Source organism: Aulonocara sp. 'chitande type north' Nkhata Bay, linkage group LG4 (genome assembly GCF_057382095.1).
Source record: "Aulonocara sp. 'chitande type north' Nkhata Bay isolate Kocher_YH1m ecotype deep benthic linkage group LG4, A_spYH_male_GT1.1, whole genome shotgun sequence".
Classification (NCBI taxonomy): domain Eukaryota; kingdom Metazoa; phylum Chordata; class Actinopteri; order Cichliformes; family Cichlidae; genus Aulonocara; species Aulonocara sp. 'chitande type north' Nkhata Bay.
The window spans coordinates 16,635,250-16,779,428 of record NC_141347.1 but is presented as its reverse complement, the minus strand read 5'-3'; the positions used below and the strand labels follow the sequence as shown (position 1 = coordinate 16,779,428).

The 144,179-nt window shown below is 40.8% G+C and overlaps 1 long non-coding RNA gene across 3 annotated transcripts; it reads right to left on the bottom strand.

The window, feature by feature from the left end:
• Positions 1–115,847: 115,847 nt before the first annotated feature.
• Positions 115,848–117,867, bottom strand: LOC147332285 (uncharacterized). 3 transcript variants are annotated; one of them, XR_015128931.1, is made up of 4 exons: positions 117,596–117,798; positions 116,493–116,587; positions 116,319–116,384; positions 115,848–116,153 (listed from the first exon to the last, which is right to left on the bottom strand). It is a non-coding gene; the product is annotated as an uncharacterized LOC147332285 (long non-coding RNA). The 3 variants fall into 3 exon arrangements; XR_015128930.1 differs by lacking the exon at positions 115,848–116,153 and adding an exon at positions 117,809–117,867 and having other exon boundaries at positions 116,178–116,384; positions 117,596–117,653; XR_015128929.1 differs by lacking the exon at positions 115,848–116,153 and having other exon boundaries at positions 116,178–116,384.
• Positions 117,868–144,179: the final 26,312 nt, after the last annotated feature.

Here is a 144,179-nt window from a genome sequence, read left to right as displayed (position 1 = left end):
AAAAAACAACATAAGTTTTGGAAAAGTCTTTATGTTCTGCAGTAACTGTCTTTTTGTTTTTGTTGATGTTTGCAAAATGGAAGCAATTCGAAAGCATTGTGCAAATGTATGACATTTTCACTTTTTTTGAATAGTCATAGAGAAGAGCTGGAGAACACTGAGTTTCTAAGAGAAATATGAAAGAAAGCTGTTTAAGTTGCCCTCTAATAGCATATCCTCAAATTGCTGAAATTATTCGCTAAGATGAAAAGGAAAAATAAAGTAGTGGGCTGAAATTGTAGCAAGACAGAGAGAACAAAGCAACAACTGAATAGGTTAAAATCAGAAAATTGCAGAAAAGATAAAGGAGAAGAAACCACATTAAAAAAACAGCCATGAAAATTGCAGGACACACTGTATAGTACGTTTAATAAGAAAATTGAGGCCAAAAAAGAGACTTTATTTATGTTCGTGAGATCAATAAACATGTTATTGATTACATGATACATAATTACATAATGTGCATATTCATGACTCGTCCTGTATAAATGTGTCATCATGCTCAAAGACAAATGACCATGCATACACTAATAGAGTCAGAAGATCCAGCAAATAATATGCGTGTGTTTTTAATTCTGCATTTAAGTCCCTGAAAGAGTGCTCACTAAATTACAATAAACCATAGAGGCAGAGATCCTGCCTCTATGGTTCAGCCTTAAGATCCTAAACATTGTTAACTCTTTTAAAAATGGCATCGCAAGGCATTAACTTTATTGCTATTTCAGGAGTCCACAATCCCACGCATGATGCGTCCTGAATTGCTACTCTATAATAAGGCGATAAATTACTGGATCAAAGACTTATGGTAATGTGAAATATGAAAAAAAAACAAAAACAAAACAAAGAAATGTGAGAACTGACAGTCCCGCTGAAAATCAACACCATGCCCCACAGCTCGATAAAGTTTTTAGCTTATTGTTTTGCCAAACAAACCATGACAGTGCCAGCTCATTTTAAATTACAGCAGCTCAAAAAGGCCTAGCAGAACTCGACTACACACCTGCACAGTACAGAGTGGCAGAGAAGGAAAATGAACAAAGAGGCTGGAGAGGAGAACCGTGCATCTTGCCATCCAAATAGGCCAAGCTGTTTTTCTTACGAGCTGGCACACAGAACTTACCACTAGTAAATACTCAGCTTTTTTAGCATTTGATATACAGGCTGTAACAAAAGGAATCATCTGATTTCAAAGTGCTTTAATTCCACAGCCATTCACAGGTAATGTTTAAAACATGTAGTGTTAGAAAGAGCGGAGTTTCATGTGTCCGCTCTGCAGCCACATCAGCAGTGCTGCAGTGACTCCATACATGGTCGCAAAAGTATTCACTGAAAAAAAAGGGATTGGCCAGCTCTTGGATTTACATAAGCATCTTGCATGTTTTTAACACAATTGCCTTATGCTTTAAAGTTAAGTGTAACTATATAGTGTAGAAACTACATGATATGCAGAGAGGGTAGATTAAATTGTTCATATCATGTTCAAGTGAAGTAAGTCAATAATATATCAATGTTAAATCCCGCGACACTGCACGGGTTTCAGACTCACGCTCTTTAGATCGTGGTTTCAGGAAGGCATCCATCTCAGTCAAGTATACCAAAAAAAGTAAATTGGGTGGTTGTTACATTAAAAAAGTCTAACTTGTAATTTGAACACAATAATTTCATGTTTCTATGAACGTAATTAAATCATGTAGGATTTGCATGGAATTCAAAAACTTAATTTGTTCTTGTTGAGACGACCTGATACAATCTAGTAAGAGTGGTTAGTTGCTGAACTCATGAAATTCACAAGATCGCACAAGATTTCAAACTGCAGGAAAATCAGTGGAGTTATAAGAGGCAGAGAACTACACACACACCACGTGCATGCTATTCCTATTTATTGTGGATTATTACAAAAACAAAAAAATTCTGCATCAAATACAGGAAATCATAGCTTTCCTTCATTTCCTGGATTGTTGGCATGGTGGTTAGCGCTGTTGCTTCACAGTAAGAAGGTCCTGTGTTCAAATCCACATTCTGGCTAGTTTACAGGTTTCTCTCTGGGTATTCTGGTTTCCTCCCGCAGTTAAAAGTCATGCAGTTATTAGAGTTAGGGTTAACTGGTGATTCTAAATTACCTGTGAATGTAAGTGTAAATGGTTATTTGTTTCTATGTGATAGACTGGTTAGCTGTCCAGGGTGTACCCTGTCTCGTAACCTATCACTTCAGGGTTATTTCACAGCCCTCCTGCAACCAGGATAAAGATAGAAGGATGGTAGTTGTTGAAGACCTATTCAATTTTTATTGTAACCAGGATCTAGACTTTGTTGAACATTATGTAATATGAAGACAGCATGTAGTATTTAAGTGACCAAGTAGTATTGGGATAAAAGTTATTGAATAGTGTTTAAATAAAATGACAAAATTGTGAAGGATTAAAATATTCCAAGAGCTCAACTTACTTCATCTGAACATGTTTCAATCACGTTTTATGAACACAAAATGCACAGGTTTACTGAATATGAAAAAGTTGTGTTGATTTAACTCAGTTGTTTAAGTTTCTGCCAAAGCAAAACATTTGTGTGCAATCAGTGTCCACTATTGAATCGAATAAATCCAACATGGCCTTTTTTCAGTGTACATATAGCGAGATTTAACATTGCTATATTATTGACTTACTTCACTCGAACATGAACAATTTAATATACCCTCTCTGCATATCATGTAGGTTCTACACTATATAGTTACACTTAACTTTAAACAAGATCCTTAAATAAATCCAAGAGATGACCAATCGCTTCAGTGTATGTATCTGCGAAGTATCTCAAATTTAATCATTTTATTTAGCATGTATCATTTTATAAGCAAAACATAGGCTGTGTGTCAAATTCAGAAACAGCAAGCTGTTAAGGTAGCCTGGAAGTGCAAATCTACAGAGAAAATGTAATAAAAAATGATGTACGTCAACACTCAGTACATCAGTGCGTAATGATTAAATTAGTGCGATGATATTGCGAGCACTGCGAGTACTGAGTCACAACCAACTGATTAAGTATTATTTGAGTAGCTGAGAAAGGTTCCCTAAAAGTGACAGCCTAAAAGGTTTGATGTTTTATTTTTCTTCTCTTTTTTTTCTTGTTTTTGGAGGAAATAATGAACTCGCACACGCGTTCAAAAGTGTGCACGGCGAAATGCAGTGACGACCTTTTTTGTTTCCCTCTCCTTTTACTGTGTCTATGCCTTCAATTCGCTTGCTCTCTCTAATGGAGGTACTTAGCATGTGTAGCGTGTAAGCAGTGCGGAGAAGTGTTGATTCTGAATTCAATTAGCCATGTCTGCCTGGGAACAACTGAACCACCACAGCCTCTATCTGTCTGCTCAGCAAGAGAGAAACCTGAGGAAAGGATGGGTGTAAATTAGCAAATATTAGGTGTTACAGATTTATATCATCATTTTAAACTGTCTCTCTTTAACCTGTAAAGAATTATGTGAGCTGGGGGTGGGTTGGGTGTGTGTGTGTGTGTGTGTGGGGGGGGGGGGGGGGGGGTTAAAACTAGAACATGTTCTCTGTTTGTTTGTGTCTGTAACAAGAACAAGAACAGACAGATGACCTGACTACTGGTATCTGCGATTGTGCTAGCTGCAGCCCTGCTCTGCGCCACCTGTTTTATGCATATCCCCCTTTCTTTCTACCCATATGTTCTCTTTTAGTCTTCTTTTCCCCTTCTTCAATTTACACTTCCACACTCTTCTTTAGTTTCTAACTCTGTGTCACTGCCCCATCTTCGCACGTGCCCCCTGCCGCCTCCCTCTCCGCTTCGCCCTGCGCTGCCTTCTCTCTTGCAGCCTCTTTCCTCTCTGATGGTTCGCTCTCTGATGATTCATTATAGATTTCTGTGCACTTAGTGTTTCACATATTTCACCCTCCATCACACAGAATGCTGAATCACATTTTGCAGTGTTAAACTACTGTTTGGGTTCAGAATGAAAGGGCAATAATATCTGAAAACAATATTAGAATTACGTATAATGTAACAAAGATGACAGCGTCGCTCAGGGTGTGCTTGCTCAGGCCTAGAAGTTAAAGCAGCCTGTGTTTTTATTACATCCTCTTTGGTTCAGTCACACATTCACCTTACTTGGATTAATGTGCACGTATTTATTGTTTCTTCATGGCCATGGTTGTCTAGGCAACATATCCTTAAATTTACTTGTGTGCATGTTTTTGTAACGCAAACAAGGTTAGATGACTGGGGTCAGAGGTCAGAGACCTCAGACGCTTGAGAGACTTCCAACTGCCCTCCAAGGTGCTCAGGAACTTTTACTCGTGCACCATAGAGAGCATCCTGGCGGGAAACATCTTAACCTGGTTCGGGAACAGCACCATGCAGGACAGACGAGCTCTACAGAGGGTTGTGGGGTCAGCTGAGCGCACCATCCGCTCCGAGCTCCCTGACCTGCACTCAATCTACAGCAGGCGGTGCTGGACCAAGGCCAGGAAGATCGTGAAGGACCTCAGCCATCCCAACAACAGACTGTTCTCTCTGCTGAGGTCAGGAAAGCGATTCCGCTCCCTGAAGACCAACACAGAGAGACTGAGGAGGAGCTTCTTCCCGCAGGCGATACGGTCTCTCAATCACACCACCACACAGTACTGACCCACACATATGGTTCTTACACACACACTGGACTTTCTGGACTTTGGTTTTGCACAACACTGGTCACTATATTCTTCATTTCCGGTTAATACTTGTACAGCTGCTGTTATTGTGTATATATTTATTTATATTTAGATTTCTTCATACATTCTTATATAGTTCTATATTGTGTATTTTGTTGTACAGTTATTTTATTTTCAACTTTAATTTATATATTTATCTTTATCTTATTCTTCCCAGTTAAATTTACCCTTCATTCTAATTTGTGTTGTACAGTTATTTCATTTTTAACCTTAATTTATATTTTATTCCTTCCTAGTTAAATTTACCCTTTTTAATTTTTCATATTTATTTCCTATCTTATTCATAGCCTTTTCCTTTTTTGTTCTCTTTAGGTCACGAGCAGTTGTCCAAGCATTTCACTACATATCGTACTGTGTATGACTGTGTACGTGACAAATAAAATTTGAATTTAATTTATATTTATTTATTTGGCTTTAACAACATAGTTCCAGGACATAAGTCCAGCCTCAGCTGCTCTTGACTTGAGGTCGTGTGAGTTTTAACTGTTTGATTGATAAGATCCTTTCAAATGGAAATAATTACTATAGCCTATTACTTAAACAGGCACCTCTTTAGCTAAAATCCTAATTCACATAATGCATTTGCGTCACACATACCCACATAAATAATGGAATGACATTAGGGTCTGTGACAGAACGCACACAACTGGAATGTCCAACAAATTTACTTTACCTAAAATAAAGTCACAAAGGTTGCACCTTGCCTGTCCTCCCCCCAGGAGATCCCCCCTTTATCACTCTCTAAAATGTCATGATTAATATTTTCAATGGATTTGGGTGTCAGGGTGTTTCTTTTGTCTGTTTTGTATTCTGCCCTTTTTCTCTTTGGTTTAAAAGAACAGAAAGAGAACATTAAGGTCTGGTTTATAATTGGATTGAAGTAAATCCTCCATAATGGACTGAAAACAGCTTTCTGTTCTTGTTCTCATGTCCTTGGTGTCCACTGTTTGGCACCTCTCCTTTCTTGGTTCTGCTGCTTGTTAACTTTACCACTTGTTAAAACAAATATCTAATGAGCCAATCATATGGCCACGGCCCAAAGCATTTAGGCATGGAGACATGATTAAGACAGCTTACTAAAGTTCAAACTGAGATAACTTACTGTAAATGACTTTGAACTTGGCCTGGTTGTTGGTGTGAGAGGCACTTGTCTGCGTATTTTACAAACTGTGGATCTACTCAGACTTCATAACTTTACAGCATATGAGAAGAAAAAATATCCACTCAGGAGCAGTGGGAACAAAAATGTCTTGTTGAAAAGCAGATATCAGAGAAACATTTCCAAATTGCTTTGAGCAGATAGGAAGCCAACGATAACTCAAATAACTGATCATAACAACCACAGTATGCAGAAGAGCATCTTTGAACATATAATATCTCTGACAGAGATGTTGCTCTGTCAGAGATATTGCTCTATCTCGTCTGAAAAAGATGGGATAGAGCAGCATAAGACCGCATCAGGTACTCCTACTATCAGCTAAGAACGGGAAACTGAGGCTACAATTCACAGTTCATGATCCCTTGTTTGAAGATCTTCAATTTATGCTGTAACACTTACATTCCAAAGCATTGTGGTGATGTGGGGTATGTTTTCTTGGCATCTTTCTGGTCCCTTATTATTATATACCACAGCCTACCTAAGTAGATTTGCTGACTCTGTCCATCCCTTTATGACCACAGTGTGCCCATCTGGAATAATGCTCAGTTTCACAAAGCTCAAATCATCTCTAACTGGTTTCTTGAACATGACAGTGAGTACTCTACTACACACTGTACTCAAACGGCCTCCACGGTCTCCAGATAGAGCACCTTTGGGATGTGGTAGAACAGGAGATTCAAATCATGAATGTGCAGCCGATGAATCTGCAGCAACTGTGTGATACTATCATGTGAATACGGATCAAGACAGTCCAAGACAGTGCTGGGAAACTATAAATAATAAATTGGATGGTGAGTGTATTTCTATGAGAATGTGCCATTTGTCATCTTGGATGCCTGTATCTAGATTGCCTCATCAAGAATAAACCAAACCACATGAGCGTAATTGGGACCAACTGATCCTGAGTCAACGAGCTGATCTTTGATCAACTTATGGAGAACAGACACAAGCTCAGCTCAAAACTTAATCTTTTCATTGAGATTAAAAAACAAAGAAACAAAGACAAATCGTCGTCATGCATTTGAAAGGCAAAGACGCACAATGAGAAAATAATGGTGCTAGCAAGTTTTATTTTAGGAGTCGCAGGACTGTATTTTTTATGAACTCATGCAATTAAGTAGTCAAATGGGACTAAACTTTGACAGATGGATGGTTTTGCTCTGCATCACCGTCATTTATTTTTGTAAATCTGTGTCTTGTCGGGTCCCTTAACTTCACAGAAGTGCAAAACTAACTACCTAGTTAATGTTTTAGCAGCATAAATTTGTGATGTCCACTTCACTCCGGCAGTTATTTTCCAATGAAGTTCTGTCTTCCCAGTGGCTGACAACTAGTGAACATTACATTTTTCAAAGAGTACTATGTTTTGGATAATGACCCTTCTTAAGAGATTTACCTTTTTTCTAAAATATTTTTATTTATTTATTTTTTGTGTGCTAGGCAGAGAGATGACTAAAATGCAGATTTTCCATTTTTGATTTGTAAATATAAGGGCGTTTATGTTTATTGAAATTAAATTATCATTGTTACACACACATACACACAAACAATGCTGGATTTTCCTTCCTTTTAATGTTTTTAAATTGTTTTTATTACCTTGATGCTTATATAATGTATGCAGTCTAAAAATGATCTAAATTATCTTTATAGCGCTCTTGAGAGGCCAATTAAGAAGGGATTCTGCAAAACACACCTGTACCAAAAAGGTAAATAAAGAATTGTTTTTCATATGGCTTCTGTGAATTGTGAGGATATGACTCAAAAGACGAGCAGCGTATAAGATTCTCACATCAGCTGTGTAAATGCCAGGTTGTCTTTAAACAGAACTGAAATGGGGCAATTTAATGTAACTACTGAATCAATAGTGATTTTTACAGATTATCCGAATGGTTCCAAACTTTTTAAAAATCTTCTGAGACCCACACCCCCTCACACACACATACTTGTCCAAAAAAGTCCAATTTATATTCCGTGCTGTCAGCTTTACAATATTTATGCCTCTTTACCAGGTGGTTTAGAAGATAGCCAGGCCATGTTGTATCTCATGGTCACATACCTACTGAACCCTCTCTCTTTCATCCCTTCATTGCTCTCTCCATACTGCTCCTCTGTTAATCTCTTTGGCTACAGATATTGCCACTTCCGCCTGCTCCGCTTGCTTGTTCCCTCTTTTCATTATTCTTTATCTTTCCATATTTCCCACCTGGGAAATTGCATTATCATGGTGTACCTCACTTTTGGAAACAGTGCAAGGGTCCCTCCAACTGGTTGAAACAACATTGCAGAAAATTTTGCCGCATCACCTTGTTAATTTTCAAAATCGTAGACAAAGTAGCATGTGAAAGTTTTTTTCCATAACAAACAAGGGACCTTTTCTCACAGACATCTTTTTTTTAGATGTAACCACTAAAAAATGAAGTGAACTGAAACAAAGTTTTACATTTTTCTAAATATCACGTTAAACAGCTTTAAAACAATATTTTAATTACAATACATACACACATAGATAATATGATTCATATAACAACCAATTTTACAGACAAGCAAACAATAGGCTTAATCAGGGGTTCAGTATTACTTAAAGTGATTATTCAAAAGAGTTTTCTGTACTTTTTTATATCACCTTTTAAATATTATGTATAATGTCAAATCAATTTAGCAACTTAGCTATTTTTTAAATTAATGCAATAATTTTATTGAATACAAATCAGGCTTCAGTCTTGGTACCATACACTCTCTCTTTTGCCTTCTTCCTCTTGTTATGGTTCGTTCGATTTAGGGAAGAGAAGAAAGCAAGCCCAAGCCGAAGTAGGTGTCAAAAATAGTGATCTTTATTACACACTTTGTGCACTAAGTGTGGGAAAAGACAATTTGCAATCGAATCCTTTCGTCAACTGAAGCATCCGTCTCCTTATATTGCCATTATGACATCACAGTTGGATCTTTACTGGAAATGATCTCAAATGATAACAATTCCCCGCCTATCACAAAGTTTTCCCTTATATAGACATCAACTGCTACTCTTAAGAGAAAAACAAGTGTGTATTACATTGTGCATTTTGTGAAAGTGTATCTATCAGAGAAACTGTCCTCAGACGACCCTCCTATTATTACTAAGTGTGTAGGTGAACGTGCGTGTGTGATACATAAGTGCGTGCATGTGATTACAGACCGGCGTACGTGCAGAACTGAACATAGAACTAAGGCAGGGTCCAGCAGGACCCACAGGCTTCTGAGTGGTTACAGAACTGTGAAACAGCTTTAAGCAAATAACATGAATAGTACAGAACAACAATAGACTGATTAAAGTACTGATAATCTGTGTAGATTAATATTAACATAGATGTGGTTCAAAGATTACTCTGTCAACTGGTTCAACAATGGTAAATGATTAATCAATGATAACTGATTATGAGAATACAAAATAAAATATCTCCTGATCACACTCCTCCTCTTTGGCCTTTTGAAAAAAGGCCAACATTTAGAGATATTGTGTCACTCCTCCGTCCAGGCGGCTTCTCGCAACGGCATCATATGTTCCGGACCAGCTGACCCAGCTGAACCAGAAGCTATGGCCCTGCTCACCAGATTACCCAACACCTGCCTCACCAGAGGAATGAGACAACACCCGATCAGCAATAAACCTAGAAAAACTAAAAGAGAAAACATGGCAGACATAAACAATCCCTTATATTGCCCAAAAACAGATGTGAACCAGTCTCCCAGCCTCGAGTTCACGCCTGATTGCTCATGCATGGTTCTAGATAACGCTTTCAAATTCTCCAGCGCCCGCGTGACCGTTCCGTCCGGAGCTGTATTGTTGGGAATAAAGGTGCAACATAAATCTCCGAACATCGCACACACGCCTCCCTTCTCAGCCAATAACATGTCCAGCGCCATGCGATTTTGGATTCCCATTAACGACGTCGGACCTAATTGTTCTGCAAGACCTTCCACCGCGTCCCTAGTGAGATTAGAGAGTCTCAACACATTATAATGAACATAATTAATGCGATCAACGTTTTTATTTGGAGTCACCCACAGAAACACACTTTCAAACCCAGCCGCTATCTGATCAACTAACTTATACTCATCTGGAACTCCTCTGGGAACTCCTATTGAGTCTATCCAGGTTGGCGAGTCCCGTCTTGGATCATACTTGTGGATAGCCCCTGTGGCTCTCCTCCGTCTGGGTGTAGACACATCCGCGCCTTGCTGTGGAATTGTCTCTAGCCTACTGCCTATGAGCATCAAAGGTGCAGCTAGGCGCACCAGAGCACACGTTCCCACACTCCCCGAGGGAACCTGCACCAAAAGGGTGTACTCCCCACAATAATAATATAGCCCACCTCTCGCCCAGGTGCCTATAATTGTGCTTGGGTCACTTACATCATTGGTAGTCCTACCTGTGATTGTCCTCTGACACCAGCTTGGATCAATCCTTCCTAACCTAAATCTCACTCTGTCTGTAGAAAACTCAAAACATGTATAATTATCTCGTTTTGGTGTGAATGAACCTGGTTGTGTACGTTTATCAATTGGCGGATATAAACCTGACAAAGTGGTGCAGTTACCTGTGTCCACCGCCTCTCTAGTTAATCTCAACATGCAATTATATCCCCACTCATCCTCTGGATACAGAGGAGCGGGTTCAGTAAACAAATGTGGTCGAGCGGTAGCACAAGCAACACAATCAACCACTTTCTGCTCCTTAGCATTTTGAGCCACCCAACCTAACCAAAGATTCCTATCTCCAAAACCTGTGGCACGCTCTATCAACTCCTGAGGTTTTAACCTAGTATAATCAGTGGCAACAAACCATTTTTCTTCTGGATCCTTGTAAGTAACTGTCTCTACGGGATCCGTTTGCACCGTGAGATTCAGTGCTGAGTCATTTCCCAGCGGTTTAGACCTGGGATTAAATAAATTCACCCGAATTAACCCGAATGGATCTGTCCCTACTTTATCTACCCCTACTACTAAATAAAACGCACCTCCATCAAACCCAGGTTCAGGGAGTTCACTCCATGGTCCTAGGGAAAGAGTAATAGGGTTATTTGTAACAGAATAATCTCTCTGAATAGCTATTCCTTCAAGGGCCGGTGGCACCGTTGGCTGCCATCCTACCCCTGTCCACGCGACCACATCCTGCCAAGAACACCACTGATCCGTTACATAGGTGTAGATCTCACTATCCCATGATGGGCCCCACACCGACTTAGGGTAACACATCATTGGATGATAACAAACCCACACATTATATGTTCTCCAGCTATTCCCGTCACCCGAGCATTTAATTACCTCACACAAATCGAATGTGAACGCTGTTGTGGATCCATTAACATACCCAAACTCGACTCCGCCACTGGCTTTGAGACACCCATCATCCCCACCTGAACCAACCGCACGCTTGACTTTTTTCGACGATTTGATCGGTTCGGGCTCTGGAGCGGATAAACCTCTGTGTCTGGGCAATTCACCTGTCTGCCAAAAAACAAAGAAACACGTTATAACACTTATTAACCCCAACACCCCCGTTATTCTCCAATTTTCCCACAATTTCATGATGACTGTTCCCAGGCTCGTTTACTTTTACTCTGTACTAAAAAGATAAAGTTACAAAAAGAAGAGTATAAAGTTATGAGTATAAAAATATGCGAGTATCATACAAAACTATTACGATTCCTTCAAACTATCAAATACTTTAGACTAGAGCCCTAGCCTATTTAAGAGCCTGGAATGGATTCCTCCTTGGCGCGTGACGCTCCTCTTCTTTCTTCGCCTCACTCAGGTTAGACTACTGAGGAGGACCGTGGCACAGGGGGAGAGAGGATTATTCTGCCTCTATGTTCCCCCCCTGCGTCGATGGGGTGGAGGCTAGCTCCAGCAAGCTCTCGTCCGCGACTGCACACTGAGACCAATGGAACCAGGTCTCCCCTTTCCCCTTCAGACGGACAGCACTGGTGGTTCAGGCAGTTACTTCGAAGAGTCCGGTCCACCTCGGGTCTCTCCACTTTCGCTTAATGACCTTCAGCCACACCGCCTTGGCATCGGGGATGGACCTGTCCTCCGCTTTCACCCCTTCTCCAACCTGTTGTGTGAAACTAGACACAAGAGCTTTTAATTCTTTCCAACATTCAATATGTTTTCTGTTACTTTTTACACTTTCTTCCGCCGGAACTGTTGTCCAAGGACCTGGAAACTGTCGTCCTGTCAACAGCTCATATGGTGTGAAACCTGTGGATTGATTAACACAACATCTTATTATCATCAATGCAATTGGCAGGGCCGCTACCCAATTTAGCCCCGTGTGAGCAGAAATCTTAGCAATTTTATTCTTCAGGTTTAGATTCATTCTTTCTACCTTTCCCTGCGACTGGGGGTGATATACCGTGCCAAATCTATGTTGCAACCCCAGCTTCTGTTCTACCTCTGCCAAATCTTTGTTTTTGAAATGAGTCCCATTGTCGGACCTAATCCGCTTAGGGAAACCATGCCGGGGGATGTAATGATTGATTAAACACTTAATCACACTTTTTGCATCCTCCCTCTTGGTAGGCCATGCCTCAGGCCAGCCCGTCAAAGCATCTACACTTACCAGTAGATATCGAACTCCTCCTGGGCCTGGATCAATCATGTCAGTGAAGTCAATGACAATCTCTTCACCTGGTCTTTCTGGAATGGGGAACTTACCTGCCTCTGGTTTAATCACTGGCTTCGGATTGTGCCTCCCACAGATCAGACACGTCCTAGCCTTCTCCTTGATCATATCCTTCAAAAAGGGATGCCACCAATGGCACAGATGTCTCCCCATCTGGGCGACACCCACATGTCCAAGGCCGTGCGCTTCGGCAATCTTCTGTTTTGCCAAGTTGGCTGTCAACACTGGTCGACCGTCAGGTCCTCGCCAGAGACCTCCTTCTTCCCAGGCTCCTCGACTCTTCCAGATCCCCTTCTCTTCTGGGGCAGCCTCCCCTTGGGCCTTCCTGGCTTCCTCTAGCATGTTAACTCCTAATTCTTCTTCCACCGTTATTTGTACCATCTGTCGTGATGCTTTATACCCCGCTGCCTCTTTTGCAGCTCGATCGGCTTCCTGATTTCCTCTGGCCATCAGGCCGGTCCCTGAGGAGTGGCCTTTGCATTTTATGATGCTCACCTCCTCTGGATCTCCCAAGGCCTGCTCAAGTTCCTCCATTTCTTTTTTGTGGCAGATTGGTGCGTTATCTGCTGTCCTGAATCCTGCTCTTCTCCATTGGGCCAGCTCCACATGAGCCGCTCCAAAAGCATAAGCTGAGTCCGTGTAAATGTTGACTCTTTTTCCTTTTGCAAGTCTCAAAGCTCGACTTAGAGCAATTACTTCTGCTCTTTGGGCTGACTGCTGCCCTTCAAGTCTTCCAGCCTCCTTCACTTCAAATGCAGCCCCTTTTCTGCAAACTACCGCGTAGCCTGCTTTCAATCCTTCATCATCCCTGTAGCAGCATCCATCAGTGAACCAATCTTCAGCTCCTGTCAGAGGTTCTGCTTTCAAGTCTTCTCTTATCTTCTCGTCCACTTCAGCTCTCTTTGCGCAGTCGTGAGGTTCTCCTCCTGACTCCATTAAATCTGCCATGTTAATTCCTTCATGTGTGAAGGTCAAGTTAGGAGCGTCTAAAACTTTACACACTCTCTGTTGTGTAAGAGGTGTCATGGTGAAGGCTTGTGAGTTAACATATGCCACCACACTGTGGGTGGTCAGCACCTTCAACGGATGGTCCCTCACTATATGTGCTGTCTTTTGTATAATTTTTGACACCCCAATGGCATGCTGAGTGCATCTCGGGTGCCTTGTCTCTAATGAATTCAGCCTGATGCTGACGTACATAAGTACATCTCTTCCTCCCCCTTTTTTCTGAAACAACACCCCATTAGCTATCCCGTGTGTTTCAGAAACATCAAGATAGAAGGGTTGTTCATAATTAGGGATAGCAAGATCAGCCGATCTGGATAAGTCCTGTTTTAATGCAATAAACGCCGACTCAGTGGCCGATGTCCATGGCAGTTCAACCTTAAGATTTCTGACACCTGCCGTTTTTACCAAATCCCTCAACAGGGCTGTTTTGCCTGCATAATTTGGAATGAAGTGCCGGCTGTATCCTGTTAACCCCAAGAATGAGAGCAACTCCTTAACCATACGCGGTCTTGGATGTGTCAAAATCTGATCACGATGAGTGTTTAGCAGACCCACTGATTTGTGAGCAATGACACGGCCCAGAAATGTTACTTCTGGTCGGACCAACTGCAACTTTTCTTTACTGACCTTGAAACCGCACTCAGTGAGTCTCTTCAGTATGGTAAGTGAAGCTGCCGTGCATGCCGAAGCAGACGGAGCTGCAATGAGCAAATCATCAACATATTGCACTAGTGAACACCCCTCTGGGAGATGGCATGGCGATAAAGCTTCTTTCAACACTTGGTTGAAAATGCCAGGAGAAAGTGCAAACCCTTGTGGCAACCTTGTGTATCTGTACTGTTGTCCCCCATATGTGAATGAAAAAATGTCCCTCAGAGACTCATGCAATGGGAGACAGAAAAATGCATTCGCTAGATCAATACATGTAAACCACTTCTGGTCTGGTGTTAATGCCGTCAATGCTGTGTATGGGTTTGGGACTGGCACCGTGTCAGTACGTAAAATGGCATTGATGGCTCTTAAGTCATGTGCCATTCTGTACTTTCCTGTCCCATGCTTCTCTACTGGCAAAATAGGAGTATTCCAGTAGGATTGAGAGGGCTCAAGCACCCCTGTCTTGCTTTCCATTTTTCCCGCCCTTACTCTTATGTCTCTCTATCATCACCTTCCTTCCTTGCATACCTCCAGGCCTCCCTGCCTTCTGTACTTCCCTGCTCTCTTTGCTACTCTCTCTTACCCTGTCAAGTTTTATTTTCCTCTTCACCATACTTCCTGCCCTTCCCTGCTTGGCTGTCTCCTGTGTTTTGCCTGTAATGGTGGTGTGCGTTTCATCTGACAAAGCTGGGCTTTTGTAGTGGTGGCCTGCTTACCATATCAAAGTCAGTGATGGCATGATAAGGCTGCTTAAATTAAGGAAGGCGTCTTTCAGAGAACAAAAGCCAGCTAGTGTGTGTGTATATTGTAAGCATGTGTGCAGAAATAGATGTAAATCGTCCCCATGTTTGCATACATGTACACATGCATTTGAATGTGTTGCTTTCTGTTTTTGGGTCAAGTCAGAATAATTGTCCTTATGTCTTACTTGCTGTCCTGGAGGTGTAGTTTTCTAGTCCTTAAGGACCCCAAAGCGCTTCACACTACATTCAGTCATTCATCCATTCACACACTGGCAATGGCAAGCTACATTGTAGCCACAGCTGCCCTGGGGCGCACTGACAGAGGCGAGGCTGCCGGACACTGGCGCCACCGGGCCCCCTGACCACCACCAGTAGGCAAACATGGGGTTAGTATCTTGCCCAAGGATATTTGGCATGCAGCTAGGAGGCAGCCTGGGATCGAACCACCGACCTTCTGATTAGTGGCTAACCTGCTCTGCCACCTGAGCTACAGCCACCCCTACTAAATGTAAGATCATGTGGTAAACGCTCGTCATGCTTGCTCTGCATGAGGAGCCGAAACATTGAATATCTTCGAGACTACAGTATCGATCGAGATTAAAAAAAAATAGCACAGACATTCATGTTTTAACTACTTTTATTTAACACCTGGCCAGTTAACTCTACCTGCTAATACAGTTGCAGTCCTATTAGTCACTGTTGTATTGGTGTTAGAACTAATGATTTTGCATCTTCCCTCAGCCAGTGCTATATACGACTTCACAGAATCTAAACAATCTTGTGGAATACTGACCTGATTTTGAAAAACAGTAAAATCAATGTGGAGCATCTATTTCTTTTATGCTTATAATGTATTAAAGTAGTTTAATATGCATGCTGAGACCACCGCCACTGGTAAAATTAGGCTTTGGGCCACAACTTTTTAACTATCTCTGTCTCACAGAGCTTCGTCTAGTCAGTGTTTTAGGTGAGTACCAGACTGTGATAACAAAGCAATAAGCTCTCATCACCTAAAGTGTTCCCAAAGCACTTGTGTGAAACAACACCTTGAAGAACCAACAGCAAATAAACTTCTGGCTTTGAAACATTTTAAACATTATAAGAAAACAGACTGGAACGAAACCAGTCAAACTATTTTGTCACCATAAGGTTGTCACTGTGAATTTTTTTGTATTCATGATATCCTGTATCACCGTGCTTTTACTGGTGGTAGTGATTTTTCTTTATGCTAATTAAAGTTAGGAACTACAGATGTGTACACATCACTGGCAGTTGTTTAATGTTTTCATGATAGAGTTTTTTCCTGTATCTGCACTAGAGTGGCAACGAGAGAAAAAAATGTTCTGAGAGACAGATTTGCTCTTGCAAGAAGACAGAGCTGAAAATGGAAATGGTAGTGTAATTCTCATCTTATGGTACATGCTGAGTGGAAGGGAAAAGAAAGCCATAACTGACACCAGGTCCTCACCTGAACCTTGAGCATGGTGTAGCTCTCCTCCAAGCACTGCTGGTACTTCTAGGGCTTTCACTTCTCCATTTTCCTCTTGATGGGTGCATTTGTCACAAGAGCATCCATTTCTCTTCCTTCTCTCCTTCAGTTCCCTGCCTGCAAGATTCCTTGGGGATTGGCTCTTTCAAATTCCCCAGCAAATGCTATGGGTGATATAATACAGCCAGTTTAAAAGACAGTTCATTAGAAAAACTCACTAACCCCATCAATGCATTTGCTTATGAAACCCCGGTTAACATAGCTGTCAATAAATAAAAGCCTGTTAGTAAAAACAGTCATAAGAAATATATTACAGGTGACAAATAGTCAATAAATAAATCATAATGGTTAAAACATTCATTAAAAAACATCAGCAATGATATAATTCATGGTATAGGATTTCCATCCATCCATCCATTCGCTTCTGCTTATCCTTTTCAGGGTCGCGGGGGGCGCTGGAGCCTATCCCAGCTGTCATAGGGCGAGAGGCGGGGTACACCCTGGACAGGTCGCCAGTCTGTCGCAGGGCCAACACACAGGGACAGACAACCATTCGCACTCACATTCACTCGCACATTCACACCTAGTGGCAATTTGGATTATCCAATTAACCTATCCCCACAAGCTGCATGTCTTTGGACGGTGGGAGGAAGCCGGAGTACCCGGAGGGAACCCACACAAACACGGGGAGAACATGCAAACTCCACACAGAAAGACCCCGGCCTGATGGTGGAATTGAACTCAGGACCTTCTTGCTGTGCGGCAACAGTGCTAACCACCGTGCCCGGTATAGGATTTCATTTGTTTAAAAACATGTTAAAAGGTTAAAAAACTTGCTTCATGGTGTTTTTATATTAATTCAGGTAAAATGGCTAAAATATGTGTTCAGACTCTTACTGTGAAAGGGCACACTGCAGCGTGACTCCTGTGACCAGCCACACCCAATCGGATTGTTCCTAGTGATGTGCGATACCACTGATTTCCTTTCCGATCCGATACCAATATTCAGGGTGGTATCGACGATACTGATCCGATACGATACTTTGTACAAGAACTTATTTTATTTATTGTATCTCAAATTATAATAATAATAATGGATTGGATTTATATAGTGTTTTTCAGGGCACCCAAAGCGCTTTACAATGCCACTATTCATTCACTCTCGCATTCACACAGTGGCGGAGGCAAGCTACGGTTGTAGCAACAGCTGCAACCTGAGGCAGACTGACAGAAGCGAGGCTGCCATATCGCGCGGACATCAGATTACTTGTTCTTATCACTTCATAATGCAGAGTTCATCATATAGAAATAAAAAAACTGAAGTTGTGCGCTTTTTGAACACCTTGCCTGCCTGCAGCACTAAAGGACTCCGTGAGAGACGTCTGTCTCGCCCTAGCAGCACCTGTCCCTCTCCTCCTCCTCAGTTCGCCTCAACATACACTCGTCATATTCTGTGATATGATTTACTCTGAGGTGTTTGACAAGGTTAGTGATGTTGCCACAACCATACATGCCAACCCTGCTGATTTTTCCGGGAGAATCCCAAATTTCATTGCCCCTCCCGAAAATCTCCCGGAGCCACCATTCTCCCGAATTTCTCCCGATTTTCCACCCGGAAAACAAAATTGAAAAACCATGTTGCAGAATTCATAGCGCGGCCCAGCCAATTCCAGTTTCCAACAATGGCGGCAGCTACTTAGTTTTAATATCACTCTTATTTCTCTTTCTGGGTCGCAAAAAAACTTTTAACATATTTTCAGGTGAGAATGTAGCTGTGTAAACTTCAAATATCTGAGCCGATCCACACATCGTTTTCAAACCCCCCCGGTCTTTCACTACTCGGGTTAAACATGATATATTAGTCACTTTGATAACTTAAAAATGTTATTGTTTGGCTTTTTCAGTGTTTTATTTGTTCGTGAGTAAATCGGTTTGGCTGAGATTAAAGTTATTAGATTAGATTAAATTAAATTTAACTTTATTAATCCCTCGGGAGGGTTCCTCCGGGGTTTTCACACAGCTGAATAAACGTCAAACAGAAAACTAATTAAACAAAGTTTGAGACGGTCGAGAGTTTACGCCAGCGCCCGGTTATATTTTAGTTAGCAAAGAGCAGACGGCAGAGTTTCACTCCACCAAGGGAGCTCATGACGTACTACCCGGTGGAAGCAGCCTCTGAATTTGGACACCCCCGCAGTTTCCAGGCCGGCCAATAATAACGGTGACATTTAACGTATTTTACCCAATAAATAAACACTGTAAAATGTATTTTGAATGTCTCCCTAATTCTGAGGTCTCAAGGTTGGCAAGTATGGCCACAACACCTCACTTTTTTGCCACATGTATCGCAAACCACGTCTCGGGTGTTTGTGGAGGTAGAATACGTCCGCACGTGACTCCAATTACGCTCAGCCATTGTTGTGAGTGCGCACGCCAAGGGGCTGCGAGACTTTTATACAGCCGTATTTCGCACATGACTATGAAAGGCGGAAGAGGAAGTAGTTCCTTTGAATGTAGACAATCCAAATGTTATAGTTTCTTTCCACTGTGTTCCTGTTAATGATAAACTACAAATTTACCCTAAATTACTAAAATATCGATATTTTAATGTGAGAATCGATTCTAGAACATAAATGATTGGTATCGGAGGAATTGATATTTCAGGATCGATCCGCACATCACTAATCGTTCCTTCTTTTTGATGCTGGAGGGGGAGAAATGCAGACAGTCCTTGCAGAGCTGCTGCCTAAACAAGTGAAAAAAAAATACATTAAAGAACAAGCCAGAAGTCTACATAAAGCCATTTTTGTACTCTGGAGAATATATTTTTCTTTTTCCGAACTGTCCTTGCCTTGGTGACGTTGTGAACATAACTGAATGGGACTTGGTGAGTCCAGAAATTGTATTTTATTTCATGCAAGAAATGTTTTGTTGTATTATATTGTTAATTTCATGCAAATGGAAAGTCTAGGTAACAGATTAATGTTGTTTTATGTTAAAAACGGTGGATTGGTGCTTAACCGGCACACAGGCTGTAGTTCAAAGGCCTTTGACGTTGTGTTCAGCGCGCCATATTGGCATCACCTCATTTAGGACTAAATAAGCTGGAAAAAACAGACTTTTACTGTTATTTAAGGGCTACCCGTGTGTTATTTTCAAATGTTTATGCATATTATTTTGTTGTTATGGTAGGCCATTAAGGTTTGGATCAGAAAATGCTGAGCTAGAATCGGAGTTTGATTAGCTGAGCGAGAAACAAGAAGGCGAGCCACCCACGGACCCATTGAACTGTACTGAGCAGGAAAAGGGGAAAAACGCCCCCTGCTGGATGTTGAGCTGTTTCGCTGAAAAAAATGGTAGGAATAATCCATACTAGGGCTGGGCCATATTATACCGTTCACGGTAAATACCGGTACAATGTTAGGCAACGATAAGAAAATGAAATATCGCGATAGAATATGGGTAAAACGCGCCTTTGTTTTCATACGCACATGGCCAAAAAGCATGGCGGCAACGGAGAATGAGAAGGGAGAAAGCGGATCGTTGAGTGAAGGGGATGAACCAGAATTAGTTTGTAAAAATGGTGCCACTTCAGTGATGTGGAACTGGTTTGGTGTTTGTCCGTCAGATACACCACAAAGCACATTTTTTTCTAGAACATGCAAGCGGCCGTTGTTATTGCCGTATTTGTCAGACTAAGGCGCTCATAAATCTGGGAGTAATCTGGGTCCTAAACTCCGTCCGCTCCAGGTCCCAAAGTCAAACAAACACTGCAGCATCACTGAGAGTTAAAAAACTGTCTAAATTCTTTCATCTTTAATAAAACGATCAGCATTGCTGCTTTACCAGCTGTAACTATGAAGTTTAACATCCAGGCACCCATAACAGAATTTATTACACTTAACGGAGTTAGAAGCGGAAGTTAGCTCGCTAGTTTCGCTAGTTACCTAAGTATGATATTGCATGTTCTGACTGAGAGATTTCTGAAAAAGTTCAAACATACAGCTCTGCTATCACTTCCAACATAAATGAAGACAGGAAACTAAACAGCAGTGATATTTGTAAGGTTACTGAAGTTGGGCTAGCTGGTTTATAATGATGTGCTACGTGATCGCTAGCGACACAGCTATGTTAGCATAACATAAACAGTGAATCTGGAGGAATCAACGCTAACACTTTTCCACTCAATAAAAGTTAACGTGAGGGTTCCTGATGGTTAGAGACAAATGCAATCGCATGGCAGGATGGTGTAAACGAACCAAACTTCCCATATGGAAAAGAAATAGTAAAGACATATATGATTTACTCTTGAAAGTGGCCACTTTCATGAGTAAATCATATATAAATCATATAAGGCTTACATGATTTACTCATGAAAGTGGCCACTTTCTCATTACTTTCATATATTTTTTTAGTAAGTGTACAAAACATACAAGTTTCATTATATAATTTTTCAAGGGATCTTATATGTGTTTTCACTCTTGTATGCTTTTCATACAAGTTTCATACAAGACAGATAAAAACTTTATAAGATTTATATATATCTTTTCCATATGGTTCAGTCAGAAGAACAACTGAGACAATCCATCCACAATACAAGGTTAGTCAATAATATACTGCAACAACAAGGGAATAGAGCAGCTGTGATAGAATACAGCATTAATGAATCAAAGGTACAGAAGTGGAAGAAGCAAGAAGTATGAGTTGAATAAAGTTTGATTTATCTGACTGCTTTGTTTCGCTTAATGTGCCTTATAATCCCATGCACCTTATGGTCTGAAAAATACGTATTTGACTTTTTTATTTGGCACACTGTGGTTTCATGTTGCAAAGCACCTCTTTTTAATTTCAGTGGATATTATACATGGTTATGCTCAGGATATGTCAGCCCATTTCTACTGGAAATACCTTTTGGTTAAACTTTCAGCAAGGAATTTGCATTTGCACTGTTAAATTTTTATACAGCTTTAATGCACATAAAAACAGCTGCTTGTTTAAGTGAAAATACATGAATGGGTTTTATTTTGCGCTAGTAAAGTTGTGGAGTTGTATTTTGTCTCGCATCAATTATATCATCAGTTATATCGTTATCGCAAATTTTCAAATATATATCGTGATAAATATTTTTGGCCACATCGCCCTGCTCTAATCCATACACCTCTACAAAAGAACAGTGGACTCTCAAAGCACTGGATAGGCTTTCAGAGCAATTCCAGGGTTAAAAGTTAAAGGACACAGAGACAACTTTTCTTTTGTTTGTTTGTTTGTTTAAGGGATTATTCAGCCTTTAGCTGAATTGTTTTCAGTTTTTACATTTTTTTGTTTTTTGTAATTTATTTTGGTCAGCCTTACATTTTAATGCTGTAATGGTGTTAGTGGAAATGTAAATAATTTTGTTGGGTTAAAACAAAATAAGAACTGGTTGAAATTTAAAGGTGAACCTAGACCAAGATTAAATTAAATCTTTGGCCTAAAAGAACTAAACTTGATTTACAATAACACAGTGTTACTCAAATAGATTACAGGATGAACTCGAACTTAGAACTTGAAATCAATAAAACAATAACCTAGGTTGAAAATAACATCCTTTTAAAGCCAAATAAAAGGTTTTGAAATAAATAGGATAAATTAACAGAAATTACTGAACTAAAAAGGGAAAGAAAATATCTTGTTTTCCTTAAATGTGTGTGGAATGTTCTATGTAATGTGTGTCAACTGTCTATTCTCTGTTTTTACAAAATAACAAGCTGGCAATTTAAACTTATTTTCTGGTCTGTGGTCTTTATTACACGCTACACGCATTACTACTCTAGTAGTTGAACCTAACTGGCCCTAGTGTACTGTAACGACTCCAGACGTGCTACACTTACACTTATTCATAAGTTGGGTGGTACTGGCAACAGGCTAGTACCATCATCATGAATGTGCAATCTGTGAAACTACTTGAATTTGAATTATTACACTAATTTAGTTTTATTGTAGTTCACTTTTATTATGTTTCTCTCACATTTCTCTGCCTCACTTGTAACCAATAATCCATTCCTTTTACTCTCTGCAGTCAACATTTGCAACAATGTCCTAGTTTGTTACCCTGCACTTTTTATGTTTGAACACTTTTTTGTCTATTTTGACCCATGTTTTAAATTTTGGGCTCACAAGTAGTGGTGCAACGGATCACAGTTGAGCCGTAATCCGAACCGATCCCACTCCACGGTTTGGCACGCACATGATCCGAAGATTCGAAAAAGAAGAAAAAAAAGTATGTGTATGGTGCGCGTGGTGGGTCTGTCAAGCGATAGTTATGGCTAGTGGAGGAGCAGAGTGGAGGAGCAGAGGGGTTTGTGGTATTTAAGCAGCCTTTTGCTGGCCAGTCCGACTGGGCTAAAGCTATTACAAAAGCTATTGGGGTGTTTAGCTGCAGACGAGAGGCCGTATTCCCAATGGCGTGTCCAGCGGGGTGGCCTGGGGGGGCACAGGCCACCCCCCAAACCAGACTGGCCACCCCAGGTGCCACCCCAAAGGCAAAACAATAAAATTCAATCAAATATCAAATGTCCGATTATGTTTTCACGGTGACGCTCAGATATCCGAGTGTAAGTGAATGCAGCATCGCTTCTGCGCTATGCGCATCACGTTAGCAAAGGTAGGAGAGCCAAGCGCGAAAGATGGCACTGCAGGAAACAATTTTTCGGTGAAAGAAAATGAGGACAGAATAAATGTCCCGGTAAGTAATATCAAGTTTGTTGAGTTTAGTAAACTTCGGTGAAATTAGAATACCAAGGAAAAAATAACACTTAAAGAATTATTGCAGCTGTGGAATATTTCAGACAGTATGCTACTGAGGGCAGCTAACATAAGAGTTATGAGTTATAAGATATAATCTAAGTCGTAACATTGCTGTATGGAGCTGCAAATTTGGTTGCAGGTTAACATAGCTGGACTGGCCATCGGGCATACCGGGCATATCCCCAGTGACTTATTTTTTATTTTTTTTGTAATGGCATGAACAATGAGAGGTGGTGGATTGGCCAGATGCAGGTCGATGTGTAGAAATAACTCCGTTGTTTGGTGGTGGCTATGACGGGGCTTCCACAGAGGCAACAGGTGGATGAGGGAAGGGGAGGCAGGAGGAGAGACCCGAAGCAGCCGCCAGTCCGAGTGTCAGGTGAACTGAACTTCAGGTAAGAAGTTATGACCTGCAGTCTATCTGGGTCAGATATAAACTAAGTTTAGGTGGAGTTTATTTTCATGTTGCTGACTTTTTACTGTCAGTTGCAATAACTCGTACTGCGTTCTAGCCAGTTTGACGGAGTTTTTATACAGCTGGGTGGGTGCTATGATGTTACTGATAGTGAACTTTATTTTATTCATAAGGTTAGTAGAGTTGCCAACGGCTCCTTAAAAAAATGGGATGGTCCCTCATTCAGAGAAAATATTACGCGTTTCGTATTGAGCTGAGAAGAGACGCAGTTTGTCCCGGACTTTAGCTAGAATGGAAAAAAGACACAAAGCTGGATTTATTCTGTCTTTATGCTGCACAGCTGCCTCTTCTCTCATTCTCTCCCCCTCCCTCTCCTGTTGCTACTTCAATCATGAAACTAATCAATGATCAGCTGATCGGCTTTTCTCTCTTGTTTGTTTATTGCCCACTTTGCGCCAGAAAGAGGAAACCAGCGGATGTCGCGCTAAACAACAGCAGCACGTTTAAGCTTGATCAGCTGTTGTTAGAATGTATTTAATATTAATTTCTAGTATCAGCTGATGTTTGCTGGAGCCACAGCTGTAAAGCTGCTGGTCATGATGTCTGTTTAGATATGTGGTGAGAGGGAAACATGAAGATGAAACCAGGAGATGTCCTTACTGAACCATCAGAGCTGAACAGGTGATGGAGAAACAGGTTTACCTTTTAGGTGACATGAATGAGTTGAAGTTATCAACTGTTTCTGAGAGACAAATAACACCAGGATCCTTTTTTATGTAGCTGACAGCTGGTAACTGTGCAGGGGCGGGTCTAGCAAAGTTTTGCCAGGGGGCCAGGTAGGGCATTAACAGGGAAAGGTGGGCACAAAGAAATACTTTTCTTTCTTATTCTCATTTAAAATACCTAGTTTTTATTAAATAATTATCTAAATCTTACAACCAAAGTTTTTATCTGACGTAAAATGTATAGAAATCATACATATACCAACAAGACTGTACATCACTGTCACAACAGCATTTGTTTTCATTCAAAGGCTTTATGGCTTTACTACCTGGTGGGTTGGTCTGTAGTCAAAATGCCAGATTTTCTGTCCCAGTCCAGCCCTGCAGGTTAATACTGGCAGTGTCACCATGCCAGCTGACTGTATTTCATCATCAGCCAGTGTTGTTCTTTATCAATATTACCAAAGTTTACGATAAGGCAGCATAGAAAGTATTTACTTGCTTTCAGGTTTTATTCAAATGTTCGTCTTTTCATTTGTTTCTCCACTTTTTTCCTGTTTCAAAATCAAACACCAGTTTGTGAGAAGATTATCTTCTTTTTTTAACAGGCAGATAAAGTTTTGCATTGGCATTGGCTAATTTGTCAATTGTTTGTTACAAATGTTCGTATTTTAATTTTCAAAAATGTTTTTGCCCAAAACATATGTGCACTATATGTCAGTAAAAATACTATGTAAATATTGCTGTCCTTGAATGCTGAGTAAACACTGACAAAGCACTGATTGTATCTCTTGTACTTTATCAACGCAGTATCTAAAAACTTTGCACCGTAGTGGTTAAAATCTCATTCTAATAAGAGTTAAAAGTGCATTTGGTTATTAGGTTTATAGGGTTATTGAATTATGGTTAAGGGTTGGTAGAAATTTTTTTTTAAACATTATCTGCCAATTAAATCTGCCACCCTTCTCCAAATCTGTGCCCCTACCTGGCCCCCCCAACAAAAATTTTCTAGACACGCCACTGCGTATTCCGTTGTGCAAAACAAGGGGTTTAAACTATGATGAACATGCTTGAGCCACGCTATGATATCCCGTTGCGCGTCCACTTTAGTGGCAAGATCGTTCCAAGCATGTATGAGCAGGAAAAGTTTAAAGTTATGGCTGAACTGTCCCAGGCATCTTCTGTTGCCCTAACTACTACAAATGTGTGGACCTCCAGGGCAACGGAAAGCTACGTGACAGCTCATTATATCACAGCGAAGTGCGATATAATGAGCTGTGTGTATTATTGTAGGGTCTACCTTACAATATAAAGCGCATTGAGGCGACTGTTGTTGTGATTTGGCGCTTTATAAATAAAATTGAATTGAATTGAGTGGTACAAAGCCCTATACTGCCCTATATTGAACCATAATTTCTTTTTTTTAATAATTGTGTGGAATAAGTCTTGAGTTGAATGTTTTTAACAGGCAAAAAAATACTTCAATAAGTGAATATGTAAATGTTTTTGTCTTTTTTCTTTTTTTGCTGATCCGAAAATTGATCCAATCCGTGACTTAAAACCGTGATCCGATCCGAACCGTGAGATTTTTGATCTGTTGCACCACTACTCACAAGTGTCAGTTCATTATTTTTATTTTAAACAATCACAACATAACTTAAAATGCCATTACTACTAAATTAAACCTTACATACAAACACATAAACACACACACACAACTTCAATAATACCAGTGTGTTTTCGAAATATTAATCGGGTTACATCCTCTGCCGTCCTGTTGGTTGCCCATCTCCTCCAGGAGGCGCCGTAGGGGTCAGTTGTACCATATGCTGGGCGGCGGCCAGAGGCAGAGACCTTTTGGACCTAACCCCACCTTCCGAGACTAGTGATTGGGACATGGAAAGTCACGTCTCTGGCGGGGAAGGAGCCTGAGCCAGTGCGCAAGCTTGCGAGGTACCAAGCCTCTTGTCTCCTGGGAAGAGGCTGGACTTTGTCTCAGGCTGGAGTTGTCTTTGGTGAGTATCTTAGTATCCCCCCTGCTTGCTGTCTGTACGTTGGAGTTTATCCCAGTGGACTACAGGGTTTGGACCCTGCACCTTCTGGTCAGGGAATGGGTCCTGACTGTCATCTGTGCCTAGGCGTCCAATGACAGTTTCGAGTGTCCAGTCTTCTTGGAGTCCCTGGGTGGGGTGCATGAGGGTGCTCCACCTGGGGACTCTGTCATCTTACTGAGAGACTTCAACGCTCATGTAGGCAGCGACAGTGATCCCTGGAGGGGTGTGATTGGGAGGATGGCCTGCCAAATCTGAACCCGAGCAGTGTTCTGTTACTTGTGTGCAAACCACAGATTGTCCATAACAAACACTATGTCCATAAGTGCACATGGCACGAGGACAGCTTAGGGTGCAGGTCGATCACTGCAGGGGGTTGCAGTGATGCAGACGCTGTACAGGCCTGTGATGGTGAAGATAGAGCTGAGCATAAAAGCGAAGCTCTCGATTTACTGGTCAGTCTACGTCCCTACCCTCACCTATGGTCATTAGCTGTGGGTAGTGACTGAAAGAAAGATTGCAGATACAAGCGCTGAAAATGAGCTTTCTCTAAAGGGTGGCTGGCCTCGCAGAGATAGGGTGAGGAGTTGGGCCATCTGGAAGGGGCTACTCCTCCACATCAAAAGGAGCCTACTGAGGTGGTTTGGGCATCTACAAATGGATGCCTCCTGGGCAACTTCTGGGTGAGGTGTTCTGGGCATGTCACACTGGGAGGAGGCCCCGGGGCAGACCCAAGACATGCTGGAGAAGATTATATCTCTCGGCTGGCCTGGGAACGCATTGGTGTTCCCCGGACAAGTTGGAGGAGGTTTCTCTGTTTAGGCTGCTGCCCCATGACCTGGATAATTGGAAGAAAATAGATGCATGGACAGATGGATGGATGTACATTCCCTTCTTCCCCTATGCTTTTGACATCATTTACATCTCTTCTGCAGGCAAACCATACTGAATAATAATTGGTTAGACCTGAGTGACCTTTGCAAATGCATCAAACAGCTTTCAGACTCTTTCACAGTCCTCTCCTTCTACATCTCTTTTCTTTTCTATCACTTACTTATTGTCTCTTGTTTCCTTTCAAGCTGTGCTTAGCTCCCTTTCAATACCAAGTCCGCTGAGACCTTGGCAAGGACGCTCATGCACAGCCTGAGTAATCCTCTGCTGCCACAAGATCAAACATTTTGTCCATGTTTTATCCTGTGAAAACAAATTAATGTAAGTTACAGACAGGTTAAAAGTCAGATGTTTAAAACAAACAAACAAAAAACAACACGCCCTTTTGCATGAGATGCCTTTGTGGTGTGTTCATGAATAAATCTGCAAACACACATATATAGTAAATCCTCTGTGGGAAGGCAGAGGAACGGAGCAGAGCCCTCGCTTTTTAATCCACAGACACTAAGATCCTTTACTTGTAACAGCAGCAATAATCAGTGCAATTACTGGACTACACAAGGGATATATAGAGTGGAAATGAGAGGTGGGGGAAAGGAGGGAAGTAAGAGAGCAAAGAAGTGGAGAAATTGAGAAAGTGACAGAGAACATTGACAAGAGGTCAGCCATGCCCTAAAGGTTTTGCCTATTTGAAATGTGACTAATGATGTACTTTTTATTCTTTCACTGAGATTTTGAACTCCACAAAATCCTGTAAGGTTTAAACGATGAAGCTAATGATGCTGTGTTTATTTTATTTTTTAACTGTAAAAGCTGCCAAAGCCAAAACCAAGAATGAAAACAACGGATATTTTCTGATGGTGTTCAATTGCTGTCTAAAAAAACATTAGCGTGCTGCAGTGTTGCAGTGGGAGACATGTTCCTTAATTACAATGAGCATGGGTCCTTTTGTTTATTCTAAGTCAATTCCACACACACTGTGCCTCTGCTGTAGAAGCTCACCAGTGTGCAGAAAGAGCATTAATCAGCAGAGGAAAATAATTTAAAACAAATAAACCATTTACATCAGTCTGAATAAGATTTGCTACCAGCTGGTGTAAGAATTAATGTTTTTTTAACTGTATTTTTTTTTATTCACTTCAGTTTTATTTATATAATGCCAAATCACAACAACAGTCACCTGAAGGTGTTTTTTAATATGAGGTGGAGACATAATAGAGGAAAAACACTGATAATTAGATCACTCCTTATGAGCAAGCACTAGAGAAAAGTGGGAAAGGAAAACTCCCTTTTAACAGGAGGAACCACCAGCAGAACCAGGTTCAAGGGCGTGAAGAGAGGGATACGGGTCCAAAAACACACTGTGGAAGAAAGCCAGACATGAATAATAAGCAATAAAAAAATGCAGAGTGGTGTATAAACACAGTAAGTGCAAAGAGGTGATACTCAGTGTGTTGTGAGGAGGCCCAGCAGTTGGTGGAGTGTAACTAAGGGAAGATTTAGGATCACCTAATGCAGCCCTAACTCTGAGCTTTATCAAAAAGGAAAGTTTTAAGCCTAATATTGAAAGTAGAGAGGGTGTCTGTTTCCTGAATCCAAACTGGGAGCTGGTTCCACAGAAGAGGGGCCTGAAAACTGAAGGCTGTACTTCACATACATAAGAACCAAAAGTAAGCCTGCAGACTGAGAGTGAAGTGCCTTATTGGTGATAGGGTACTATGAGGTCTATATGGTAAGATGGGACCCAATTATTCAAGACTGTGTGTGTGATGACAAAGATTTTAAATTCAATTCTGGATTTAAAGAGAGCCAATGAAGAGAAGCCAAATGTATTCACTCTTTCTAGTCCCCGTGAGCACTTTCACAGCAGCAGTCTGGATAAACTGAAGGCTTTTAGAGTCATTATCATTTCAGAGGTAAATGGTAGGTATTAGGATCAACATTCACTCATGCTGTTGAAAAAAAGGATGCATTTAGTGCACATATGTGTTATCCAGATTTTGTCTCCACAAAATTAGAAAAAGTTAATTAAAATAGGTTGTGAGTAACAAGATTTCATTGGGTGAAATGGCTCAAACACAGGACACAGTCAGGATGAATGTCAAACAATGTTCACAGGTAAGTAATTCAAGCTGGGATTCTGATCAGGTCAGCGTCTGGAGGAAGTCTTTCAGGTGGGAAACGACTACCTCAGTAAGTAACCACACATAAATAAACAGTCCCCTCTCTTTCTGTAGAGCTTGGGTTCCAGTACCCAAGCAGGTAAGCTGCTTCACCAAGGGAGGGGGATGATCAGGCAGATGCAGGATCGTATGAGTGAAGCCTTCCAACAGGTTTCTTTTGAAGGAGAAGACAGGCAGGTATGCACAAGGTTATCTATGCTCAAACAAGCAGTGAGATGAGTTTTACTATCACATAAGCAGAATGACAAGGTAATTTTAACACACAATACTTTTAATCAATTACATGATCACTGAAATTCATATTTTTTTCCTAGTCTCAGCTAAATGACTTCTAATACCCAAAACATTTATTATATCATGTGCTCTCCCACTCTGGAAATGAATTGTTCTATTGCCCCTGCTATGCCAGCTTTTGGTTTGCCATTTTTAAAAAGCTTATTGACAAGTGATCTATTAGAAATGCAGCACAAAAACACAACAAAAGACCCAAAAGTGTCACTAAAAACATGGCATTGCATACATTAGCAAGTGAACTGAGAACAGAACAATCAATGATAAGACAGCAGGAGAGCTTAAAAAGTAATTTTTGGATCTTTCATATTCTGGTGTTAGTTTTGCAGATGAATAATGCAATGCATTTTTCTAATGTTACTGGCCTTATTCTATGCACTCTAGGCTCATCCTGTTCTGTGTGATACGCAGCTCAGTTTATTGCCCAGAGTCACTTGCAGGGATCAAACCCCTCCAATGCTCAAATTTGGCAGTCTACCTCCTGAGTCACAGCCATAAGGACATTTCTGAACAATTAAACAATCTGGGGAATTCCCTGACGCAGACTATTTGAAAGGTTGTTTAAGAGTTAAAACTTAATTTTAACTGGGTTTGGCATTTAGATAAGTTGGTGAAGGTGAATTGCATTACATCACAGAAGCTGCTAACAAAGAAAAAAAGGGTGTGTATAATTGATAGTGTGAGGGATAGAAAAAAAAGAAGGTGGGATAAAGTGAGTGTGCCAGAACCTGACAGTTTGATTTCTAATGGCTTAATTATTGTTCGGGCTTTGTTATTGCCTTCTCTGAAAAAAAACCCAAAAAAAACCAAAAACCAGCAAACTGATAAGCTGCATAATCATCACCGGTATTGGTATGCGTCTTAGTGTGTATCTGCTTGCGAGGGTGTGTGACAGCAGTTGTGCACATCATTATGTTTGATATCACTCTTTTGTCTCCCAGCGATAAAAAGCCAACATTTTCCTACACCGATGTCGCCTAACTGTATTCGCCTCAGTGCCTTTTACTTTCTTCTCAATTGTTTCCAATTATCTTTCTTCTTCACTTGCACAGATTAAAAAGACTGTAACGGCATCCAGCAGACTGATTGGAGTCCAGCTCACGGACAAGCAAGTTTAAAGTGTTAGTGTAAGCGTTCATGGAGGAAAGACGAAAGGACTTGAAAGCAATAATGATGCAGAATGTAACCTTGATAGTTGGGTAACACATGCAAGCACATACAAGATGCTCTTGGTTGAACTATAATCTCAGTTCAACCAAGAGCATCTTGGTTATTATTTGTTAACATTATTTACATACAGCATTTAATTATATGCAAAACAAAGGAATTTATCAATTTTTGTAGAATTACCTAACTGAGTCTACCTGCAGACGTCACCTCTCACATCCTCCACAGTCTAAAGACTTTGTGGAAAACAATCAACAGGATCTAAATATAGAGATTCACTCAATGGCGAAGCAGTGCTGGAGATGCACATCTAAGCAGGATATTATGACAATCTTCTGACACATTGTAGTGTGGGCATCTATATGTGTGTGTCTTTTGTGTGTGTGTGTGTGTGTGTGGCATGGTGTTTATGCACTGAGATCTGTCACATCACCTCCATATTAAATGAGGTTGCACATCATGACTCTGCCAGTTCCCCACAGCCTAATGTGTCACTGGCAATTACATCACACACTCTGCATATAATAAAAACAGAGAAGGGTATAGATGTTCACGCACATTTAAAGCATAAATTAAAAATCGCACAGATACACACATACAGTTAATTTTGCATGACTCGGTTATTTTTTTTATGAATTAAGGGAACAACTCAAGATCTCAAATGAAATAAAGGTCATCACTCCTAAACATGTCTTTTAAGAGGGATGAGCCGCTTCGAGGTCCTCCTTCAACTGTACAGAGCGACAGGCAAGCATTTTCACTCACATTCACACCGGCAGCCAGTTTAGAATCACAGGTTAACCTAACATACATGTTTTTGGACTGTGGGAGTAAACAGGAGCACCCAGAGAGAACTTATACAGGCACAGGGAGAACATGCAACCTCCACAGAAAGGAACAGGAAGACCCTGGCCGACTGGTGGATATAAACCGAGTGTCTTCTTGCTGTGAGGCAACCACTGTGCAGCCCGTGTATGAACTGAGAAACATTTTTTTTAAAGTGCTTTATTTTGGCAGTGCATTGACCTGTGTTTTATATGAAGAGAATTTGAATGTTTTATTGATGCGTCTAAAGGCACAGACAGTGCAGAACACTCTCACATGCTGCGCTCTACTGCAACTGTGGAGACATGCACACGCTTAAATATTCTCATACAACAGTAAAACACGATCATATTAATGCTTTCTGACATGAGTGAGTTTTGTCACATATGCTGGTCCAACATTTTGAACTAAGCAGCAGTTTTACAGTTTGTTGGGATATGCAGTGTAATCACAAGACTCTTAGTGCAGAGGTACTTCTTACTACTTCTTATTTGAGTAAGAATCCCATTATAACAACAGTGTAACCATTTTCTGACGGCAGGAAAATGCATCGTGTCCCAAACCTGAACATCTTGGCATGACAATGAGCTCCCTGTATTTAAAAGGTCTACACAGTCACAGATTTCAAGATAATCACATTCTGGATGTGCAAATGTGCAGATGTGCTAAAGTGTCTTTATTGAACATGACAATATGGACCAAAATAGCTTCTGAATGTTTCCAGCACCTGCCACAAAGAACTAAAGTTAAATCCTTCCCAAATCAAAAACCCTGGATTAACGGAGATGTTCGCGCGGCACGGAGCACCGCCTTTGCCTCCGCGAACACATCGGACTACAAACACGCACATTACCAACTCCGGAAGACAATCAAAGCAGCCAAACGTGAGTACAGGGACAGGGTGGAGCAACAGTTTGACAACCCGCGGAGTATGTGGAAGGGACTAAACACGATCACAGACTTTAGAGGGAAAACCAGCACACCGCAGACCACGGCCTCTCTGTGTGAGGATCTAAACGTATTCTACGCTAGATTCGACACAGCGAACACCATGAGACCGGACAGTGTGCGCACCGCGGATGACGTCAGTGCGCACACTGTGTCTGTGGAGGATGTGCGGAGGTGCTTCAGGAAGGTGAACGCACGCAAAGCTACTGGTCCGGACGGGATTCCCAGCCGCGTCCTCAAGTCATGCGCGGCTCAGCTGGCTGGAGTGTTCACGCACATCTTCAACCTTTCCCTCTCTCTGTCTGTAGTCCCAGCCTGCTTCAAAATGGCCACCATCGTCCCTGTACCCAAATCCTCCACCACCTCCTCATTGAACGACTGGCGACCTGTAGCCCTGACCCCCATCGTAAGCAAATGCTTCGAGAAGCTGGTCAGGGACTTCATCTGCTCTGCACTACCCGACTCACTGGACCCTCTACAGTTCGCATACCGCCACAACAGGTCCACTGATGATGCCATAGCCCTGACACTACACATTGCCCTGTCACACCTGGAGAAGAGAGACACGTATGTGAGAATGCTGTTTGTAGATTACAGCTCAGCATTCAATACCATCGTTCCCTCGAAGCTGGACAGGAAACTGCAGGATCTAGGACTGAGCAGCTCCCTCTGCAGCTGGATCCTTAGCTTCCTGTCTGACAGACGCCAAGTGGTCAGACTGGGCAGCATCACCTCATCCCCCGTCACACTGAACACTGGTGCTCCACAGGGGTGTGTACTGAGCCCTCTCCTATACTCACTCTACACCTACGACTGCACGGCCACTAACAACTGCAACATCATTGTGAAGTTTGCGGACGACACTACAGTGGTGGGTCTTATCACCAACAGTGATGAGACAGCTTACAGGGAGGAGGTCAGCGCCCTGACCCACTGGTGTCAAGACAACCATCTCACCCTCAACGTCGCAAAGACAAAGGAGTTGATAGTGGACTTCCGGAGGTGCAGAGAAGTACACACCCCCATCACCATCAACGGCGCTGCTGTCGAGAGAGTGAGCAGCTTCCGGTTCCTTGGTGTACATCTGGCTGAGGATCTTACGTGGTCAGTACACACAAACAAAACAGTGAAGAAGGCGCAGCAGCGCCTCTTCTTTCTCAGGAGACTGAAAAGATTCGGCATGAGCCCCCACATCCTCAGGACCTTCTATCACTGTGCCATTGAGAGCATCCTCACTGGATGCATCACCACCTGGTATGGCAACAGCACCGCCTACAACTGCAAAGCTCTCCAGCGAGTAGTGCGGTGCTCTGAACGGATAATTGGAGGTGAGCTTCCCTCCCTCCAAGACATCTACAGGAAGCGGTGCCTGAGGAAAGCGGGGAGGATCATCAAGGACTCCAGTCACCCCAGCCATAAACTGTTCAGACTGCTTCCATCAGGAAGGAGGTTCTGCAGCATCCGGTCCCGTACCAGCAGACTGAGAGACAGCTTTTTCCATCAGGCCATCAGACTGCTGAACACTTCATAGACACCTCAGCTTCACTACTGGAACTTTAACATTATGCACTCCATACTGTACAGTAATGCCACTGTTTTGCACATGTCTCACTCTGTATATTTTATTTTATATATTTTATTTATTGTTTACTCTATTTAATTTGTAAAATATGTGTACACACCACACACACACACACACACGTAGAAAAATATTTAGTATACACATCCAGAAATGCATCTACTATTATATATTGTACATAGACTTTAACTGAACAAACACACACATCCACACATGTGCAATAACACTAAGTGCAATAATCTTTTCTGGCATCGTTGTATTTTTACTCAGTTGTATATAGCATTCGTATTCTATTTTTATCTTATTGTATATTTTTATTCTATTTTATTCTACTGTATATAGTATATTATTTTATTCTATTCTGTACAGCTGTGTACTGTATTTATTCTTATTGTATTCTAATTTTTGCGTCATAACTTTTGCACTGTCCACTTCCTGCTGTGACAAAACAAATTTCCCACGTGTGGGACTAATAAAGGTTATCTTATCTTATCTTATCTTATCTTATATTTATTAGTTTCAGATGTAGCCATTCTTGTATTTTGCTTGTTTACATTATTGTATTTTGCACAACTCTGTTGCTTGTGAAGCTCGCACACAAGAATTTCACTCACATGTGCTGTACCAATGTACCTGCACATGTGATGTGACAATAAAAGTGATTTGATTTTGATTTGATAAAGCAGTTCTGAAGGCAAAAGGAGGTCCAGCCTGGTACTATATGAGATCATTTGAATCTAATGAAGTGGCCAGTGAGTGTAGTTTGGATGGATAATTTGCTGTCTGTCAAAATATGGTTCTGTTATGGCTCTTGTATCGTATTATATACATTATATACAAAATGTAAAGAAAAAAGCCATTTTCAACGGTATGAACATGATTTTGTTACATCACAATTTGTGACTTTGATTTTATTTTTAACATAATTTTATACATCTGGAGATCCATTTCAGCACCTGCTCCAGTAACATACATATGTTGAAGGCACTGAAACAGAACTTTGTTTCCAGTATTTACGGTTTGAACATAGAATTGAAGAGTGCGCACATAACACATTTCTAGTTTATAAAACTCTATCTTAAATCCACGATGGCAGGATTTTAAAGTTATAGTTTTGTCTTCATCTGCTCCCTCCCGGAGCTCAGTGGTGGTGAACGAGGGAAACTTTAACAGCCAGGTCATTTACCAGATTGCAGAGTAGCACTGGCCATTTTACTACCCTCTAAATCTATCTAGCTAGTGTGTGTGTGTGTGTGTCTACATGGGCGGTACGGGTCAGCATAATGCCCAGTCAGACTGCATCTTTGAAGGATAGATAGTAGCAATTCATTCTCCTCACTGTCCTAAATCAGAGGCAATGAACTATCCCCCCCCCTCTCTCTCAGCTCTCAGTTTCTGTCTATGAAGTGTACCCTAAATAGCAACTTGAAAGCATGCTTCCACAAAAAAGGAGCAGAAATCAGGAATCAGCAACTAGAAGGAGAAAATCAGGGAGATATATAAAAAAAAAACAATGTGGAGCTTGCTATAAACAGAACCTTAGAGAAAGAATAAGAATATGCATGAATGTGTATGGTTAAAATAAAAAAAAGGAAAGGCAGTGGAGTTCTCTTTAGTTCTGATATAACAAATTTCACAGCTAGCTAGCAATAGGCACATGGTGACACATTTTCTTTCCTACCCATGCATAGCTAGAGGAAAATGCAGGTAACACATCACAGTCATTTCAGCAGTAAAAGGATCTTCTCATTCATATTGGGCAGTGGTCTCCTGTATCTCAGTCGAGTAAAAAAGCAATTTATAAAAGATCTGCACCGTTTAATGTGCTTCTTCTACATTTAGTGTAGCAATTTGGTGGCAAGAGCTCACTGTTCTTTATTGTTTTTCAAGCAATTTCTGAATTGTTAAGGTGTGTACGTGTCTTTCTTGTGCACACCGACATGTCTGGTAGATTTTTCTTTTGACATTTAGAATACTTCCTAATCTCTTCAACGGAGGAAGAAAAAACATAATAGAGAGTGAGAGAAATGAATTACCCATGTTAGTGCAACCCCAACTCCAAACAAGATGTGAAGCTGTGTAAAATGTAAACTAAAAACAGAATGAAATGATTAGCATAAACATGAATTTATATAGATTTATAAACACCAATTGTATTCAGAATAGAATGAAGTAAACATATTAAATGTTTAAACTGAGACATTTTAGTCTTTCTTGAAAAATGTTTGCTTATTTTGAATGTTGACGGTGGCAACAACAGGAGAAGTAAGTGGTACTAAAATGAAACAGCGAGAGGAACATTTGGTAACAGTTCACTAGCATGATACAAAAAAAACATCCTAGAAAGGCAGATTTTCTCAAAAGGTTCACCAATCTGGAAAACACTGTCAACAAATTGTGGAACAATTTCAGATTAATGTTCCTCAATGTACATTTGTCAATGTACATTTGTGAATGTATCATCATCTACAGGACATGATACCATCAGAAGATTCAGAACATCTGGAGAAATCTCTGTGCACAAGTGACAAGGTTGAAAATCAATATGGGATACCTCATACACAAATACAGATTGTTCTATCATGCCAAGAAGAAGAAGATGATCCAGAAACTCTGCTGTTGCCTCTGATCCTAAGCATTTAACCCTTTCGTGCATGAATTATGACAACCTCAATCTGCATTTTTTTTCTTAACATCTTTAGGTATGAAAAAAAAAAAAGAACTTCAAGAGTTTTTTTACATGTCCACTTAGGTGGACAATGTTTTGACTGGGTGGCAGTGTATGGGGTGACACATCAGTGTCCAATGTAGTGGTTTATGTGCAAGTATACCATCAACACTGACACAAATACAAGAAAACAGCCTTTGAATAGCTGTCCACTGTAGTGACCACTATGCGTGGAAGGGTTAAAATGGGCAGCGGCAAAGTTAAAAAATTTCAATATTAAGTTATTTTTGGAAAACATGGACACTGCATTCCTTGTGCTAAAAATAAGGACTATCTGGCTTTCTATTAGAGCTAAGTTTAAAAGGCTACATCTCTGATAGGTTCAAGGTTCAAGGTTCTTTATTTGTCACATGCATAGTTATACAAGTATAACACACAGTGAAATGTAGCCTGACACGCTCCTCGACATGTGCAAAAATTGGGGGGGGGGGGGGTGTAGAGGAAGATATATATATATATATATATATGTAGCCAAGTGAACTAATACTACGCATGGAAAGGGTTTAAAAAGAGGGAATTGTGTTTTTGCCTGTCTACCGGAGGTCTGTTGTAGGGTTGTCATGGTGATGACTAGACCTCGCGTTTTGGGGGTATACTGTCCCTTTAAGAGCCGCCGTAAGCCAGAGCACGCATGCACTCAAGTTTGTGTCACACTGAGCGCTGTGAGCGGGAGCACTGGAGAGTTAGAGACTGCAAAAGATTCTGTGGCTAGCTACACACGAGGTAAATGTGCTAAAAAGTGTAGCATACTGCAAAATATTGTCACCAGTGTTGTAGTAGACTGTAATTAGCTAAGTTTCTTTAGCAATGACTCCATGTTTGTGACCATTTCTGTACAGTTCTTAACGCGCGACGGGTGCATGTTTAATGGTCACGTGCTGTGAAAGGGACTGAAGAGCGGGTTGGCGTGAGTAGTTACAGTGTCCTAACAGATTTCAAAGTTGTTAAGTTTATACTTTTACTCACTTTGCATAACTCTGTATGTTTCTGTTTGATTCAGAGGGGAGATCACTTGCTGTGTGATTCCTGCGTGTGTACTTGTCCTAGCACAGTAGCTGTGTGGAGAAACCGAAGTGAGTTCATGATGTTCTCCCATAGAAATGTATGTTTAAAAGAGAGTTTACAGTGCACTTTATTACCAGTTGACCTGCGAAGTTGTGGGATGTAAACAATGTGTTTATTTGTTTTGTTTTCTCTTTTTTTGTTGTATTTGTTTCTTGACAGGTCACTACTGTTGTCTATACTGTTTGGATTTAACATGTACATATGATAGTTACTGTTGTCTCAGACCCTGAAAGGCAGTTTAGGCTGAGCCAGTGGAATAGTTAAATTTTGCCGTTTCACTCAAAACTACAGAATTAAAACTGTGCTCCTCCGAGTACAGTCGGAGAATAAAAAAGCCCACAAAAGAGTATTTCCTGTGTCCTGTCTCATTCCCCATGACCGGGCCACATATGTATATATATATATATATATATATATATATACATCATTAACAAGACTGGATACGGATACCGACTACGGAACGGAGCAGTTGTCAGCCACCTCCTGTACATGGATGACATCAAGCTGTATGCCAAGAGTGAACGAGACATCGATTCACTGATCCACACTACCAGGCTATACAGCAATGACATTGGAATGTCGTTCGGACTGGAGAAGTGTAGTCGGATGGTAACAAAGAGAGGGAAGGTAGTCAGAACTGAGGGGATTGAACTACCAGAAGGCAACATTGCAGACATAGAGGACAGTTACAAGTACCTGGGGATCCCGCAGGCAAATGGGAACCATGAAGAGGCCGCTAGAAAGGCTGCAACCACCAAGTACCTGCAGAGGGTCAGGCAAGTCCTGAGGAGTCAGCTGAATGGTAAGAACAAGATCCGGGCCATCAACACGTACGCCCTGCCCGTGATCAGGTACCCTGCTGGGGTAATAGGCTGGCCAAAGGAGGAGATAGAAGCCACTGACATAAAGACAAGAAAGCTCCTTACCATGCATGGAGGGTTTCACCCCAAGTCCAGCACCCTGAGGCTGTACGCTAAGCGGAAGGAAGGGGGCCGGGGACTGGTGAGTGTCAGCACCACAGTCCAGGATGAGACAACGAACATCCAAGAATACATTGGGAAGATGGCCCCAACTGACCGAGTGCTCAGTGAATACCTCAGGCAGCAGAAACCCAAGAAAGAGGAGGGAGACGAGGAACCATCATGGAAGGACAGGCCCCTGCACGGTATGTACCACCGGCAGATAGAGGAGGTGGCTGATATCCAGAAATCCTACCAGTGGCTGGACAAAGCTGGACTGAAAGACAGCACAGAGGCACTAATCATGGCAGCACAAGAACAAGCTCTGAGTACAAGATCCATAGAGGCTAGGGTCTATCACACCAGGCAAGACCCCAGGTGCAGGCTGTGTAAAGATGCCCCAGAGACAATCCAGCACATAACAGCAGGGTGCAAGATGCTAGCAGGCAAGGCATACATGGAACGCCATAACCAAGTGGCCGGCGTAGTGTACAGGAACATCTGTGCCGAGTATAACCTGGAAGTCCCAAGGTCAAAATGGGAGATGCCCCCAAGGGTGGTGGAGAATGACCGAGCTAAGATCCTGTGGGACTTCCAGATACAGACGGACAAAATGGTGGTGGCTAACCAACCGGACATAGTGGTGGTAGACAAACAGAAGAAGACGGCTGTAGTGATCGATGTAGCGGTTCCGAATGACAGCAACATCAGGAAGAAGGAACACGAGAAGCTCGAGAAATACCAAGGGCTCTGAGAAGAGCTCGAGAGGATGTGGAGGGTGAAGGTAATGGTGGTCCCCGTGGTAATCGGAGCACTAGGTGCGGTGACTCCCAAGCTAGGCGAGTGGCTCCAGCAGATCCCGGGAATAACATTGGAGATCTCTGTCCAGAAGAGCGCAGTCCTGGGAACAGCTAAGATACTGCGCAGGACCCTCAAGCTCCCAGGCCTCTGGTAGAGGACCCGAGCTTGAAGGATAAACCACCCGCAGGGGCGTGTTGGGTGTTTTTTTTATCTACATATAGTATATACACTGGGTGAATGTGCAGTAGTAGCAGCAAGCAGGTGAATTCTGTACATTAATATGAATAGATATCTGACTATTTTACAGGATAGACAATATAAACATATTTAAAATTAAAGGAATTTGAAATGTACATTGTGCCTTGGTTTAGAGTGTCTGGAAGAGAGTCCTGTCTCAGTCAATTATAGATGTGAGAGGGCGGGTGTGTGTGTTTAGGGCACGGATGGCTTGGGGATAGAAGCTCCTCTTGAGTCTCTCTGTCCTTGCCCGGAAGATGCGGAACCTTCTACCAGATTGCAGAAGTTGGAACAGTTTGTTGCCAGGATGGGACGGGTCTGTCAGGGTCCTGGGACTGGGCGACCCAGGATCCCTGAGCAGTTATGTATTATATTATTATTATTATTATTATATGTATTTTGGTATTGCTGCTGCTCTCCTCCATGATTGTAGATGTGAGTGTGTGTGTTTATGTCTGCGGGGATGCTTGGAGGATGGAGCTCAGCCACCTGCAGGCCTGAGGGGTGTGGCCCTGCGGAAGGACTGGCCACACCCGAAGCCACACACCTGCCGCTGATCAGGGCTCGTCGGGGGAGCTACTTAGGAGAGTCTTGGAGCTCCCACCGACGCGGGATCATTGCATGAGACTCCACGTTAGTTGTCCTGTCTAAGCTAAGTCTGAAAGTGTATGCCTGCCATTCTGAGTGTCCTGACAGCTGCCGTTATTGTTTCCCGCAGGAAGAGCGTGGAGGGCACGGAGAGCAGCAAGCACCGGGGGGTGCTGACACGGGAGCAGAGAGCACACGGACTATTCACGGGAGACACGATACGGGAGTCTGGGAGAATACGGGGAGTTATTGTTACGTTGTTTTTCACCTTGTAAATAAACACTGCCTATACATAGAGCACCGCGCCTGGGTCCTCCTTCCCCACTCCTTCCACGGTGTGCCATGCCGCACCGTGACAGGGTCCTTCAGTATCTGCGCTGCTCTAGTCCGGCATCTCCTGGTGTAGGTGTCCTGAAGCGGGGGGAGAGCAATCCTGCTCTCATAGTGTGGGGTTCATTAGTGCGTATAGAATTGGCGCTGCACATCTGGAAAACCACCACCAGTGCTGAACAGAATGTACACTTTGTAGAGCAACATATGTTCCCATCCAGATATAATTTTCAAGGACGGCCTTGTAATCCTATATTACAGCTATTACAACAACATAGCCTCATAGTAGAAGAGTCCAGGTGGGGAAATGGTCTGTCTGCAGTCCAGACCGTTCACATTGTTACATCTTGTGCAGCTACATCAGCACCAACTAAGGTCCTCCATCACAGTAATTTCATTTTTAAAGAAGTGACTTGCACAAGCAGTAAAGAAAAGGTGAAAACAAATGCAGTATTCATGCAAATGTGTCATTCTATAGATTTTAGAGGTTCCTGCCCTGCATTTGTATACTTTAATCTTTCAGTTGTTTAAGTCTTTATGTAAGGAAAATCTGTCCTCTCACATCTGCTTTCATTTATGAAATTTGGCTGAGTCCTCCACTTTTATCCTGTTTGTCATATCTGCTTTTCCACCCCGTCAAACTCAGTTTTGTCATCATTGTGATCCAAGAATCTTCTTGCCTGCTTTATCTGAACCAATCAGTGCATGTTTCACATTCTTTGAAGCTCATTGCTGTTCTATCGTTTTGTCTTTGAAACCATCACTCCCGCAACTTGCTTTCTTCTCAAGCCTCCAAAAGCTCCACAAGCACATGTAGACTTCAGGTATTCTTGGACACCACAGTGCCCAAGAATACCTGTTTGGTACACTGGACTACGGTGCTGCTGGATGAGATAAGTAATAAAATGTTAAAATCAGGAGCCTGAGCTGATGAAAGTTTCAGATATGATCCATCAAAATATAACACTGTGTTTAAAGTCTAATTTGGGCCTTTTTGTATTTAGAATAAATATTAGAAAGATGCCTGACCTCAGGCATAATCTTGATGACAGTTAATACGCCCAAATGATTTTATTATTTTGTGATTTGAGATTGCCTTCTATTCAAGCGAAAGCAAGTTGAGCAGAAGAAAATGGATGGATGGAAATAGCTTTCTAGTGTAGAATTAAGAAAAAACAGAGCATTGTTTCTTGTTAGTTTCCAACATGTCTTGTTGCCATGTCAGCTGATTTAAAAAAATTCATAAAGTTCCTCTTGAGCAATCCTTACAAAGGGTGGTCTGGGCAGGATTAAGTCCAAACACTTAATTAAGAACCACTCAGAATAAACAGCGACTCAGATATAACTTCCCTCAAATCTTGGCACAAATATGCTGGTTTGGTGCCAGGACATTACCAAACACGAGCAGACACATAAAGACAGATTTGTGCATGGGGAAAACTGAAATTGCTCACTCCTGCCTTTGTGAATACAGGAAAAGAACCTCAAGTCTCTAAAGAACATCAGAGACTTCATGCAAGTTTGAATGAACAAGCTCCATAGACCTGCACTGAAAACATGATTTCTCTGTCAGTAGAATATACCCCTCTTGCTTACTTTCCTTCCTTTCTCTTTTCATTGACTCAATTGGTTTCCTCTTTTTTTTCACCCCCACCCTGGAGTCTTTAATTAAGTTATCAACTCTGCTATTCTGTCTGAATTTAAATGCGTTTAGTGAAATTAACTGGTAATAGACCTCTTAAATTCTGAATTGAAGTATGTTAATCTGTGTTAATATTATTACTTCTTTCTACTTATTATTACTTAATTCACATTTTCCTCTTTTTCTTTTGCTTCATCCTTTTTCCTCCACTCTATTCTTTGTTTTGCCAGTTTTGGCATTTTGAATTACAGGAAGCATTATTACTCTCTGGGTACTCCGGCTTCCTCCCACAGTCCAAATACTTGCAGTTAGTGGAGATAGGTTAATTGGTGATTCCAGTTTACAAAAATAGTCATTTAAAGGCACTTTATATTGTAAGGTAAAGACCCTGCGCTATTCAAAGGAAGCCCTAACAACCACCCATGGCCCTTTGAGGAAGCGCTTGGTGACAGTGGGGAGGAAAAACTCCCTTTAAACATTAAGAAAACTCTAGCAGAACCAGGTTTATATGAGCTAGCTAGTTATTTTAAAGCGCTGTGTAGAACTTTCTGAGAGGAGTCACTAATTTGCTTTACTGGCTGAGATTGAAGGAGGGTTGACAAGCAGAAGTGGTTGCAAGTTGAATATCGAGACAGAAACCTACCTGCTCGACAGTAGTTAGGGGCTGGTAATGGATCCACTCTTTTGCCACATAGGACAACACTGTAAACAGGGAGACAAGGACATTAACATCAAAGTTCTAAAGGAATGTAGAAGAGCGATAAGAGCCCCTGATTATCGTTCAAATACTGCAGACAATCTGGTGGACACTGGTTGGCAAAGTACAGGCAGCTGATGAGGCTAATGAGAAACTGATCGTCTGGACAAAGAGTGGAAGACTCCAGCCTGAGGCGGGTTCACACCTGCCCGAGCCAACCTGGATTTAAAAGGTGTTTAAAGCAAAGCGGTGGTGCTGATGGTGAAAATACTGGAATTATTCTTATTTAAAGAATTATTTCCTTATAATTTTGAGTCTTTCCTTAATTTGCAAGTGAGGAAGGGAACCAAGGTAAATCCAGAGATCTGGGGTGGTGGAGAGTTAGGAAGCAGGTAAGTTGTATTTTATTTTGCTTGTGCTCGTTGCTAGTTCTGTTTTTTTAATCGATTCCCCAGGTTTTTTAAAAATATATTTATTAATTTTTTCAGTTTTTAGTGTTCTGATATCCAAACCACATAGTGTAATAGAATTCTGTTTAAATGTTGCAGATTATCATTGTTGACTGACAGTGTCTGTAACTGCATTTGGATTCCCATTCATTAATCTTTTCAGTCCCCTCACTGATCCCACTGGGCATTTAACTCTTCATCAAATCCTCCCCCTCACTAGTTTTTTCTGTTCTGTGCAGCAGTGTCTCTTGTTCCTCTTGCTCAGTGAGTATACAAAGTGCTTTGAAAACTTTCAGTTCCTTGAACCTCAAGAATAATCCCCCAGTATGCACTGTTTAGGTGGAACAAGATAGTCACAAAAATAGTTTTTGGTGGTAAAGCTACCGATACTAGAGACAATAAGCATGGGATACACTGAGTTTTATGTATATTAGCCATGTGATGCCTTTTGAATGTCCAAAATCCTCACGAAGGATTGCCTTTTTAGTTGTTTAAGGAAAATCCATAATGACCAACAACTCCTCTTTGTTAAAAAAACAAAACAAAAAAATCTTTAAACCAATTTGCAACTTTAATGTTAGAATAAAGACTAGGGGCTGAACAGGGTCGGAGAGAAAAATCATCTGTCAGTGGAGATTCAACAGCCAGTGTGCATGACGGCACCTAAATCCTTGCAACTCATAATGGCTTCTCAGGAACAGAGTGTTCAATAAGCTTTACTGAATCACATCCTCTGTGTTTCTCTACCTCAAGGCCATGATTGCTTTTTTTAACCTACAGCTTTAGTTTTAATACAGCTTTTCAAAAGATGTGTTAATCAGTATTCTTAAGACATAAAGATTCCCCCCAATGAAAAAAAATAGCTTGTAAATATTGCATTCTAACAGTAAATGCAAATTCTACATGATCTTACATATATCTGCACACTTCACTAGCCAACAGAACATCCCACTAATAAATATTACCATGATCAATCTTTTAGTGTATTTAACAGAGAAAATATTCTAGTCATTCAAACAACTAATAAATCTTCTTTGGACAGGAAATATAAACTCTGAATCCTAATAAAGGACACACGCCAGGTGAAAAGATGTTGCTAGGCAGCTGTAAGGTAACAAAGCTCTAAGAGATAGCCGAGACAGATATATGTAATGGACTTTATTTTATAAAGTCCTTGAAGCTGTATTTATTTGCCTTTCAGCAGGGTATCAGTAAAATGACATCTCTGTCAATGTGATGTCTTTACTAGTCAATAAAAGTTCACTTCGATTCAGTTTTGGAAAAGGCACTTTAGGTTATACAGTAAAAAACCTTGCAATATGAGAGAGAACGCAGTGGCTATTGGGTTGCCCGCTGGACAGCTCAGCACATAAATGTGCTGGAGAGGAGAAGTGTTCTCCTCACTCTCAGAAAGAGGACAGACAACACAGTTACAGCAGTTTACAATCAAGCAGGGTTGGGCTAGCTTCTCCTCTCTTCTGTGAGCCAATCCCAAGGATCACCAGCTCTTCAATGGAAAACCGTGTGAGCTTCTACTTCAGCAAAAGCAGCTGTCTGGGTTGTTTGTTTGCACTGTGGTGTACTGGGATATTAGGGCGTACTGTCTCCTCTTGGGGTATGCTAAAGAGTTACCCCCTCCTGACATAATAGCGAACGTATGGTTACTTGGTAACTTTGGTTCTCTGAGTGAAAAATGATGTTTCAAGATTAAAAACACCTAGAGATATGTTCTGATTAAATTAATACCAGCACATCTGCTTTATAGGTAAGTCGTGTGGCATGGCCAAGCAAGTGAAAGTATCCACACACCCTGACTAGCAGGGGATCATGCCGATACATATGAAATATTTAACGGAGCGGAGAGATCACTTAACAAACCGTATGCTTCTGTTTATGCTCACATAAAAAGGGGTATTTAAAACTTTATTTGACTTTTCTTTCACACATAATGGTGAGAGATATTATCAGAAAAAAAGTTGTTGATAGTGTTTCTGCTTTTGAGGGATCTATTACAACAATTTAAAACAAAAATAAATATAGATTTCAAGCCTAGCAGGAATAAATGCATGGACTAGTTTTTCAGCATCACTTTGCAAGATGTTGCTATAAGTGACTAAACACCACATACACAGTATTACACCACAGTTGATGGACACTCCCTTTCCCTTTTACAAAGCAACTTCTATATTACTTCCGAGACCCACTTCTAGCCATCTCTGCACTTTATTTAAGCAGAGCGTAAAGTAACTCACTACCCTTCTAAATTGTCCCTGATAAAATGATCTCTTTTCTCTGGTTTCATTTCCTGCATGCCATTCACTCCCACTGTGAACATTTTCACTGTACCTGTCTACTGAATGCATGCATGCATGCCTTTGCATGTTGCACATCTAGGTGTGTGTGTGTCTGTGCTGGTATAACACACCAGTCACTGTCTGATGCATCTTTACCCTGGCTCAAAATCAAAAACACTTGTACTGTATCCCCCCAGGGACCGAGGCAGACAGCAGTAGACTGGCAGCAGCAGACACACAAAGAAAGGAAGAAAGGAACAACAAAATGAGAGCTGAAAAGAAGAAGGAAGAACAGATGCAGAGATGAAAACACAAAATGAAAGCAAGATGCTTGTAAAAGGAGTTGAGGGAAAGAAAGAAAATAAAATAACACAGATGTTTTAAAGAAAGGATGAGAGATAGTGAAAAAAGGAGAAAAGATAAAAAATTCAGTAGAATAGGTAGAGGAAAAAAGAGAAAATGGGAGATTCAAAGCAGAAGCAAAGTAAATGTCACCAAAAACAGAGAAAGAGAGACTCAACCTAAGAGGTGAGGCTTAGTCATGTTGGCTTTGTACAACATCCCCACTGTGCTGCTTCCTCTCATACCCTCACATTGTTGGTCAAATGGATTTGACTATGCATGTGTGTCCACTGTGAGCTTTGTCTTTCTTTGCTTTTTGAATTTTGTCCACACTTGGTCAGGCAAACTGGTGTGTTTGACATCAAAAGATGGCATCTGAAGCAAAAATGTCAGTCCAACTTTTTAAAAGAGAAATGTATTTAGTTAATCTTTAAAATGAAAGTAGTTAGGCAGATAAGATGGTGTGTGACAGCAGTTGCTGTAGCTCAAAAGACATCGGCGACTACCAACAAACAACCAGGTAGTCCGAGTCCTGGCAACACCATTAACATATACACCAATGTATCATTTGTGTATGTATGTGTGTGTATGATAAAAGATGCATGATTGTGTGTTTAAACAGATGGATGTGTGCTTTCCAGACAAAAGATTAAGTCAGATTTGAATGAATTTCAGTTTTCCAATGCTGATGTGATTCTCCTGATGTTTAATGTAATCAAAAACTACATTTTTATTATGGAGAGGTCTTGAACCACCCGTAATTTGTACAATTCTACTGAGCTTGAATGTCGATATTAGGATTAGGATTCAACTTAATTGTCATTACACATGTATAAATACAGGGTAACGAAATACATTAAATACAGATATTTGGTATGACCACCTTCATTCTTCAACACAGCCTGAACTCTTCTTGAAGGAGATTCAAAGCTCTGTCTGCCTTTTGTTTTGCTCTCTATTAAGATCTTCCATTGTGTGTGTGTGTGCGTGTGTGTGTGTATTTTTAAATTCAGGTAATATTTTACTACATTGTGTTTGGGATCACTGTCATGCTAAAAAATTAAGCTGTTGGCAATCAGACGCTTTTCCAGATGGTACTGGACGATGGACCAAAATCTGAAATCTGGAACTTTTCTGCATCATCAATTGTGACAAGATCCCAGCATCAATAGGTAATACCATGACAGAGAATCCCCCATGCTACAGACAATGTTAGACATTCGTTGTTATACCTCTCTCCAGACCTCCTCCTCTATACCAAGTGACGACAGTTTGAATGAAAAATTTCAAATTTGAATTTAGCGCTGCATATCCAATCTGTGCCACGGATTTGCAATCCATTTCTTGTGTTAACTGGCATATCTCATCCTTTCTTCCTGTTTCCTTTCTTTACTAATGGCTTCTTGACAGCCACCTTCCACTGAGACCATTTGTAATATGGTTTTGGCCAGATGCATGTCTCAGGTCCTGTGCCAGGTCTTTGCTGGACATTTTCCTATTTCTTAAGTGCATGACTTTCAGATACTGTTCATCTTCTGTAGTTCAGGTCTTCAAGTCATTTCTTCCATTTGTTCAGTTTCCTTAATTTCTTTTAAGCACACACTGTAAACCACTCCAAGATATGCCAAGTTTTTAGCTAATAGCTAATAGCTATTTAGTTAATAGCTAATAGCTCTTTAGGAATCACCTCATTGCTGAAAAATATACATCTTTGGTATTTTTCATAAATTCAGCTTAAGAAATGGAAGCTATGTGTTTTATTTTTTGGTGATAGGTGCTATCAACAAAGTGCCAAAAGGTCAAATTTAAAATAGCTAAATTGTTTTTAGGTATATACACAACACTCATTCATCCCTTGACATCCCTTCTATTATGTTTGAATTATGTCAAACATAAAAAGGAAGAAACATAGATTTATTGCACTTTTGGACATACAGTATTTCTCTGTGGATGGTGAGCTTTATACAAACACAAGCAGCTTTTTATAAAATTTGCTAGCTTAACATGAACTATATTATGTAGAGGAAAAATATCCCATTTGCCAAATTCCTCATATCTACCCAACGCACACAATCACAGCTCCACTGTTTCATATGCCCGGGCAGAATGTCCACATGTTCAAATAAGTAATTACATTCCCAAAAAAGAACAGTATAGGATTTATTTGTGTCCTTCTTCCTGTCCCCCTTCTCTCTTTCTCTATCCCCCAGTCATCTAATTTTACATTTTTCTAATTAATTCTCTTGATTCATTAGGAATGGGGAAGAGGAGAGAAAAAATGAGTGGGAGAGTGAGGGATGAGAGAGAGGAGTGGAGCATCTTGCCATCTGCAATTCTCCCCTGCAGGGCAAAATGATGAGTCTGTTTCTTCAAACTGCAGCGAAAATACTTGGCGCACTGAAATAATAAAGAGGGGAAACCAAAACAAGACCAATCAAAGCAGAAAAACAACTAGAGTAAGCTCTGCTCAAGGCAGCCTGACCCACCGCTGCTTCCCCTCTAACCCCTACTGTTTGTCTCCTACCTCCTTGTGATATGTTTCACTCCCCCACCCACCACCACCCACCCCCAATCCATCCACAACATTTTGCATTTATGTCGTGTTTTAGTTTGAAATTGGTTCTGACAGCACCGGAAACACAATTGTTCAGACAAAGGCTGGAATAAAAGGAGAGACACGGGGAGACATGGTGGGATGGACAGAAACGGAGAGTAGACTGAGAGAGGGAGATGTTAAGAGAAGAGGAAAAAAAGCATTAAAGATTCAAAATGTGAGACAGAGAAAAAAACTATGGTGACAGAGAGGGAGCTCTCTATATAGCTCCCTGCATCCTGGATTTTCACAATGTTTAAAGAGAAATTTCACATTTAGCGGTGAAGTTAGACTTGGTGTTTGCAAACATCACATCCCAAGCTCTTTATACTCTGTGCTGTTATTTGTGTACATGTGGAAATGGGGTCGATAAACACTGCTACTTTTTTTTAAACTTTTTTTTTTAATTGTTTGAGACAAAAAGAGAGAGATTTTATCTTGTTTACTGTCGAATCCTCTTTTGATTGAATTTCACTTCAATACCTTCGATTTAACCAGGAAATTCAAATATATACATGAGGAAAAATAGTGTTTCTGATTCATATGAATTGTTAATCCAAAATATGAATTTATCCCACATTCAGAATACACTGCATTCATGAGATTTTGTGGCCTCGTGGAATTAGTGATTTTGTAGTTAGCAAAGATATTAATTGAGGCTAAATATTTAAACCTTATCTTGAGTAGGTCCCTTATCCTGTCTGGCACCAGTACTTTGACAGGGGACCCTTTGGGTTTTTGCAAATTGTAGGGTGGAGCATTTGTTGACCGGGCTTGTCTGGCACATGTGAAGTCACTGTCATCAGTGAGTGCTCTTCCCATCAGCAGTGAGTGGGTGGCAGAGGGGCAGGGAGGGCAGCTGGGGTTCTCGGTCTGCTTGTCTGGGTGCTGCATTTCAATGTTACATCTACATTAATGCCAGGATACAGATTTTCCCAGCACAGCATTACATTGTAAAAAGAAGAATAATGCAATTTACTTCTCTTGCTTTTAATGTAATTTCTAAATAGTATAATGCTGCTGCAGCTTTTAACTATCAGTACTTTTAAATTGATTTCTCTTACTTCTGAAAGTAGAAAACAGAGCTTTGCGGAAATCCTTTATGGAAAGTTTACAAGGGAAGTAACACATACTTTATTTATCCTTGATTTGAGAAATTCATTTAATTTTATTTAGAAATTTATTAAAAGTAAATAAACTAATAAAAAATAAATTTCTTGAAAGTGTAGCAGGAACTAAAAATGATTATACTCTTAAGTATGTGGCAAATTTATTATGTAAAGTATGTTTTATTGGACGGGGATTTATAAGTTGTTGTTACTATCTGTTGCAGAGCAAAACTGGAGTGATTCCACCTCCAAAGAGGAATTAAAGGAAAAGAATAAAATCCAAAGATATCTCCTTTTATGTTGGTCAAGTACAGCATTGCCAAAGCAAACAAAAAGTTACTTTCTAAACATACTATTTAGAGAGGATTTACTTCTCATGGGCACATCGTTTTTATTTTAGAGTTACTGGAATAATTATTTGATTCTTTGCTGAATTTGTAAGTTTGCTCACTTCCAAAGAAATGAACAGTCACTATTTCATATGGTAGCTTCATTTTAACCTCCTAGGACCAGAGATGGGCAATAACGTGTTACAAGTAACAGTTACACTAACGTGGCATTACTGTTATCCGATTACTTTTTTCAAGTAACGACTAAAGTAAGGGATTACTATTGCAAAAAAAGGTCATTAGATTACTGTTACTTTCCCGTAAGGACGCTGCATTACTAAAACCGGGATTTTTTGTGTCTCATGACAGTGACGTAAGCGAGTGCGACGTTCGTGGCAACAGCTGTGTGCAGATCAACAATGGATAATATATCGAGTGCAGGGGAGAGTACGAGCGTGCAGCGTTTAAAGCGTGGAAGTACTGACCTTACTTTGAGTTTGATTCCGTAAAAAGTGACAAAAAAATTAGCGTTCACTGTTCACTGCGTGGGAAGAAAACTTCTTTTTACAGCGAAAAAAAAACCCTAAACTTCCGAGCCAGCACCAAGTACGCTACCACTGGAATGTGAAATTCACAGAGAAACTCACGAATTCTTCCACTGACCGCTGCGGCACACCTGCACCAGGGCAAACCTCCGCCTGCCCAACTCCTGCTATACAGGTGAAAATAGAGCAACAGGACCGCTGAGTCTTTGATTTTAGTTATTTTCTGCTGTGTTTTACTTGCATCTATTTGAAAGAGTGAGTGTTAACACAAAAAACTATTTTAATTTATGTGCTGGAATGTGCAGAAAATAGGTTTAAATGTTAAACAAATTTCTTCCAGTTAGAGAATGTTGCATATAATTTAATTTTTGCTTGATGCATAAAGTTAAAAGATTAAAACTAATAAAACAAGTTTTAAAAAGAGACTTTTTCATTTGATTACATTTTGTATGATGGATTATACAGAAAAGTAGAATTGGGCTGAAAGATCTATTCCTTTATTACCTATTCAGGTACCTAACTAATTACTTTTGAAAATAAGTCATCAGTAAAGTAACGGGATTACTTGGGGGGGGGGGGGAGTAATCAGTAGCCATTTACACAAACACTGCTGATCTATGATACATTCTTGAATAAGTCAGAAGTTCGAATTTCCCAGTTCCGAGTCAGAAACTGAATCTCGGCCACTCCCTTAACTTGAATTACCCATTTGGATAGTCAGAGCAGCACCAGCAACCCAGTTAGTAAGTGATACTCAAGTAACTTTACCTGACTCAGAACAAAATCTCTTTTTCTGGAATGCGCTAATTCAGGAGTGATATCATTCTTGAGTTCCGACATCAAAGCTCCAAGGTATCAGGAATGCCGAAAGAGGACACCAACGTTGGCTGGGGTTCATCAGCTGCACTCTCTCTAGAGATATAAACATATAAACCATATTTCACAATGGTAAGCAAAGCATCGATGGGTGTTTGTCTCAATAAATTTAAACATGTAGCAGTTTCAGACTCAATTTGTTCCTTTCCAACCTTTCTGCACGCACATGGAAAACTAAAGAGCTGCCAAAGGACACGAGGGGCAGGATTGTAGCCCTGTACAAAGCTGGAATGAGCTACAAGACCATAACCAAGAAGCTTGGTGAGAAGGTAACAACTGTTGGTCTGATTATTTAGAAATAGAAGATATAATAAATGATCACACTCAGTCTATGCTTCCCGTTGGATCTGCTTAATGGGGTGAGGATGATGAGCAAGGTGATAGATTAGACCAAACTATACTGGAGGGTCTACTGCTCAGCAAAGGACATGTACAGGTCTGTCATAAGTTTGCTAGTGAACATCTAAATGATTCAGAGAAGGTTTGGGAGAAAGTGCTGTGGTCAGATAAAACCAAAATCAAGGTCTTTGGCATCAACTAGACTCTCTGCGTTTGGAGGAAGAGAAATGCTGAGCATGACCCAAAGAACAGCATCCCCACAGTCACAGTTTGTGATATTCCTCTAACACTTGTGCTGATACATAAACTGATGTTACCTAAAACAGAATGCCAAGTAGAGCTGGCTAAAATTTTATCTTTGCTGTGAAACAGCTGACAAGAATCTGAAGCCGTGGTCATGTATTGAGACATTCAAATACTGACTGGAATACTTGTGTTATTTGTCGCTGCAATGGATGCAAACTGCATTTCGTTGCCCTGTACCTGTGCATGTGCAATGACAATAAAGTTGAATTCTATTCTATTCTAATTTTATTCTAAGGTTAGAGGCCTAATTAAAAGCAAACTTTGGAGAAGCACCAACAGAAGGCTGGGCTTTCCATGGCTATATGCGCCCGCTGCTCTCCTGCTGAGACATCTCCAGGTCAATTAAGAAAACCCATACAAATGCAGGCCTGATTCGACTCAGCTGGTGCTGACAGCAGCTCTTGTGTACACTCACTGCCCTTGAGACTTCTTGTACACGCCACAACACAGCCTGTATGCAAACGAATATTCCATAGGCAGCCTGGGAGCTTCAGGTCTCGTCATATTTGTTCTTATAACAGAGTCAGACAGTAAAAGTAAAACTACTTGTTATCCTGTTAGTTTATCAGCCTGTGGGTATAATTCCAAATAGTAGGATGATGTTTCTCTTGATTTACTTGGTTTACACTCCAAACATCAGCTGTACATAAAAGTAGGGATTTTTAGGGAAGGGGGGACTTTATGGAGGTATTTTATGAAGTTGTTTCCACTGCTGTGATCCTGCCGCTATAAACACACCATAAGACTTTTTGCAATTTGGAGGACCAAGACCAAGAAATTTAACCTTCACAATCTGCAGTAAATGTTTTTAATCTGTGCAGAAACAGAACAGCTTCAGCTATAACAATGGGGAATACGCACAAGAATATTGGAAATGCTGCATTTATGCTTGACCTCAAAACATAAAAGTGCACTGAATAATTTGGTTTGTTTGGTGTTATTATTAAAACAGTGTAAACACCTCAATGTAAATTTGGATTTATGAATGTCTTTATTATTTATTTGTTTATTTTTAGTTTGTTTACTTAGCTGGGGTAATAAACAATATATATACTTTAGGCCAGCGGCCCCCAACACGCGGGCCAGGGACCGGTACCGGTCAGTGAGTCGTTTAGTACTGGGACACGAGAGTCGAGGCTCGGGTGTGAAATTTTTGGTTTTTATGGTTTTTATTGCTTTTTAGCGTTATTTTTTTTAAATCATTTTTATCTTTAATTCAGTTTCCCTGGGTCTTTTCCCATGTGTTATGAATAAATATATATATTTTTTTTTTGTAACGGTACTGGTTTTATTTTGTTGTATTTATCCACCACTCCATGTCTACAACCGGTCCGTGGTGCAAAAAAGGTTGGGGACCGCAGCTTTAGGCCCATCAATCATGGCTGTCCCATCACAAATATAATTTTCAAAAGGAATGTAATGGTGTTGTAAAAGTGCATATGGTGGTTAATAAAATGGTTAATAAAGATTTTGATTACCTGGTGAACTCTCTGCTGACGGTGGTGTCAGAATCTAATTTGTGTTCAAAGCTGACAAGATGGGCTGTGGGAACCAGAGGGCTCCCACTGGTAACCGGCTGACCTGCAGCAGTGGAGATGTTGCTGAGACATGGCATCATTGAAGTATTACTCATTATAGTCACAAAGAAGCAGAGAGGTTGCTAGACAAGACACAAGGGAACAGTGATGAGCGAGACAGCAGTAGACTCAGTGGTGGTGGGCATTACCGAGAGACGCAGTGAGACAGTTACAATAATGTTAAGCACAAACACGAGCATATTAAAACACAATGATGTGCAGAAGTGAACCATTATTCTGTATTCTTCTCCCCAAACTATTTACTGAGTGTTCCTTTTACAAGGTGTGATGTTTTTCAAATGCCCCTCTCTATTAAAATGCTTCTCCTCATCACCATTTTGAAATTCATTTGTGTGAGTGTGGGTGTGTGTGTGTGATGAGTACTGACAGCAATGACAGTGGGCCCTAACACGATAATAGCTTTCTGTATAAGCAGGGGAGTAACCATCTGCAAGCTTCAGCTTTTTCGAAACATTTGCTGCTTAAGATGCAGAAAGCCTTTGTCTTTAGGAAGGTCAGCACTCTCTGCCTCTCCCATCTCTCTCTTAGCTAACTAATATGACTGTTCTCAGTGTTTGGTGATATAAAAAAAACTAGGATTGTAGGTGTTAGGAATGAATCAAGGCCAGTGACGGTGAATGGAGGTGAAAAGTGAAATAAAGGGGGAAAAAAAATCAAGGTCACAACTTAGGAGAGCGGAAGATTGCAAATCGCTAAAGAAGGACAAAAAGAGAGAGACAGAGAGAGAGAGAGAGATAATGTCTAAAGCTTGGTGTTCAGTGCAGTCTTTTCACATCATGGATGCAGGGATATATGTTCACAGATGATGTCCCATCATTGGCTGCTAGTGGGAACACTGACCTGGAAAACATGATCAGTCTGACCAGGCTTTAACTCCCAGCTGAGTACTCTGAATGATGCAAGTGTATGCACGCATGTTTTCTGTGTTTTCTTTCTTTTCTTTTCTTTTTTTAAAAAATATATATAGTTCTACTGCAAGGCTTGTTTTTCCAGATAAAAATCCAACACTCCGTCTTTCCATTAAGTATGAATGTGATTCTTTGTAGCCCCGTGATGGACCAGTTTCTCGCCTCAATGAGCACCTGACAGTAAACATAAAACATATGTTTCTGTCTTTCTCTCCCCCCCCCCCCCGGTTCTCTCTCCAGGCTGTTGCAAGTTTCATGTGAGTTTGTATCACACACAAACTCTGTCCATACCTCTCTAGCAATGGCCTCGCACAGATGGCTGATTATCACAGAAAGAATAGGTTAGAAATGTGGAGAAGGAAGAAAGGGATTGGTGAGTAGAAAAAAAATCATTAGTATGAAAGAGCGGGACTGTGGTTTGCCTCTAGTGATTGCTTGTTTGCCAGTGGCTGCACTCATGCTGCTTTTTTCCCTCCATTTTGGTATGTTTTTTATGCCTGTTTGTTCTGTTTTGGTCGTGGAAGCTGAGTACCTCGAGCATTCATCACAAAATGGTGATGAAGATGCCATTACTAAGGAAGTTTACTCAAAAATATAATGAATATACCTCACATTTTAACACCTGAAGTTTATTTTTACTTCTTCTTTTCTCCTTACAATGAAATAATTAGCAATATTTACCTAATATTTGGTGGAAGCACTAAACTAAAGTGTTTTCTTTGTCTCAAACGTTTTTTTTCTCCAGCTTGGAGGAGGTGGCTGGGGAGAGGGAGGTCTGGGCTTCTCTGCTTAGGCTGCTGCCCCCGCGACCCGGCCCCGGATAAGGCGGATGAAGATGGATGGATGGACAGTTTTTTCTTATGACTTGAAAAATGTGAATTATTTTGTCTGGTTGTTACAAGAGTTTTTATATTCTCCACACAGAAATAATGGAGACTGAAAAAAATTAGAAAGTCCACCTTTTCCACAAGACTTAATTAAAGTTTTGACACTTTATATTCATGATTTAAAAAAAAAAGCCATCGGAATCAAATTGAAGTTAAAAGGAACATTTTACAACTAAAGACCTTTGAAATAAGTTCCATTCATTAAATTGAGAGATTCCACAATCAGATTCTTGTCCACACATGAATATACACAGATGGAACTGTCAGTGAAGATGGATTGGAGGAAACAGTCTCCCAAGAAAGGGGGACTGAACATTATACTGTATGATCAGGACTATGAGACAGTTGACGAACATTCGAGAAATGAGGATGGGGACACTGCTTAGAAACAGAGGCTTGTCAAAAACTTTGATAAATCTTTTACTTTTGAACTGTTAACTCTCATATGATATAGATCGATCACTCGATGTTTAAGGCCTTGCTGAGATAGTAGGCATCAGTAAATTTTACACAGAATGGAGCCTTTTTTAGATCCTGAGATGAAATAGTACTGTTAAGAGCAAGCAATCAATATAAGGAGGTACTATATTAAGTACACCTGTTAAACTGCTCATTAATACAAATAATGTTGCAGCAACGCAGTGATGATCAAGAAAACCTGCCAAAGTTCAAACTGAGCATAAGAAAGAAGAAGAAAGGTGATTTAAGTGACTTTGAGTATTTCAGAAAATGCAGATCCACTGGGATTTTCCAGCACAACCAGGAAGGTGACAGTCACTGAAATAAGTTATGCATAATAGCATTCCCAACAGAAAACCGAGGCTTCAATTCTAGACTGAAGGACAACAGAAAATTGCAAAAATAAATTGGTGTGATGAGTCTTTTGTTGTGACACTCAGATGGGAGGGTCACAGTTTGCTGTAAATAACCTGAAAGCATAGATCCATCCTGCATTATATTAACAGTTCACACCACCACTGCTGATGGTGGTGTTATGGTGTGGGGTCTATTTTGTTAGCCGGCTTTGGGCCTTACAGAGCATTGCGTGATCACCACAGCTTACTTGAATGTTTTTGCTGACCATGCCTATCCCTTTATAGCCACAGTGTACCCCTCTTCTGGCTGCTTCCAGCAGAATAACATGTCATGCACAAAGGTCATATCAAACTGTTTTTTTAAATATGACAATGAGGTATGAGAGTAGCTTTGGGATATGATGGAATGGGACATTCATATCTTGGCTGTGGAGCCAGCAATTCCACATCAACCATCTGATGCTGTCATGTCAACGCGAACCACAATCTCTTAGGAATGTTTTCAGCACCCTATTGAGACTAAGCCATGAAGAATTAAGGCAGTTTGGAAGTAAAAAGGTATTTTCACATCTTTTTTAAGATTTCTTTTACACAAGGATTGCTTTCACCTGCTGGTTGGTTCCGTTTGATTAGGGTTTGGTAAACATGTAATAAAATTTACCCATTTGCAACATTTAGCCTGTACATTGAACTAGTCCTAAACAATGGTGATTGTGGCCTGTAGAAGTTATGTCTGATAAAGAAGGAATATGCAGAAGGAAAAACTTGAAAGCAGATCAAAACACTAGCTAAATTAAGAAATGGAAAAAACAACTAAACAATGCAAGATTTGTAAAAGGCCAGTAATCCATTTATATTTGAGAAACCCTTCAAACACTATTGGTAACATTTAATAAAGACAGTTCATTTGTTGATGTGTCATCCTATTGGACAAATTAAATACGAGTCCTTAAGAGCTTTGCCATTTTTGGATTGGGGAAATAAAATAGAAATCGAATTTGTGCCTAAACAATGTGCATCCATCTCTTCTGTCTCAGTCATGTAGGAAAAACACATCATGAGCTTCAGCCATCATTTTCTGCTTCTCGTCTTCCTGTCAATTTCATTTCCACGTATACACTGTCTGTTATGCTCTATTCTTGAATGCCTTCATGTTGGGACATGCTTCAGACCCTATTATGCTAGCTTTGTTTGTTGTGATATACACTCTACGTCTGTAGCGATCTTTGCTTTTTATGAAGGGAGGATGCAGGCGTTCTTCTGAGAGTTTGTGCATGTTTGTTTGTATGTGTATATTTGTGGGAGTGTGTCTGCGCGTGTGTGTTTGTGTGGCGTTAGCTCTCGAGAGCTAAAAGATGATGCTGATTGGCGATAACCAGGGTGAATGACTAATTAGAGCTGGTGGCAGGCAGAGAGGCTGCCTCTGCCACTTCACAGTGAATGGTCCTTTGATGCTGAATCCAAGCCCTGTGTTCAAATAACACACAACACACTCAGAGACACACAGACATTCATGTAAATGAAGATAAAGAGTGAGGCACTTTCAGCCATACACACTGGCCCGTAATTATACACATGTACAAGAACTGGCACACTTTTATCAAGCCTATTGAATTACCATGGCCTGCTTAGTCTCAGTAGAGACCTATTCTACTCTGTTTGGTGCAAATTCCTTCAGTTATCTACACAAACACACACTGCTATCTACACTGTGGTCCATTAACACTTATTTATCATCTTTTACTCTGATTCCTACTTCATAAGGTGGATCCATGGAGATTTATTACTTCTAAATCAAGCAAGCTGTCAAGCTTGGACCCCAAAGATCCTCTTAGTTTGGTCTGATTTTCTAAATGAATGCAGAGATTTATGTTGTGTAGTGTTCACAATTATATGACTGCTTCTTTGACCGTCCACCACATGTATGTAATCACTTTCCTATCAGATTCATTAAAGAGAGATGACAGCATATTCGCCAAAACAAATAATGATTAATTAAATGTATGTTCATGAGTTTTGCCTCATTTGACATTAAAGGAGTGTTTCATGCCAATTATTTGAGCATGTTTGTGGCCCCTAATAAAGAATACACGCACAGTTCTCTGATATGTTTAGAACAAAGAGATCCAAATAAAAGCCGTGCACTATCATGCACACTACCTCAAATATTGTCTTAAAGGTATGGTGCGTACTGTTTTACATTAACAAATTAGCACAGTGGGGAATTACTGCTTATTAATATAAACAATGGGATTTTAATAATACATGATAAAAGCATACACATGAAACTGCAGTGTGGATTCTTAACATCTGAAAAGCGAATAGTTAGCAGCAATAGGATACAAGTAAAGGATACCCTGATCACACTGTATCTCTTTGGGTTTTTTTTTTTCTTTTCTCAGCCATGCCACGCTGAACACACCCAACCTAGAAACACACACAAACACACACACACAGTCCTGAAAAAAGCCAGCTGTTACACTGCTGCTCTTTCTGCTGTTCTACTTTAAGATCAGCACATAATGTATAGCTCACAGTGCCTCCAATAGGCTGCAGTGAGTAATGCATCTAAGTCTGACAAGGCCAGCTGCTGCAGCAACAGCAGGAGCAGCACTCGTGACTTCTCCGCTGTGAGATGACGCAATGTATGGCATGCATGAGAACTCCTCACAATAATGATGTATAAAAGACAGAAACAGAAATACGTATAAGAGATGGTAAGGAAGGAAGGATGGATGGATAGAAACTTTGTCTGCATCTACGTAGCAAGATTGGCACACGTGCCTACACACATACTTGCACACAAACTGTGATGGAGGAATGAAATTACCCTCCACAGACTGCTTTCCAATCATCTTTCATCATCTTGGCCTTCATTCGTTCATCCATTCATGAGAGGAGGTGTGTTTTTTTGTGTTTGTGTGTGTGTGTTTGTGTGTGTGTGCGCACGCACACATGCGTGTCTGTTAATGTGATATGACTTGGCTGAGCTGGCTCTCCACAATGCAATCCAACAGCCATGATCTGTGGCATCCATCAAACCACGCACACACACATGCATGCATGTTAACGCACACGCTCTCACAGATTTGGAGTACTTGCCATCTTGATCTGAACGCAATCCAGGAGAGGTTGCCAGAAGGAAAGGTCGAACTGCAATCACTCATAAGAAACAAATGCACACTCACACACAATCACACAGACATGCACCTGCTCCACAGAATATATTAGAAACATAACTATGAATACTAGCATGCGGGACAAAATACATTTATATAGAATAATAATGAAAAATTTGACCATTTCTCTACACTTGATGCACTTCTGGTGAATTCAAAGTGCTATATAGTGAATATATAGTACTTTATATCGCACAGTGAAGCAGTCTATCTTTTGTGCAAACTTAAGTGGGTTAAAGTTAAACTAAGCTAACAGCTAACTAAGCTTTCTATAGCTCTGTAAACTTTACAATATAAGAGTGGTATGTTATCACTGAGCACAGGAACACATTTTTAATTATAGCTCTTTTTTAAGATTAACCTTTTTGATTTGTAGATCTACCCAACTGCCACACGACAAACACCCACCTGTCCTCACTGCAGTAGCAGACAACACATTCCACTTTCCAGATTTCATCCTACTGAATCTACAACTAAAAAAAGCAAACAGTGAAGACAAAACAGGTAAAATTATATCTTTAAATCTAGTCCAAAAACCTTTCCAGCTTTCCTGTGTTCAACACCGTCAACCATCTAAAAGTAAAATGCAACAAAACCTATTTTAACTAAAGAGAGAGCAAACTGCAAAGGGGGAGACATGCGACTAACCTACAGAGAGTACAATAAAGGCTAAAAGAATATATTGTTCAGAGACAGATGGCAAATGCGGAGGCACAGCAGCGAAGATGGATGTGTTGAATGTATGACAGACAGCAGCGGAGATGGGGGGTGGACAGCGGAAAAATACAGAGATGGTTTGCGTTACTCTGTGTAAATGTGCGTGTGTGTTCATGTAAGTGTGGTTGCGACTGTTCGCTGAGTCCTCTTATTTGAGAGTGATTAGTCAAAGCCCTGAGTTTGACACAATGAGATCAACCCGGCTGAGGAGAAGGCATACATTACTGTTCTAGGCCATCAGAAACACACACACAAACACACACATGCACACACTATGGGACACAGACATACAGAGAGATCCAACAGCGATGTCCGAGCACAAAAGGTTATGGAATTTTGCATACAGGAATGCACTGAAAACTGACCTGAAACATAGTTTTCATTTATTTTTTATGGTTGCACGAATCGATTCATACATTTTCATTAATCATGTTTGTTACCTCTCTGCAACCCTCTTATTTTAACTTTTTCTCCATGCTTTTATCTGCTTATTTTCTCCATTTCATCTCAACCTCTACCCCCTCTCCCTAATCCAGAGATTCACTCCTGTGCACCTCTTTGTTTTCTTTTTGTCATTTTCCTGCAGAAACTGCCTCCTCCAATCTCTTGTCATTTGCTTGTTTTCATCCGGGAGCAACATATACCCTCTCCATCCATCCTTTTTCTATTTCTTCTCATCCCCTTTCCAAACCCCAGTCACCCAACCCCCTTATCTTCCTCCTCCTTTTCTTGTCCAGTGGTTTTCCAAGTAAGTTTACCTAACTGCCTGCCTCTCTGTATTATTCTGAGGGATGAAGTGAGAAATCTCTGCCTGTTTCTATTTGCCATTCTTTTTCTGTTCTGTTTGTCTGCTCCCTCTCTGCTTTCTCTCTCTGCCTGTCTCTCACTCGCTCTTTTCTCTTATGTAAAGGTCACCATAGTGTTTTAAGTTCAAATTAAGTTCAGACCCTGCAGCAGTAAGTGTGCGCGTGGTGTTAAATTTTGTGAGGGCATGTTTGTTTTTTTGTTTTTTGATGGACTACAGTCTACATTAATAATTTTAGCTTCATAATGTCTAGCATTTGTTCAGTCCTATTTGTAACTTAGTATTCATGTTCTCAACCATCATAGCTCTAACTTGTGTTTATAAAAGTGTGTGTGTGTGTGTGTGTGTGTGTGTGTGTGTGTGTGTGTGTGTGTGTGTGTGTGCGTGTGCGTGCGTGCGTGCGTGCGTGCGTGCGCGCACATGTGTTTATTTCCCCTTTGATCTTCATGAATCTTTTAAAAAGGACTTTTCCAAACCTTTCTTCTTGGTGATAAATGTCTCCTCTCTCACCATGAAGACTAAAAGAAGACAGGTACCACTACAATACAGCATTGTGCAAATCTTTCATGCAAAGGAGGGTCAACGATATCAGTAATGTCATCATTAAAACATGATTTAACTACAAAAAAAAGAAAAAGAAAAGAATATACTGAAATTGCTCAGAAATGCACACTCAAAACAGGGAATCGTTTCAGAAAGCTGTATGTATATGATGCATTTGTGCATATGTATGTATGCCTCACAGCCACATGAGGATGTATGGAATTTAGCTGCCTCACAGCCTAAGTAGGACACTCAAAATAGCCCCTCAAGTCTTGTCATGCAAGTGTTTGTCAGGTTTAGGTTTGTAAATGTGGGAGCATGGTGCAGTGCATAAAATAGGTTATGAATGTAACTATGGATCTGTGACACCAAATACTTATCTTTACAGCCTAAATAAGCTGAAAGAATTTATTCTGCCTTCTTGAGACTTTACAGTCCAGCTAATCTGGTTATGTGAACCCATACTCCTGGAAAGAACTGGGACTCTCAATTTAGCATAAGCATAACTAAAGGTACCAACCAACTTGGCATCCAAACCCGCTTCCTTGTGCCTGTGGGTCTGCCACAGGCACGAGGAAGTGGGTTTGGATGCCAAGTCTTCCCATCTAAATGTGTCGAAAGAACCACCTGGGATGGTAGTTGCCATGGGTGACCCTGAATGAGCTGAATTAAGTCTCCAAACCACAGTCTTGCTAACTAGTGTGAAGTGAGCAGCAGAACTGTGCAATCACCCTCTCTGATCCTCTGTAGAACTTGAGGAATTAGAAAAAGAGTACAAAAGTATATGACAAGCTTGTTAGCCATTTGTGTAACAGGCCTTAACTGATCCTCTGACCCATGATGGAGTACCATACCAGGCGAGTGGCTGTCTCCATGGTCAACATCAAGCTGGGCTTGGACTTCTGAGGTTGTGGCTGAAATCTACTTGGAGCCACTCTTCCAGTGTCAGAGTTACGGCTCCTAAAGCTCCTATTACCACTGAGACCACTTGGAATTTACCATACACATATGCATCAGCTGTTCCCTCAGTCTCTGGTCCTTCTCTGTTTTCTTGTTCTTCTTCCTGATGTTGCTGTTTGCTGTAACCGCCACATCTGTCATAATTGTGGGCTTCTGCTCTTTGTCAACCACTACTGTATTTGGTAGGTTGGCAAGCAGGTGCCCATCTTTCTGGAACTCGAAATCCCACAGGACCTTTGGCCTGTTGTTCTGAACTACCTTCAGTGGTGTCTCCCATCAGGAATTGGGACGTTCTAATCCCCATGTGGCACAGATTTTCCTGCATACTACTATAGCCACTTGGTTGTCCCTTTCAGTGTATGTAGTCCCAACTTGCATCTTACGTCCTGCTGTGGTAGATAGTCTCTAGGGCGCTTGTCCTCTCGGCTGTGCTAGCTTGTTGGATCTTGTGCTTAGGGTATGTTCTTATTGCATTTTAAAGATGCTGTGGACACCCAATATTATACCTCTCTCCTGACGACATCCTCTGACACCCCCCAAATAAAAAATAAAAAATACTCATTGCTACTGCTCAAGACCACTTTAAAAATTACAAGTCTTGGGGACATGTGAATCCATCTGTCTTTGTCTCTTCAAATCACATCAAAATTCAAATCACCTTTCTTTAGCTACTTAAACCTAGCGAATCTCATGCAGTTTCCTTTGTCAAAAAGTATTAGTATGCCATTAGAGTTGGTCTACTTGTAGTGGCATCCCAGCAGGACAAAAAGCTTGGCTGCTGTACTCAGTCTGCCCCCAACAAATCACACTGATTTATGTCCTCCATTGCGTGCAGGACAACTTCAATACAGCCTCTCTCTCTCTCTCTCTCTGTGTAGGTGTATGTGTGCGTGTGTGTGCTTTCGAGAATGTGTTGGTCTGTATCAGATGGTATGTCGAAGTTTTTAGTTCAGTCATCAGTGAATGCTTCTAAAACAGTGAGAGTGGAATAGAAAACAAAGGAAAAGTTTTGCGCACTGTGTGAAATTAAGTGTGCGATTCCGCCTGTGTGTTTGTGTAAGAGTGAAATTAGTTATGCAGAATAAATGCAATGTATTTGAGTTCATAGAGTAGGCATGACCGAGCAACTACATCAACCACACTGCTTAACTAACTGCCTTGAATTCCACACTCTCTGTTACTGTCACACAGCTGTGTGTGTAGGTGACTGTTGTGTTTTGGGTGTTCTTTTATTTTCTTTTTTCTCTGTGTGTGTTGACATTTTACTTTTGCTGACAACTCATGGTTTTGTGTGAACTGTCAGTTGTTATCTCCCTCAATGACGCAATGAAGAAAAAAAAATCTTTAAAAAGTTAAACAGAGGGTAACGTTGGGGACTGCTAGGGCAGAAAAAATACAACCTCTTAAAAACTAAACAAAAACTTTAAACGGTTTGACCACTCTGATTTTCCAGCTGTGTTGATGTGTGCTCTGTGAGCTATGATAAAACCATGAAAACCCTGTGACATATGCAGAGGCAGTGACATGAGGCAGGGCACTTCTGGTTTGATGAGGGCTCTGCTGCATTTTACTCAAGTATAAAAATGAGTTACCACAGTTGTGTGAAAGCCTCATTGGGCACTTTTATTCACGCTCATGCACAATTTTCAGTTTAAATTTGCTTGTAAAGTAACTCGTAGCAGATTCATTAATCTCATATTATAATTGCATAATTTATTTGCTACAAATTCAACATTTTTTATTAGTGCTGTCAGCGTTAATCTTGTTAAAATGACGTGAACGTCATAACTGCACTAACGCGGCAAATCTCTATTAACGAGTTACTGCAGATCGCCTCGTGCATGGGGCTGCATGGTGTCAACGCGTTAGCGCAGTTAGCTCATTAACGCATTGATGCCGTGCAGTTATGACGTTAACGTCATTTTAACGAGACTAATGCTGACAGCACTATTTTCTATATTTTCTTCAGTATAGTCAGACTCATTCCATGTATTTAAGGGTTGCAGGATCTTAATTTTTTCGTAGTTTGGATATAATATTGTAAAAGAAAAAATTGTGAACCACTAAAATTAAAAGCTCATATTCAAGTAGTAGCTGGAGAGCTTTCCAGTATAAACTAATTTTCAATCACCCTGAAATGAATAAAAACATCCTTTCTAAGCCTTTAGAGAAAAACACGAGTGTGGTAGATTTCTGTCACTGAACTTTAAATTTGTACTTTGAAAATGTGGATTGAAAGAACCCAAATCCATTAACAAACATGTAAACACCAGCAATACCAACAGGGGGGACTGCAAAGCAGACAGTGAATAAATTATGAAATGTCAACTTGCTCACTGTACGACACAATGAAAACTGGGCTGTTTATGAAAGCACAAACAACCCAGTACGGCAATAGATTAAAATCATACACACGCATGAATAGAGGAAGTACATTAAAGGCATGAAACAGGAAATGGAATGCATGATTAAGATGTCAGTAAGTGCTCTCAGGCATAAACTCATAGTTATGTACTGTATATGTGTGTGTATGTGTCACACACATAGGGTTCTGTGATTAATGTATGTAGTGTAGTGTGAGCGGTCAGGTGCCAACTCTACTCACCCTGATGAGAGTAGGAAGCTCAGACAAGCAAGGAGGCCTAAAAGCTCTGAGAGTTTGGTAGTACATGGAGTATTTATGTGAACTATTTTTGCACTATTTTTAAAACCCTGTTTTCTTACTGTAAGATAAATCTATATCTTTTTAATCATATTTTTCTTAGTGTGGTGTTGAAGTATCCTGCACTAATTTAATTTCTACATATAAAACACTGATGATAATGTTCTTGCTTCCTCCTACTACCTGGTGTTTGTGTGTTAAACCTTTGTCAGCTTTAGAGTCTTGTCTAAATTGTCTCGTCTGAGCCAGGTGTCCCTTGTGTCCAAGAGTACAATAATTTCATTGTATGTAAAATGCACATAGCGAGAAATGTACACTTGAAAGCTAAATTCTTCTATTTTTTTCTTTCTCCTCTATTTCAGCCAGCGTATTCCTTTTCCTTTCCTTCACTCATTGGCATGGCTGCATAGATTGGGAGGGTGCACATAAACACTTTTTGATATTGCTATGGGAATGCATGGACATGCAAGGGACACCTGGTGGCAGTAATCACCACATTTTGCTCTAATTTGCCAAAAAGAATACAAAAGAAGAAGAGTACAAGTCAGTTTTTAGCTAATGTCAGCCTCATGGTGCTAATGACGAGCCAAGTAAATAGGTTGCCAGCTTCAGCATGCTAGTCACCATCCCCTGAATGCTAGCATCCCGCCAAGTCAGCCAAGCTCATCCACAGGGTAATCAGCTTCTCATTTCCCACCGCTGGCCTGTCAGCCACCAGTGCCAGCTTCTCATTGGTTAAATCAGTAGCTGGCTTCAGAAAGGATATAGCCTTCTGCAACTTCTCAGTATCCTGTTTGTCTGTGATACTGCACCACAACTTGTAAGTTTCAGAATATTATTATTTAGCTATTAGAATTGAGCTTTTCTGTGTATCTACTGGTTTATTATTCAGTACAGGTTTATAACTAAATGTTATTCAGAAACAATGAAACTGAAAAATAGATACTCAAATGTAAAATATTTCATTTGAACAAGCTGGGCAAAATATATGTAACTGTTGAATTTCTTCTAATCCTATAGTTTAGTGGAGAAAAATGTTAAGGGGATAAAGCAACAAGAACAACAAAAGCCAACCCTGGTTATGCTAAGCTGAAGAACCAACATAAAGTTGCAGTGCTATTTTTTTTAATATATATATTAGGATTTACATAGCATATGAGCTTGAGCCGAAGTCTACATCAGACAATTTGAAAGCTGAGAAAAGGAGCTGACTTCTTAAAATTCTAAACATGAAGCTGATGTAGCCCATGGGTTTCATGTTCTGCTCAAAGAGATGAAAGTGTGGTGGATGCATAGCTGCAAACTAGTGTAGCATCACAATTTCCTAATGCATAGCTATGATTTTAAATCCTTCACTTATTTGCCCAACACCACAAATCCCAAATATATTTTTGTTTAATAGCTAAGAACAAAGAGAAAACTACTGATATTGGATTTGAATTATTGAATTATGAGTTATCTGTTGTGATTTTAAAGGAAAATCAGCTGTGAGTACATCCACAATAAAACGCCGTGTCAAAAGGAAGCTGAAAGAGAACTGTTCAGTTTTAACTGTTGTGCTGAATTGGAAGCTGATCCCAGCCTCAGTCTGAGAGTTTTCTCTTTACCCATCCATCTCCATCCACTAATACCAGTTCAGATGTTCATTTTGCCTGCAGTCATTCAAACTTTTAATAATGTGAAGCAGTGGATTTAGTGTCTGTCACTGCAAGCAGTAAATTTTTAATCTGAGCACCAGTAAAGTGGAGGCTTAGAATGGAGAGGTACCCTGTGTGTTTGTAAATGTGTAGGCAGAAGTGGCAGAATTCGCTTCTTTAATCAACTGTGTTGACCTCAGTTCAGTCACACTGACAAAACCCATTAGCCAACACATGAACAGCCACACAAACGCACTCAGATTCTGGATCTACACAAACTAATATGCACTCAAAGACATACAAACAAGGATACCGTGCACAGAGAGACACAAGCCTTCAGTAGACACACTCTCACCCACACCCGCTCCGTGATTAAAGACATAACACTGGAGTCAGCAGAATCACTCTTTGGACACAAGAGGGGTGACTCAGTAAGCCAAATACCACATATGCACTCACACGTATATTAAGGGGGAAGTTGAGTCACGAAAAAAAAGAAAGAAAAGAAAAAGAGAAAAGACAGGAGCCCCTGAAGTAAAACTTAGGAAAATGCGAAGTGATTATGAAATGTGATTTAGGATACTTAAAGATTCCCCTTGTTCTTATGGTTTGTTTCAAAAATCATTGTGGCGTGGCCTAAAGTGAAGTTATGATAATGATTACAAGATATTGCACAACATAACAAAGATAGACCTAAAGATTAATCAGTAGAAGCAAAGCGTAAAATGTAACATGTATGCAGTTGTATACCATAGCATATTTGTATATGCAACCCTTAATTGTGCATAGTGCATTCAGACAGGTCTCTTTGTGCTCCTCGCTGGCATTTTGCTGGTATTTCAAGAGGTCATGCATAATCAGCTCAGCCTACTAACCAAATGTGTGTGCTTTTTACTTGTGTGTGCATGGCTGCCCTTAGAAGAAATCGGCATACTTATCTGTGTAATTCCATTGCTTAGTACATGTGTTATAAAAAGATGCAGTCCCGATTCCATAAAAAAATGACTTGAATGAATGTGCCCCCTTAAAAATAACCATTCTCTCTCAAAAGTGAATTATTAGCGTAGTTTAGCCAAGAGGTTTAATTATGGTAAGGGAAAAATTATGTGTTTTCAAAATTTTTATGTTTCTTCTTTCTGAAATTTCGTAGCTAGAGAAATATTTACTTAGGTTAGGATTGCAAAGTTTCATGTGAAAAAAACCACGGGACTTGTGGAGCATGTCCGAAGGGCAAACAACACCGGAGTGCAGATGTTTGGCTATAATAATGCACAGGACCACGTTTGAAACACAAATATCAGCACAAATACCTCAAAATGACTGTCAAGCATTGGGATGGAGGGGCGATAATTTGGGCTTGTTTTGCAGCCACAGCACCTGGGCATCTACAAACCTGTTTCCAGGTGAATAATGATGGTAGGGACTATTCTTATCTTAAGTTCATTAGCCACCATTTGTGATAATATGGGGATACCTTGGAGCACATGACATACAGTGGGGCAAAAAAGTATTTAGTCAGCCACCGATTGTGCAAGTTAACCCACTTAAAATGATGACAGAGGTCAGTAATTTGCACCAGAGGTACACTGCAACTGTGAGAGACAGAATGTGGAAAAAAAATCCATGAATTCACATGGTAGGATTTGTAAAGAATTTATTCGTAAATTAGGGTGGAAAATAAGTATTTGGTCACCTCAAACAAGGAAAATCTCTGGCTCTCACAGACCTGTAACGTCTTCTGTAAGAAGCTTTTCTGTCCCCCACTCGTTACCTGTATGAATGGCACCTGTTTGAACTCATCATCTGTATAAAAGACACCTGTCCACAGCCTCAAACAGTCAGACTCCAAACTCCGCCATGGCCAAGACCAAAGAGCTTTCGAAGGACACCAGGAAAAGTATTGTAGACCTGCACCAGACTGGGAAGAGTGAATCTACAATAGGCAAGCAGCTTGGTGTGAAAAAAATCAACTGCGGGAGCAATCATCAGAAAATGGAAGACATACAAGACCACTGATAATCTCCCTCGATCTGGGGCTCCACGCAAGATCTCATCCCGTGGGGTCAAAATGATCATGAGAACGGTGAGCAAAGATCCCAGAACCACACGGGGGGACCTGGTGAATGACCTGCAGAGAGCTGGGACCAAAGTAACAAAGGTCACCATCAGTAACACACTACAACGGCAGGGAATCAAATCCCGCAGTGCCAGACGTGTTCCGCTGCTGAAGCCAGTGCATGTCCAGGCCCGTCTGAAGTTTGCCAGAGAGCACATGGATGATACAGCAGAGGATTGGGAGAATGTCATGTGGTCAGATGAAACCAAAGTAGAACTTTTTGGTATAAACTCAACTCGTCGTGTTTGGAGGAAGAAGAATACTGAGTCGCATCCCAAGAACACCATACCTACTGTGAAGCATGGGGGTGGAAACATCATGCTATGGGGCTGTTTTTCTGCCAAGGGGACAGGACGACTGATCCGTGTTAAGGACAGAATGAATGGGGCCATGTATCGTGAGATTTTGAGCCAGAACCTCCTTCCATCAGTGAGAACAAGGGTTATGTTACAAAGTATTGAGTTGTATTTTTGTTATTGACCAAATACTTATTTTCCACCCTGATTTACGAATAAATTCTTTACAAATCCTACCATGTGGATTCATGGATTTTTTTTTTTCACATTCTGTCTCTCACAGTTGAAGTGTACCTCTGGTGCAAATTACTGACCTCTGTCATCATTTTAGGTGGGGGAACTTGCACAATCGGTGGCTGACTAAATACTTTTTTGCCCCACTGTAGGTACCCTGCATTTGAAGCCACCAGAAATGTTAAATTATCCATGGGTTTTTCAGCAATGTATTCTACCATTCTGACAACATGTTCTTCAGGGTATCTTACATCCAACTTCTGCACTTGTGTTACTCCATTGCCTCACATGATACACCACAACACGTATACAGACACATATGCATGTCTCTGTTGTAGTTGATCCCTTATCTTTAATTTTTGGCAGCACGATGCAATGTTTTCTTCCAGTAGGTGCAGTAATAGTACAAGAAGAAGAATGTTAAAGGGTAATTGGTATAAATGTGAAAATTTCACCCTTTTAGCGTAAAATGAGCCTCATGAGGGTAGATTTATCCTAAATTGGGTTTTCAGCACTGTCAGCACTTGACAGTTATAATTTTGTAAAGACTGGCACAGCTGTGTTTAAGATGTCACCGGGCTGATTGCTGCCTTGACTAATAACATATCATCTCTGATCCTTGACAGCTCTTGACTAATCAGTGGCAAAAAAAAATACAGTATGTATGATAAAAGTTAGCAGCTCATCTCTATAAAAAGCTCACCACTAGCAAGTTTTCACCAGCTCCCAACTTGTTACACCCATGACAAATGACTGACAACCAACTACACAACTGCATTTAAAAAGTAACTGCAAACAGTAGATGCCATAATTTATGCAGAACCACTTATGAGACACCCACAGCACCAGCTTTGAACTGGTATAATCCCATTTAGTGAGCTGTACAATGACCAGAAAAAGGAGCTGTCGAGACAATGCAAGATTATTTTTTTTCACATAAACAAAAAGAAGCAACATTTAACATGGCGTTACAGCACATAGGAAACAAAGTTTAACACCTCCCCGACAAACCTCACAGAAGTCTGATGTTTTATTTTATTTGGGATTTTAGAGTTTCTTGTGTCTGTGATTATATGTATTTTAAACAAAGAGCTAATATCATGATAATTGCAGGTTCGGTGCTCTTGGCAGTGTCTTTTTGGTAGCAACATGTGGGAAAAGATTAGAAAACATTCTGTAACAAAATTAAGGATTTCTTATCAATTTTTGATCAATCAACCACTATCTTGAACAGATATTGTCCTTTGTAGTTTGTAGAGATGTAAAAATGACCTAAAGCAATTATATTACATGATTTAGATCCATGTCTTTGTTGTCCTTTTTGTCAGTGACCAAAAAGGTAACAATTAGCGTAGCTTTTAAATCCACAAGGCGACCAGCATTTCTCAAAATGCAGCGGTAATATTATGACGGGGAACATTTTAATGCAAACCAAAGTCTTTCCTTTTAACTAATCAAGTAGCTTTTAGTGCTCAAACCTCACCAGCGAGTGAAACTGTTAGTAAAAAGCATGTGAAAATGAAACATGTCAGCAAGTCAAAACAGAGACAAACAAAATCCCCAGTGGGACACAAATCACTGTCTCCTGGCTAATAAACTTGTTTACTGCATCACCATCACACCACCCTTCAATTTAGGACTTTCTATGCCTTTTGAGATAGGAGTATTCTCTCTATGTAACTCAGTATTGTTCTGGCCCGTGCTTCAAGGCATGAAAGACAATAGCACCTGGTGTGCACCTCTGCTATGCCAGCAGCATCTGACAGAAGTCAACAAAAATGTAAAACAATAAAAGAATCAGGTAGGATGTGTTAAGTTTGTGCTTGTTTTTTATGACTTATTGTTGCTTTCTTTGGTAAAATTTTAAATTTTGAAGTTAATGTATCTGTTTCCTGCTACAGTATCTGACACTGTGATCCATGTGGAGCAAAACGAGGTATTGAGCATTGTTAAAGCATGCTAACGACGGCGTTTCGCTCATGTTGTTTTTCTTGATTGTGCTGAGTGTGTGAATATGAGTGTTTGTGTTGCTACTGTATGGACATGTGTGTTTGCGTGTGTGTTGCAGATGGCTTGGGGAACCAGCAGCCAGTGGCAGTGTCACAAAGCATCTAATCAGCGTTAGGGTAGAAAAAGAGAAGGAGAAAAGGAAGAAGAAAAACACACATGTGGAGATGAGTGCAGAGTTCAGGGCATCCTTTTCATGCTGTCATCATGTCTTTGCATTGATTTTCCATGCTTACAAAATGTGACCCTGTATAGACCCTGTGCTCTGTAGCAAAAACAGATAAAGGGATACATTAATACTGAAAGTTTATAGATATAAAAATGTTATCCTCTTTCTTTTTCCAGTTGAAATTCTTGGATTTCTCGACATAACTATAAACAAGTTACATAAATCATATTACACTTGATGTGAGTGAACAAAAAAATGTTTGGCCACTGGGAGGAAGGGAGGGAGGGGAGGATGTTAGAAGTTGGAAGAACAACAGAAATGAACGGATGAGACGTGAAAACTGGGGAACGAAGCAAGAGAGACCAACAGTGGAAACAATGCTTGAAGGTAGAGAGAGGCAAAGGAGTGGAGCCAGAGGGAGAGCAAAGATGATAAAGCAAAGAAAAGCAAGATCAGGGCATGGGAAATAAATCGGAGAGTAACGTGGGGTCAAGGAGTAGATGTGAACTGAAGGTGGAAAAAGCTTAAAGAGCAGAAAATGGCAGGAAAAAGAATATAAGTTTATTTATCTCTTAGTTGTAATTTACCATCAGTCGTATCCATGATTTTCTTCTCATCTACCCATTTTTGATCATGTTAGTCTTTCTAGTATCTATTTTATTGTGATTATTATAGTTATCTGTGTCTGTCCTCTTTGTGTTATTCTATTATGAATTAAATTTTGGAGGTGGTTGTTTTTGAGATGTTCATTAAATGTTGTTTGTATTTAATACATTTTTCTTTGCAGCTAGTACTCCAATAATTAGCAAAGGATCTCGACTGCGAGGATGTTATCTCCAGTGTGATGAAAGTAATGAGGACATGTTCTGTCATCTTCCGAGAAAACACGGACAACTGGCATTCTGAAAATGGTTACTGACAAAATATGGTGTCTTCGTTTAATTATTGAAAAGTGACTTGAAGCGTGACACCGAATGCATTCTTTATCACCATGAAGCCAGACGACAAGTTTCCCTTGCTTTAACCACAGTGTTTATGTTGCATAAGCCAACCTTCCCCCAGGGACGCACGATACGTGGTGCTGGGTGCACCCACCATCCAGCAAAAAAACATCTTCCCCACATGTACGGACCGAAAATGTAGAGCTTGGGGAAACATTCCCGTGTCATCCAGGCAACAACTGTTCTTGCCCAGATACACGTATGAGTAGTACAAAAATGAAGCTAGAACAACTGCTTTTATCAGTTTATATCTATATAGTTTATATGGAAACTAAAACACCATATCTTTTACCTTTTTTTTAAATTTTGAGGTGTTTTGTGTGATCTCTGCATTTTCCTTTAGAAAGTTTTTGTTGTCTTTTATTATTATCTCACTCGGGACTGGATTTAGCTGGTTTTCTGCTCTGACCCACAGCTCTCTCCATTGTCATATTCTTCACTAAGGTTTAATAAAGTGCCTTTTATTTTATTGTAGTTAAAATAAAAGGACACACACACACACACACAAATACACACACACACAAACTGCCCCCACTATCCCCAGTCCAATAAAGATATTCTAAGAACCTAACATTGTTTTTGAATACACCTCAGAGGTGTTTCTAATGTTTGATCTATCCCCACCGAACAACCATGAATATGACATCGCCAAAGAGGACATACAGTTGAAACAATGTATTTTTTTTCAGTGCCCTCAAAAACTATGTTACTATTACCCCCTTTAAGGTAACCTCTACACTGATCATTTTCACTTACTCACAACTGTTTTAGAAAAAAAATAGCAATTCCATCCATCAATCCATGATTTTAAACACTTTTCCAATTTAAGGTGTGTCTTGGAGTCTGTCCCTATTAAAGCTAGTGAGTAATGATCAGTAAGCTTCATCACAAATATTAAAATCTCAGATTCTCCTGTGTGCATGAAAAGTGCCAGTTTAGTTTCAGTTTATGTTTACCCTACATTTAATTTTCTGGAGTGGAGGTTTTTTTTTGGGGTTTTTTTTTTTATTTCATCTAAATATGTGTGAACATAAATCCAAAATATAAGTTTTGTATACCTGCCAATAGCTCTAAAGTTCTAAAGCTTTAAAAGTTTCTCAGTTTAGGTAATGGAGAAAAGAGGTCGTTGTTTTTCATTCTGAATATTTTATTGATGGATTCTCTATCTCTGGTTTGAAAATCTGCTCTGCCCTCGAACAGGGCACTGAACCCAGCAGCAAGCACAGCAAAATATCAAGTCCTTTGTGAAAGAGCCTGAACACAATATTACACTCCAGTGCTACACCGTAATATTGTGTTCATTTTTCATGGCTCCCCAGTTACTGTGCTCATACCTTACAGTGTCTGTGTCTTTGTCTGTGTTATATCCAGTTTATTACTAATCGGTTAAGTCCAGTGCCTTTGCTGTTTAGTTCACATCCCTAAATTAACGAGTGGATTAAAGAGTTTAACCACAGTTTATTACAGTAACCGAGCAAAACTCTCAGATGACTAGTTACAAGTTATAGTGCTGTGAAAAAGTATTTTAGATTTTAGCCTATTTGTCACACTTAACTGCTTCTGATCATCACACAAATGTTAATAATAAAAAGATAACCAGAGGAAATATAAAATGCACTTTTTAATTTATGATTTAATTTATTAAGGGGAAAAAGCATTCCAAAATGGACCTGGTCCTATATAAAAAGTTATTTATTATTAGGCAGTCTGATTAGCGTGGCACCCTTGGGAGCAATAAATGCCATTACATGTTTTTAATAACTGGCAATGAGTCTTTCATTTTGGCCCACTGTTCATTCATGGTTCCATCAATTACAGCAAGTCGTCCATGTCCTAATGCAGCAAAGCAGCCTCGGACTATCACACCACCACCACCATGTTGTTTTTATGAATAGTTTTACTTCTGATATAACAGGATGCAAACCTCCTGAAAAGTTTTACTTTTTTCTTGCCGGTGCACAGAATATTTTCCCAGATGTCTGAGGGATCATCAATCATTTCTGGCAAATGTGAGATGAGTCTTTGTGTTCTGTTTGGTCAGCAGTGGTATTCTCCTTGGAACTCTAATATGGACGCCTTTGTTGCCCAGACTCTTTCTTATTGAGTAATCATGAACTCTGACCTTAACCGAGTCGAGTGAGGCCTGCTGTTCTTTAGATGTTGCTGTGGTTTTCTCAGTTTGTGGATAATGGTTCATGCTTCACTGGAGTCCCAAAGCTTTACAAATGTTTTTGTAACACTTTCCACACTAATAGATGTCAATGACTTTGTTTCTCAGCTGTTTCTTTAGATTGTGGCACGATGTGTTGCTTTTTTTTCAGCCTACTTGACTTTTTCAGACTGTCACACCCAGTGTTTGTGTCATGGTCACGCAGGCAGACCGTGCAGAGTGGAAAGTACTGGACCCAAATGCAGATGAACAAAACGTGGAAACTGAACTGTATCATAATAAAAGGCGTGCCTTTTATTGAGGCTGAAAAACAGAACATGAACCAAACACGGCAAACCAGATAAATGAGAAACTAATCACAAAAACCTAAACTGGGAAAACTAAATGCACAAAAACCAGGAACACTAGGAAATACATGAATACCTGAGACATGGGAGGTTAGCAGTGGATGATATGCAGGCGATCCAGCAACAAAGGGAGGAAGACAAAGGGCTTAAATACACAGAGGGATAATGAGGGAATGAGACATAGGAGGAAAGCACAGTTTAAAGTAATCAGACATAATGAGACCAGGAAGAAGCAAAAGTGAAAACACTAACATAGCACAGGAGACTATGCAAGTAAAACAGGAAACAAGGGACAATCACATAGACAGACTTGACGTTGAGACTACACTGACTGAGGAGACACAGAGAACGCGGGACACAGAAATAGCACGAAAACAGAAACCAAAAGACTAGAAATGATAAATAATTATTGAATCAAAGACTAAAAAATACTAGAAAACACAAAACACCGGTTCACTGACCCAGGACCATGACAGTTTGTTTGAACTTGTGAATTCCTAATTGATTTTTGTTTTTGGAAGTGGTTTATTTGTTCCCTGTAGCATCCCCTTTCTCTACTCTAGTCTTCTGTGTTTATCCTAGTGTCTTCCAGGTTCAGTCATGTTTGTTTACAACTTTGGTCTCGTTTTAAGTCTTCGTTTCAGTCTTGATTTCCTGTTTTATTTTGGTAACCTTTTGTTTTCTCCTGTGTTCCGTAGTGTCTCAGTGTATCCATGTGTGTTTTTCGTCTCTCTGTGTCCCTTGTCTTGTCCTCCTGTTCTCCTTTGTTACCCATGGTTTCTCGTTCAGTCATGTCTCCCTGTTTATGTTTTGTTCCCTCTTCTGTTTTCCAAGAAAGTCATGTCTCTGTTTGTTTACCTTTCTGTCTGTGTTAAATTTGTCTCAGTCTCAGTGTGTGTTTCCTGTGCTATTTTGATAGTCCCTTGTTGCGTATATGTTATGTTCAGTTCAACTTCCCTTGTCACCTTTTGTTGTGCACCCACCTGTTTCCCCTTCCCTTGTTACCGTAGTGTGCATATGATGCCTTAACATTCATTTATCCTTTGTCCCTTCATCCTTTGTCGATCATCCTTCATGCTGTGTGCATTCTCACCCCCCAGTGTTTCCATCTTTCCTATTTCCTAGTTTTGCATGAGTTTAACAAGAGGACAATTACTCTTACACAGGGCCAGGTAGGTTTGGATAGCTTTTTTTATACTGTAAATGAACTTAGCATTTTAAAACTGCATTTTGTATTCACTCAGGTTATTCTTTTCCCCCTGTGATTTGATTTTATGGGCTTTATGGCTTTATTTGACAGTTCAGCAGTGAGTAGACAGGAGACAATAGACATCTGCATTTCAGCTGTAAGGCATGTGGGCATCAGCTCAAACAGCGAGTTAAACTAGCAGCCTACGCAGGTCATCTTTGTCTAATATTAAAATTTGCTTGGTCTAAAAATTTAAGTGTGATGAATATGCAGATAGTAAGAAATCAGGAAGAGGGCAAGTGTTTTGAATGTTACTGAATGAGTACTTGAATGTTATTCATGAGATACTTAAATCTAAATGACTTTTTCTGACATTACTGTTTCTTTTTCAGCAATAAATCCCAGGCAAACCTGTCTTTGAACTTCAGTTATCATTAGTTTTCCTCTTTTTTCATCTGCTGTGTTTTTCTTCTTTAGAATGCCGGTGGCTGCTAGATTTGCATCTAAATGGGTTTAATGGCAAAGAATGAACGTCAATACACCTCAGAGCCATGTGGCTAGGAAACAGCTCACACTCAGACTGTGATGAATAGGACTTCAAGTGCGTTTAAAAATTTTATATAATATGACTTTGTTCTCAGTGTTTGTATTTAAGCCGTCTCATTCAGTTTTCTCTCTCTAGCTCCTTGTCTTTCCCATCTTTCTCTTCCACTATGTCATCCTTGTTTTCTTCTTCTGTCAGTCCCGCTGTCAGGGCAGTGAACTTCTGACATACTACGTGTGTCTTTGTGTATGTGTATGTGTGTGCGTGTGTTTGTGTGAGTTCAGATCAAAATAGGCTACATTTGAGAACGTCACAGTTTGAATTCACACCCTGAGGGAATGTATGTCCTTCTACCAAAAGAAACATGTACAAAGCCCTGATCAGGAGCACTTCACATAAACAGCCAAATGCACCTGTGTGGAAAAATAAACCAAAACGCATCATTTTAAACTATACACTTATGCAAATTCCCAGGAGGTAAATATGCTAAAGTTGCACTGTCACAGAAAGACAGAAGAAGGTGATAAAATGGCCAGCTTTAACACCTGTCACTCTTTGTCTCCAACAGTTTAACTTACTTCTTACACATACGCTGCACCACACACATGAGGCAGTCCATTACTTGTATTTTATTACAAGCTTTACATTAATTGCCTGATCAATACTTTAAACATACATGTAACTATTCTTTCTTCTTTTTGGATGGACACATACCCAGAATGTGTAAATAGATTTAGTGACATCCACCAAGGAAAAGGTAGAAAAAATATGTTCTGCTCCATCTGTTATTTTACCTACTTTATATCGTACGAACAGAAAACAATAGTGAAAATAGGAGCTTTAACAGTGAGAAGGACTCAACTGCACACCTCATGTCTATGTGCAATGAAGACTGTAGGGTCCCTAAATGACCATAAATGTCTTTTAGGGGCTCCAATCACCAACTATCCTAACAGCTTTTTCATTTAAAAAATGCTTAAAAAATACTGTTAATTAACAAATTTTTCGCATATACTCCCATAGCGTAATCGGTTAATGAAATTTAAAGAAAGAAACAAAGAAACAAAAAAGCACATTCAATTCCTGGTCGAAAATAACTTTGTCTTTAGTTTCAAAGAACTGAAAATTGAAATTCAAATGCATGCACATACACAGGTGCCAGAGCAAATATAAGTGCAATATCCTATCAAAATTGGAGGCTAAACAGGAGGGTGTCTTATACAACCCCCCCCCCCCCCCCCCAAAATATATATATATAAAAAAAATAATAATAATAAAAAAATATATATATATATATATATATATATATATATATATATATACAGTGGGGCAAAAAAGTATTTAGTCAGCCACCGATTGTGCAAGTTCCCCCACCTAAAATGATGACAGAGGTCAGTAATTTGCACCAGAGGTACACTTCAACTGTGAGAGACAGAATGTGAAAAAAAATCCATGAATTCACATGGTAGGATTTGTAAAGAATTTATTCGTAAATCAGGGTGGAAAATAAGTATTTGGTCAATAACAAAAATACAACTCAATACTTTGTCACATAACCTTTGTTGGCAATAACAGAGGTCAAACGTTTACTATAGGTCTTTTCCAGGTTTGCACACACAGTAGCTGGTATTTTGGCCCATTCCTCCATGCAGATCTTCTCGAGAGCAGTGATGTTTTGGGGCTGTCGCTGAGCAACACGGACTTTCAACTCCCGCCACAGATTTCCTATGGGGTTGAGGTCTGGAGACTGGCTAGGCCACTCCAGGACTTTCAAATGCTTCTTACGGAGCCACTCCTTTGTTGCCCGGGCGGTGTGTTTTGGATCATTGTCATGTTGGAAGACCCAGCCTCGTTTCATCTTCAAAGTTCTCACTGATGGAAGGAGGTTCTGGCTCAAAATCTCACGATACATGGCCCCATTCATTCTGTCCTTAACACGGATCAGTCGTCCTGTCCCCTTGGCAGAAAAACAGCCCCATAGCATGATGTTTCCACCCCCATGCTTCACAGTAGGTATGGTGTTCTTGGGATGCAACTCAGTATTCTCCTTCCTCCAAACACGACGAGTTGAGTTTATACCAAAAAGTTCTACTTTGGTTTCATCTGACCACATGACATTCTCCCAATCCTCTGCTGTATCATCCATGTGCTCTCTGGCAAACTTCAGACGGGCCTGGACATGCACTGGCTTCAGCAGCGGAACACGTCTGGCACTGCGGGATTTGATTCCCTGCCGTTGTAGTGTGTTACTGATGGTGACCTTTGTTACTTTGGTCCCAGCTCTCTGCAGGTCATTCACCAGGTCCCCCCGTGTGGTTCTGGGATCTTTGCTCACCGTTCTCATGATCATTTTGACCCCACGGGATGAGATCTTGCGTGGAGCCGCAGATCGAGGGAGATTATCAGTGGTCTTGTATGTCTTCCATTTTCTGATGATTGCTCCCACAGTTGATTTTTTTCACACCAAGCTGCTTGCCTATTGTAGATTCACTCTTCCCAGTCTGGTGCAGGTCTACAATACTTTTCCTGGTGTCCTTCGAAAGCTCTTTGGTCTTGGCCATGGCGGAGTTTGGAGTCTGACTGTTTGAGGCTGTGGACAGCTGTCTTTTATACAGATGATGAGTTCAAACAGGTGCCATTCATACAGGTAACGAGTGGGGGACAGAAAAGCTTCTTACAGAAGACGTTACAGGTCTGTGAGAGCCAGAGATTTTCCTTGTTTGAGGTGACCAAATACTTATTTTCCACCCTAATTTACGAATAAATTCTTTACAAATCCTACCATGTGAATTCATGGATTTTTTTTTCACATTCTGTCTCTCACAGTTGAAGTGTACCTCTGGTGCAAATTACTGACCTCTGTCATCATTTTAAGTGGGGGAACTTGCACAATCGGTGGCTGACTAAATACTTTTTTGCCCCACTGTGTATATATATATATATATATATATATATATATATATATATATATTACACCTCTTATATATATTACACCTCTTGATTTATGAATTCAGGTGCTTCCAGTCCTGTTACTTCAGGAGTACAAATTGAAGCACATATACATGTAGTCTCCCTCTTCAAGAAGACACATCCTCAGTTCAGTACCAGGAATAGACATAAATCCCTGGGAATGCTGTGTCAAGAAGTGCATCCAGTGTGAAAATCTGTGCCAAATTGAATATGCAGAGCCCTCCACTGTAGCAACTTCCTGCAAATACAGCAGTAGCAGTGTGTGTCCAAAGAGTTGCAAAAGCATGACAAAAGTAGCAGATGTTAACAGCACAGGGTCGCTAAATGTGCATAAACGTCAGCAACGCTCTGCTTGATCAATAACTGCCCAGTTCCAAACTTCTCCTGGCATTAACATCAGCACAGAGACTGTGTATCAGGAGCTTCGTGGCATGGGTTTCCATGGATGAGCAGCTCTCAATATCCTATAATATTGTTTGTTTGTTTTGACTTCTGTATTACCAGGCAACAGACCTCAAGATATTTGAAAATCCACCATTATAATGAAATATTGGAATGTTAGGAATCAGTGGTATAAAGCCAACAAAATACAAAAATGAAGAGAAATAACAAAAAAAAAAAACCACGCTTATTTAAAGTTATTTGAGGTGATCACCACAAGGAAGGCATCCTGTGACTTAGCAACAAAGAAAGAGACATACTGCTACAGACCTTCCCAGGTACAACCAATCAGCTGTGACAGACTTCTTAACAGAGTCAGACCTGGAAGACAGACAGCTGAGAGCTAGAGGAAGGTGGATGTAAGAGCGAGAGAACAGAGCTAGAGCAAGACTGCCACGATATTATCAAGGGTAAGCAGACGCAAGATCTATATCTATATATGAGCATTCATCTCCTTCATTAATGAAGTAAACATAACATTTGTATTTTAAAACAAACATGAAATGGCCATATTTATTTTATTTCTGTAATTGATCTGTATCAGACAAGATCAGGCGTGCTCAGGGTGGTATGGCCGTAAGCTGGGGCTTAGCTAATTAGCCCTGCGACAGACTGGTGACCTGTCCAGGGTGTACCCCGCCTCTCGCCCTATAGGCTCCAGCTGGGATAGGCTCCAGCGCCCCCCTGAAAAAGGATAAGTGGATGCGAATGGATGGATGGATAATCTATCTGTATATGCCAATCACTTCATATACTTGTAACAGTTATTGCTAGTGCTTATTATCAAATAATAATAATAATAATGGATTGGATTTATATAGCGCTTTTCAAGGCACCCAAAGCGCTTTACAATACCACTATTCATTCACTCTCGCATTCACACACTGGTGGAGGCAAGCTACGGTTGTAGCCACAGCTGCCCTGGGGCAGACTGACAGAAGCGAGGCTGCCATATCGTGCCATCGGCCCCTCTGGCCAACACCAGTAGGCAAGTAGGGTAAAGTGTCTTGCCCAAGGACACAATGACCAGGACAGAGAGCCCAGGGATCGAACCGGCGACCTTCCGGTTACAGATGCGATTCCCAACCCCCTGAGCCACGGTCGCCCTAAGTAAGGTTAGTTAGTGTTTTCCAGGTGTGCGACAAATTTAAAATTAAAAAAGCAACACAAATATCTTTTCTGGTTATTTTGTCTCTTTATACTTGTTTATGCAATTTGGTCTCTCCTGAGCAGAGAAAACTGAGAGGAAAAACTTCCTTCCCTTTAATTCAGTTATGTCTTTAGTTCTTAAATCTAGATGACAGGTGAGTGCCAAAAGTCTAGCCTCTGGAGATGCCACCTCAGGTCACCTTTCTGCTTGAGCACAAACAAGTACTCTCAGGTGTAATTTGGGGGGTTTAATATGTAACCACAGATCACTGTCTCCACTCTTCTCAAACTATTTTTCTTGAATTCTTTAGACCTCTGTGAACTTGGCTATGCAAGATTAATTTAGGCCAAACCACATTCATGTTTTATTCAGTTCTGCAATTTTCCTTACACTCAAACACACACACACACGCGCGCGCACGCACACGCATACACACACGCACACACATACAGAAGAAAAGTTTAAGTGTGATAAATTATGTTTTGAATGGTGAGGAAACAGGCGACAATAAGGAAAAGGAACTAAATCACTGTTGGCATTCTCTCTACATCCAAAGGTGAAAGGGAAAAAAGAAAATTATAAATGTTGTGTCTTAAGCATCAACAAGTGTCTCTGGGGACAAGGAAGGCCAGGTGTTTCAGAATTTACCTCCATGAAGGGGAGGTATTTTATTTACCCTCCGGTTTACTATTTGAATAAATATAATTTGTTTCCCTTCTTCCACTTCCATTCCCTGTCTTTTCCAGAATGGAAACTATTTTGTCTTGATGGCCTTTAAAGCCTGGGTGCGTACTGTCAGTGTTTAAATTGCATAAAGGTGCTGATCCTGCTTTCTGAGGAGTGCATCAGCACCGTGATGCTTTGACCATGCTTTTTGTATCCCCTTCACATAACAGATTTTCTAAAAATGGTTTTACTTTTTATGAAAACTTGGAAAAACCCAAATATATATATATGAGAAAGCAATAACCTCTGCTTTGTGGTAGGTGTAGTTGAGTTCTTACTCAGCCTAAATGTGGGTGATTTTACAGCATTTAATTTAAAAAAAGGGTCAAGATCTCAGTTGAGCAGGCAGGATTGCTACTCTGTCTGGAATATAATGCACCGCACTTGCAGAAAAGTCTCCCAAGCAGACTGTCATGGTAATGCTTTCAAAAGCATGCTTTCTTTAGAAAATAACATTGCAACATAGCCTAAATGTTGCATCAGTGTGTTCTGCCTGTTCACATCTCACGCCTCACTGTTGGCTTTGTGTGCCTAGGTTGAAATATAGATTATCTATCTTGAAGCCTCATTGAAGTGCACTGCATAAGCTGTTTTCTGATAGCTGTAGAGTGACAGCAGACAAATATACAAAGGGAGGAAAGTCCATCATCTGTTGCCACTGCTGTAACCAATGGGGGAACCGCAGAAGCATTTTTTCGGTATATCACATGTAGCAACTTAACAATGAGTGGTAAGACACATGAATAAGTATTTAACATGCATAAGGTATAGTTCATGTAGCTGGTAAGTTAATTTTGTGACTGCTAAAATGTCACAAAGTGTGAAACACAGTTTACTGTGTTGAAACTAATAGAGTAGCTTTAAAAGCACTTGGCATATAAAATTAGTGTAAAAACAGCATCTGTGCTAAATCTCATAAGGCAATAGAAGCGTTGCTGTACAGTAAAATTTGTTTCTCAGGACCCGCTGTGTACCTTGAGATTATAACAAAGCAGTCCATAAGGTTGTGGCAGGAAGCATTACAGTGGGGCAAAAAAGTATTTAGTCAGCCACCGATTGTGCAAGTTCCCCCACCTAAAATGATGACAGAGGTCAGTAATTTGCACCAGAGGTACACTTCAACTGTGAGAGACAGAATGTGAAAAAGAAAAATCCATGAATCCACATGGTAGGATTTGTAAAGAATTTATTCGTAAATCAGGGTGGAAAATAAGTATTTGGTCAATAACAAAAATACAACTCAATACTTTGTAACATAACCTTTGTTGGCAATAACAGAGGTCAAACGTTTACTATAGGTCTTTTCCAGGTTTGCACACACAGTAGCTGGTATTTTGGCCCATTCCTCCATGCAGATCTTCTCGAGAGCAGTGATGTTTTGGGGCTGTCGCCGAGCAACACGGACTTTCAACTCCCGCCACAGATTTTCTATGGGGTTGAGGTCTGGAGACTGGCTAGGCCACTCCAGGACTTTCAAATGCTTCTTACGGAGCCACTCCTTTGTTGCCCGGGCGGTGTGTTTTGGATCATTGTCATGTTGGAAGACCCAGCCTCATTTCATCTTCAAAGTTCTCACTGATGGAAGGAGGTTTTGGCTCAAAATCTCACGATACATGGCCCCATTCATTCTGTCCTTAACACGGATCAGTCGTCCTGTCCCCTTGGCAGAAAAACAGCCCCATAGCATGATGTTTCCACCCCCATGCTTCACAGTAGGTATGGTGTTCTTGGGATGCAACTCAGTATTCTTCTTCCTCCAAACACGACGAGTTGAGTTTATACCAAAAAGTTCTACTTTGGTTTCACCTGACCACATGACATTCTCCCAATCCTCTGCTGTATCATCCATGTGCTCTCTGGCAAACTTCAGACGGGCCTGGACATGCACTGGCTTCAGCAGCGGAACACGTCTGGCACTGCGGGATTTGATTCCCTGCCGTTGTAGTGTGTTACTGATGGTGACCTTTGTTACTTTGGTCCCAGCTCTCTGCAGGTCATTCACCAGGTCCCCCCGTGTGGTTCTGGGATCTTTGCTCACCGTTCTCATGATCATTTTGACCCCACGGGATGAGATCTTGCGTGGAGCCCCAGATCGAGGGAGATTATCAGTGGTCTTGTATGTCTTCCATTTTCTGATGATTGCTCCCACAGTTGATTTTTTTCACACCAAGCTGCTTGCCTATTGTAGATTCACTCTTCCCAGTCTGGTGCAGGTCTACAATACTTTTCCTGGTGTCCTTCGAAAGCTCTTTGGTCTTGGCCATGGCGGAGTTTGGAGTCTGACTGTTTGAGGCTGTGGACAGCTGTCTTTTATACAGATGATGAGTTCAAACAGGTGCCATTCATACAGGTAACGAGTGGGGGACAGAAAAGCTTCTTACAGAAGACGTTACAGGTCTGTGAGAGCCAGAGATTTTCCTTGTTTGAGGTGACCAAATACTTATTTTACACCCTAATTTACGAATAAATTCTTTACAAATCCTACCATGTGAATTCATGGATTTTTTTTCCACATTCTGTCTCTCACAGTTGAAGTGTACCTCTGGTGCAAATTACTGACCTCTGTCATCATTTTAAGTGGGTTAACTTGCACAATCGGTGGCTGACTAAATACTTTTTTGCCCCACTGTACAATAACATTTCTTTAGAACTGCTTCTTTAGTCATCAGTGTCCGCTGGATTTATTGCATTAGGATATAAACGTTTCTTCACTTTGCTGATGATGTTATAAATAAGATTTGTGAAACTGCAAAAACACTTCCTGTAGAAAACTGAGCAAAGAAAAAAAACATGAAAAGATAATAGATGTTTCGAATGGCACAAATTACATAATTTATTAGAAATTAGAGACTCTTACAGACTAATGACAGAAACTAGGTATCTGCCCAGGTATCTCTAAGTGTTCTGATAGTCTGCTTCTCCAAACTAATGAAGTCTCCAAACTGAACTTATCTGGTATGGTCCTTCCACGTGCTTAGTAGCATGTGGCCTCAGTAGGCCACTATTTGTTAAATAAATAAAATGTTAAATTGCCAATATGGGCGTTCTGTTTTTTCAGACTTTATTCAATTATCCAATCCAATAAACAACACCAAACAAGAGTCAGCAGCAGAATGACCTGGTTGGCATTGGCAGAGTAGATGTGGGCATTGTTACAACAGAGAAATAATCAACCAAACACAAATGTCTTTACTTTTTCTGCTAAGTTTAAAAAAGAAAGATAACACCAGCATTCCCAGAGAAAATACTTTATTATTTGTTTTAAATGGCAAAAAGATAGATGTGCTTCAGCAATAATCTGTTATCACTGCAGTTTAGAGTGAAGCACAATCACAATATATAAAATCCAATAACACTCAGAAACCAGAGCTCGAATTACATAATGAAAAGCACTTGCAGAATAAAAACAAAACAAAAATAATAATAAACTACAAAATGAAATGCCAAAGGTAGCAGACATGTTCCAAACACAACAATATTAAAACCAGTGCAGTAGGAAAAGCTCTGCTCACAACATCAGAAAAACAGAGGATCAAACACCGGTTACAAGAAACAAGTTTGGCACAGTGCTGAGGATGCAAACAAAGGACTTTCCATCTGGTGACAAACACCAACAAAGACCAGAAAAGGAGCAACAGCCTTTCCTCAATACCTCTTACAAGATGATGAGTCCCACAACCTTTAAAGATACGACAAATGTGGTGTTAAAACATCTCCGTGGTGGGGCGTGGTTTGTAGCTCAGCTGCAGGGGAGGTCTGGAGCAGTGGGTTCAGGGTGTGGTGTCAGAGGAGGCTGCCCCACACAGCTGTTCTGCAACACATGCCTTCCTATCAGGAGACTGCCAGGACCTGATGGGAGCACCATGTGCTGTGGGGGACAAGGCAGCTGGAAGATGCACAAAAAAAGAAAATATTGTAGCTAAAGCGTCCATGTGCCAATAATCAGGGGTGCGCATAAGTGTTCCGCAGGTGCACATTCGCTGTCAAAATAAAAGACGCGCACCAGATAAGAAGTTGCAACGCACGTTTGTGTACATAAGATTTTCTGGAGGAGGGCAGACATTTGTTTAGAACTCTTAAAGATGTCGCATTATTACAGGAGCTGGTCATGCAATGAAGTTCCCAGAGCAAAGGTTTGGTGCTGATGTTAATGTCAGCCATAGTTTGGAACTCTGTCCATGTCTGTGTGCACACGTTAACCTTACCGCACTCAGCTAAAACTCAAAGAGGCTACGATTTTTAAAAATAAGCCTGAGTGCAATATTCAGGTTGCTTCTTAGTGTTACTTGTTTCTTGGAACTTTTTCATCTCTCTATGTCTATGTTTTGCTGTATTTGCTCTTTGACTACTTACTTCCAAGACTTATTTAGTTGTGTACCCAGCCTTCTTTTCCTGAGTGTCATCTCATGTTTTTGCATTGCCTGTCTTTACTTGTCCGTACTTGGTTTTTACTTCCTTTTTTTTTGGTTTGGATTTGTTGGAATTCAGTGCATTTCTGCATTTCTGCATTTCTGCATTTCTGTGTACCTGAACTCTGCAACCTTTCTTCCTATTATTTGATTATAATAACACTAAATATATCCAAACACAAACTTGCTAGCCAATTGTTGTGTGCCTTTTATTTATCCTTATTTGGGATCATCACTTGTGACCTACTTGGAGTGAAACTGTGGTTCTTTATGTGATGTGAGGTTAAAAATAACCCTGAGAGAGAAAAAAAAACACACGCACACACAGACGTACACACTCAGAGAGAGAAAGAGAGAGGAACCCTGAACAATCAAATCCAACTGTAAATTCTTACAAACACACATATTTCGCACAAAATTCCAGACTGCTGACCACAGTGATTCCCTAAGCAGCCTCATACTCATCATACACACTCATACACATATTGTCAAACTGCACACTCACAAGGATGGTCCAAGGAAAGCCATATTGTTACACAGAACACAGGGATGCAGGCAAACATGCACAAAGCAATGCATTCATATACAAAAGAGACACACACAAACACAAAATATTGGGCATTCACATGCAGGAAAATGTAACTCTTTCCTTGTGCGAGTGTCAACCTTTGCTTCATTTCCTTTGACATTCTCTTCCTTTCTCTTTTCCTCCAACTGTGCATCCCTTTCTCCCTGACCCTGTTATCTTCTGGAGCATCCCAAAGAGGAGGGGGGATAAGGAAGGAGCAAATGCTGTACAGTGTTGCTTCTCTTCTCCTTTCTTTCTTTCATTCTGGCTTTTGCTGAAACAGGAAAAGCTTGGAAATTCTTCTTTAAATCAGTTTAATGTTAAAGTTTACTAAATGGTGTCTTCGCTTCGGTAGAGGCAGCAAAGAGCCTGACTGGGTTTTGCGAGGACCTGAGGCAAGCGGAGAGGTGATCTTTAGTTGAGGAAAATGAGTGATGTTAACTCCACAGTAACTGAACAGTGTGACAGTTATGTACAACTCCTACTTTAAATCTTAAAATTTAAATTACAGAAAAAGACCTGCGATCACAATAATCAATCAATAAACTCTTTTCTATTTCGTTCTTTTGACCAAAGCCTGCATGCAGCATGGCAAATATGCTTTCAATTCTAAACAGGATCAAGTTAAGAGAAACAATTCATGATTTATGGGCAAGTGTGTCATTATTCAGCAGTGCCTTTACAAACACTGGGGATTAACAATAACCAACCTAGTGGGTAATCTTCTGTGCTCAATCTCCTACAACCATATCAGAATTGCATTGAGTGAATCCCAGTACAAACCAAGTATTTCCCACTGCTGCATTATATTGGTGAAAAATCATAACTGTGCATATAAAACACTGGTCAATTTAAGCTTTTTAGCCTGATTTAAATGCTACAGGGAGTCAGCTACAACCATTATAGCTATAAAAGAATATTATTTCTCTATATTTGGTGATATATTTGGTTCTGGAGAAACCAGCAGCAACCACGCTAGCACAGAAAAGAGTATTAGAGACGACAGGCAATGATCAAGTCAAGCACAGCTCGGAGGGAAGAACTGGGATGAAAGTCAATTGCAAAGCAGCAGACAAAAGCATCTTGAAAAGTATTCTCTTGATGAAAAGAACAATTGGATACATAGAAGTTTGTGAGCTGTACCATCAGGGCTGGCTTTGATATTGAGATCTGCTGGGATTCTGGCAGAGCTTGACTTGATGGCCTGGCTGAACTAATGCAAGGCTCATTTTGGGGTTTAAACCCATATAGAAAATAAAAATCTTCCAATAGTAAATGTTTGCTCTGTACATTTGGGTTAAAACCCAAGCAGGGCCCATCTGTGAGGAATTTTATATGCTTTTTCTTCGTATAGTTGTGCAGGTTTTCTTAAGAGGTCCAGTAGGTTTTTGTTTCTGGGACAAAATATAGATTGCTGAATATGTCATATAGATCTCAACCTATAATTTAGAAATGTTTTAAATACAAAGCAACGTTTTCTTAATTAGTACCTAATTAAATTTAATTCAATTCAATGCAGTGTAAATCACAACAACAGTCACCTCAGGCCCTTTACATTTATATAATATACAATGGATAATTACATTATATTATTTATATTATCTTTAACTTTAAAGAGAAAACCTCAACAATAACCACCTTGAGCAAGTACTTGGTGACAGAGGGAAGAAAAAACTCCCTTTTAACAGGAAGACACCTCCAGCAGAACCAGGCTCAGGGAGGGGCAGCCATCTGCTGTGACCAGTTGGGGGCGAGGGAACAGAAAACACAAGAGAGCCAGAGTTTAATAATAACTGATGTTTAAATGCAAAGTGGTGTATAACTACATAGAGAGTGATAAAAGAGTGAAGAAGAAACACACAGTGCATCCTAGGAAGCCCCAGCATCCTAGGCCTATTGGAGCGTAACTAACTTAGGGGCCGGGGTTAATTGATCCAGCCATAACTATAAGCTTTATCAAAAGGGAATGTTTTAAGCCTAACCTTAAAAGTAGACATGGTGTCACGGAAAAGAGGGACCCAGGCGCGGTTCTTGCTCACAGAAACACAGTGCGTTTATTTACAGTGAAACAGACAAGTCCAACAATCCATTCAAAAGTGCAATTTTCCAATCGTGCTCGTCCCTTGCTCCCAGTGCGTTCCGTGTAGTAACTCCCTTAGTGTGTGTGCTCCCCAACTCGCTTCTCCGCTCGCCCCTCCTGGAGGAAGAAGGAAAATCCAGCGTTAGCCACACGCTAGCCGAATAACACACTCACACTGCTCGCACAGACTATACCAGTTCGGAGTAATAATCCCACGTCGACTGTCGCCGTGAGTCCAGGTTAAATACCCCTTTCTAGCCTGGAGGAATGATTACCAACCACTGGTCAGGTAATCAGCTGCAGGTGGGCCGGCAACAGCGAAGAGGGACTCCCAATGACGACAGTCGCCAGGACACGCCTCTCCCACGGCGCGCACTTCCGTAAACAACCCCGAGGGCCAGGGAGGGAGAAGCAAACACATATACAGAAAACATAAACACAAGCAGGGTCGTCCGGAAAGGGCCGTCCAACCGTGACAGTACCCCCCCTCTAATGGGAGCCTCCGGGCGACCTGGCAAACTTGTCCGGATGCCGGCGGCGGAATTCTCTCACCATGCGATGATCGAGAATGGCAGACCGCGGCACCCAAGAACGTTCTTCCGGACCGTACCCCTCCCAATCCACCAAAAACTGAAAGCCCCTACCGCGGCGCCGGGCATCCATTATGCGAGTAATGGAATACGCCGGGGCGCCGTCGATAATCCGGGCGGGTGGCGGGGGCCCAGGGGGCGGGCACAAAGGGCTGGTCCGGACGGGCCTAACCTGAGAAACATGGAAGACGTTATGTACCTTCATAGCAGGCGGAAGGGCCAGCCGGACCGTCACCGGGTTCAGGACCTCCTGGATGGCAAAGGGGCCAAGAGACCGAGGGGCCAGTTTCTTGGACTCAGTCCGAAGAGGGATGTGCTTGCTGGAGAGCCACACCCGCTGGCCGACCTGATAATCCGGAGCAGGAGTGCGGCGGCGATCCGCCAATGCCTTGTTCCGCTCGGCCGTTCTCAGGAGTGCTGCGCGCGTGGCCCGCCAGACCCGACGACAGCGCCTAAGGTGGTGCTGGACCGAGGGAACCGCCAGCTCTCCCTCAGAGATGGAGAGGAGAGGGGGTTGATACCCCAGCGACGCCTCGAAGGGCGAGAGTCCAGTCGCTGATGACGTGCTGGCGTTGTGGGCATACTCCACCCAGGCCAACTGCTCGCTCCAGGTCGTTTGGTTCGATGATGCGACGCAACGCAACATGGCCTCCAGCTCCTGATTGGCCCTTTCGGTCTGACCATTAGTTTGGGGGTGGAACCCGGAGGACAAACTGACCTGAGCTCCCAATTCTGCACAGAACTCCTTCCAAACCCGCGAGGTGAACTGAGGGCCACGGTCGGAAACGATGTCCTGGGGTATGCCGTGGAGCCGAAACACATGCTGCGTCAGTAACTGGGCCGTCTCCAAGGCAGAAGGGAGCTTTGGCAGAGCAATGAAGTGGGCAGCCTTGGAAAAACGGTCAATAATGGTTAGAATGGAGGTGTTACCTGCAGAGGGAGGCAAGCCGGTGACGAAGTCCAGGGCGATGTGCGACCATGGGCGTTTTGGAGTGGGTAACCGTCGCAGGAGGCCAGAAGCAGGCGAGTTGGTGGTTTTGTTCCGTGCGCACACCGGGCATGCCGCAACATAGTTCTGGACAACGAGAACAAGAGAGGGCCACCAAAACAAACGTCGTAGAAAGGAGACAGTGCGATTTTTACCTGGGTGGCACGAAAACTTGGCAGTATGTGCCCAGTGAATGACCTGACTACGCGCTGTGGCCGGAACATATAGTCTCCCTTTCGGGCCCGTGCCAGGGTCGGGCTCCTGTCGCTGGGCGTCCCTGACCACCTTTTCAATCTCCCATGTTAGTGCACCCACAATGCAGGTGGGGGGCAGGATGGGTTTTTCCTTCTCGTCCTCATCGGTCACGGGTGCGAACTGGCGCGACAATGCGTCTGGCTTAGTGTTCCTAGAACCGGGCCTGTAAGTAATGGAGAAGTGAAAACGAGTAAAAAATAAGGCCCACCTGGCTTGTCGGGCGTTGAGGCGCTTGGCTGCCTGGAGATACGCCAGATTTTTGTGGTCCGTCCACACCACGAAAGGCTGCTCAGTGCCCTCCAGCCAATGTCGCCATTCCTCAAGGGCCCACTTGATGGCGAGCAACTCCCGGTCGCCCACGTCGTAATTTCTCTCGGCCTGAGACAACCTGCGGGAGAAGAACGCACAGGGATGCAACTTGCCGTCGATCCGTTGGGAGAGAACCGCCCCCACGCCCGAATCGGACGCGTCCACCTCGACGACGAAAGGCCGGCCAAGGTCCGCCTGGACGAGGACCGGAGCCGAGGAAAACAGGTGCTTGAGCCGATCAAACGCTTGCTGGGCTGCGGAGGACCACTGGAAAGACAACTTAGGAGAAGTTAGGTTGGTTAGAGGAAGGGCTACCTTGCTGAAATCCCTGATAAAGCGGCGGTAGAAATTGGCGAAGCCCAGGAACCTCTGCACCTCCTTGCGGGTCTTGGGAATAGGCCATTCCACTACGGCTTTGACTTTGGCCGGGTCAGCTCGCAAACGCCCCTGTTCCACAATGAAACCCAGAAAAGAAACAGTTTCCACATGGAACTCACATTTCTCCGCTTTCACAAAAAGGCGGTTCTCCAATAGGCGCCGTAGAACCAGACGTACATGGTTGATGTGCTCAGTCTGCGACCTGGAAAAAATCAGAATGTCATCCAGATACACGAAGACAAAATGGTTAATAAAGTCCCTGAGCACATCATTAATCAGGGCCTGGAAGACCGCAGGGGCGTTAGTGAGACCGAAGGGCATCACTAAGTATTCGAAGTGCCCCAGGTGGGTGTTGAAAGCCGTCTTCCACTCGTCACCCTTGCGGATGCGAACCAGATGATAGGCACTCCGAAGATCCAGTTTGGTGAACAGGACTGCCCCCTGTAATAGTTCGAATGCCGAGGCCAGCAGGGGGAGTGGATATTTATTCCTAACAGTGATCTTGTTCAGCCCTCGAAAGTCAATGCAGGGACGCAGGCTCTTATCTTTCTTCTTTACAAAGAAGAATCCTGCTGCTAAAGGCGAAGTAGATGGGCGAATAATACCTGCGACCAGAGACTCCGTTATGTAGCATTCCATGGCCTCGCGTTCCGGTTTAGACAGACTGTAGAGCCGACTTGCTGGCAGGGGAGCGCCTGGGAGTAGGTCGATTCCACAGTCGTAAGGCCGATGTGGAGGCAAAGACAACGCCTTACTTTTGCTGAATACCTGGCCGAGGTCGTGGTAGTCGGCGGGCACCAAGGAAAGGTCGGGGGGTGAGGAGCTTTTCGCAGAGGCGGTCCCAGGATTGTCCGGGACAGCGGCAAGTAAACATTGTTCATGACACCGCGTGCTCCAGCCAGTTACACACCCTTTGGCCCAGTCGATTTGGGGGTTGTGATGTTGGAGCCAAGGAAATCCCAGTACCAGTGGGGTGTGGGGGGCTTTGAATACCAACAAACTGATTTTCTCAGAGTGATTTCCCGAAATAATGAGTGTAACCTCCTGAGTGCGATGTGTGACGGAGGCTAGATGGCCGCCATTTAAGGCTGAGACCTTCAGGACCTCTGGAAGGGGAAGTAGGGGCAGGCCTAAGATGTTGGCTAACTCCTCGTCTAGGAAATTTTGTTCAGAACCAGAGTCAATGAGTGCGCAGCAGGAGTGAGTGAGGGAGTGAGACATTAATTTAGCAGGGCAGCTGAGGTGAGGGAACACTTTTGTTGTGGCGCCCGCCAGTATCCCCACAATTACTGACGGGCCGACTCTTTTACTCGGTCTGGGCAGGAGTCAACAAAATGTCCTCTTTTTCCACAAAGAAAGCACTCACCAGTCCGTTGTTTGCGCCCCAGTCTAGAGGAGGAAAGCTTGGCTCCGCCGAGCTGCATGGGTTGCTCTTCATCCCCGTGTTGCTCCTCCTCACTTCTCCACATCAGAGTAGGAAGGTCCCTAGATGTACCCGTGCCCCCAGCAGGCCGCCGACCATCCCCGGCTCTTCTGCCGAACTCCCGCATGTGGTCGTCTAAGTTAATACACATATTGATTAGAGCAGACAAAGCTTTAGGCAGTTCCTTGGTTGCTAACTCACGCTTAATATTCTCATTAAGGCTGTTGAGGAAGGCTCCACGCAGTGCTTTCTCCTCCCAGCCCAACTCCTCCGCCAGGATCCAGAACTCCACGGAAAAGTCAGCAACACTCCTCCTACCTTGCTTCAGAGAAAACATGCGATGACCTGCAGCATCCGAGCTAGCGCCTTTATCAAACACACAGCGAAACTTGCTGAGAAAGACGTCATATGACACAGAGGGCTGGGTATTTAAAACTGCCTGAGCCCATTGAAGCGCCCGCCCAGTCATAAGTTGCACCAAATAAGCGATTTTAGCAGAATCAGAGGCAAAGGCACAAGGTTGCTGTCTAAACACAAGAGAGCATTGCGTCAAAAAACCCCGGCTCCTCCCCAACTCGCCGTCAAATTTTTCGGGTGCGGGGAGTGAGTACTCCCGCTGCCGCAGTGGAGGTGAAGGAGGCAGCGGACAGGCTGCCGCGGCTTCCAGCGAAGGGGCGGGCTGCGTTGGAGCCGTATTAGGTGAGGAAATCAACATACCTTTAAGCTCTGTCATGGCTTGCAGAAGCGCGGTTTGTTCCTTTGAAACGTGCTTCAGCATTTCCTCGTGTCGCTCCAAAACCTCCGCTTGGATAGACAGCTGGCGTGAAGCAGAATCCGCTGGGTCCATGGTGGTGGGATTATTCTGTCACGGAAAAGAGGGACCCAGGCGCGGTTCTTGCTCACAGAAACACAGTGCGTTTATTTACAGTGAAACAGACAAGTCCAACAATCCATTCAAAAGTGCAATTTTCCAATCGTGCTCGTCCCTTGCTCCCAGTGCGTTCCGTGTAGTAACTCCCTTAGTGTGTGTGCTCCCCAACTCGCTTCTCCGCTCGCCCCTCCTGGAGGAAGAAGGAAAATCCAGCGTTAGCCACACGCTAGCCGAATAACACACTCACACTGCTCGCACAGACTATACCAGTTCGGAGTAATAATCCCACGTCGACTGTCGCCGTGAGTCCAGGTTAAATACCCCTTTCTAGCCTGGAGGAATGATTACCAACCACTGGTCAGGTAATCAGCTGCAGGTGGGCCGGCAACAGCGAAAAGGGACTCCCAATGACGACAGTCGCCAGGACACGCCTCTCCCACGGCGCGCACTTCCGTAAACAACCCCGAGGGCCAGGGAGGGAGAAGCAAACACATATACAGAAAACATAAACACAAGCAGGGTCGTCCGGAAAGGGCCGTCCAACCGTGACACATGGTGTCTATGTGCTGAATCCAAGCTAGGAGCTGGTTCTACAGAAGAGGGATCTGAAAACTGAAGGGTCTGCTTCCCAATCTTGTAAACTTTCAAACTGTTTCCTATTTTCTGAAAGAAAAATAGGTGGAACTATTATTAGTAAACAACAACAACACCTGAACACCCAGCCCAGGAGAGAAGTAATGATGCAATCAAGAACAACTAGGCTTTTATTATTATTGTCATGTGACTGGCTGCAAATAGCTCTGAAAATTATGTCTGAAAAATGTAGTTCATTGACTTGATGTCTCTTGGCTGTAAGGGGGAGATTTCAGCTCAGCGCAGTCACACAGGCATAGTGGTGCAACCATACACACAGCAAAATTTGCCCTCTTGATGCTGTGACATTTCCGTCTCTGGTCTGTGGCTGTAACACTGCGGTGACTGTGATCGATCAAAAGTTGTTGTTATCACAAGTGTAATCATTTATGAATGTACTACAAGGGAGTATTTATCCATTTGCATCATTATTAAAACACAATCATCCAAAGAACAGACATAATTCAGCATCTTCAAGTTAAAAATCCATAGAAAGTAAACAAAGAGAGACACAAAATCTGTTTTGTTCTTTTGTTTTATTTTAGTAAAAGTAAAAGTTTAGTAAAAAGGTTTAACAAGATCCAAATTTGGACCATATCGTAGCTTTCACATGTTAGAAGATATGTAAGTCTTACAAAAGATACTACAGGTAACACATAGACAAGCTGCAGATGTTAGACTGTGTATCGTGCTAACTTTGTAGATCATTGGAGCAATGATCTGTATAGAGATGGATGGATGGATGGAGATATATTTTATTTTGAGAAAATAATCACAGCCACATTAACAAGGCCAAGCATAGACACTGTAATCATAAGCGAGAGTATCTCAGTATGGAGAACATTCAGGTCTGCAATAACTTTTTAACAAGCAGTTACTCTCTGTATGTCATTAGCAAACACATTCAAAGAAGCAGATAAATACGGCAGATTTACTGTGGAGACTATTTTATGAGAAACAGCCACTAGTATAATAATCATAACCAGCCTAACTGAGCTCTAACTGCAAAAGCAATTCACAGTCTTCATTAGCATTTAGCTCCTTATCACATAGCACCCACTCCCCCCACCCCCCCCAACACACATGCATACACACACACACACAGATGCACACAGTCGCACATTTTAAGATCCTATTCCAAATGATTGGCCATTACACTGTAATTGCAGATTACACAGTAACGGTAAAGGAATAAAACTGTCAGCATCATTTATTTGCACATGCCCATTATGTACACAAGACACACAACACACACCCACGCATACACACACGCATACAATGCTGAAATCCACACATGCATGCATACAGGTGAAACACTTCCATCCTTGCATATATGATACTACATACATATACATACATATATATATATATATATAAAAACACCCAGCACGTATATATATATACATGAGGAAGAACAACAAATGTCTGAATGACACTGAGGTTTTGTCCCTGCGTCATTTTAGCTCCTCTTATCTGTGTACTTTTTTTTTGTTTTGTTTTGTTTTTTTGTGTCCCGTTTGGATCTTTAGCCGGCCAAGAAAGATGCCAAGCAGATTTATTTTACCAAGTGGATCATCATGGCCTTGCCATATTGGTCCATTTGATTGACCTTTATTATAATTATGAATTTATTTTATTTTCGGTTGCTACAAACGGGACAGACATGACTGGGGGATAGGACAGGGAGAAATAATGAAAGAAAGAGAGGCAGAGAAAGAAAACCAAAGGGGAGAAGAGACGGTGAGAAGGGGGGGAAGAAAGAAAAACAAAAACAAACAAAACACCTGGATCACCTGTATGGAGAAAAAAAACAGAAGAGAAAGCAAACAACAAAGAGCAACATAATTTATTTGTGTACTTTTGTGTATGCTTCTGTGCATGTTTGGATGTCCGTGTGTGTTTTCTGCCCACAAAACAATGACTTCTGACACCCTTTTAGCCCCTGTAAATCATCTACACACACACACGCTCACAAATGTGATGATTTGTGGGGTAATAACAAGGAAATGTCAATTCCACGCTCCACTCTACATGAAGACCTTCATGGGTCTTCTTTTTCCATATCAGTTATTAGTGACTGTGTTGCCAGTGAGACTTTGCACACAAACACACAAACTCAATTACACACAAAAACCAAACACGACCTTTGTAGACGACATCAAAATACACAGAGGGGCAGTTAGGTGGAAGTACCTCGATGAAATGATACTTGGCATGTCGCACCCTCACACGTTCATTTAGATTTGAAAGTGTACGTAATGTTTTGCATCAGAGTGAGTGAAAAAAGAATTCATAACTTTTGTGTTCTCAGCGCTAATCACAGAAACAGAAATTATCTTCTCTGTGGTAGTCTTCCATGAAAGACAGAGCTATCATGATAATGAGCTTTTGATGATTTTAAGATTGGAATTATGCATAATGCTTCACATGAAGGCTTTCTTTGCAAAATGCAAAGCTGATGTGGTAAAACAAAAAATTTTGCTACTTATAATTTAACAGACTTTAGCGCCTCAGTGCAAAGTAGGAGATTACTTTCATTAGAATTGTTTCTATTGATATCATACCAGTTTTCGCTTTGTTGCTTGTGTTGTTGGCCTTTTGACTACAGCGATGCAGGTGTAACCCATTTATGAGTGTCTCTTAATAGGCTTCGCTTGCATTCTGAGTTTTGCAAGACTTTCCTGACTTCACCAATGCTGGTTTGGCTAAATTAAATAATAGAAGACATAAAGGGGAGACAGAAAGCAATGAGATAAACAATTCAATAACAACAACAACAAAACTGAGTTGATAGCAACAAGAATTGTATGAGAAAGTTGTGGAGGCAGCAAAATGAATTGTTACTCCAGATTTCGGCAGATGCTGCCATTAAACAGATCCAGCTGTGTAAGTTGAATGGATGTTCACAAAGCAAAGATGTGCTTCTTCAGTGTGCATTTTTCATGTACACATGCGGCTGTTGTAAAGCGGAGCTCTGAAAGGGCTCAGAGAATAGCCATGCTCATTATTTTATCCCAAAATGTCTGGTTGTGTAATACCACACTGTTAATACAGAATTCAAATTAAAAACATTTAAAAAACTATGTAGAAGACATTTGGTAAATGGATTGGTTCTTACATAGTGCTTTTCTACTCTGCTTGAGCACTCAAAGTACGTTATGCAGCATGCCTCATTCACTCATTCACACCCATTTATACTCAATGCCCAAGGATACTTAGGCATGTAGACTGGAAACTGGAGCAGCCACAAACCTTCTGATTACTAGACAACCTCATCTACCTCTTACGCTACAGCCATTTAAAAGAAGGTTGTTTTTGTCATGGTTCCCCCATCCTCCAAGTGCACACTTCTATGTTTGTATTGCGCTTTCTCTCTTCTATCTGTGTGGGTGTAGCACTAACCACTCTCAAGTAGGAGTGGGTGTGGTTCAGGAAGGAAGGTACACATATTTTCCATTTCCAAAACCTGGGAGTACTTATATCATGTTTTAGTCTCTCCTTGTTCCCATTACCTGCTTATTTGAAGACCTGCAACAGGTTAACTGTTTTTACCTGCATTTCTCCTCCTCCTTGTCAGTGTGCCTGCTAAAATACTTACCAGTGATTTTGCCTAGTCCACTTTCTCTACAAATTCACCTCCCCTAAGCAGAGTTAAAAACTGGAAGCTGGTCCTGTGGAAAAGTGGAAAGAAAGGAGGATTCACCTGATCTGAGTTGCTCTAAAACTTATCAGAGTTTACAATCTGGTTCATGAGAAAATTGCTGGTGAACTGTCACTGTTTTAAATTAATCGTGAAATTCCATCCATCCATCTTCATCCGCTTTATCTGGGGCCGGGTCGCGGGGGCAGCAGCCTAAGCAGAGAAGCCCAGACCTCCCTCTCCCCAGCCACCTCCTCCAGCTTATCCGGGGGAACACCAAGAGGCCAGCCAAGAGATAATCTCTACAGCGTGTCCTGGGTCTGCCCCGGGGCCTCCTCCTGGTGGGACATGCCCGGAACACCTCACCCAGGAGGCGCCCAGGAGGCATCCTTGTCAGATGCCCGAAATCGTGAAATTGTTCATTAAATTCCATGTATTTGTTCTTAATTGTGTCCTGCATTTGAGTATCTAAACAAACCTTTTCTTGTTAGTGTGGCTCTGTTCTGGACATTAGAAACAGGACCACCAGCAACAGAACAACGTACAAATCAGTGACAAAAGAAACAACTATTGCATTGATTGAATAAGACACAGTATGTAAGGAAGATGTCTGCGGTGGGCTGCAAAGCAGCTTGCATATGCAAAGCAACTATCCTGACTAAAGAGACATAAATGGCATATGGTGTATATAGAAGGATCTCATCTGAGCCATCAGCTGTGTGTGGTTTTGACATCAGATTATCTGCCAGGATAGTGGCTGAGAGTGGCATTAATGCCCGCCCTGAGCTAATGCACAATTTGTTCCGGATAGACAAAGTGTACTGTTATTTTTCAGAAAGTGAACCAAAGCACCTGTCTTCTTGCCCGTCCTAACCCGCATACTTTATCCAGCACTACCAAAATACAAAATGTTGATTTGTTTGTCCCAAATGCATGTTACTCCAAAAATATGTAAATTCATATTGAAAACAATTCACTGGCCAAGTCACTGGCTGAAAGCTTATTGATTGGATAATAATTATCTGTACCCCCCAAGATTACAATATAACACAAGTATATCAAAACAGCAGGCCTTCTAATTTGCTCCTCTAGTCATGAATTTATAAATGTGTCTGCACCAGAGAGAGACTGAGAGAGAGGGTGAGAGCAAAGAGGAAGAGAACATTAATTAACTAGTGCTGACAACTGCATCTTTTTTCTATTAGGATCTGATTAGGGGGAGAAAGCACAAATTACAGGTGTTATAAGAGTTAGAAAGTGGAAAAAAAGGGAGGCAGTTAAAATTGGGAGCAATAAGTTAGGAGTAAACAGGCAGTGAAAAAGAGGGAGATGTAAAGAACAATCTACACTCTATTTCAAGGTTTAGAAAAATAATATTTTCCAAGTGGATTGGCAATGCTGGGCTTTTGCCCTTCAGCACACAGTGAAAGTAACTGTCACTGTACCCCCTTTTGTACCCTGTACCTCCCACTGTCATTGCTACACAGAGTCTCAGGGTGCTGGATTTGGGGCGAAACCTTCTACACATGATGTCAGTGGGTTCTATCTCCTTGTTTGGCCAGGTTTTAATTCCAACAGGGCATCTGATCGCCTGTTGATTGGTAAGATCTTGTTCTTCCCATTCAGCTGACTTCTAAGGACTTGCCTGGCCTTCTGGGCGTATTTGGTGGTTGCAATGTTGCCTTCTGGTAGTGTAATCTCATCAGTTCTGACTATCTTCCCTCTCTTTGATACCATCCAACAACACTTCTCCAGTTTGAATGGCATTCAAATGTCATTGCTGTAGATCCTAGTGGTGTGGTAAAGTCAGTCCTGGCATACAGCTTGATGTCATCCATGTAGAGGAGATGTTGTCTGTGAAGGTTCTCAGTCATCCAGGTCATCGTAGTCAAAGGAGCTTGCAAAGAAAAGCGTCTGGACTTCTTTAAGTTGCTTGAAGACGTTTCACCTCTCATCCGAGAAGCTTCTTCAGTTCTAAGGTCAAATGGTGGAGAGTCCCAGATATAAACCTAGTGGGAGTAACCCCCCACAGAGGGACAAAAGGACCCCCTGATGATCCTCTAATCACCTGAGCCAAGGTGTGAAATTGGGCGTGGGTCCCAATCAGCCAGAGTTTCGGGTGTGTTCATTGTGAAACCTGGCCCCACCTTGTCATGCGAATTCCTGAGGTCAGATGGCCCAGGATGTGAGTGGGCGTTAAGGCGTCTGGGAAGGGATCTCAAAACTGGATTATAGATGGCAGAGAGTTGGTGTCGTAAACCCCCGCCTCTGTTCAAAGATGGTCGCTCACAGTGGACATAGATGGCTTCTTTCACTCCTCTTTCAAACCATCTGTCCTCTCTGTCCAAAATGTGAACATTGGCATCCTCGAAAGAGTGACCTTTATCCTTAAGATGCAGATGGACTGCTGAGTCTTGTCCTGTGGAGGTGGCTCTTCTGTGTTGTGCCATGCGCTTGTGAAGTGGCTGTTTGGTCTCTCCAATGTAGAGGTCTAAATGTCCTGTGGAGGTGGCTCTTCTGAGTTGTGCCATGCGCTTGTGAAGTGGCTGTTTGGTCTCTCCAATGTAGAGGTCTAACATTGGAGACCTCTACATTGGAGAGACCAAACAGCCACTTCACAAGCGCATGGCACAACTCAGAAGAGCCACCTCCACAGGACAACACTCAGCAGTCCATCTGCATCTTAGGTTTATATCTGGGACTCTCCACCATTTGACCTTAGAACTGAAGAAGCTTCTCGGATGAGAGGTGAAACGTCTTCAAGCAACTTAAAGAAGTCCAGACGCTTTTCTTTGCAAGCTCCTTTGACTAGAGGAGATGTTCATTTCCGTTCCATAGTCGGTATCGTAGCCAGTCTTGTCAAGGATCTCACTAGGGAGTTGCAGGCCTATGCAGAACAGCAGTGGGGACAGGGCATCTCCTTGGTAGATCCCACACTTGATGGTGACATACAGTGGGGCAAAAAAGTATTTAGTCAGCCACCGATTGTGCAAGTTCCCCCACCTAAAATGATGACAGAGGTCAGTAATTTGCACCAGAGGTACACTCCAACTGTGAGAGACAGAATGTGAAAAAAAAAATCCATGAATCCACATGGTAGGATTTGTAAAGAATTTATTCGTAAATCAGGGTGGAAAATAAGTATTTGGTCAATAACAAAAATACAACTCAATGCTTTGTAACATAACCTTTGTTGGCAATAACAGAGGTCAAACGTTTACTATCGGTCTTTACCAGGTTTGCACACACAGTAGCTGGTATTTTGGCCCATTCCTCCATGCAGATCTTCTCGAGAGCAGTGATGTTTTGGGGCTGTCGCCGAGCAACACGGACTTTCAACTCCCGCCACAGATTTTCTATGGGGTTGAGGTCTGGAGACTGGCTAGGCCACTCCAGGACTTTCAAATGCTTCTTACGGAGCCACTCCTTTGTTGCCCGGGCGGTGTGTTTTGGATCATTGTCATGTTGGAAGACCCAGCCTCGTTTCATCTTCAAAGTTCTCACTGTGTGTTACTGATGGTGACCTTTGTTACTTTGGTCCCAGCTCTCTGCAGGTCATTCACCAGGTCCCCCCGTGTGGTTCTGGGATCTTTGCTCACCGTTCTCATGATCATTTTGACCCTACGGGATGAGATCTTGCGTGGAGCCCCAGATCGAGGGAGATTATCAGTGGTCTTGTATGTCTTTCTGATGATTGCTCCCACAGTTGATTTTTTTCACACCAAGCTGCTTGCCTATTGTAGATTCACTCTTCCCAGTCTGGTGCAGGTCTACAATACTTTTCCTGGTGTCCTTCGAAAGCTCTTTGGTCTTGGCCATGGCGGAGTTTGGAGTCTGACTGTTTGAGGCTGTGGACAGCTGTCTTTTATACAGATGATGAGTTCAAACAGGTGCCATTCATACAGGTAACGAGTGGGGGACAGAAAAGCTTCGTACAGAAGACGTTACAGGTCTGTGAGAGCCAGAGATTTTCCTTGTTTGAGGTGACCAAATACTTATTTTACACCCTAATTTACGAATAAATTCTTTAAAAATCGTACCATGTGAATTCATGGATTTTTTTTTTTCACATTCTGTCTCTCACAGTTGAAGTGTACCTCTGGTGCAAATTACTGACCTCTGTCATCATTTTAAGTGGGTTAACTTGCACAATCGGTGGCTGACTAAATACTTTTTTGCCCCACTGTATGCAGTTAACTTGAAGTTGGCCTCTAGTGTTGTTCGCCGCATCCCCACTGAGTTCTTTATGAGGGGTCTTACTGTGCATTGAGTTGAGTCATAGGCTTTCTTGTAGTCAATCCAGGTGGTGCACAGGTTGGTGAACCTGGTCTTACAGTCTCGGGCGACTGCTCGATCTACCAGGAGCTTGTTTTTTACTCCTCTAGTATTCCTTTCTGTGCCCTGCTCATGAAATGAGCCATATGCCTGTTCATCTTAGCAGCTATGGTGCCTCAAAGGAGCTTCCATGTGGTACTGAGGCAGGTTATTGGGCGGTAGTTGGTCGGGACTGGTCCCTTCTAGCAATCTTTGTGGATCAGATCTATTCAGCCTTTAGTTAGCTATTCGGGGTGTCTCTCATCAATAAGCAGCTGGTACATTTGTGCTGCCAGATGCTCATGGAGTGCAGCACAATCCCTACTGTGCCCATCATGTGAACAGCTGATCTACATGACAGCAGCAGTGATCACAGAGATACTTGCCTATAAGATGAACAGTGAAGGAGCAGAATATCCAAACACAAATGGTCAATAAAAGATTTAGCCCTTTAGCCTAGTTTGTAATTGTCAAACATAATTTGTATTGTATTTGTAAAATAATGCTTAATGCAATTCAATCATTGTCCATCATTATCTATTTTACAACCTCTTTCAGGTCCACTGGACTAAATGGAAATCACATAGAAATATTTTTAACCAGGTAAGAATGCATGCCATACAAACACAAACCTATCCTTGATGTTTTGAGAACAGGTGCATTCACACAAGCAAACTTCTGACATTGGAGCCGCTCTTTGAAAGCATATTTCCTGAAGTAATGTGTGGTTGTTTTACTGAGCCATGGTAGCAGATTGCTCTAATGTAAACCTCATTTGTCATTGTCAACACACACTATAACACACAAAACAGACACAGATAGAAACATAAGACATATTCTATCAAACTCACATAGATCCCTCATTTGAAGACAGGACCAGAGAGAAGTCTACGTACAACAGCAGCATTGAAGTGGATGCAGAATTGTTCAACAGCAGCTACGACTAACTCAAGGAATTAGAACCAAAGGGCTCACTGTAAGTGAGATTTCACAAACTCTACTTGAGGACCAAAACAAAAAATGACCCGGCTTTTATGATCAGATTTTAAAATTGAACAAGCATATTTAAATGACAGTATATTATGATTTTTTTAAAGAAAAATTTTGGCATGAATATTTCATTCCGTTCTGAATTGCTGCATCTGGTTTCAGTATGAACAGAAAATTATACAAATTAGTTTAAAAGAAACAATAATCCATCATGGTTATATGAAATATTGATATAAAATACATAAAAGGTGAATATATCAAAAATTAAGATCATATTAGATGTTGAGTCTCAGCCACTTAACCATGTTATTAGATAAATGATAAAAAACCTGGTATGTGTAATAAATAAATATATGTATGCTAGCAAAGCTCATTAACCAAATTATGAAGAACATTTAATGACTCATAAGATAAGATAAGATAAGATAAGATAACCTTTATTAGTCCCACACTTGGGAAATTTGTTTTGTCACAGCAGGAAGTGGACAGTGCAAAAGTTATGAGGCAAAAATTAGAATACAATAAGAATAAATACAGTACACAACTGTACAGAATAGAATAAAATAAAATACTATATACAGTAGAATAAAATAAAATAAATATACAATAAGATAAAAATAGAATACAAATACAAATACTATATACAACTGAGTAAAAAGATGAATAAAGAGATATGAGATATTGCAACTTTCATAAATGTCTCCTATCTACAACTGAATTACAGTTAGGATACTAATGTGCGTTTTTCCAACTCAGTTCTCCCATTCTGTGGAGTGAAACGTAAATATGAAGCAAATGAATGAAAAAGAATTACGAGACATGGCTCCTTCTCCCAACACCTGTTATGGATAATTCCGTCCAAAACATCACTGTTGATTAAAAAAAATATCTACCATTGATTAATCATTTATAATTTGATTTACAAATTTGCACCATTATAGCTCAATTGTAGCTAAAGTAGCAATGGCTAAGCTCATACAAAACATTCAAAATTGAGTGAAAGCTGTTTAAACCACATAGCACTATATTAACGTCACTTAGAAACAGCATTTGGTTTAACAATGAACTGTGGCGATAGGCTGACACCAATACAAAACAGAATAATGGTTCTCATTTAGCACAACTTTCAACTGTGAAGATAGAGGCATTTTTTATGCTAACAAGGGAATGCAGTTCTGTGAGAGAAACCACCTGTTCCAGCATATGGTATTCCCAAAGACGTATTAGCTCACAATGGTTTACATTCATTTTTGTTCATGTGCAGTTGTGTTTGTCTCAAAGACAAAGTTGTAGATCTAGCACCCTCTTCCTCTTGTTCTGTCAGATCAAGAACATGTAATTTGTTATAGAAAAAATAAAAATCCTTGTTGCCATACCACTAATGAGAATGACTATATAAACTGCCCAAAAATATTGAAGACACATCAGACCTCAATGGGGAAAAAAGCATACTGAATATCTACACTGTCCTACATCATTTGATAGAAATGAAACTTATCAAACAACAGAAAGCTGAATTCAAAGACACCTGACAATCAAGATCTGCTAGTCCGTTTTTCTGAAATTTCATTGCAGCAACTCAAAATGGTGCTCAGTAGTTTGTATGGCCCCCATGTGCTTGTATGCATGCCGGACAATGTTGGTGCATGCTCCTAATTAGACAATGGATGGTTTCTTGGGGGATTTCCTCCCAGATCTAGACAAGGGCATCACTGAGCTCCAGCAGAGTCTAAGGTGCAAACTGGCAGTATTGCCCAAAGGTCGCACTTCCGTGTAATGTAACGTAATGTAATGTTCCAGAGGTGTTCTATTGGATTTAGGTCAGATGAGCATAGGGCCAGTCAATGGTATTAATTCCATTATCCACAAGAAACTGCCTGCATACCTTTTCCAATTGAGGCCTGGCATTGCCACGGAGCAGGTGGAACCCAGGCAGTCAGGGTGCCGTTGCCTAGCTTCCAGAGGTCTGTGCATCCCACCTTGATATACCTCCCCAGACTATTACAGACCCACCACCCAGCTGGCTATGCAGCAGTAACATTTTTCCACTGTTACATATGCTCAGGGTGAACCTCCTCTTATCAGGGCACCAGTCATGGACCTCTCAATTCTGGTATTCTTTGGCAAATGGCAATCAGGCTGGTCAGTGACTACAGGGCCCACAAAAGGACATCAGGCCAAATATATTTCTGAATGTTTGGTCAGAAGTATCCAAGCTAGTGGCCTGGAGGAGGTCATTCTGTGGGGCTTTGGTAGTGCTCATACTGTGGCAACCGGATACCATAGATAGGCAATGAAATTTAGTGTCTTCATTTGATGATAAGTGAAAACCATCACTGACAAATTGATGCGCGACTAGCAAATGTGTGGCTGCCCCTTTAAAGAACTACAAGATACCCAACCATCTACAATCAGAGATGTATCTACTGGCCTGAGGATGAAGATTCTCACCAGACTGAAGACAGCAACACAACCAAGGCTGCAAATCCCCAGGCTCACTGAGAAACTCGCATAAGAAGTAATGCATGCAGATATTAAATTCATCAGAAAAACTAATGAGCTTGTATATGCCACTGCCACAGTAGTACTGGAACTACTTGGGTATACAGTGGGGCAAAAAAGTATTTAGTCAGCCACCGATTGTGCAAGTTCCCCCACCTAAAATGATGACAGAGGTCAGTAATTTGCACCAGAGGTACACTTCAACTGTGAGAGACAGAATGTGAAAAAAAAACCATGAATCCACATGGTAGGATTTGTAAAGAATTTATTCGTAAATCAGGGTGGAAAATAAGTATTTGGTCAATAACAAAAATACAATTAAATACTTTGTAACATAACCTTTGTTGGCAATAACAGAGGTCAAACGTTTACTATAGGTCTTTACCAGGTTTGCACACACAGTAGCTGGTATTTTGGCCCATTCCTCCATGCAGATTTTCTCGAGAGCAGTGATGTTTTGGGGCTGTCGCCGAGCAACACGGACTTTCAACTCCCGCCACAGATTTTCTATGGGGTTGAGGTCTGGAGACTGGCTAGGCCACTCCAGGACTTTCAAATGTTTCTTACGGAGCCACTCCTTTGTTGCCTGGGCGGTGTGTTTTGGATCATTGTCATGTTGGAAGACCCAGCCTCGTTTCATCTTCAAAGTTCTCACTGATGGAAGGAGGTTTTGGCTCAAAATCTCACGATACATGGCCCCATTCATTTTGTCCTTAACACGGATCAGTCGTCCTGTCCTCTTGGCAGAAAAACAGCCCCATAGCATGATGTTTCCACCCCCATGCTTCACAGTAGGTATGGTGTTCTTGGGATGCAACTCAGTATTCTTCTTCCTCCAAACACGACGAGTTGAGTTTATACCAAAAAGTTCTACTTTGGTTTCATCTGACCACATGACATTCTCCCAATCCTCTGCTGTATCATCCATGTGCTCTCTGGCAAACTTCAGACGGGCCTGGACATGCACTGGCTTCAGCAGCGGAACACGTCTGGCACTGCGGGATTTGATTCCCTGCCGTTGTAGTGTGTTACTGATGGTGACCTTTGTTACTTTGGTCCCAGCTCTCTGCAGGTCATTCACCAGGTCCCCCCGTGTGGTTCTGGGATCTTTGCTCACCGTTCTCATGATCATTTTGACCCCACGGGATGAGATCTTGCGTGGAGCCCCAGATCGTGGGAGATTATCAGTGGTCTTGTATGTCTTCCATTTTCTGATGATTGCTCCCACAGTTGATTTTTTCACACCAAGCTGCTTGCCTATTGTAGATTCACTCTTCCCAGTCTGGTGCAGGTCTACAATACTTTTCCTGGTGTCCTTCGAAAGCTCTTTGGTCTTGGCCATGGCGGAGTTTGGAGTCTGACTGTTTGAGGCTGTGGACAGCTGTCTTTTATACAGATGATGAGTTCAAACAGGTGCCATTCATACAGGTAACGAGTGGGGGACAGAAAAGCGTCTTACAGAAGACGTTACAGGTCTGTGAGAGCCAGAGATTTTCCATGTTTGAGGTGACCAAATACTTATTTTACACCCTAATTTACGAATAAATTCTTTACAAATCCTACCATATGAATTCATGGATTTTTTTTTCACATTCTGTCTCTCACAGTTGAAGTGTACCTCTGGTGCAAATTACTGACCTCTGTCATCATTTTAAGTGGGGGAACTTGCACAATCGGTGGCTGACTAAATACTTTTTTGCCCCACTGTAAGTTCAAGAATATGCGCAGAGAAGAAGTGTACAGCCAGTATCTTAGCTCCTATGAAAAGATACACCAGAATATACATCGATAATATTGATCCCAAAGTTGGTATTGGTATTGGATGTATACTAGCGTGATAGGATCAATACATCAGTTCAGTATGTAGCCCACTGAAATGTTTTGCATCAAATCAATACTAAACTCCTTACAATACACAAAGTCCAGCAACCTGGGTGCTGAACTGTGGTACTTAATTCCAGTCTAGAAATAATTGTGGAAGACCAAGCCTGTCCATGAGTTGCACCATTGGCAAATAAAGGCAGTGGTTGACATCAATATAACCTACCAGTGGCTGGAAAAGGGTTAACTCTTTGTCACCCAAGTATCATACAAGTCATCTGGATTTTTTTTTAACATTGACTGTGAAATTACAAAATAATTATTATCTTTAAGAAATCTAGGCAGAGCTGATCTTTCTGTCCATGTTGCTCTGTGGGGGGTGTAACTAAAAGACACCACAGAGGCTCTAATGACGGCAGCACATGAACAACATATATGTGTGTGTTTGTTTACTTACTTCCAGTGTCTTTAGGCAGAGCCTAGCACAACACTTTCTGTTTCACTTGCACAAGCGCATGCACACACACACGGTCATCGGCACTGATGTGGTGTGACAGCACTGTAATTTTAGCTGTGCTGACTCTCTGGGCTTGTCTCTCTCTCTCCCTCTTTCTGCCTCCTACCTCTTTGGCTTACGATCACAGAGTGGTGTACATCAAGTGCTGCCTCCAGCAGTGTCTGTTTGTTTGTGTGTTTGGCGTGCATGTGTGTTTGCCATTTTACCATGCAGTTTTTCCCAGGGTTAGGTCATGGAGTCATACTAAGGATAAGACTCCTTCACTAATACATTCCAAAATCTCCTCCCAACACACACAGACCCAGACTCTGCACCACTGTGCTCTCCTTACAACAAACCCAAATCCTCTTTTACACAGCTGCGCTTGCTGGATATGTTCCCTTGTACACTCTTCAATATATTTGAATTAAATTCTCACCCAACTTTTAATCACACTAGAACAAAACAGAACTGCGAATTTCATTATGGAAACTGTGGTGCATAAATGTTTGTCAGTGACTGTTGTTGTTTTTCACATTGCTGTGCAGTTTCTACTCAGGGTCCAGCTTTAGTGGTCAGCATGCTGGGGAGAAAGGCTGGCTGGAAACAATCTCGGACTGCTAAAAAGACCTTCACAATGATTTACCATACATGGTACAACTCTGATATCACTGTGTTTCATTGGTCTCCTGAAGTAAATGTATATATCAACAAGAATCACACAAAACATCTCACTTACTGGGTAGTATTTGCTTTTAAGGCAATAGTGTTGTACTTTTTTGTATTTTCATTTTGTTTTCTTTGTTCTTTTTAAATACATTTTAAGAAGTCTTTACTTTGATTACACTAACACTATGTAGGTGATGGATAATAGGTACTGACTTGTAACGAGCTGGACATGAATAACTTGCACTTATGTAATATCATTATGCTACAGTATATTACAATCTTTTCTGTATGATGTAATTCAGGGTTAACCTGAAAGAAAGGCAGATGTGAAATGTAAAAATGAGATCAGAGGGAGATCAAACGATAACGTGATATTTAGAATCCCCAAAGGCGGTACAATTTTAAGCATAGTTTTAAATATGAAAGAAGTTTTATGAAAGTTTGACCTTATTTGACTTTAAAGAAGAAGTAATGTGATATTTAGAATCGCCACATATCATTCTCCCTAATATAGTTTCTAATTAATAAGATGTTTTGTCAGTTTTCAACCGATGAATTCTTAAGTTAACTTTGAAAATCTTGGTGGATATAAGCCAAAATTTTAAAGGATTGCTAACATGACCTCACCCTACACCCTTAGGCTTTGAAAAGCTTACATAAAGATGTCGGTGGTGTTTCTGACAGTTTTACTATTTTTATTGGTTTCTTTTCAAATAAAGGGTTAGACCTAAATGGGACATAGACATTAGAGACATATATCAATTTTTGAAGATGTTCTGTTAATATAGTATTTGACCCTTTTTGCATTGCTGTAGGGAAATTTTATGCTGTCAGTAACTGAACTGCGTTGAAGGTCACAACATCATGTCTGTGCATTTTCAGAATATGATTGGATAAATAATACAAAGAGTAGAAAGGTGGTATTACATTTGAGAAGTCAAGTGGTTTTAATGACTAGCAATGAATTACAGTGCGTTCTCTTTTATGTTCAGAAGCAGAGAGCAGGAGTAGCAACAGGTAAGGTTACTGATGTTTCTTGTTAAAATCCTGACACCCCAGGCCTTATACATGTAATGTTTGTATAGGTGTGTGTGTGTGTGTGTGTGTGTGTGTGTGTGTGTGTGTGTGTGTGTGTGTGTGTGTGCGTGTGTGTGTGTGTGTGTAGTTGCTGTTAAGGCCACACTGTCGTCTGTGTGTCACTAAATAATGACTCTGTCTGAGCTGCGTGCCCTCTGGGCTCTCCTGTCTGCCCACAAATACGTACAAACACACACACACACACTCTTGCACTGTTCTGGCTGGCCATGGCTGGCTGATTCTTAAATGTCAGATGACTTCACTCCTGGAACAATATTTATTGAGCCCTGTTCTCTCTTTCTCTCTTTCCTACTCTCGCATTTTGCTGGTAAATTTCTTAAAGATTCTAAATTGATAAGTCCATTAAAACCTCTTTAAGAGGCCCCATTTTAGATTATATGTATTTCAATGGAAGAATTTGCACAGACAAAGTCAAAAAAACTTGTTCATTTAACACTTTCTCGCTCCTTACTCTTTATTTATATGAACACTTGGGTATTGGTTCATTAACCAGATGTACTTTCATACTTTCTTTACATGCATTTTTATCTTTATCACAATAGACTCTATCACAGTTGTATATATTAACACATGGGACTTGACAGCACCAATGTGCAGTTCAGAAGCTAGTGCTTTCCTCATTCACCTTACACCTATGGTCTTCCATCTACAGCTTCTGCAAGATAACATTATGGTCACTAAATTGCTTTCTTTAATGAGCCTCTCAGTTTTTTTAGTAAGATGTCAACTGCCTCAAAGCACATTGTGCGCTGTCTATCTTGCGTGCTGCACAATATCGTTTATTATTTAGTATCTACTGATATCTACTGCTAGCTAGTTTATTGTGATGGTGCCGGTTTTTTTAATTATGTTGCTCTTTGTTGTTTGCGTTCTCTTCTGTTTTTTTTCTCCATACAGGTGACCCAGGTGTTTTGTTTTTTTTGTTTGTTTTTGTTTTTCTTTCTTCCCCCCTTCTCACCGTCTCTTCTCCCCTTTGTTTTTTTTCTCTCCCTCTCTTTCTTTCATTCTTTCTCCCTGTCCTATCCCCCAGTCATGTCTGTCCCGTTTGTAGCAACTGAAAATAAAATAAATTCATAATTATAATAAAGGTCAATCAAATGGACCAATATGGCAAGGCCATGATGATCCACTTGGTAAAATAAATCCGCTTGGCATCTTTCTTGGCCTTAAGACAACAATTCTGATGGCTAAAGATCCAAATGGGACACAAAAAAAAGAAAAAAACAAAAAGAAAAAAAAAAGATGTCAACTGTTATTTATTTACTGAATAAATGCATTTAAGAAGCACAAAAAAAGCAAAAAAACCCCACAAAAAACAAAAACCCCACCTTAATGTCATAAAACGTAATTCCTCAGGAAGTCTAATTTGTGAGTTCTGAATAAGATGAGTGTTCTCCAAACCCACACACACAAACAAATAATAATAATAATAATTCTTCTCTTGCTCCCGGTAAATTTCCTTCCATCTAAAACAGAATTGAAGAGAAGAGAGAGAAAGTTAAATAGCATAAGAGAAAAACAGATGAAGGGAGAGCGGTAGATGGGACAGAGGATAGGATAGAGTTTAAAGTCATTGTTATGTTTGTAGATTTCTGCTTGTATGGAGGAGCAAACTAATGCTGTTGCAAGACAGAAAGCCAAGTCGGTATTTTAACTTTATGTTTTTAATGATATTTGGCTTAAGTTTACTTACTTACTGTTCTAGAAGCTTCAGGCTGCTTTACTAGTTGTTGACAGTAAATATTCCACTTGTGCTTTTGAATGCATCCTCAATTTCTAGTAGCATGATATGTGAAAATGTGAGCTAACTGACAGATAGGCTGACTAGTTGTGTAGATTCTGCAGCTCAGGGACGATATCCAAAAAAATGGTGTTTGTAGAAAGGTTATAAAGTATTGATATAGCTTACAAAAAATGTACATTTATTTATAAATATTAAATTTGGCATGTGGATACAGAAAGACAACCAGAGGCAATGCCCACCCTCCACCCCCAACTTCCACAGAATAAAAGAGAAAAAAAGAAAACACAACACTGATCCACTGCCTGTGCTTTATTCTTTTATGCATGCTGACAGCCTCCTGCATCTTTCTGCACTCTGCTCGGATGTCATCACCTTTCGGCGCTCCTTCCTGGTTGAAGAATTGTAAATTATTATTATTTTTATAGTTTGCATCAAAATATTTATTAGCTGAAACATTCTTTTAGTAGAAATAACAAAACCACTCCATCTCAGTACACCTATACAACGTAACTGGTAAATTCTACATAAGTTATCACAAGTAAAAAGTATTTTACTGAAGAAAATTTTCCCCATCTGTGCTACCTAGATTCCTATTCCTCCTGCAAATATTTAAGGTTGAGTTCAGTTTAAATACTTTATAAGGGTGGATCATAATAGCACATGGCTATGGAAGAAATATAGTATCATCAGAATTCAAGTATTTTTAGACATTGAATTTATGACACTGAATTTTTATCCTCCAAATTTCCCTGCAAAAATATTCACCTGCAAAAATTCACCTGCAAAAATTCACCTGAAAAAAATTCACCTGCAAAAAATTCACCTGCAAAAATTCACCTGCAAAAATTCACCTGCAAAAATTCAACTGCAAAAGTGATGAACTTTAATGACCCAAGCCAGAGCAATCAGCACCAGATCGAGTCGAGTGGCTCTCGGCCAATTAAATTACGCTGTTTGATCACATGACACCGTTAGCCAGCAGTTTGTCTCCTAAAAGAGAGCTGTTTAGAGGTGAGTGATTAAGTTTTTCTCCTAAATAGAGATCATTACAGAACGCCTAGTCCTACTTAAAATCCCATTTATTTTTATTTTATCATCTACTCGAACTAAGGAAAACGTTTGACTAACTCAAAGACAATTTCCACGCCTCCCCTGCCTGACTGCAGAGGCAGTTTTGAATTTAGGAGCAGCAAGATGGAAGCGGCAAACCCTGGCGATTCTCCGGTAAGTATATTGTTTTTTATCTTCAAGTTTGTCTTTTGAAACGTTAATTTTATTTAAATCCGTTGCTCACGTATAAAGTACACAGACGGGGTCTTTGCTCAACTCGTCTGAGGCGTGTCTCACTAAGCGCTACATGCTAGCATCCTGCTAACCGAGCTACCCTTTACATGCTGTGCTTTAGAAAATAGGATACTCGTTAAAAAATACTCCGCAGATATTGATAGCTAGACGAACACTGCAAATATAATGTTGTAAACGAAAACGGCCTTTGGTGAAGTGGTAAAATACACCATGAATAAAGCCATAGATTGAATGGCTGCCATGGTTGCAGAACGGCCTGATTTAATGACAAGAATGGGGAAGAGTGAGGCGAAGTGAACCAAAGCCACAAAACACGGTCAGACAAGGCGGCAAAAGGGCAGTGATCTGTCCGTCAGTATGAAGTTGGTGTGTGCTTTGGTGAACAAAAACTCGAGACCGGTAGCAGGAAGGTGGGAGACTCGTGTTTCACTGGAATAGTGGTGAATTAAAACATCCTTTGTTGGGGACATTTAGGTGTAAATGCATCCATAAAGGTGAGACAGAGGCAGACCAGACAGTGAAGAAAACAAGGCAAACATTAGAAATATTAAAACGGAAATATAGGATTAATATAACATACAATTGGGGAAAATGTAAGGAACACAATGTAAATGATATTGTAAAGTCATTAAAACAGCATACTCTGATTAAAAGAAACAGATAATTGGGTAGGAGGATGATGATGATGATGATGATGATGATGATGATGATAATAATAATAATAATAATAATAATAATAATAATAATAAAAAAATGTACAAGATGGGTATGTATACTTGTAGCCAGAACTTAACAACTATAAAGTTGTAGCATGTCAGTACCTTACCCCATCCATTATATCCACACTTTCAGAAAAGGATATGGTCAATATCTTTACAAATACTATCTAAACTTAAACTGGATATCCCCTCTGCTTCTTCTGCTTCTCGTATACACCCTCAGGGTTTGTGATCAGCCAGCGGCTGATATGATCATTAATCCTGTAAAATAATATTCTTTCGGTTTATGAATCTGTTTGCATGGATTTCTTAATCTGTTTCCACTGTTAGCAGAAGTTGTGCATGCAGTTTTGGTGTGCTGCTCTCCAAGACTACAAGCTGCGTTAAAGTTGGAAGTAACTGGCCGATGTTCCACTGTTGAAGATAGCTGTGCCCATTTGTTGCACATTGTGGGTATGGAGAAGTTGAGGCCCACAATTTCCCCAAACTGAGCGATTATACATCTTCCTTCGATATTTGTATCTTGTGTCACTAAAAATAATTTTATTTAATTTAATACATTGATTAATGACCTGCAGAATCTCCTTATCATATTAAGTGATTCATAATTGTCACTTTATGCTTTGTCCATCTTGAAAGTGATGACATCCTTGCATTACATCCTTTAGGTTCATTTTCTGCAGGCAGGTTTCTGACAGAGAACAGGCAGATTTACACTATAACATGCAGCGTTCTATAGATGGACACATAAAGAAATGAAAAATTACATGTATGTGCTAACTTTCTAAACACTGTTACATTAATGATTAAGTAGATAAAACATTTATGTCAGCCTTGGCTCATAGTTCATTTAAAGACAAGAACTTTGTGTGTGTTTCAGGTCCTGCACTCTCAAAGACTGAATGAACCAGCATTGCAGCCATGGGTCACTGTGAGCATCACAGGGAAGGTTGAAGCCGCCCACTGCAGCTGTAAGGCCGGAGTCACGGAGACCTGCACCCACGTCACTGCTCTTCTGTTTAATGTAGAAGCAACAGTGATCTGTGGCACAAGGACTGTTACAGATGAACCTGCATACTGGGTTTTGCTGGGTAATATGACCAAGATACAGCCAGAGGTTGGCCATAAGATAGACTTCTCCTCTCCAGCTGCCCAAAAAAAGGCTCTGGATCAGAACAAACAGACCATCTGTAGTGACAGGTAAAAGGAGCCGTCCTCAAAAAAGAAAAATCCCACCTGCTACTGTGGAGGAGTTGTCACTGCTATAATGCCATCATGTTTTATCTAGGGGTCTAGATTTATGCCTATAGTGCACTGCTGTGTAAATAATTTGCATTTACTGAATGAGTATCACTGTTCAAAAATTGAATAAAGAAACAAACTAATTTTTGCCTTTTTTTTTTTTTTTTATTAAAACCACTTTATAGAACATCACATCAGTTACAATGTAGAATCCATGTCACTGGAGAATTTTGATTCAATAAACAGTAAAAAGGTGAGCTGTGAAGACCAAGGACAAGTGCAGCTCACAGGTTTTCTATCCAAGGAATCCCAGAAGATTGCATGGTGTCATTGCCCAGCAGTTGTTCGCAGGACATATGGACTCAACCTCAACAATCCCTCACACTGAGCAGCATGAAGTGACAGTGCAGAGGAAAAACTCCCCTTTAACAAGAAGAAACCTCCAGCAGAACCCGGTTCAGTACCAGCAGCCATCTGGGTTTGGAGGAGAGAGAGAGACACAGAACTACCAAAAGTATATTTTTTTTTATGTGATTGACTGTTGTTGTAATTCAAGCCCTGAGTGTAGAGCAGGTAAGATATAAAGTTGCATCCTAAATTCCATGCTCATGCAGAGTGTTTAGTTTATGACTTTTTCACCTGGTCATTTCTTGATGAACAGATGGTCTTTTAGGGTTGACCAAGCTGGTACCTTGACTCTGTTCTCTGCAAGATGTTGCAAAAAACAAAATCATATGGAGACAATATTGGACACAAAATATATAACAATTTAGTTAAATGTAGCATTAACTCATAGGTCTTGCTAAAGTAAACCTTGTATTCTGATTCATCACAGCAGCAGTTCAGTTGGATGATGTCAGTAACTGCAGCAAGTGTCTTGCTGACTGAATAATTACATCTTGCATAATCTGAAACAAACACATAAAGACAGAAACAATTTATAAATTAACGTTTGATAAAATCTAAGAATTAATCATTTATTAGATACCAATATGAATATGTCTACCATAAAACTTGTATGGAGTGAAGTTACATTCAATCAAGATGGTCTGGCATGCTACAACTTTGTAGTTGTTAAGTTCTGGCTACAAGTATACATACCCATCTTGTACATGTTCTTTAACATTATTATTATTATTATTATTATTATCATCATCATCCTCCTACCCAATTATCTGTTTCTTTTAATCAGAGTATGCTGTTTTAATGACTTTACAATATCATTTACATTGTGTTCCTTACATTTTCCCCAATTGTATGTTATATTAATCCTATATTTCCGTTTTAATATTTCTAATGTTTGCCTTGTTTTCTTCACTGTCTGGTCTGCCTTTGTCTCACCTTTATGGATGCATTTACACCTAAATGTCCCCAACAAAGGATGTTTTAATTCACCACTATTCCAGTGAAACACGAGTCTCCCACCTTCCTGCTACCGGTCTCGAGTTTTTGTTCACCAAAGCACACACCAACTTCATACTGACGGACAGATCACTGCCCTTTTGCCGCCTTGTCTGACCGTGTTTTGTGGCTTTGGTTCACTTCGCCTCACTCTTCCCCATTCTTGTCATTAAATCAGGCCGTTCTGCAACCATGGCAGCCATTCAATCTATGGCTTTATTCATGGTGTATTTTACCACTTCACCAAAGGCCGTTTTCGTTTACAACATTATATTTGCAGTGTTCGTCTATCTATCAATATCTGCGGAGTATTTTTTAACGAGTATCCTATTTTCTAAAGCACAGCATGTAAAGGGTAGCTCGGTTAGCAGGATGCTAGCATGTAGCGCTTAGTGAGACACGCCTCAGACGAGTTGAGCAAAGACCCCGTCTGTGTACTTTATACGTGAGCAACGGATTTAAATAAAATTAACGTTTCAAAAGACAAACTTGAAGATAAAAAACAATATACTTACCGGAGAATCGCCAGGGTTTGCCGCTTCCATCTTGCTGCTCCTAAATTCAAAACTGCCTCTGCAGTCAGGCAGGGGAGGCGTGGAAATTGTCTTTGAGTTAGTCAAACGTTTTCCTTAGTTCGAGTAGATGATAAAATAAAAATAAATGGGATTTTAAGTAGGACTAGGCGTTCTGTAATGATCTCTATTTAGGAGAAAAACTTAATCACTCACCTCTAAACAGCTCTCTTTTAGGAGACAAACTGCTGGCTAACGGTGTCATGTGATCAAACAGCGTAATTTAATTGGCCGAGAACCACTCGACTCGATCTGGTGCTGATTGCTCTGGCTTGGGTCATTAAAGTTCATCACTTTTGCAGTTGAATTTTTGCAGGTGAATTTTTTTCAGGTGAATTTTTGCAGGTGAATTTTTTGCAGGTGAATTTTTTGCAGGTGAATTTTTGCAGGTGAATATTTTTGCAGGGAAATTTGGAGGATAAAAATTCAGTGTCATAAATTCAATGTCTAAAAATACTTGAATTCTGATGATACTATATTTCTTCCATAGATCATAACTGACCTCAAAGCAGTAAAAAGGACAGCCATTGGCAGCTTATAGAGCATGTCTAGTCTCCCATCAAAGACCACAGGTTTATACACAAACAACCAGTAAAAGCTGCTAGCCTAAAAGCTTGAAAAGCTGAAGAAATTGTTAATGGGACACTAATGAAATGGAGAGACACTATAAATTCTACTGGCTAATAGTCAAGCACAGTAAAGACTGCTTCCAGAGACCAGAGCCAACTGTGCCACATGATGGCAGTCATTTAAAGACTGGCTGCATAAGGGTGAGAAGCTTTAGGACAGGACACTGTTTGAGATGCAAGGAGATGTGTGTTGAAAAAACATACTTAGTATATCATTGGGATTTACATAATTTTTGGAGCAAAAAAATCAACTCCTTGAAAAGTAAAATCAGTCAATTGTAAGGTTACGAAAAGTTTGAGTTTCTCCAGGAAAGAGATGTAAGTTATTATGTTATGATGTCACAATACAGTGTGCTGTGTGTGTTGGGGAAGGTGGTATTGCTAAATGTCATTCTTCTGTCTGTCTGGGCCTCTTGGGGTCATTACAACATCACACCGGAGGACAAGACTGGAGTAAAACTGACAAATGAACCTGTCCTGCCTATCTGAGCACACACACAGAGACAGGCACTCACACATGTACAGATGGTGGGACAGTCTCGTATGTCAGCAACCTGATGGAAATCTGGCCTGGACTAACCAGCTGGAAAAGTGACCCTCTGGTTAATGGAGTGGCTGGAGAAATGAGAGGATGAAAGAGAGAGAGGTAAAATATGAGTGAGGAAAAGATGCAGAGGCTGGGAAAGTAAGAGTAGGTGTGGGGGAGAACGGGCACATTTATAGAGTCTGTTCATTTCCTAGGAATACACTTGTCCCAAAATTTGCTGCAATTGGCCGAAAGGGTTACTGACAGAGTAACCTAAACACAGTTCTCAATGAGTTGAAGTCATGTTAAGACCTAAATGTCTGAAATATTCATTCACAATACTTTTAGGCAAATAAACCCAACTTATATTTTAGTTATGACAAGCATAATAAACTCCATCGGTTTTTCCTACAGGGAGGCTGGTTTTTCCAATAAAACAATTGCAGGCTTATAAATAGATACAACAGGAGCAACAGGAGTTTAGTAACCACAGCAGAAAATGTGTGCATGGGTGAATAACAAGCAGCTGGATGTTGCAATAGATAGTGACTGCTATTAGATGTGTGCTGATAGACATTCTCATTTCTAATACTCATTTAATCTGTGAAATCAAAATCGTGAATGTCATAAAGTGACTCATTAAATGTCATGACTTGCATACTTTGAAATCTGTAAAAAGTTTAAATCTGTAATTATTAACTCTACTCATTCTATGAAAGCATAATTAAAAACTTTAACATTTTATTCATTTTTTCAGCCAAGTGAGAGGAGGAGAAATTAAGAAAAAAAGACATAAAAGTGCATAAACTTTATAACTACAATAAATAAGTAAGAATGGGCAAGAACCATCAAAAGGAAAGGGTAAAGTCATTCATATGACTCTGCAGTAGTCACGCATCTTCACTGGCTCCAGCAACAAAGAAGAGTGATGGAGTGGGACTGCACTGAAGCATTGAAGTTCCAGAGCTACTCTTAGCATCATGTCCTAACAGTCCATTAGTTGTGTAACATACACCTGAATTGTGGCCATACTCAGTATTTAAAAGACAGACATTGTTTCCATGTCTGAAAATTGAAGCCAGTGTGGAAATATCATAAACTTGCATTCTTTCTTATGACCCCCAGGGGACAAAATTTCTAGAAACCCTCCAGCTCCTTTTACCTATGAAACAATATATCTCAGGGTTTTACAACTGGATTCACCCAACCAACTTGTAAAGTCATGGTGGCTACATCTGTCTTCAGTATAACAGTCATGAACTGATCACCAAATAAGCAAATTAATATAGTAATTGTTGTAATATAGTAATAGAGGGGTTTTTCTTTAAAGATGATTACTGGTGGGTAAAACATCCTTTAGGATCAGTAGCTGCTAGCAAAGCATTAATTACTGTCTTGCCATTATTTACTGATTATTGATGTATGTTTTTATTTTCTTTTTCTTTAAGTGACTAAAAAGAAACAGTTTAAATAAATAAACATATAAACATTATGTTCGCACAAATCTTCCAAAAAAAAAAAAAATGGGAACATGCATTAGCCAACAATAAACCAGCAACCCTGGTTTTAGTCGATTATGTAAACTGTAATAATGGTCAAAATTAATAAAGTTTGGATTAGATATAGTACGTTTATGTCATAAGACAGGCAACCAGCGCTCACGTTTCATCAACATAAATGAATATTTTGCCCATAACCCTCTAAGCGGTGGCAGCACTGACCCATCAAGATCGAAAACTCTTGAGTGTACTGTATGTTTGTACACTTTCATCCCAGCAGTGTAAAGATAGTCCACAACATATTCAGAAATGTTATGAAAGTTGAGCGCTACAGCTCAGGTTTCCAGTGTTGGGAAGGTTACCTTTAAAATGTATTCCACTACAGATTACAGAATACATGCCCCGAAATGTATTTTGTAACATATTCCGTTTCGTTACTCAATGAGAGTACCGTATTCTGAATACTTTGGATTACTTAATATATTATCATGCTGTTTACAACTACATGAATGTGATTTATTACTATTACTGAAGGTCCGCGGCTCCGAACCGTAGTAGGGACCTCTGGCTAATACGTCGGGTTCCGTGTCGGGCTCGTAGCCGAAAAATAGCTTTACTTTGTTGTCTGGGTCAAGTTTGCTAGCGAGAGACAGAGAGAGGCGTTGAAAGGCTGCTCCAACGGAATTTATTGTTTCGGAGGAAAACACGAACACGTTGTACAGTCGAGTCTTAATAGCTTACTTACAACTGGGCTCGTCAGGCACTCTTCTTGGCTGCAGTGGTTATTATTATATTTACATGCTTCCAGCTCCCGTTTCTGCTCGATGACAACTCATAGTTTTCCACTCTCCTTTTTCTCCCTCCTCGTGCTCACAGACACATAACGGGTATGGCAGTCCATTCTCCCTGCAGCACGGACTACACTGCCCATAAGCAGTGGCGTGTCTAGAAAATTTTTGTTGGGGGGGCCAGGTAGGGGCACAGATTTGGAGAAGGGTGGCAGATTTAATTGGCAGATAATGTTTAAAAAAAAATTCTACCAACCCTTAACCATAATTCAATAATCCTATAAACCTAATAACCAAATGCACTTTTAACTCTTATTAGAATGAGATTTTAACCACTACGGTGCAAAGTTTTTAGATACTGCGTTGATAAAGTACAAGAGATACAATCAGTGCTTTGTCAGTGTTTACTCAGCATTCAAGGACAGCAATATTTGCATAGTATTTTTACTGACATATACTGCACATATGTTTTGGGCAAAAACATTTTTGAAAATTAAAATACGAACATTTGTAACAAACAATTGACAAATTAGCCAATGCCAATGCAAAACTTTATCTGCCTGTTAAAAAAAGAAGATAATCTTCTCACAAACTGGTGTTTGATTTTGAAACAGGAAAAAAGTGGGGAAACAACTGAAAAGACTAACATTTGAATGAAACCTGAAAGCAAGTAAATACTTTCTATGCTGCCTTATCGTAAACTTTGGTAATATTGATAAAGAACAACACTGGCTGATGATAAAATACAGTCAGCTGGCATGGTGACACTGCCAGTATTAACCTGCAGGGCTGGACTGGGACAAAAAAATTGGGCATTTTTACTACAGACCGACCCACCAGGTAGTAAAGCCATAAAGACTTTGACTGAAAACAAACCCTGTTGTGACAGTGATGTACAGTCTTGTTGGTATATGTATGATTTCTATACATTTTACGTCAGATAAAAACTTTGGTTGTAAGATTTAGATAATTATTTAATAAAAACTAGGTATTTTAAATGAGAATAAGAAAGAAAAGTATTTCTTTGTGCCCACCTTTCCCTGTTAATGCCCTACCTGGCCCCCTGGCAAAACTTTGCTAGACCCGCCCCTGCACAGTTACCAGCTGTCAGCTACATAAAAAAGGATCCTGGTGTTATTTGTCTCTCAGAAACAGTTCATAACTTCCCTTCAACTCATTCATGTCACCTAAAAGGTAAACCTGTTTCTCCATCACCTGTTCAGCTCTGATGGTTCAGTAAGGACATCTCCTGGTTTCATCTTCATGTTTCCCTCTCACCACATATCCAAACCGACATCATGACCAGCAGCTTTACAGCTGTGGCTCCAGCAAACATCAGCTGATACTAGAAAGTAATATTAAATAAATTCTAACAACAGCTGATCAAGCTTAAACGTGCTGCTGTTGTTTAGCGCGACATCTGCTGGTTTCCTCTTTCTGGCAAAGTGGGCGATAAACAAACAAGAGAGAAAAGCCGATCAGCTGATCATTGATCAGTTTCATGATTGAAGTAGCAACAGGAGAGGGAGGGGGAGAGAATGAGAGAAGAGGCAGCTGTGCAGCATAAAGACAGAATAAATCCAGCTTTGTGTCTTTTTTCCATTCTAGCTAAAGTCCGGGACAAACTGCGTCTCTTCTCAGCTCAATACGAAACGCGTAATATTTTCTCTGAATGAGGGACCATTCCATTTTTTTAAGGAGCCGTTGGCAACTCTACTAACCTTATGAATAAAATAAAGTTCACTATCAGTAACATCATAGCACCCACCCAGCTGTATAAAAACTCCGTCAAACTGGCTAGAACGCAGTATGAGTTATTGCAACTGACAGTAAAAAGTCAGCAACATGAAAATAAACTCCACCTAAACTTGGTTTATATCTGACCCAGATAGACTGCAGGTCATAACTTCTTACCTGAAGTTCAGTTCACCTGACACTCGGACTGGTGGCTGCTTCGGGTCTCTCCTCCTGCCTCCCCTTCCCTCATCCACCTGTTGCCTCTGTGGAAGCCCCGTCATAGCCACCACCAAACAACGGAGTTATTTCTACACATCGACCTGCATCTGGCCAATCCACCACCTCTCATTGTTCATGCCATTACAAAAAAAAAATAAAAAATAAGTCACTGGGGATATGCCCGGTATGCCCGATGGCCAGTCCAGTTATGTTAACCTGCAACCAAATCTGCAGCTCCATACAGCAATGTTACGACTTAGATTATATCTTATAACTCATAACTCTTATGTTAGCTGCCCTCAGTAGCATACTGTCTGAAATATTCCACAGCTGCAATAATTCTTTAAGTGTTATTTTTTTCCTTGGTATTCTAATTTCACCGAAGTTTACTAAACTCAACAAACTTGATATTACTTACCGGGACATTTATTCTGTCCTCATTTTCTTTCACCGAAAAATTGTTTCCTGCAGTGCCGTCTTTCGCGCTTAGCTCTCCTACCTTTGCTAACGTGATGCGCATAGCGCAGAAGCCAATGCTGCATTCACTTACACTCAGATATCTGAGCGTCACCGTGAAAACATAATCGGACATTTGATATTTGATTGAATTTTATTGTTTTGCCTTTGGGGTGGCACCTGGGGTGGCCAGTCTGGTTTGGGGGGTGGCCTGTGCCCCCCCAGGCCACCCCGCTGGACACACCATTGCCCATAAGGCTACATTTTTTCGGGCTATGCCTGTAGCATTCTGCCTATTACCTTAGCACAACAACAACAACAAAAAGGCGTGTCACTACCCGATCCGTACCGGAAACCCGATTGGTACCCCGCATGTGCAAAAGGTGTCTACGTCCGGTCGAAGCGTTTTACGATAGTTACGGGTCAGAGTATCTGTTAAGATGTTAAGAATAACAAGTATCTCTTAAAATGTTTCCAATAATGAAACATTTCAATATAATGTAGACAAAAACGAAAAATAAAAAGACAGTTACGGATCAGGACTTGTCTACCCGATCCGTACCGGGCATGGGCAGGGGTTTTCTTCTTCTTCTGTTCGTTTAATGGCAGTTTAGTCCCCAGTGTACGATACTGCCACCTGCTGACCGAGTGAATGAACCCTATTGTAAACTGAATTAGCTCCATTACAAACGTGTGTTAAATTTGATTTAGTGATAGTCGAGTGTGTTTATGCTGTCTGTGTGGAGAGGATTGATTGGAATAGTGATGATGCTGTCCGCTATCACTGTCAATTGTCAGTAAACACTTCATCTGGCTGATGAATCTTCACATGACATATTACAAAGTCTGTACCACAACCAAGATGACAGACCTTGCCGACCGTACATACAATACAAACATCACATTGGGGAGACAGGTCAGGCCAGGTAGCGAGGAAAAAAAACATTGAAATGTGCAACACAAAAGGATAATACAGGAATGCACAGGTATCAACACACCATAACACAATAAACACAGACTGTTGAGGAGAAAAGCATGAATTTGTTTGTACACGGATTATCCATTGTTTAAATGTCCCGGTAGTCGAAAAGGAGGCAGAGCTGTTGAGAAATGCTAGGAGCTAACTGGGCGCTAACCGTATCATTCAAATATATTGAATGTCGCAATGTTGGCAAAGAGAGGAAGTGACGTAAGATTTGCGCATGCGGGGCACCGATCGGGTTTCCGGTACCGATCGGGTAGCAACAAGGCACTCTCTCACCCAGGAAACACACTGTCACAGAGAGAGCACATCACCCTGTAACCATGGCAACCGTAACGCTGCCGCCTGGAACAACAGAACGTAGCTGTCAAACAAAACCCAAACAGTCCTGACCCGCCACAATATGAAACAGGAAAATACCGCCGTGTAATCCATTTATTTCAACAAAGTAACTGTATTCTAAATACCACCTTTTTAAACGGTAACTGTAACGGAATACGGTTACTCATATTTTGTATTTTAAATACATAAAGGCAGTACATGTATTCCGTTACTCCCAACACTGCAGGTTTCACAGATATAGATTGGATAGCAAGTTACCAATTGTAGGTCTCCCCACCAAACATATGACTAAAACCAATGAAGACAGACATGTTACATTCTTTTCACAGATGTAACAGATATATGCATATTATATAGATTATATAAACTACAGATTATATAGATATACAGATAGATATGTAATAGACACTTTTGCATTATTTTTTACCACTTTAACATAATGATGACACAGTTTGTGCACTAGCTAGATTTTGTCATTGATGACTGTTGTTATGGAAATGTGATAAGCAATTGTGATTGGACACAGAGTTATCTAATTTATTAAATCTGCAAATGCAACAATGTAAAACATAAACTATAGAAAGTGAGAAGGAAACATTTATTTAGTGCTGATGGTTTTGTAATGCCACTTTACAATATCTACAGTATGTGTGGCATTGTAACAGTCTGTGAGCCTGTTTGTTTTAATTAATTAATAAACCTTAAGGTTATACAGTAAGCATACAGCATGCCTATTTATATTGGTGCATAGAATAGAGCAAGGCAATGCAGTGCAACAGGAGTGAGAGATACAGTAAGCAAAGGGAAGAAGGGAAAGGTGAAACATTTGTGTGGTCAGCACTCATCCTGTCATCAGGCATCAGCTCATTTCACCTTGAAACACTGGACAAACACACACAGAGACAGTCAGGCCACCTTAGCTCAGGTAAAGCAAAAGCCCCCGACTTACATCACACAGAAAATCTGTCACTGCAAAGAGATTTAAACAGAAAAGGAGAAGAGAGAAGTGATTTCTAATTTGTGAAATGGTTGACAGAAACACTTTTATTTCCTCTAACACCTGTAGTAAAACTCAAACCTCCCAGCAAAGCAGTCCCATGCAGCCGTTTAGCTCTGTACTCAAGGTCAGAGTTTTTGATGAGTTATTCTGCCATGTGGAAGATTGTATCAACAGCGGGGGAGAAAATAGTTTCAGTATGGGCAGTGACAGTGTACCCCCAGGGAAGGTGAGGACATAGGTAAAATGTACTTCACCTTTCATGGAGGGGATGAAGGGAGGGGGGGGTTCTGTCAAACTCAGCTTCGGGCAAATTAATATCACAATCAAACAACGCTTTTTGTAAAGCAGGTCACATTATCTTTCCGTATATCTGAAATGGCCGACCTACGAAAATCTCACCAAAAGAATGCCTTACTGCAACACATATAACAATGTGCACTCTAAGGGAACCTTTTAGGTAATACAAGGCGTGTGTTTTGTGCTCCTTCTTCTGTGATATGCATTCTTTGGCCTAGATTGTATCTTATCTACTGTATTAAACACATGTGTATTTGTCGGGGTTACAGAGCTCTTACAAATGCTGGAGACCTATCATAAAATCCTGAGAGTTGCGATGTTGTTACAGAGATAATGTGAATGGATAGAGATATAGTTTAAGAGGACTGAAATTGGAAAACAACAGAAAATATTAAGGAAAATGACACAAAAAGCAAATAAAAAGCCAAACAACTCTGAGCAAAATACCTAAAAGGAGAGATTTTCTTTCTATGAAGCAAACTGAATGGGTCACATTTAAACTCATGTGTAATGCATTTTAAAGTTACTCTTTACTCCCTTTAATTTTCTGTTTGTTTCTTTGAGTCTTTGCTTGTCTGTACATGAAAATCAGGAATGGAGGTGGGAAGTCAGCAAAGGAAACACGAGGCAGATGGGAAGGAGGGAACAAGGAAAAGGTGAGCGAGTGAGTTTGTGTGTGTGGGTGTGTGTGTGTGCTGGGGAGGTGCTGTAGAGCTAGAGCTAGTGTCATATCTTTTATGGGGACAGGACAGCGAGTATAAATAGATGGTCACTGTGAATGCAGGTTGTGCCACACATATAACTACCTACTATTCTTACCAACATATACTGCAGCAGACGGAGGTTATGGCTGAGGCACTGTACATGATGTGACCTAGTTGGTGGAAAGTAGGCTATAAAGAAATAAGTAAAGGAAGAGCATACACACACAAACACTAACTCATTTGCTCCAAACACCTGACATAGGCAGGGTGTTTTTGAGCACACTTTGAGCATCATTCGAACTAATCCTGTGGACAAACTTACACACTTTAAATTTAAGATTTTAAAGATAGATTTTCACTTTAAAATACCATATCAAGCTTTAATTTGCATTTGCATGACTCAATGTTAGAGGCAAATAGTTTAAGTAGCTTCTTTCTTTTTACTTAGCAAGATACATTAACCTAATTCCATCCAAATCTCTGAGGTACACCCACACACTGCAATTTTAATATAATTGCAAAGTTAGAGGACCCAGCATCCACTCATTGTTTCTCTGAGCCTCTGCTTTTAACGGCAACCACAATAATGCTCCAGTTTCGCTCCAGTGAAACTGCCTATGATTTGCAGTTTTGTTACAGTCATTGCTCTCAGATCAAATTTAATTACTGTAATTTTTTTGTTGTCTGTTCAGTATGTCAAAATAGCACTGATTGATACAGTATCCAGTAGGCTTGAATAGCAGTTCTGCCTCCATAGCCCTGGATACTAAACACAGCAGACATCCAGAGAGACGCAGGACTCGACTGCACCCAACATTAGATCACACTCCAAGAAAATATTGTGGAAATTTTAAAAATTAAGCATATTTCATATTTGAAATTTCACTAAATCACATATAAATTCAAAAGTTACGTTGGCGTTACCTTCAACTTTGGCAAAGCTTTTTGCTTGTGAAAACGGTTTTGTAAAATCTTCTGTGGATGAGCTTTATAAAGCTTGACAAAATAATCCTGGTGCTTAAGAATTAAGAACATACCCACACTGCAGGTGTAGAATTTGAAAGAAGGTGGCATTTAGGAAGCAGAGAATGGTATAAAGATGCTATCACTGATAGGAACTGCCGTATACTGAGCTGTTAAAATCTGTCTCTTGTGCGTTGTTGAAGTGCTGGTCTGCCTTAAAGCTACATCAACTTATTTATTTTATTGTTGTATTGTTTGTTTATATCATGTCATTTTAAAAAAAAATTTGCATTCTAATAGCAACATAATGATGTAGAGTCTAAACACTTGGTATTTCAGCACATTTGGTAAAAACTGCAACATGCTCAGCAGCTCAGATGGGTTTCAGGTGAGAAGGTAGAGCCAAATTCTCCGCTAGTTATTACTACCAACACCCTCAACATTATACTATCATTTCACTCATTGTATATATGAGATATGCTGCTTTCATCTGTGGAAATGTGTTGCATCAAGGACACATGACATGCTTGCAAATGCTTCCTTTTGTCCTGCAGTCTTTTTACCCTCTCTGCACTTGGACTCTATCTTCAAGGCTGTGAGCTTGACTCGGCCCGCTGTCCCAGTGGAGAGCCTGCTGTTGATTTGTCAGTCTAGCTGTGCATTTGGCAGGTGAGTCGTTTGCCTTTCGGGCTGCAAGTTTGTCTATCTAGATCGCTACCTTTGTCTTTCACCTTTTCACTCGCCCAGAAAATCTCTCTGTCTCTCCCTCGTGCTCTCTCCATCTGTATCTCACACGTACTCATAGTTTTCATTTAGACTCAGTCAGTCTGGTTTAGCAGCCGACCTTGAACAAGTCTTTTGATTTTTGACCACACCAGTAGTTCTGCTCCGCTGTGGATTCCAGTTGAGAGGACTTTTTTTGTCCCCCCTCCCCAAACTGACGTACTGTAGTCACTCTTCCCTGCTTTGCTGCAGTGCTTCCCTCCTACTCTTCAAAGAAACAGTGACACCAAATGCCATCTACTGCTGAAAACGCAGCACTGCACACCTCCTCTTTTTCACCCATTCAATCCTAGCAGTTACGATGTGCTCCATATGGATGTGTTCTGGTCTGATCCATTTAAATTTAACCGAAGGGGGCACTTTATGGCAACAAAGGCAAAACTGCCACAAACAAACTATGTGTTGTCACGTAAAATTATGATTTCTTTTGTGTTATCATTTTTAACCTCAAAATGGTTTTAAATGATGCGATCATGCCATAGGCAGTTGGATGGAAGCAGACATTAAGATGTTTGCTGTAAACTGAAACACACACAGTGAGCCAAATAATAAGTAATCACAGAGTCAGGGGTTGACACAGCCAGTGCCTAAAACAGCTGCATTTGATGGCAGTTAAAAAGTGAGTGACCTCTTGTGACACACACACAGCAGGGATATAAACTCCAACAAACCCTCCTGAATAGTAATGACTATTGATTTGTTTACATAGAAAAATCTGACTGCCGCAGATGTACAATAGCACACATTCATAAAGTTACTGGGGTTTCAGTGTCTTGCCCAAGGGCACTTCAGCAGAGCAGATGTTTGCTCTCATGGGACTGACTTGAACCAAAAACCCCATCGGGTGAAAACATTCCACCCTGCTGCCTGATTAAGAGGAGTGGATTGCTGCCTCCGGCAAAAAAAAAGGAAAGATATAGCTGTTCAATCTGGGATTCAGTTCGCTTCAAAGGTTCAAGAGTGCAAGACTCTGCCAAATTTAGTCTTCCTTCAGTCATGTCTGTCCTTTTTCTAATTCATAAGCCTGCTACTGGATTAGCACAACTGAAAGTAAAGTCATTAGTCCTGCGGGAACAGGATAACCTTTACTAGAAAGGGTCAGGTAATGTAATTCTTTTAAAAATCTCATTGTTTTTGTTCTTGTACAGTGTAAGATTATGACAAGTATCTCTGTAGGACCTGTCATTTTGAGAGAAAAAGCCAGTAACACTCTGTAAACTCTCTGTAAACTGCCATTATTCTGGGATTTTCAAACACATGTTGGCTGCCCAGTAGCTGTTTGATTGCTAGAACTTGTTTGAGAGCCTTGATTTGAAGTAGCATGTTTGCACTCCGACTCCTAAAAGACTCTACACTCTCGATCTGGTCTATTTCAGTGGCAACACCAATTCAGTATCAAATCACAATGTGTTGATCTGTACAGCCACATAAACAGCAATAAAAACAGTAAATCTCACTCAAGAAAATAAAAGAGGTCAGTGCCCCTTCTCCTGATGGACTTAAGTGTGTTCATGGTGGCTTCTGAACCTTTGACAGTCTGCTACTCTAGTCTCAGAAGAAATCCAGTAGCCCTCAGCAAGTAGATTTTTTTCAGGATAAAATAGTCCTGTCTCTCATCACAATGGCATCAACATCTTCACTTCCTGTCACTCAAAGGGTTAGCCAAGGGTCAGTTCTCAGACCACTCTTGTTTAATGTCTAAGTCTTACTCTTTGGAGAGGTAATCTGCACTTAATCCCTCAACATTCAATGCACTGCTGATCACAATCCGCCTACATCATCACCTACATCAACATAAAATCTGTTAGCAAATCTGTGTGACTAGCGTGACTTCGAAGAGAAAAGCTAAACCCAGAAAAAATTGCAAAGTTAAAAAAAAGAAAATCAGACATGGTATCAAATCAAATGGTAATTTATTTAAAATACATGTATTTCTATTTATTTTCAAAGATTAATGAATCATGTTTACAAAAAACAAAAAATCAATTACAAACTTCTGGTGCCACAAAGTACATAGCTTAGTGTTAAAAACAAACTTCAACAGTGGCAGCTAGTAACAACAAAGTAACAACAAAGTAAACAATATTTTAAAAGATGTTAAAGTTTGGGAGTACAGTGCAGAGTCTGTATATTCTTCAGGAGAAGGAAAAAGAAACATCTTGTATGCATATCCCAGCTAGTTAAAACAAGAAAGTGACCTTAAAACATAATTTCAAAAGAACAAAAACACAAAAAAAATTTAAATAACATATTTAAAGACTGGTGCATACCAATTGCAAGAACCCCAGAAACAATATTGCACTCTGTAGCTCACAGCAGCTTGATCTATGCTCAGAAAGCCTACTTTTAAACCAAGCCAATCTGTAGTCAGTTGAGGTCTTCCAATTTAAAGAAAGTACTTCCTGGCCTGCATAAATGGGCTGACCTGCCACCCACTGACACAAAAACAACCCCACTTAATATTGCTGCCACATCTGCATATGTCCACCTTTGAGGCATCTCATTTATCCAACCTTCAGTTTCTTATCCTGTCCAAATACTCATTCACACCTTTGTCACCTTCTGCCTGGACTACTATAATTGAATCCTTTCTGAAATCTCCAGGAAAGTCCCAGATCCTTCTACACTGGCACCCAGTGAATTACTTAACCCTTAACACCCTTAACACTCTTGCCCATCAGTACCTCGCTAACTTTCTTCATGTCTACAACCCATCTCAAAATCTTTGACCCCTGACGCTGGGTACCTTTCCATTCTCTTCTGCAGGTTACGGATCCTGCAGGACGTAGCTGTATGCATCCAGGCTTCAACGATTTGTAACTCTGCCCTTCTCAGCACTCAAAATATTGAAACCTTGGGACAATCTCTAAGTCCTTACTCAGAAATTTACCATATCATACCTATGTTAATCATAGCAGAAACATTATAGGCAGATGTATTGTGTGGGAAGTGAATTAAATAGTCGATGTTCTGCAACACAATAAAGCCATAACATATTTACCTAATGAATGAATGAGATATAAGGGACCTAGAGCCTCTATTAACATCAAAGAAGCTTAAGATTATTCGTAGATGCGGGAGGGTAGGTGAAATCTTGAGATAGAAATTTTTGAAATTGTATTGTAAAAACATGAGCGGTAAGCCAAAGCCAAACAATGCATGTCCTATTATAATACATGAAATCGGTCTGTCATTGTTTTGTCCCCAAACTCTGTCTAAAACATCAGGAGATCAGTGAGCAAATTTGGCACCCAGGTACATCTTAAGCTGTTCCCAAACTGGAGCTAAATGTGGTCGGATCAATCCAAATCTTGATAGTATCTACAGGGTGGGCCATTTATATGGATACACCATAATAACATGGGAATGGTTGGTGATATTAAAGTCCTGTTTGTGGCACATTAGTATATGTGAGGGGGCAAACTCCTCAAGATGGGTGGTGACCATGGTGGCCATTTAGAAGTCGGCCATCTTAGATACATCTTTTGTTTTTTCAATAGGAAGAGGGCCATGTGACACATCAAACTTATTGGTAATGTCACAAGAAAAACAATGGTGTGCTTTGTTTCAACGTAACTTTATTCTGTCATGAGTTATTTACAAGTTTCTGACCACTTATAAAATGTGTTCAATGTGCTGCCCATTGTGTTGGATTGTCAATGCAACCCTCTTCTCCCACTCTTCACACACTGATAGCAACACTGCAGGAGAAATGCCAGCACAGGCATCCAGTATCTGTAGTTTCAGGTGCTGCACATCTCGTATCTTCACACCATAGAAGATACGAGGGCCTTCAGATGACCCCAAAGATAAAAGTCTAAGGGGGTCAGATTGGGAGACCTTGGGGGCCATTCAACTGGCCCACGACGACCAATCCACTTTCCAGGAAACTGTTCATCTAGGAATGCTCGGACCTGGCACACATAATGTGGTGGTGCACCATCTTGCTAGAAAAACTCAGGGAACGTGCCAGCTTCAGTGCATAAAGAGGGAAACACATCATTATGTAGCAATTTCAAATATCCAGTGGCCTTGAGGTTTCCATTGATGAAGAATGGACCCTCTATCGTTGTACCCCATATACCACACCAAACAGTCTTGTTTGTTGTTCCAACAGTCTTGGAGGGATCCATCCAATGTGGGTTAGTGTCAGACCAATAGCGGTGGTTTTGTTTGTTAACTTCACCATTCACATAAAAGTTTGCCTCATCGCTGAACAAAATCTTCTGCGTGAACTGAGGGTCCTGTTCCAATTTTTGTTTGCCCATTCTGCAAATTCTGTGCGCGGATCTGGGTCATCCTCGTTGAGATGCTGCAGTAGCTGGAGTTTGTAAGGGTGCCATTTGTGAGTAGCTAATATCCGCCGAAGGGATATTCGACTAATTCCACTCTCCAGTGACATGCGGCGAGTGCTACGCTGTGGGCTCTTGCTGAATGAGGACAGCCACTGATGTTTCTTCATTAGTGACAGTTTTCTTGCGTCCACATTTTGGCAAATCCAACACTGAACCAAGTTCACAAAACTTAGCAAGCAGTTTGCTAACTGTAGCATGGAAGATGGGTGGTCTCGTAGGGTGTCTTGCATTGAAATCTGCAGCAATGACCTGGTTACTGCGTTCACCAGTACAATACAACACAATTTCGATCCCCTCCTCACGTGTTAACCTCTTCGACATGTCAATGGCTGTGAACAAAGAGAAACTTGTAAATAACTCATGACAGAATAAAGTTACGTTGAAACCAAGCACACCATTGTTTTTCTTGTGACATTACCAATAAGTTTGATGTGTCACATGGCCCTCTTCCTATTGGAAAAACAAAAGTTGTATCCAAGATGGCCGACTTCTAAATGGCCACCATGGTCACCACCCATCTTGAGGAGTTTGCCCCCTCACATATACTAATGTGCCACAAACAGGACTTTAATATCACCAACCATTCCCATTTTATTATGGTGTATCCATATAAATGGCCCACCTTGTATATCAATCCTGGTATTGATACTGGATCTATACTAATGCGATAGGATCAGTAGTTTGCTTCTATCTTCTATGCTACATAAGTACATTCATGTCTGTGTGCTTTCACATCTACTTTCATTCCAGCAAAATCAGATGTAGCCCAATAACTTGTGTTAAACGAATAATTTTGGGGGGAAATGAAAAAAATGTCTCAAACGTGCACCTTAAAAAATGTCTGAACCCTTTTGCATTGACTGTCACGTCTATTTTATTTATAGTCTATGCCACATTAATAGTAATTTTATGACTATAACAAAAGTTGCCAGTGATTATTTCAGCCTTAGTCACTTGACGTCATTCGTTTTGGTCGCCATGTCACTTCCAGTGTGGATACTGCTCAAGGTCCCTGTAGGTTCTTATCTATATCAGATATTATGATGTCATCAAGTTGATTACCAATTCATGGAAATACTGTCTAATTTATAACTACAAAAGCTCAATTATGCATAACATATGATAAGCATCACCTTGCTAGCACCTAGCAACAGGCTAGAATTGTCATGGTCTGTGGTCCTGTGTCTGTGGAGTGTGTGATGCTCGGGTAGCCACACCCCGGGCTGGGCCATCACCAGCACACCTGCTTTCCATCGGGGTGATTACCTGAAGAGCTACTTAACCCTGCGCTGACGGATGCTCCACGCCAGTCCGTTAATCACCTCTCTGTGGTTTCGATCCGGCGTCCAGTATCTGCCACCTGGCTGTCCTCCTGCTCAATTGGATCACCCGGTGCTGATCGTAAGCCAACTATTCTAACTCAGTCTTGATGTGTTCCCCCGCTTCCCGGCTCACTAGTAATCTTCTCCCCTTTCTGTTGCAGCCTCCCACGGTCCCGATTCCGGCTTCCTCACGTCATTGTTTCCCCAGGTTTTTTTTAGTTCCTCGTTTTGCTTCTCTGGTTTTCCCGGGTCACCTTTTGTTATTATAATAAAGTGTCTTTTTCTGCTAGCGCTTGAGTCTGCGTCTGGATCCTTTTGTGCATGCACGGCTATGATCACCTGACGCTATTATCCATCCGATCCTTTATGATAAGTCAAGATGCCTCATCCTCCTATGGTATTTTCCATCCTCCGCTGCCGACACCGGTGTCTGGATCTTCGTTAGGTGTCATCAGTGGTGCCTTTCTGTGTCCACGCAAGTCACAGAGGAGGAGAGGAAAAAGAGCAGGTGTCCAGGTAAAACTCAGACTGTTCTGGAAGCGGGGACTAGCTGTGCCTGGATCTATGAGACGGCGCTACCTCAGGAGTGTTCATCCAGACTCTCCTGTTGTTTGGCCTTCCATCCCCGCGGTGAGTGGAATTTATGAGCGTCATGGATCAAACTCTCTGTTTCTTCGTCCCCTAAATCGGGCCGCTTCTGTTAATAATATGTCTTCTACTTCGCTGAGCGTGGCGCTTTTTAACACTCGATCAATGACTAATAAAACGTTCTTGCTGAACGATTTTATTCTTTCCAAGAAACTGGACTTCTTATTTCTAACTGAAACCTGGCAGCGCAATGGTGACTTTTCATCCTTCATTGAACTTTGCCCGAGTGGGTACTCCTTCATCAGCCAGCCTCAGACGTCGGGTCGAGGAGGAGGTGTCGCTGCGGTGTTTACTGCCGCGCAGTGTTGGTCGGACATTTTTCATCCTTTGAACTACAGCTGGTTAGAATTGGAAATAAAGATCCGTTTTACTGCGCTGTAGTGTATCGTCCACCTGGCCTAAAGAGTATGTTTTTAAAGTTCGGTGACTTTTTATCCTCGACTTTGAAGCTGTCCAGACTGGTTCTAGCCGGGTATTTTAATATACACGTTTGTTTAGAAATGTCTTTCAGTCTATTGGTCCCTGTGTGCTCACAATTATCAATACCTCATTGGTTTCTGGTCAGGTCCCTGTTTATTGTAAGAATGCTGTTATTCTCCCACTGTTAAAAAAAACCTAAGCTTGATGCTTCTCTTCTTAGTAGCTACAGACCAATTTCAGAATTACCGTTCATTGCTAAGATTTTAGAAAAGGTTTTGGCTAAGCAGCTTATAGCTGTTCTAGATGAATACAGCATTCTGGATAAATTCCAATCTGGCTTTCGTAGAGCTCACTCTACTGAAACTACACTTCTTAGAGTCTCCAATGACATTTTGATGAGATGTGATACAGGAGAATGCTCCGTTCTGTTGATGTTGGACCTGGCCTCTGCTTTTGATACTGTGGACCATCATATTCTGTTAGATAGGCTGAGACACTGGGTGGGTATATCAGGGGCTGCTTTGGACTGGTTTGAATCCTATTTGCATGAACGATCCTTTTCTGTGGCTACCTGTAAGTACAGTTCCTCTTCTACTTTTCTTGCCTATGGTGTGCCACAAGGTTCAGTTTTGGGGCCTTTATTGTTCTTGCTGTATTTACTTCCTCTGCAACACTTATTGAGCACTTTTAAGGACATTTCGTATCACTGCTATGCAGATGATATTCAGTTATATATCTCCTTTAAGCCCCATGATGTTTCCAAGCTACAGATTTTGCATAAGTTCATAGACTCCATTAGAGGTTGGATGGCTGGAAACTTTCTTCAACTAAATGAGGAGAAGACTGAAGTCCTTGTTTGTGCTCCTAAAAATTTTGTACCTAGTGTTATGGAAAACTTGGGTCCACTTGCTACATTTGCCAAACCGTCTATCAGGAACCTTGGTGTTACTATTGACTCAGTTCTGACTTTGGATGCTCATGTAAAATCTCTGGTTCGCTCCTGTTTTTATCACTTGAGAAACATTGCTAAGCTGAGTCCCATTGTATTGCACTCCGAATTAGAAATTGTCATTCATGCATTTGTTTCATCTCGTCTGGATTATTGTAATTCTTTGTTTACTTGTTTATGTAAAGCCTCTTTGGAGCATCTGCAAGTTGTTCAGAATGCTGCTGCAAAGCTTCTGACCAAGTCATCCAAGTACTCCCATGTCACACCCCTGCTGATTCAGCTGCACTGGCTCCCCGTTAAATTCAGAATCCACTTTAAGGTTTTGACCTTGACTTTCAGGGCTCTGCATGGACAAGCACCAACATATATAAGTGAACTTTTACATTCATACATTCCCAGTAGGTCCCTGAGGTCATGTGACCAGGGCTTGCTGGTTGTCCAACACACGAGGCTGAAAACAAAAGGCGACAAAGCTTTTGTAACTGTGGCCCCCAAATTGTGGAACTCTCAGTGACTCTCAGTGACTCAGTGGTCGCTTTAAAAAAAACAGCTAAAAACTCATCTTTTTAAACTTGCTTTTGGTTGATTTTTATTCGTGATTTTTATCATGAAAGGTGCTATATAAATAAAATTTTACTTTACTTACTTACTTTTCAGCCTTTATACACCTACAACACCTTATGAAAGCACCCTATCATTATCGTTTTATGACTGTAACAAAAGTTACAATGCCAAGAAACCAACTAACAACATCCTAAAATAAGGCCATTCAAACATTCAAACAATACGTCAGTGCAGCTCCTTATGCTACATAAGTGCATTCATGTCTGTGTGCTTTCAAATCTACTTTCATGCCAGCAAAATCAGAAAGAAATGTGCAAAAACTAATGTGATGAAATAAGCTATACGTCACTTAGTGATGTTAGTACACTTAGGCAGCAGTGGAAAAATCCCAACATGTCAAATATTTGGAGTAAAATTGAGGATTTTTAGATTTAATCTTGTTAGGCTGCTTCAAGCCATCACTGCTTTTGCATTTTATCCTACATTTAAATCTCATGTGGTGTGGCTGTAACTCAGGCAGTAGACCAAGTCACTAATTAGAAGGTTGGTGGTTTGATCCCTGTCTGCTCCAGTCTGGATGCCAAATAATCTTGGGCAAGATACTAAACCGAAGTTTCTCTCTGATACATCCATTGGAGTATGAATGTGTGTGAGTGTTAGAAGCGCCTACATAGAAAAATGTTCTGGTGTGAATGAGTCAAGTTGTATAAATTGCTTTGAGTGCCCAGTTAGAGTAGAAAAGCTCTGTATAAGACTTCGTCCATTTACCATTTTCAGACATTTTATGGGAGTATATGCAAGCAAAGAACAAGTTTAAATTCATACATTATTGGCATTGCAATAAAATATTAAGTCACAAGATGAATGAAATTATTTTAAAATCCAGCCTTACACTTTGAAGAAATGATTTAATAGCTAACATTTCCTCTCTTCAGAAAGGCTACTGCAAGGCCTTTAGGCACATTCAGCCAAGACCCAATCACCCTCAGGATATTTGGCTGGACAGTATGGCTGGGAGGGATGAGTAAGAATGACCAGGAGGGCTCTGCCTCAGGATTTGCCATGGCAGTGATGTGACATAAAGGCAAAGAGCACAGTTAACAGACAAACAGCGAAGCATAAAGACTAGATAAAAGCCTGAATGGCAAAGAGCAGAAGAAAACAGGTGTTAAATTTTCGACATGATGTGAAAACAACTCATTCTCCCTCATCATCAGTCTCTGGTGCTCTCTCTTACTCTTGCTTTTTGAGATAAGCGCAAACCTAACAGACATTCACATACTGTCCCAAATTTATTTCAGCTTTAAAGAACAAACACATTAAACACACATCATGTCTTTGCTCACTGAAACCACCCACTGGTGCAGAAACTCATACTCCATCTAATGTGTTTGTATCTGTGTGTGCGTCTTTTCATCTGGCAAAACTAGACAGCGAGATTTTTTTTTTTTTTTGCCCAACCCCACAACAGTGGAACACACCAGTACACGCTAAAAAGCTCAGGAAGCACATAAGAAAATAAGGTGCCCTAATGGCTTTCGAGACAGCGGTATAAAACATTTGATCAACTGCAGCACATTAATGGTAAGGTAGGTCCCCAGTATTTCCTGATTAGTTGAGCTCCTTGCCAGAAATGTCAATGTAATATACTAAGTATTAATTTGTTTGTTAATGTGCAGTGAGCGTAGGGTGTCATTCCGCTGTTTATGTCAGTTGTTGTCCACATCTACTCTAAAGTAGAGGTGGAGGAGGCTGTAAAACTTTGTAAGAAGACTCTGATACGAACTCACTTCTAACAAATGACAGTGATACCTAGGTGAGGTCTGCTGTTAGCCTCTGTTAGCTGCTGTTAGGCCAGCATCAGTTAACCTCTTTTTATTTTTTTTTAAACTTTTATTTAACTTTTTTCCCCAACAAATATAAGACTGGTTCACATCCAAAATAATAACACTACACAGCACTAGAACATTACAACATTATGTCCATAATTGTTGTCCACTAGGATCCAGTTTACAGGTTACTCCCAGTGCTTCCAGTGATTTCTTCCATTTGTCCACAAAAATTCGGGAGCTCCCATCAATATAATGTCCCAGCCTGATCAGAGTCATAACTTCAATGATGAGCGACTTCCATAGAGAAATGGAGGGAGGCTCAGCCCCCACCCATCTCAACATAATGCTTTTCCTGGCCAACATTAACAGTGACTGAATTACATGCTCATGTTGTACCAGTGAGACAGGAATATATCCCAATATACACATTAATGGGTTTTCTGTCACCTGATGACCAATGGCTGTACTAATATTGGCGCAGACCTCTTTCCAAAATGACTGGATAATAGTACATTCCCACAAGCAGTGGAATCTAGTGCCCACTCTGACCTTACACTTGAGACAGTTTGGAGATGTTCCCATATTATACTTACTATAAATATACGGAGAAATATACACATTGTGCAAAATTTTGTACTGCACTTCTCTAAATCGGTTACAAACAGAGATTTTAGATAGAAGGAGCAAGATTTTGTCCCATGCCTGTATATCAGAGGCGGAGCCAGACATTTGAAACACCCGGGGCTTAGCCCTAAAGGGTAGTATGCATGTGGGATTTTTTTTTCTTTTTTTTTTTGGGGGGGGGGGGGGGGGGGGGGGGGGGGTAGAAATGACTGAAAGATTAATAGGCTCTGTTTTGAGTTTTGTTCAAAAAAGAGTAACTTCATATAGGGAAAAATATATATCACATGTGCAGGACACCTTAAACTAGTTTTTTAATTAAGCGGCAAGGCAGAACAAAACCGGGGCTGTATCAAGACATGAGGATTAAACTCCAATTCAACCAGACCCTCTGTTCTGTCCTCATTCTCCATCTCCCTCTCTGTTCCTCTCTCTCCCTCTCTGTGCTGACAATCATCAAATATACAGTTGAAACCAGATATTTACAAACTCTTCAGATCAAAACACAAACACTTTTTTAATTGTAACATCAAATCAGACTAAATGTTTATTTTTTTAGATTGATAAATATAAAAAACATATTTGTTAACTCTAAGAGTAAAGAGAGAAACTATCTGTATTTCTTAATTGCAAATGGCACCAAATTGTATTCAAAATTGAGCCACACTTATGGAGCTCCACAGTTCTTTTCCTGGTGTTTTGGTTGATGTCTCTTGATTTTCCCATATTTTCAATATTTATCTAAAACAAAAGTTTACTCTAAATTGATGTCGTAGAGTAAAAATGTTTTATGTTTTCTCCCTAAAGTGTATGTAAATATCTGGTTACAAATGTGAATATCCTGCTGTGTACTGAAACCCCTCTTGTTTTGCATAGAAATATACTGAACAACATACAAAGCATAATATATAAAATAACATTTACCTGAGTTTTTTCTTTGAAAGAACCCTCTAATGTCCATTCTTATATTTCAGTACATAACTGAAACCGATTTAGTCGGGGAGGGTAAGAACTGAAAATATGAAATAAACACACGTAAGCTAAGATTCTAAAAAAAATAGCATTTGTTCGGCTTTTCATTTCGCCATTTGTTGATTCACTTGAAGAGCAAGTAAGGTAATATTGGTCAAGTGATCAGTTTGATATCAATCTTTCGTGATGCACCGTCATATTTACATTATTTGTACGGTGTGAATGATTTGCTTTGGTACCTGGTCAAACTTAAGCTCTCCTTAGTATGGCTGGCTCCGTTTCTCCAACAGCGCACTCACAGGCAGCAGATGTCCCGCCCCCTCGCTCAGTCGCTTAGTGCCTGAGCTCGGATCATACCAATATCAGGGGGGATTCACGCACAGTCCTAAATTCCCACAGTGTGCACTATGTGCTTCGAATATTGTGTGTACTTTTTGTTTTATACAGTTGTCAGCCAGGCATCTAACTATGAAAAAATTACACTCCAAAAGACCCCGGGCTTCTGACAAAACAACCCGGGCTTAAGCCCAGTAAGCCACCCCCACGCTCCGCCCCTGCTGTATATCTATTTCACATTTAAGCATCGTCCCCCAAGATTTTCTCAACCATGCCAGTTTATCCACAATTAGGGCATAAATCTCGGAATAAAACTTTGATACAAAATGTTTATGCTCCCTATTATCCAGAAAAAATTTCTCCAACCGAAAAGAGGCAGTTGGGATTTGTAATGATTTAGCATTTTTTAACACATAATTTCTCAATTGCAAATACTTATAAAACTCAGTCTTTGACATAGAATACTGGGACTTCAAGGATTCAAATGATTTAAACTCACCATGTTTAAAGAGGTCATAAAACCTCTTTACACCTACTTTATGCCATCCCACAAAGCTTGACCCTATGTTTTGTGGCAGAAGGTCTGGATTATTTATAAACATTGACAAGATATTAAACGGAAGACTACTGTTAAAAAATTTTCTCAGTTTTCCCCACGTCCACATAGCATTATATATCAGTGGGTTATGCTTTATTACGTGAGGTAAGTCATTTAAACATTTCCCTAAAAAGTTAACAGGTGAGGATGGTTTACATAATACTTCCTCAATATTTAGCCATGGCAGATCAGAATGTTCATGTATCCAGGAAGAAAGAATCCTCGCCCTTCTCCCCCGTCCCTCTTCTCAGCTGTTTCTCTTTCCCTCTTTCTCTCTCCCCTTCTTTCCCCCAGTCAAGTCTGTCCCGTATTCAGTAAGTGAAAATAAAATAAACAATAAAATGTGAATCAAATGGACCATTACGGCAAGGCCGGGATGGTCAGTTTGGTAAAGTAAATCCGTTGGGCATCTTTCTTTGCCTTTAGACAACAATTCTGATGGCAAAAGAGCCAAACGGGACAGGCCAAAAAAAAAAAAAAAAAAAAAAAGAATCCTCGCTTGTATTGAGAGGACATCATTTTCTATGTTTGGCAGTTAACCTCTTTTTAACTGACGCCGGGCGTCACAATGTTCTAACATTGTTAGACTAAGCAAATAAAGTGTCATACAATATGAGACGATAATAAAACTGTTATCAGAGGGAAACTGTGATTTTTAGGAAACCCAAGCCTAACATTAGCTGGCATAATGTTAGCTTACAACTAGCTGTTGTTGTTGTTTGCTCATTGTCAGCTTTAGTCAACCTCTGAGGCAGGTAATAACCAATGTTTTGTTGGTAATAAAAAAGACTCGGATGGTACGTGCATATTTTTACTTGCACTGGATCACAGGGAGTCTGGAGCTCATTCCAGCTGTAAAGGGGCAAAGGGCTGGGTACATGTTAGATAGACAACTAGTATATCACAGGGCTAATGCAGACAGCCAGACAGCAGCACAGTTTTAAACCCACATCTCAGCTAATTTAATTATCAGTTAAACTAATGTGTATCTGTAGGGCCCATAAAAGCACATAGAAAAATGCAAACTCCCCATAGAAAGGGCCGAACTGGCCAGCACGTTTGAAAGCAGAGCCTTCTTGCTGTAACACATCAAAAAGAAATCAGGAGGATACACAATATTTTACAATGAGCGTTGACTTATTTACCTGGGAGTTTGTGCTAGTTTTGTGTTTAGCAATGGGAAAAGGCATTTTTAGAAAGTGGGAAGCCCAATTTCACTGATGTGTTCATAATCTGTACATCATACCTGTACTTTTCACCTTGTTCTTTTCCCATTAAAAAAAAAAAACAAAAAACAACCCTGCAATTTCAGCAGTACTAATTCTAAAATTGTAATTCAAAAATCAGTAGGTGTGTTTAAATATTTTGCAGCATGTCATACTCCAGAAAATATTGACAAAAGGAGGTCTGTCCCAGGAGGGCAGAGACCGGTCTGTAAATGAGTTTGCTGTTGGCTCTATCAGCTTTCATCACGTCTGACTTTCATCTCATCAGTCGTCTGTCTGCCTCAACCCATCCGGTGTCAACAGTATGTCACACTCTGAGGTTGAGAGGAATAGATGAGGCAGGCAGAGACAAATAAAGAGCGACAAGTAGGCCAATTTGAAGGAGGAGGAGATTCAAACGACAAAAGTTAACAGGATTAATCTGAGCTTCTTTTGTTTTTGGAACTGTGCACACACCACTGAAAGGCCTACAAGTGACTTTGAGCCTTAAATGTAGACTTAGTGGTGTCACTAAACTAACAAATTTAAAGCAAAAATGCTTCTAACAAAGTTATATTGTCGCGTGCTGCATTAGAAAGAAACTTTGGTAAGCATATGACAGCTTGTCAGGTGAGGCTTGGAAATCATTACACTGGAAACCTGGGCTGCTCGGACTGTGCTGATTGCATGAATAAATGTATGACTAAATAAACACTACCCCATACCACAAATGGATTACATAAATGTCCTAATGGCTAGCAATAAAATAGCCCAATGTACACTGAGGTCAAGGATAAGCTGAATGTTTTTTACCAAAGATGTGCATGCATGCAAAGATTGTTATTACACAGGATAAGTGTTTTGCACTGAGGGCACATAAAAATGCACAGACTTGCTGATTGCTGAAGCTGGCCTTTTAAAAGTGCTGGATTCATCTTCTGTTCTAAACATATGGACATGACCCTCAGGATACTGGACATGTCTATTTGTTTTATGAGATTTGTGTAGCTTACAGCAATCTTTTTAGTCATTTCTGTTGGACTCAGTTAATTGTTTTCGTTACATTACAGTTTTAATTCTATAAGAAGGTCTTTGTAGAGGAACATATAACTAGAGATGTTACTGGCAAAATAATATAAATACTTAAGTACATGAATAAACATGTTCAGACACTGTTTAAGCGATTATTTCAGTTTCAATAATTGTAACACCACTGTTACACAATTATTAGCTGTCTCAACAACATCAGTGCATTTTTGTTATGAACATACATTATACAGAATGCATTTTTCCAGATGATGACAAATACTGTGTTGAGTTTTATAGTATAATGCACTGCTGAAAGAGAGCGGTGCATTATAACAGTTGTCCATCTGTGATGGTATGCAATGTGTGAGTAGTGGCTCTTAGTTGTATTCTACCTTTGGGAAGTACTTCAGAAATAGCAAAATCCCTGCTTGACAGAGTGTACACTCGTATTACTCATATTGTGGGTATATAAATCATGTTTCAGTTTAAAGTTAGCATAAGGATAGCTTTGAGTAAAAGTTTGAGTAGAGGGAATCTGCAAGGTTAAAATGATTCCAGAGAAAATTGTCTATGATTTGCTCAGTGATTGGAGAGCAGCAAAGGATTCTAGTGCATCACATCTAGTTTATATGCTGAATGAAAATCATCAAAGAGAACTCTAACTTTCTGAGATCCAAAAGTGTAAATGGAAAAAAAAAAACTGCCCCCAAACTCCTCTCAGCCTGTAAATTTGTATCGCTCTCCACCTTTG